At 49.9% G+C, this 144,179-nt stretch overlaps 1 protein-coding gene across 2 annotated transcripts; it reads right to left on the minus strand.

The window, feature by feature from the left end:
- Nucleotides 1-9,944: 9,944 nt before the first annotated feature.
- Nucleotides 9,945-82,957, minus strand: LOC116954108 (transcription factor MafB). 2 transcript variants are annotated; one of them, XR_012929605.1, is made up of 2 exons: nucleotides 80,722-82,957; nucleotides 9,945-16,533 (listed from the first exon to the last, which is right to left on the minus strand). XR_012929605.1 is itself a non-coding variant. In XM_032974552.2 (2 exons), the coding sequence occupies exon 2, from the start codon at nucleotides 82,038-82,040 to the stop codon at nucleotides 80,796-80,798; it is 1,245 nt and encodes a 414-aa protein (XP_032830443.2). In that variant the 5' UTR covers nucleotides 82,041-82,202; nucleotides 82,598-82,957; the 3' UTR covers nucleotides 74,683-80,795. The 2 variants fall into 2 exon arrangements, 1 of the variants encoding a protein (XP_032830443.2); XM_032974552.2 differs by lacking the exon at nucleotides 9,945-16,533 and having other exon boundaries at nucleotides 74,683-82,202; nucleotides 82,598-82,957.
- Between the last annotated feature and the right edge of the window lie 61,222 nt (nucleotides 82,958-144,179).

Consider the following 144,179-nt stretch of genomic DNA (forward strand, 5'->3'; position numbering starts at 1 on the left):
AAGAAAGATGGAGAGAGATAACACAAAATCTAACGCTTCGGGGTTTGAATAAAATGGACACGGAGCCCTTCAATCAATCAAGGGCGCTCTCGAGTCAACCCAGAGATGCGCGGAATGCCGCTGTGCTGGTTGTCACGAAATGCCTGGGTCGTTTTGAGGCTGAGTCGACCTAGGGGAGGTCCAGTATAATTTCCCGCAGCACTTTTTTTTGCCCACCGCTGACATTCACCGTGGCTCAGGGGGTGGGGGAGGGGGGTGGTATAGGCACCGTGTGGCTGCTACTTTGATCACAAACATTGTTTATGGAAAAAAAGCATTGCACGCGCGCGCGGAATTCCGTAACGTAACGCGTTCCGTAACGCGTTGCGTAACGCATTCCGTAACGCGTTGCGTAACGCAACTTTGTTTGCGGCAGGGGCGCGAGGGGCCGTCACGGACGAGCAGGGGGAGGCAGCCACGTGGCGAGCGGGCCCCAGCAATTTTCCCGAGCTCTGCGGTTCTCGGTTATATGACGGTGCTATCGACTAATGAATGAAGTGGGGTTTATTATTTTTACTTTACACATGGGAGGAAACCGCAGCCACCTTCGGAGAATCCAGAGGGCTCCCTTGAGCCGTTTGGGACCTCTTAACCTTTAGCTTTGCTGATGTCTGCCGCGCCAACCACCGATTGTTGGCAAACTTCTCGCTCCGAAGCAAAACATGAAACCTTCGCAGGCGAACTTTGATTTATGATGAACGATGAAATAAACGAATTAGACCAACCACAAGAAAGAAGGAAAAAAAACCCAGTGGATTTTTTTTTGTTCTCAGCTCTTAAATGAAATTCAAAATGTGCGGCGCGCGTAACCTTAATTCGCGCGCTGTCGATAATACACGCACGCGCGCACGCATCTTAGAGCTCGGATTGAATTAGCGGGGATTTAAACAGATTTCAAAAAAGTTTGGCGATAGTATCTCTCTCTCGCGCGCGGGCGCTAGGCGGTGGTGGTAAAGTTCTTGGATAGATCGGTGATGAGTTGAACCGGGGATACATTTCATTCCTCGCGTCTATCCTGGTTGGTGAGCTGCAGAAATATTTGCGTACCCGGCATGCCACATCCAGTATACTTCGCGCTTTGACTGTGGCTACTAAACACGCGCCACAGACTCCAGTCTACCAACAGACGTGGTACTGGGGAATGAGGTGAAGAGAGGAGTAGTCAGTGGGAATAATGAGAGTGGGGGAGGTGAGATAAGAGTGCGAGAGACGAGTGGAGAAGGGGAGAGATGAGAATTGGAGAGAGATGAGTGGAGAGCGGGAGAGATAATTGAGAAAGACGAGAGTTTGAAATATGAGTAAGGAGTGTGAGAGATTAATTGAGAGTGCGAGAGACGAGTGGAGAGTTAGGAGAGATCAGCTGAGAGTGGGAGAAGGAGAGAGCTGGAGAGACGATAATTCAAGAGATGAGAGTTTCAGAGACGAGAATGAGAGAGGTTAGTGGGCCTGCCGTTGGAGCTGCCGTGCTTTTAGTTCGGAGATGCCAGATTTGAGAACGTTCGTTAAATCTGGTGTTCACGGGTAGGCGGTTACCGCCATGTTCCTGGTGTTCATCTGTAACTTACCCGGAGCTTATCAGTGACCACCTTATGAACAACCAGAGTCAGTGGGTGTGGTTTGCTGCTGTGGGGTTTTTTTTATACCAAACTGGACGATCCGGCTTTCATTTCACCGATTGTGACGAGCCAATCAAACCCGCTGACCTTTTTGTTTTGGGGTTAAGACACATCACGCGTCTCTTGAAACAATGCAATAACAACAACAACAACCACCACGTAATCTAATTACGTTAAACAACAAACTATAATTCAACGCGAGTCAACGCGTTGTGCGTAGCCTTGCAAACAACTTAATTATTTTAAATCCTTTATGCAAGATCGCGTCGCTTTGCCAAGAACGGCGAAAGAAATCGTAACGAAAATTAAAAAAAAAATAACGCGCGGCCTCTCGGTGAACCGAGCGCTCCCCCCTCGTGTTTACTCACGGGGTGGTTGACCATACTTCACCACGCCTGGTCATTGCGAATTGGTGAAGGAGGAGGGAAAACACTGTCCCGCCAGGCGAGGCTGCTGTGAGCCACTCTGCTGACAAGACATATGCGGCCGTCTGGAACGCCCTTCTTCCTTCCGATACTACGATGCCACTGGGAACGATGCACTGTTAGAATAATTGAGATTGAAAACTAATTTATTTTTAAAACTGCTTTTTGTGTTTAATGTGTTGTCTCCCCCCCCCCCCCCGCACCTCTGAATAGCGCGGTTGCCTACGTACGGTGCGAAAGAAGTTAAACGTACACACACGCACTGTGTAGCGCGCTTTCATATGCGCTTCTGCGGCCGTCTGGAACGCTCTTCCTTCAGATATTAGGAGTCCGATGTTGGGAAGCGAGAGTGGGTGAGATGAGTGCACGTGCTGTTGGAGCCGCCGTGCCTATCTGCAGAGTTGCTGGACCTGAATATTGAAGCGGCGTCTGACGTTATCCGTGACTGACGTCGGCTCGCTGGGTTTGAGGAGCAGCGCGCTAATCCCTGCGCCTTCGCTCCTCCGCAGCTACAAGAGCAGGTAAACATTTTTTTATTTTTATTAATCACAAATATGATTCCACTATCGGTACGTTTGGTGATCGTAAAAATTGTAACAAATGCGTCGGGGCGAATTTCTTAAATACTTCGGCTGATTTATTTGTTAGTTTCGCGTGAGTGGTAAGAAACGGGGATGGATGGCAACGGTTTTTGGAAAGCCGAGAACCAGCAGTGGATGGGCCATGGTTGATGATGATGATAATGAATACGCCGACGATGGCTTTGAGAAACGGAGATGGCCCAGCTCGAAACAGTGCTTACAACTGGAGATTGCTTTGAGCCTCTTGCCGCTGATGAGCAGGACGCCTCCTGCCACACAAACGGGTGTCGAACGCACGTCCTGGCTCCTAAACTCTGAGCGGTCCACCGACCTCCTCCGACAAATCACCGCTAGTGGCGGTGGTGGTTGTGGTGGTGACCGGGGTCCCAATGGGAGACACGAACACAAGTGATTTAAATATACATTTATAACAAAAAACAAATCCCTTGAGACAACAGAAGAGATAGACGCCAGAGGTAGAGATGGAGTGGGATTTTAGAGACACGTGGTGGGATTGAGAGGCACGTGGTGGGATTGAGAGACGCGTGGTGGGATTGAGAGACGCGTGGTGGGATTGAGAGACGCGTGCTGAGATTAAGAGACACGTGGTGGGATTGAGAGACAGGTGCTGAGATTGAGAGACACGTGGTGGGATTGAGAGACACGTGCTGAGATTGAGAGACACGTGCTGAGATTGAGAGACACGTGGTGGGATTGAGAGACACGTGGTGGGATTAAGAGACACTTGGTGAGATTGAGAGACACGTGCTGAGATTGAGAGACGCGTGCTGAGATTGAGAGACACGTGGTGGGATTGAGACACACGTGGTGAGATTGTATGCATGTATGTTGAACCATACGTAGCCAATCGTTCTAATCGGAGGTGCGGATTCAGAGACACCGAGTGGGATTGGGAGAGATGTGGACGAACAAAGAGTTGTAATAAAACAAGGAGATGAAGGATGAGATAAGATTAAGTCACTCTTCTCTGTTTACCATCTCGTTGGGTCCATCAGGATCATGAACTTGAGCCGATGTTTGGTGCGTCTTCGAATGTTTTCATGAATCCGGTGCCCATTGCTCCACTCGGGTCCCTTCGCGTTCGCCTTGGGCTGCTCCCCGCGTGTGCGCACGCCACTGAACGTCACCACCGCACCTGTCCCGCGTTCCAATCCACTGGCTCATAAAAACCAAAACCGACAAATCAATACGCGTCTCCCTCGCTGGGGTTCTGTTGTTAATAAATAAATAAATAAATAACGCCCCCCCCCGTTTCCTCGCCCGCGATTTCTATGTATTTATTTAATATAATAATTATATTATAAAATAATATAAATATTATTTAATATAAATACACGCAGGCGATGCCGCAACAGGCCGGTAAGCAACGCGCTGCACGGATACTGGCGAACGCCAAAGCGGCCAGCGAGGATACGAATCCCGTGCGTGCCGTTCGGCGCGATGACCGACGTTTTTGCTCCACGTGCCGGGAGCTTCTTCAGGAACCGAACTCACCGCGCCGGTACGCAGCGAAGACAAAGGTCCCCCGTGTAGCCTGCAACAGACTGTTGGGGGGGGGGGGCAAGTGCTGTTAGCGAGCGGCGCTTATGAAGGCCGGCACGGCACACGAGGGGAATGGTTGGTCAGGACCACGCCAAGGCCGCCTTTGTCTCCCCAGTGGCCTATGTTTTTACGCACCGCACCAGGTACTCATTTAAGGCTGAGTCAACCTAGCGGATGCCCAGAACCGGTCCAGATAATCGTCACCGGTGCCGCCGGGTTCGCAGCGCAGCGCTAACCGTTGCACCACCGCTCCCGGTACAATCCGCACGCACGCACGCACGCGCTCGTGCCGGAGAGCTAAAGAGGGCGCGATTCGGCGGCCGTGAAAGTGGGCTGATTGTCCTCTCGCATGCAGCGTGGAAACACACTTCCACGTGCAAAAACAGAATTGCAGCCACCGTGTTGCCCAGTGCTCCTGCGGGTGACCAGTGGAAGGTATTTGAGCGCTGGGAGCTTTCTATAAAAGACAAGAGGCTACCGGGACACAGACCAACACCACCCCAGATAAACATCGCACTGACCCTGCTCACCCCCCTGCAGCGCTGCTCCCCAGACGAAACCCCTCCCCCCCATGTGTCCGGTCTATCCCGCTTCTCTCCTCTCACTCCCTCCCCCCGTGTCTCACCCCCCTCCCCCCTCTCTCTCTCTCAACTTACCCCTTGCCTCAAATCCTTCCCATCGCATCTTAAACCCGGGGGGCTTTAGCGAGGAGTGAACGGGCCTGCGTCGTCACAACCTCCCCCATGTGGTTGTTTACACTGCGCGGTAGGATGCGGCTTGCTGGAGAAATTGCGTTGCCGAGGAGGACGAGGATGGCTGACACTGACCAGACGATTATTATTTGTAGGATTATTCCGTAGAATTATTGAGCCCTCTAAATATATATAAATGCTCTTTATACTATATATATTTTTGTATTTTACCAGGTAAGGCCATGCTGAGATGTATGGCTCTTTTTTTCAGAATCGACCTGGCCACAAATGATAGCTGAACGAAGTGGCTTCTCATCGTGTGGACATGCGTAGCAACCAGATTCTCCAAAAGCGTGCTTCTCAATGTGGTGGGAAACATCGGAGGACCCGGAGAAGAATCCACGCGACCACCAGGGATAATGTGCAAACCCCAAATATACAGCAGGCATCGTCAGGGTCGGGATCGAACCAGCCATCTCCTGTAAACCAGGCGAGGGAGTTGACATCTCCTATCCACCGTGACGCCCTATTGAACCAGCGCACGAGTTCAGCTGTACGTATACATGAGAGCTGGGAAATCAAATTACTTTACCGAGGGACTGCTACTGCTGTGTGGTGTTATCTTGGTGTGGTCTGGGACTCATTTTGTCGGTTTTTTTCAGCCTTGCCCAAGCCTGACGAATCAGACTTACGTAATAAATGCATTCGTAATGCATTTTTAATGCATTTATTACGTATTAATATTACGTAATGAATACATTTATTACGTATTTATATTACGTATTTATATTTAGCGACTCGCTTGCCGTGTTCTGTTGTCGTCCACTCTCATCGTTTGTCGCTGTTGCATTGTTTTCCCTTGCAACTCGCTGACCCGCCCGTATATACTGGACGCATCTGTGGGGGAAAAAAAAACAACAACAAGAGCTTCTTAGCTCATCGGATTCCTCCGGCCTGAGTGAACGTTCCTTATTGTGACGATTCTGGAATTGTCCCGCGGGCGACAGAGGGGGGGGGGGGGGGGGGGGCAGGAACACGACCACCACCACCACTACCACCACCAGCACCACCACCACCACCACTACTACCACCACCACCACCACTACCACCACCACTACCACCACCACCACCACAACCACTACCACCACCACCACCACTACCACCACCACCACTACCACCACCACTACCACCACCACCACCACAACCACTACCACCACCACCACCACCACTACCACCACCACCACCACCACAACCACCACGACCACCACCACCACCACTACCACCACCACCACTACTACCACCACCACTACCACCACCACCACCACTACCACCACCACTACCACCACCACCACCACAACCACTACCACCACCACCACCACTACCACCACCACCACCACTACCACCACCACTACCACCACCACTACCACCACCACCACCACCACTACCACCACCACCACCACCACAACCACCACGACCACCACCACCACCACAACCACCACCACCACAACCACCACCACCACTACCACCACCACCACTACCACCACCACCACCACAACCACCACCACCACCACCACAACCACCACGACCACCACCACCACTACAACCACCACCACCACTACTACCACCACCACTACCACCACCACCACTACCACCACCACCACTACCACCACCACCACCACTACCACCACCACCACCACTACCACCACCACCACCACCACTACCACCACCACTACCACCACCACCACTACCACCACCACCACTACCACCACCACCACCACCACTACCACCACCACCACTACCATCACCACCACCACTACCACCACCACCACTACCACCACCACCACTACCACCACCACTACCACCACCACCACCACTACCACCACTACCACCACCACCACCACTACCACCACTACCACCACCACCACCACTACCACCACCACTACCACCACCACTACCACCACCACCACCACTACCACCACCACCACCACTACCACCACCACCACCACTACCACCACTACCACCACCACCACCACCACTACCACCACCACTACCACCACCACCACCACTACCACCACCACCACCACTACCACCACCACCACCACTACCACCACCACTACCACCACTACCACCACCACCACTACCACCACTACCACCACCACCACTACCACGACCACCACCACCACCCATCATCACAACCACCACCACCACTACCACCACCACCACTACCACCAGGGAGGACGCACGTGGTGGAGTTAAAGTGGCGAGTGACACCAAGAGCTGCCTTACCGGCGAGTTGAGAGGGGTGATTGCTCAGACTGTCGCCGGGTCAGCCAGACACCTGACGTGCGACAATAAAAGTCGCTGGCAACGGAGACCGCATTCGCTTTGTTGTACCAAGGTGCTACAGGAAATGGGGGGGGGGGGGACCCCAACGTCTTGGAGCCAGAGTATCGCAAGACAAACCGTAACAAGAGGATAATAATGATTACCGTATTCCGTCGATGTATAAGATGCACGTTGTCTTCTTACCCAGCGTTTCGAATTGAGAGTCGTGGCACGGTAGCTGCGCGTGCATTTTCGGCGTGCGTGCGCTCACGGCCAACACCAGCGATGGTCATCTGAACTGGTCCTGGGCCTCCCCTAGGTCGACTCGGCCTCAAATTACTCACTGGCGCGGTGTGTAAACATCGTCACGAGGGAGACAAAGGCGGCCGGGCGTGACGCTGGCCAGCCCACCCCCTCGTGTGGCACAGTGCCGGCCTTCATCGGTGCTACTGGCTAACAGCACTTGCCCCAGCAGTCTGGTACGGCTATACGGGGGATCTTTGTCTTTGTATAACGTTACTGGCATTAGCCACAAGTCTTATAGTACGGAGATTACGGCAATAGTTATATATATTATATAAAAACACAATTGGAATATATTAAGGAAGAGATCAATGTGGCTCTTGCCAGTCTTGCACCACTTACCAGGACACATTTAGCAAATTAAACGCGCAGTGAGTGAGCTAAATGCTTTCAAACGTGGGGTACACATAGCGGGCTCCATTGTGTTGAGGACACGAACCAACATTACCCTACAGATATTTACTTTCATCCGAAAGTGTTCACAATTTTGAGACAAATGAGCAAAGAGTCAAACGTGTACCGTATTGGAACGGTTCCTAGTTTTTCTGCGTTCGATATCGCGACCACGGATAACATCAGCGGCGAGCGATATCTGAACCGGTCCTGTGCCTCCCCGAGGTCGACTCAGCCGTAAAATGAGTACCTGGTGTGGCTTGTAAACATCGCCACTGGAGAGACAAAGGCGGCCGGGCGTGGTGCTGGCCACCCACCCTCCTCCCTTCACTGGTGCTATTCGCTAACAGCACTTGCTCCAACAGTCTGCGAAGGCAATACCGGGGGGATATTTGTCTTTGTGTGCTGTGTGTGTGGAGGAATTGGGGCATCTGCAGCGTCTGTATGGCGGTGAAGGGAAAATCGGCATAAGCCAGGAGGAGGGTTATCTGTATGTACGTATGTTGAACTTCTTTCGCACCGTACGTAGTCGACCGTGCCAATCGGAGGTTCGGGGGATCGGGTGCGGGCTAAGGACAACGAAGTGAACACAAGGAGCAGTTCTAAAGAAGTGAGTTTTCAATCGATGCAACGGGATACGCGTCGTGGGTCACCCACAAAGTAACCATTGCGTTTGTGCGGCGGTGGAGGGGGGGGGGGGGAAGGGGGTGTCTTGTAAAACAGGGTTAGGTTAAGTTTCATCAGCTGCCAGTGAGAGTCGTGGACGTCTGTGAAAAGAAAAAAAAAGATCTAGCGGACGTTTCGTGGACATCTGTGAAAAAAGAGCTTAGTAACTCATCGGATTACTCAAGTGTACATCGAGATCTTGATTCTGTGGAGGAAGGGGGGGGGGGGGCGAGGGGATGGAGGGGTGTTCGGTTCTGGAGGGGTGTTCGGTTCTGGAGGGGGTTGAACGTTGTTGCATTAACATTTTTTTAATGTTAAGTTCAATATTTAAGAGCACTGGCGGTTTTAGCATTCGACCCCCCACCCATTCACACACAGGGGGTGTGGCACTGGCAAGGACATGGGGATGCGTGGCAGGCAAAATCAGACGGCATCGTTCCTCACCTTGTTTAGCGTTCGTTTAACATGTTCCCATTCACTTTCGTGCCCTCCCTCCACTGAGTTTTTGGTTTGTTTGTTGGACGTCCCCTCCTTTAAACAAAGTCACGCCACAGACGGCTGGGTCTCCATCCAACCAAACAACATCTTTATATTTGATCAGTTAAGGCCCACTGAAGCTATGTTGCTGTTTTTCAGAAGCGACCTGGCGATCACAAATGATGGCTCAGCGACGTGGAAAGCTTATCACGTGGAAGTTTATAAAACTATCAACGCGTCACGTTGATTCTGAATGTGGAGGGAAAAGACCGCAGGACCCGGAGGAAAAATCCGAGTGACCACGGAGAGAGAGAGAGAGAGAGACACGCAAACTCCAAATATACAGCAGCAGGTGTCATGGTCGGAATCGAATCCACGACCTCCCGTATACCTGGCGAGGTAGTTAATATCTCCTAGCCACCGTGATGATGATGAGAGAGAGACACGCAAACTCCAAATATACAGCAGTAGGTGTCATGGTCGGAATCGAATCCACGACCTCCCGTATACCAGGCGAGGTAGTTAACATCTCCTAGCCACCGTGATGATGATGAGAGAGAGAGACACGCAAACTCCAAATATAAGCAGCAGGTGTCATGGTCGGAATCGAATCCACGACCTCCCGTATACCTGGCGAGGTAGTTAACATCTCCTAGTCACCGTGGAATCCCAGGCTAGAACCTCTCGATCAACACTCACAATTTGGGTTGACAGTGTAAACTAAATTAATCCTCAACTAAAATTTACATTAACTGCACGAGGTGTTACCAAACAAAGACACGCGAACATGGTGCAGTCATGTAGCGATAACGGTGCAACGTTCCAAACATCAGACAGTGAGCAATTACCATACACACACAGGCAATCCTTTAAATGTAACTTTATTTTGAAATTAATACCTTCACGTGTTTTTATTTTTTATACATTCCGCAATGCTCATGTTTTTTTTTTAATCCGCGAAAAGGTTTAGTCAATGCAGATAAAATGTACTTTTATTAGATTTGTGCAGGCAATATTGTGTTGGTTAGCATGGCATGCTCATCTCTAAATACCAGGATTTGCCACAGCTATATACAACACACAACAGTACTGTTCTTTATTTAAATATTGCTTATATACAACTTGTGGTTTTTTTCTTTCACATACCGTATATTTAAACTTTTTATTTTAGTTTTTTTTTCTTAACAAGCAAACCCCCTCCTGATTACTGCCCTTAAAAATCAACAAATATAGATGGGTGAATTTTACAAGGTATACCAACTTTGTGTAAATATCGTACCATCATGCATAGATTTCGCGAGATTGTAAATACACACGGGCAACTATTTACAAATAATCCAGTACCTCAATTTTTTTTACTAAAAAGTCAGGGCATAGTTTCGCCCAGTAACTCTCCTCTTCCATACGGGGAATACTCGTGTGAAGAAGTGAAAACTAACGCTGCTTCCCCCTCGATTATCTGACACATACGATCACGTGCCACGTACGGCGCCTGATACGAACGCAATCGTTCATGGGTTATTACGCGAGAGTGAATGTTCACCCGTTGTCTGTGCACGTGCCCCATTTTGCGCCTTGCCACAAGGCCCGGCCAAGACAAGGTTGGGCACAAGACGGGTCAGAGAGCAGGCACACGCTCACACTACTGCCCAGCTATTATGCAACGCAACTCCCAACGTCGTCTTTGTAATACAGCGGTGGAAGAGGGCATGGGGGCAGTATAAAGTGCATCTTATAATCCGGTCAATGCTGGCACCAACGTACACACAAAAAAAAGACAAAGATCCCCCGTATAGCCTGTAAACAGCCTTGTGGGGCAAGTGCTGTCAGCGAGCACCTCTGAAGGCCGACATGGCACGCGAGGGGGTGGGTGGCCAACACCGCGTCCGGCCGCCTTTGTCTCTCCAGCGGCGATGTTTACAACACGCCGCACCAGGTACTCATTTGAGGATGAGTCGACCCAGGGGAGGCCCCATGACCGGTTCAGATAATCTTCACCGGTGTTGGCCGTGAGCGGTAATCGAACTCGGATCGCCGGGTTCGTAGCGCAGCGTAGCGCTGACCGCAATACGCACTAAACGGACGCGCACGCACAGACGCGCAAATTAATATCTCGTTAGCTGTGTTCTTTGCAAATAGTTTGAGAGGAGCCATTGCAGCATCGCTGTGAAACCAAACAGCATGCAACGATGTTGTCACTTAAGTACTCCCATTAAAAAATATATAATCGGTGTAAGCAGAGACGGCTTCGTGGAAATGAAAACTAAACAAAGTTTAATGCCCACACACGGAGGAGGCGTTGTGCAATAACAAATAACAACCGCCGGCGTGCAGGAGATCAAATAAATCCATCAAGGGTTTATATCGAGCAGTAGCTAAGACGTGACTCTCTGAACTATAAGTAGATTAGATGACCCAAGAGATGCAACTGTCATCCCATGCGACTTTGTTTGCAATTTATCAGACGAGCGATCATCATCGTCAGTCATCATCCGTCCACTGCTGTATGAAAGCCATGATCCATCCACTGCTGGATCAAAGCCATGATCCATCCACTGCTGGATCAAAGCCATGATCCATCCACTGCTGGATCAAAGCCATGATCCATCCACTGCTGGATGAATGCCATGATACATCCACTTCTGGATCAAAGCCATGATCCATCCACTGCTGTGTCAAAGTCATGATACATCCACTGCTGGATCAAAGCCATGATCTGCTGGTTCAAAGCCATGATCCATCCACTGCTGGATCAAAGCCATGATCCATCCACTGCTGGATCAAAGCCATGATCCATCCACTGCTGGTTCAAAGCCATAATCCATCCACTGCTGGATCAAAGCCATGATCCATCCATTGCTGGTTCAAAGCCATGATCCATCCACTGCTGGATCAAAGTCTTGATCCATCCACTGCTGCATCAAAGCCATGATACATCCACTGCTGGATCAAAGCCATGATCTGCTGATTCAAAGCCATGATCCATCCACTGCTGGATCAAAGCCATGATCCATCCACTGCTGGATCAAAGCCATGATCCATCCACTGCTGGTTCAAAGCCATGATCCATCCACTGCTGGATCAAAGCCATGATCCATCCACTGCTGGATCAAAGTCATGATCCATCCACTGCTGGTTCAAAGCCATGATCTATCCACTGCTGGATCAAAGCCATGATCCATCCACTGCTGGATCAAAGCCTCCCCGAGGTGGTTACCATCCCTCACGATCACCTTGATGCAACAGTTTGGCTAGCGGCCGTGCACGAGGTTTTTTTAAATATTCAGCGTGCACGGGCGGGATTAGGTTTTAAGATGTTCTTATTTGAATTTACACCGAAACTTTTTGTTACGTAAAAATGCTTTTACAAACAATTCGCGAGCGGCGGAGCGATTGTTAGACGTCAGCAGCTTGGAGTTATGGGAAACGCATCGCAAAAGTCATCATCAGCAGCATCAGCAGCATCAGATGGTAACATGCAAATCCCTCAACAACAAAAAAAACATGCTCCCAATGTGTCGATTCCTCTCCTTCTTTCGTCGTCAAGGGAATAGCGACATTCACATAACGTTCACACGACGTTCACACGACGGCGTTTGTTGAAATCAAGCGATGGAAGGAACCCGGCCACGGTGGTGTGGCGATGGTCAGCACGCTCGCTGGACTTGTAATCCGGAGGGGGCCGGGGTCGATTCCATCTCCCGGTGCGTCGGTTTAGACAATGGTTTAGACAATGGTTTAGACAATGGTTTAGACAATGGTTTAGACAATGGTTTAGACAATGGTTTTAACCAGGGGTGGGGAACCTTTTTTCTGCCAAGGGCCATTTCGATATTTATATAAGATCATTCGCGGGCCATACAAAATGATCAACTTAAAAATTAGCCCGTTATATTTGGTCAAACATTTAATTAACTCGCCCCTAATGCGATGGCTGGAATTGCTTCTCTTTGGCGAGGCGTGTGATGATGTTAGCTGGTATTGATGATGTTGTTGCTACTCGCAACTGCTTTTACAAGTTTGCCCCTAGATGTATTGAATTTCGAGTCCCGCCTGCGGTTGCCTTGGCAGGCCCAGACAATGGTTTAGACAATGGTTTAGACAATGGGGGTGCGTTTCCGAAATCCAACTCCTCCCTTCCGCCACCTCTGCCTACCGGGAAGTCGCGTGTGTGGTGGCAAAGTGTGGTCACTCCCGCCGCTACCAATGCATCTTAAGAGTGAGCCAAAAAACATAATTGCGGGGGTGGGGGCGGGGGACGCCTTCCACTAGCAGTGGCGTGATCAAGCAATTGCAGGGCCGCAGCTTTATCTATTTTTTTTTTTTAGATATAGCAATAAAAAAATCAATCGTTGCTTGCAGACGAAGTCACGAGTTAATTTTTGGAAAGAACCAAAAGGCGTAATGGGATTACGTTTGTTTTACGTCCAAAGCCTTGGGTAATGTTTCGGGGGAAGCGGGGAGACTGGCGGTCGCTATCGCCAGAGTCCCGCTCCCCGGTGCTGCATTCAAAACAAGAAGGGCGCCGGGCACGCTGCGTCAGGGTGACGCGGTGTGACGCGGTGCGGTGTGACGCGGTGCAGGGTGACGTGGTGCAGGGTGACGCGATGTGGTGTGTTGTGATGCAGTGTCACGCTGGTGCGGTGACTCGGGACCAGAAACAAAATGAGGATTTCTGCAAAAATAAAATAAAAACTGACGGCATTTTGGGCTTCCAAAATACTACCGGAGAGGTAGCGAACCTCCCTGGCTTCTCTTTTGAAAAGGGTTTCCACCACCCCCCTCTACACCCCTCACCCATGGAGTCACCACCACCAACGCCTTCAACTCAGACCAGGGGGGCGCCGGCAACGAAAACAACAAAAGGTATAAAAACACACACATTTTCGAATTCGGTGCAAAATTCACTATGTCAAGAGCCGCAATGGACGTGGGTTCGTGCACACGTGACGTCACGAAGGAGTCCATAAAGAGCCGCGAGTTGCTCACCCCTGACCCCCCTCCCCGGCCCTGCCCCGCCCTAAACAATACCGGGTGGCTCTATATGAGTATTAAGAGGACAAAGCAGAGATTGATTGGATTTCATTTTTACTCTCGGTCTTTCCACCCTTTGCTCCTTCTTTCGCCTCGTCGCCTCTCTCCCTGCCGGTCACGTCGTGAGACGCTTTCATCACAGCCACTGCTAAGGGGTGGGGGCTCTTCTCAATCATCCACCAGGTTGGGGGAGGGGGCGGGGGCCAAACGCTTAAAAGCCCCCAAACGTCGATGTCGTTGTGAGCGAGCCGCCATAGGCCACGTGCGTTCTGGCGATACTACTACTGCTGTAGCTAAGATGGGCTGGATGAAGAAATAAATCAATAATATACGTGTTGCTGCGGGATGAGATATATTTCTATATTTTTAACGTGATACAGATGGCGCTGAGTGAACCCTACGGTGCTTGCTTTTCGATGAGATTAGTTGGCTGCTATACATCACGTGATGAGCCACGATTTTGTCCAACGCTGGGGCCAAGACACGCATAACGAGGTTGGAGCAACCCACACTTCATCCACATTTAGCAACATGCATTGAGATTATTTTGCTAACATTTGTGGCCAGGTCTCTTCTGAAAAATAAGTTAATACCTCAGTGGGGTTTCACCTGGTAAAATAAAATTAGTTTAGTTGTATATGTCTATGTGGTTTGTTTACCTTTCTTCTACTTTGCACTCCTATTGTGTTTGTGTAACTGTTTGCTGTAACGTTCTGACCAGCCCCTACTGGACATCTGTGAAAAAGAGCTTCATAGCTCATCGGATTCCTTCTCCGGTACAAATAAACATTCTTTACTCTGTACCATTTCATAGTCGTTCATCATTGTCAGCCGTGGTCAATCCACTGCTGGATGAACGCCTCCCCAATCTCCCCACTGCTTCTCATGATTATATAATGTACCACGGTGCCTTATCGGTGATGGGAGCATATTCGTGGCTCGCTTTAGTGTCTGGACTCTTTATAATTCTTTGCAACAAAAGTATCGGCCTTGTCTGTCCGTCCGTCTGGAACATGCGGCGGGGGGAGGTCACAATAACGATGCTCTAAACTTATTTTCTACCCACGTGACTTTACCGAAAGAACCAAAGAGTATAAACTTGAATATTGTCTATGTCGCTACGCGGGACTTACCCCCCCCTTACATAAAAACTGAGCAAATTAAATTCGACGGCGAGTCAAGGCCCGCGCACGAACAAACCCATCGACACGTGGACAAAATGACGAGAGTCCTCTTCAGCCGCGGGCGACGACGTCGTCATCACGCGCCATGCACGCACCTCGCCCGTGCGACGTCATCTCGCGGCGCGTCACCGCGCGCACCGAGCGACGTCGTGGTGACGTCGTGTCGTTCTCAATTTTCGTTTGTTTCCGACTCAGAAGGTGACGTCAATGCCGGCGATTCATTACTGCGCTGGACTTGGAGAGGTCAAACGCATGTTGGAGGGCGATGCAGACAAGAATTCCGTGCGTATGCATGCTTTTTTATTCCCCGTGTTTTTGTTTTCCATTTTCATCCGTGGGGTCCCCCCACCAACCACCAACGTTTCGGGTCTTTGGCCAATTCTTCGATGTGCGGACGATGCACGGCTCGACGAACCGAAGTACTCCTCCTGCCAGTCTCGTGAAATGTTCTTCGCTGAGGTTGACCAAAGCGATGATTTTTAGCGTCCATCGAAGTCCCATTTGATAGCTGAAACTGTTCGATTGAATTTTCAGTATACAAAAAAAACATGAAGAGAACGTGAAAATATTTACACGAGGCATTTAAAAAATAAAAAAATGTGTTCCGATGGTTAAAAAGTTCACAGTTTGTTCCTACGCTTATTTCTGTCCTCGTTTAAGTGGTTTTTAGCTTTTTTTAAATTTTATTTTTCATGCCAGTTTTAAAAACGCTGGTTTTAACAGCAAAAATTCCACGAGTTGTTGTTGTCGGTTGTTGCTGTTGTTGTGCTCCGGCGAAGGTCATCGACACCGTCCGCGGTCAAGCGGGATTCGTGGTTTTCGTGCGGCGCCGATCCCGCGCCTCTCTCTCGTCGCCGCAAGCCCCGAGTCGCTTTGCCGGAGTTCACCGCTTTGGCGTCTCTCGTGGCAGCTCGCGGTCCGCTGACATCGGCGTTGTTGCTGCGACGGCCACCAGCGTCAACAGCAACAACAACAGCAGCAGCAGCAGCAACAGCGGCGGCGGTGACGGTTGCGACGAGGAGGAGGAGGAGGAGAAGAACACGATTTGTTAAAAACAGAAATCTAAAGAGGGTGGAGGTACGCTCCTGTGTGTGTGTGTGTCTCGCTTGTGCTCTTTCGCAGCTGGTTTGATTCGTTTTGTCCGTTGGAAAGGAAGGAGAAGAGTCGGTGGTGGCACGCAGAAAGGAAGCGCAAATATAAATAAGACGCGTGAAGGGGATTTTCATCCGATCCATCTGGAGTCGAGGAGAGACACCACGCAGATGCGCGCACACAGGGTTGGAGGGACACGGGGAGATGGGGGAGCAGGGGGAGAAGGGGCGGAGGGGGATGGGGTGCGGTGGAGGAGGGTTGACGGAGAGAGACAAACGCAGATTAAATGATGGAGCTGGCATTTTAGCGAAAACGTCGTGGATTTTCTCTCCAACACACCGGTGTGCTGTGCTCGTAACAAATTGGCCACGTTCTGTTTACGCGACAAACCTTACTAATTGGCTGTGTCGGGTGGTGGCGGGTTTAACGACACAACCTTTATATATTTACGCGATCTAACCCAAAACCACCTCTATTATGGATTATTAGCGAGGACAACAACATTTTTGTGCAGACGTCAAGAATTAAACAAGACCACGTGATATAAAAAACCCTATATATCTACTGTACACAGTCGTCAAACATCAGCCACGGTCTATCCACTGCTGGATCAACGCCTCCCCACTAACGCCGCCGCCGCCTCTCCCTCACGGTCCTGACACTCGCCAAACTCATCTCCACTCCGGCACGGGGCCCCGATGAGATCTCCTCCATGTCACTGGTGGTGCGGTCGGGGTGAGGGGGGGGGTACCCCTCCCTTGCTTGTATGTATGCTGAAGTTCTTTCGCACCGTACGTGGCCAACCTCGCCAATCCGGTTGCCCGTTTCCCCACCGAGACCCACCGATCGGGCCACCGTGATCCCGGCTCGCCGTGCCGTGCGCAAGGCACCGCCCGCGGACACTCGGTTGGTGGGGAGCGGCGGTGCAGCGGTGAGCGCGCCGCCCCGCGAACCTGGCGACCCGGGTTCGATTCCCGCTCACGGCCAACACCCGGTGACAATTACCTGCATGGGTCATGGGGCCTCCCCTAGGTCGACTCGGCCTCAAATGAGTACCTGGTGCCGATGTGTAAACATCGCCACTAGGGAGGCAAAGGCGGCCGGGCGTGGTGTTGTTGGCCAGCCACCCCCTCGTGTGCCGTGCGGGCCTTCATTAGGTGCTACTCGCTAACAGCACTTGCCCCAACTGTCTGTTACAGGCTACACGGGGGACCTTTGTCCTTATCCTTGTTCACTCAGTCAACGCGCGATGTCTCCGATTGCCTTTCATTTGATTTCCCCGCTACACGTGTCTCCTCTCGCTGTCTCTCTCTCTCTCTCCCCGTGTCGTCTCTCAGTCGTCTCCTCTCGCTGTCTCTCTCTCTCTCTCCCCGTGTCGTCTCTCAGTCGTCTCCTCTCTCTCTCCCCGTGTCGTCTCTCAGTCGTCTCCTTTCGCTGTCTCTCTCTCTCTCTCCCCGTGTCGTCTCTCAGTCGTCTCCTCTCGCTGTCCTCTCAGTGCGATTAGGAGCGGCCGTGCAATCTGTCCACGCTGCTTTCGCTCACGAGCGCGCGCGCGCGTGTGCGAGCGTGCAGGCAATCACTCTGAAAGTTGACCAAAAAGGAGCTCTTTATAGCACAAAGCGAGCGCCGAGTTACTTTCAAGGGAAATGGAACTGTTTCCGAAAAAAAAATGTTTTAATAATAAAAAAAAACGTGAAAAAGATTAAGCTGCAGGAAAATTGCAAAGAAAGGGCACGGGATGACGCGTCGAGGAGATCTATACTTGAATTATTCACATCGATTTATCATCGATTTATCATCGATTCTTCGTCTGAACTTGATTCTTACACTCGGGATACATGCGTCGAATTGTGCACGAGAGTTATATTCTTTCGTATTCATATATACACACACACATACATAGGTTCATATATATGCACACATGTATGCCCACATATTTATGAATCGGAGATAGTACGCTTTGGTGCTCATGTGATTGTTATACTGTTGCTGAGTACACAGTCATATATATGTGCATATATATGAATATATGTTGACGCTACGGATATCATTTCACAACAGTTTCTGCATCCACTGCAACAGCAAAACAAAATATTATTAAAATCCGTTAATGTTAAGCATGAGTGAGTGTATCGAGGCTGGCAATGGTAGTAGTGATAAATTATTAAGTTGACGTACAAATTAACTGAGAGGCCTTTTGGCAATCCACTGCTAGATTAAGGCGTTTGCACCCGATGGGGGGGGGTGTATAACCAATGGCGGAGCCAGGATTTTCAGGTAGGGGTGGCAACCCCTCCAGCAATGAAAAATGATAGAGGAGTTGTTAGTAAGGAGTTGTTAGTAAGTAAGGAGTTGTTAGTAAGTAAGGACTTGTTAGTGAGTAAGGAGTTGTTAGTAAGGAGTTGTTAGTAAGGAGTTGTTAGTAAGTAAGGAGTTGTTAGTAAGTAAGGACTTATTAGTGAGTAAGGAGTTGTTAGTAAGTAAGGAGTTGTTAGTAAGTAAGGAGTTGTTAGTAAGTAAGGAGTTGTTAGTAAGGAGTTGTTAGTAAGTAAGGAGTTGTTAGTAAGTAAGGAGTTGTTAGTAAGTAAGGAGTTGTTAGTAAGGAGTTGTTAGTAAGTAAGGAGTTGTTAGTAAGTAAGGAGTTGTTAGTTAGGAGTTGTTAGTAAGTAAGGAGTTGTTAGTAAGTAAGGAGTTGTTAGTAAGTAAGGAGTTGTTAGTGAGTAAGGAGTTAGTATGTAAGGAGTTGTTAGTGAGTAAGGAGTTGTTAGTAAGTAAGGAGTTGTTAGTAAGTAAGGAGTTGTTAGTAAGTAAGGAGTTGTTAGTGAGTAAGGAGTTAGTATGTAAGGAGTTGTTAGTGAGTAAGGAGTTGTTAGTAAGTAAGGAGTTGTTAGTAAGTAAGGAGTTGTTAGTGAGTAAGGAGTTAGTAAGTAAGGAGTTGTTAGTAAGTAAGGAGTTGTTAGTAAGGAGTTGTTAGTAAGTAAGGTCTTGTCCCTTGCTTGTTACTCGACGCGTGTGCGGCGATGGCACAGCCATCGATCGAGGGTCGAATTCGAACCGCGTTGTGTGATCGGCATCGCGCTCGCTGAAGGTGAATGCCTTCAGGGAAGTCGTGTGCTGTATACGCAACTGCGCACAATTCTGTGAGTCACTTATAACCGCTTTGCCGTTACTTATTGCCAATTATGGACTCGGACTATTGTCCTATCATCTCATAGAGTCCCTGGCACAGAATAATCTGCTACACGGTGGCAGTGGGGGGTCGGAAAATGCCGATTTATTACTAATACACCCCAATGATTCGATCGAAATTAGGGATTTCTATTGGGTCATTGGGGGGGCACGTGCCACCCCACCCGCCCCCACTGTGTATAACCATACTTCACCACGCTGGTCGGTGGAGATTCGTCATATGGGGGTCGGTGGGCGGAGAGGGGGGGGCAGAAGCGGGGGGTGGAGTCACACCCCAGGACGGGGTTCAGTTCTAACTCGCCACTGATGTTAGCCGTGACCAGAAATTGAACTCGAATAATCGGCTTCATAGTGGGATACATAGTGTCTCGGTTTGTTTACATGTTAGTACTGCTGTGTGGTTGTTATTCTACAGCTGATTTTATGTTGCTGCAGCTTAGTTTTTATCACTTGTGCTGAGTGCAATCTGGAGGTGACCTTAAAAACTATTGAAACAATTTTTAAAAAATACGTTTTACAAGGTAGGGGCCCACTGAGCTATGTAGCTCTTTTTCAGAAGCGACCTGGCCACAAATGTATACCAGGCGAGGTAGTTAACATCCCCTGGCCACCGTGATGATGAGAGAGAGAGACACGCCAACTCCAATATATACAGCAGGCGTCAGGGTCGGGATCGATCCCACGACCTTCTGTATACCAGGCGAGGTAGTTAACATCTAGCCACCGTGATGATGAGAGAGAGAGAGACACGCAGACTCCAATATATACAGCAGGCGTCAGGGTCGGGATCGATCCCACGACCTCCTGTATACCAGGCGAGGTAGTTAACATCTCCTAGCCACTGTGATGATGAGAAAGAGAGAGAGACATGCAGACTCCAATATATACAGCAGCAGGCGTCAGGGTCGGGATCGATCCCACGACCTCCTGTATACCAGGCGAGGTAGTTAACATCTCCTGGCCACCGTGGCGATTGGGGAACAAAGCGGCGTTCTGTTTGCGGTCTCATTTTTACTCGTTTCGATGTTGGCAGTCATCGCTGGTGACCCAGGGTCAACATTGCGTTGCACTTAAGACGACCGTACCGTGCAACTTGGGACTCGATCTTGAACGCGGTTAATCCGCCCGACGGAGGGGTTACGGGATAATCAAGAGCTGACTCTACAGATAACAGCGCTTGATTAGCAGATCGCACCAATCAAACCAACGGCGAGAGAGAGAGAGGGAGACGCATTCGCGCGTCAAGTCGTCACAATTGTTCCTTAGACTGCCGGAGGATTCCGATGGGAGCCATGGAAGCTGTTTTTGCTTTGCACAGATGTTCCACATACGGGCGGGGTCAGCGGCAAACAATACAGCTAACACGACGGCAGTGCAACATAGAGAACATTGGTTGTGAGTAAGTCACTGAATGTAATTATGAGTCCGAATCACTTTTCCATTGCGTGTGTGCTGTGTATATACACGGCACACCGTTATCCTTCACATATACAGGCATACACGGGCGGTGTCTCCGTAAGCTTGTGGGCTTTCCACACCAAAGTGTTATCCGGCGGACGGAAGATTAATCGGAGGACGCGAATGCCGGGCCGGTTCGACGCCTATCTCCCGGGATCGCCACGTGTTTGTTGGGTACGGAACAAAACAAAAACAACCCACTCCCGTCTACAACACTTTTGCTGTTAAAAATGTGGCTTTGGTGTTATCTGGGGGGGAGGGGAGGGTCAAGGTACCTTCCCTCTCAGCCCCCCCCCCTCCACTCTCCCCTCTCCAGCCACTAACCACCCAGGCTGCTAAGGGATTCTATCCCCGCCTCGGCCTGCACAGTGATGAATGCTTTGCGTTCAATAAGAAATACTAAGTGCTCTGGCAGTGGAAGTGGCGCTTGGGAGATGTAAAGGGAGATTGAAGGGCCCAGTCGTTAATGAGGGAAGGTGAGAGGCACGGAAAGATTCCTCCTCCATGCGCACACGAACACAAAGATAAAGATCCCCCGTATAGCCTTAACAGACTGTAGGGGCAAGTGCTGTTAGCGAGCACCTATGAAGGCCGGCACGGTACACGAGGGGGTGGGTGGCCAGCACCACGCCCGACCGCCTTAGGCTCCCCAGTGGCGATGTTTTTATCCACCGCACCAGGTACTCATTTGAGGCTGAGTCGACCTAGGGGAGGCACCAGGACCTGCTCTCCACGTCCACACACGCGCGCGTGTGTGGACGTGGGGAGCGGCGGTGGAGCGGTGGTGCAGCGGTTTGCACTACGCTGCGCTACGAACCCGGCGACCCGAGTTCGATTCCTGCTCAAGGCCAACGCCGGTGACGATTTTCTGAACCGGTTCTGGGCCTTCCCTAGGTCGACTCGGCCTCAAATGAGTACCTGGTTTCGGTGTGTAAAAACATCGCCACTGGGGAGACAAAGGCGGCCGGGCGTGGTGTTGGCCACCCACCCAGCTCGTGTGCCGTTCCCGCCTTCATCGGTGCTCGCTAACAGCACTTGCCCCAACAGTCTGTTAAAGCTATACGGGGGATCTTTGTGTATGGGTAGCGGTGGCGGTGGGAGGAGGAGGAGGAGGGAAGTGGAGCGGTGGTGGTGGGGAGCGCACTGCGCCACAAAACCCAGCCGCCCCAGTTCGATTCCGGTGCCACGCCTAACGCAGTGAATGTGGGCGAGGGATGATATCTCACGAGCAGTCCCGCTCCGAGGTAGCCTCGACTTTAAATACATTTCTGGGTGCGGCCGGGCGTGGTTCTGGCCACCCAAGGCCCTCGTGTGCCGTGCCGGCCTTCATTGGTGCCAGGCGTGACACGTACTGAACAGGACTGACCCCCAACATTTTGTGTGTGCTTACAGTGGACATGTACATTTCACCATTTGGGAAATAGAACAAGTAAAAGACGAAGATCCCCCCCCCTACATAGCTGTTGACGAGCAGCACCTTTGAAGGCCGGCACGGCACACGAAGGGGTGGTGTGGTGAACTCCACGCCCGGCCGCCTTTGTCTCCCCCAGTGGCGATGTTTACACACCGCGCACGAAGACTGGTTCAGATCACGTGAATCGAACTCCGGGTTTCTAGCGCAGCGCGCTGACCACGGTACCACCGCTCCCCACACATACAACACAACACATACACACAGACTAACTCAGTCACACAGTTACACACATACAACACAACACACACAGACTAACTCACTCACAGTCACACACATACAACACACACACACAGACTAACTCAATCACACAGTCACACATACAACACACACACACAGAGACTAACTCAGTCACACAGTCACACACATACAACACACACACAGACTAACTCAATCACACAGTCACACACATACAACACACACACAGACTAACTCACTCACACAGTCACACACATACAACACGCACACACAGACTAACTCACAGTCACACACATACAACACGCACACACAGACTAACTCACTCACACAGTCACACACATACAACACGCACACACAGACTAACTCACTCACAGTCACACACATACAACACGCACACACAGACTAACTCAGTCACACAGTCACACACATACAACACACACACACACAGACTAACTCAATCACACAGTCACACACATACAACACACACAGTCACACACATACAACACACACACAGACTAACTCAATCACACAGTCACACACATACAGCACACACAGACTAACTCAGTCACACAGTCACACACATACAACACACAGACACACACAGTCACACACATACAACACACACACAGACTAACTCAGTCATACAATCACACACATACAACACACACACACACACAGACTAACTCAGTCACACAGTCACACACATACAACACACACACAGACTAACTCAGTCACACAGTCACACACACACAGACTAACTCAGTCACACAGTCACACACATACAACACACAGACACACACAGTCACACACATACAACACACACACAGACTAACTCAGTCATACAATCACACACATACAACACACACACACACAGACTAACTCAGTCACACAGTCACACACATACAACACACACACAGACTAACTCAGTCACACAGTCACACACACACAGACTAACTCAGTCAAACAGTCACACACATACAACACACACACAGACTAACTCAGTCACACAGTCACACACATACAACACACACACAGACTAACTCAGTCACACAGTAGCACACAAACACTCAGTAACACACACGGCAACGTACTTACTTTAATACACGTGAAGCATACTGACAAATAAGTACACAACATGCATTAACACACATACGCAATAACCCACACACACAAAGACACAAAGACAAAGATCCCCCGTATAGGCTGTGACAGACTGTAGGGGCAAGTGCTGTTAGCGAGTAACTATGACGGCCGGCACGGCACACGAGGGGGTGGGTGGCCAGCACCACGCCCGGCCGCCTTTGTCTCCCCAGTGGTGATGCTCACACATCGCACCAGGTACTCATTTGAGGCTGAGTCGACCTAGGGGAGGCCCAGGACCGGTTCAGATAATCGTCACTGGTGTTGGCCGTGAGCGGTAATCGAACCCGGGTCGCCAGGTTCGTAGCGCAGCGTAGCGCTAACCATTATACTGCCGCTCCCCACTAACACACACACAATAACACACACAATAACACACACACAAGCGCGCCCATTAACACACACGCATTATCACACTCTGCTGAATATGGCGCTCACAGCAAAAAAATGCCTGGGGCTGTTTGTGCAAAGCGAATTAGTTTTATACACGAAACAATTACAAAAAGTCACAATCAAAATACAAAGATCTCCTCCCGTTTAGCCGTCTCGTCGGCTGACATGCAGAGCGCTTACCACAACGTATGCACCGCATGCGAGATACACGCCTATGCATTGATATTGGCAAATATATAACGCATTGCACATACCCCACGTACACATATTGTAACTCACATACACCCGTGTGACAATCGTCCCCGTGGGATCGATAAATCGAGTACCACGTTGACAGAAAGCATTAGTGGCTGTCATGTGGATGAACTGGTCCTGGCCGTGAGGATGTGGAGTTGTCACCTGTGGGTCATGACCGCTGGCCTCCCACGGAAGGAGAGACCATGAACCGGTTAAGGCATCCTCCACTCGCCACTGATGTTAGCCGTGAGCGGGGGTCGAACTCGGGACTTAACCGGTTCGTAGTGCGGTGTGCAATACACTATGCCACCGCTCCAAAGACGAAGACACCCCCATGTAGCCTTTACAGAATGCACGGGAAAGTGCTGTTAGCGAGCACCTATTAAGGCCGACACGGCACACGAAGGGGTGGTGTTAGTCAGTGCCACGCCCGGCCTCCCCCCAACCCCCATATCGACGCACGCACACCGCACCAGAAACTCATTCACAGCCGAGTCGATCTAGGGGAGGCCCAGAAGCGGTTCAGATACTCGTCAACAAAACGATTTGGCCGCTAGCCTGCGGGGGCCGAAAATCGAGCTTGGGTCGCCGGATTTGCGTCCGCAGCGCGGTGCGCTAACCACGGCACCACCGCTCCCCAAACACACATGCGCACAGAGTGTAGTCTCTCTACGCCTGTCCATCATCCACCCCCCCCGCCTCCTCCTCCTCCTCTCTCTGCACCGCACTCATTAAGCACACCCCCCACCCCCCGCCCGCGAGAGCGAGTTGTTGTGATGATGCTGATGATGCTGCTGCTGTGACGATGACGGTGATTAGCCACGATTATCTCGCCTCGCAGCAGACACAACGGGGCTCGCGCTAATGACAGCGTTTACAGCCGCCGCCTTCTAATTGACGGGCATCTCTGGAAATAATCCGCGGCGGTCCATCGTGCCAGAGCGGCAATCAACGCGGGCGTCTTCAGCTCGGGGGTTTTCATTTGCGTGCCCTCGTACGCGATGTGTGTCGACGCGTCTGTTCGTAGGTGCGTTGGCGGTGTGCAGTGCTTTGCGATCAGCGCTTGCCCCAACAGTCTGTTAGCAGGCTATACGGGGGATCTTTGTCTTTGCGTAGTGGTTGACCACCCACCACCCTCTCTTGTACCGTGCCGGCCTTCATAGGTGCGACTCGCTGACAGCACTTGCCCCAACAGTCTGTTAGCAGGCTATACGGGGGATCTTTGTCTTTGCGTAGTGGTTGACCACCCAACCACCCTCTCTTGTACCGTGCCGGCCTTCATAGGTGCGACTCGCTGACAGCACTTGCCCCAACAGTCTGTTAGCAGGCTATACGGGGGATCTTTGTCTTTGCGTAGTGGTTGACCACCCACCACCCTCTCTTGTACCGTGCCGGCCTTCATAGGTGCTACTCGCTGACAGCGCTTGCCCCAGCAGTCTGTTAGCAGGCTATACGGGGGGGGGGGGTTCTTTGTGTAGGGGTTTGCAGAGTGCGCACTACGAAACCCGGCGACTCGAGTTCGATTCCCGCTCACGGCCATCAACACCGGTGACGATTACCAGAACCGGTCCTGGGCCTCCCCTAGGTCGACTCAGCCCTAAATAATTATCGAGTGCCGTGTGTATAGACATCGCCACTCGGGAGACACGTCTATGCTTATTAAGTACAGGACAGCAGCATTAACATGAACCACAACTTAGCTGCAAACTAAAACCAATCACCTTTCATGCTTGACCTTCCTGAGTACAAACACCACGCCCTCTTACAACATTTATATTTTTAAGACTGCGATCTGCACGCGGGGAACTTCGTCGACTCAACGTCGCTCACGACAGACGGGCACGCGGAATGAGCAAGGCAACAAACAAACAACAATCACCATGGAGACGAAAACAAAACAAAAACGATACTCTTTTTTGTTCTTTCGGTAAAAGCCACTTCGGGAAAAAGCTAAACAAATAAATATATAAAATACAACTAAAATGAAAACAAATAAATTAAATCACGACGTTTCGGATTTAATTTTGTTGTTTTCATTTTTATTATATTCTTGATTCTTTCGGTAAAGTCACGTAGAAGGGAAACAATAAAATAATACAAATATCAAACGATAAAATTCTCACGAAATTTTTGACTGCAACACAAGCAATCATCATCAGGTGTGAAAACCACAGCAAGAAAATGTTGTTTTATTTTTTGTGTCACTTTATTTATTATATATTTTTTAGCCAGGTGACTTTGCCGAACGAGCCAAAGAGTTATGGATCCTTCAAATGACGAAAACTTCAAATCTAGAAACAAAAACGAGTGGCGTGTTCTTTTGTCCTCCTGGTCGCTGGTGCTATCGGTTGAAATAATCGCGTGTGCAGCCGGGATACAAGTTTGGCTACGGCACTCATCATAATATTGATTTATACTGCAGAAGGAATCTGATGAGCTATGAAGCTCTTTTTGTACAGATGTCCAGAAGGGGCAGGTCAGAAACGTTACAACAACAAACAGTGCATAAATACGATTGGAGTGCAAAGTATATGAAAGGTCAACAAATCACTTTAAACATATATACGTACAAATGAGCGCCCTTGAAAGGTCGCTATATAAATCCTAACTAGAATAGAAATGAAACTAAACAATGTTTTTTAACCTCACCAAGTAAAGCCCACTGAGCTATTAGCTTCTTTTTCAGAAGTTGGTGCCGCATAAGGCAAGCCAGCTTCTTTAACCGCGCTCATTTAGAGTTTGTTATCAAACTCTAAATGAGTGCGATGATTCTGTGTGTCGCAGAATCATCACGAGAGATGGCACGCTAGCTTCGGCAGGCCTTCATCCAGCAGTGGATTGAACAAGGCCGCTGATGACGGATGTTGACGTTCAAGTTTAGCAGCGGTAATAGTAATATTGGCTGTCGCCTGATGAGGCTGGTTGTAATCACCGGCGAAACGTCGTACTCGAATTGTAAATGTTGTGGGTTGGCTCTCCAACACAATGGTGTGCTCAACCAGTAACGAATAGGCATGTTCTGTTCACGTGAATAATATTAATACGTGTATTTTTAAAAATAACAGCTCTGTCGACCTAATGCTGGATGATGACATCCCCCACGCTGTGTCAGCAGTCATGTGGAGGCGGGGGAGGGGTTGGAGCATACTTCACCACGCTGGTCAACAGTGCGAAGTGCAAGGTTGCGCATCAATCAAATCCAGAAGTGGCAACTGTCCACGCAATTTTCAAAAAGTAAATTCCACACAGAGCTCTGGAAACGGCGAGTACAAAAGCAGGCAATGTCCCCTTCACTTAGCGGTGTCTCCACATACGAATTAAAATTATTTCTTACACAATAGCCATTGTCCTATGGATAGCCTCGCCACCGCCACATGAACGTGGAATTTCCACCACTAACCCAGGGCTGAAAAACTGGAGATGTTTTAACTTAAAAAAAAATAATAAAAGCTATGTTTTATTATTATACCTGGTAAAGCACACTAATCTCTACAGCTCTTTTTCAAAAGTCACCCAGCCACAAGTGATAGGTCAATGAAGTGGCTTGTCATGTGGACATGTGCCATGTGGACATGTGGACATAAGCCACTTTACTGACCGATCATTTGTTGCCGGGTCACTTATGAAAAAGAGCTGTAGAGCTGAGTGGGCTTTAAATATCCATAGCGGCTTATCATATGTATGGTCATTTATTTAAAGGCACGTTGATTATAAATTTGGAGGGGAAAACCAGAGGAACCGGAGGTCAATCCACGCGACCACGGAGAGAGAGAGACACGCAAACTCCAAATATACAGCATGAGTCGGGGTCGGGATCGAACCCACGACCTCCTGCATACCAGGCGAGGTAGTCAACATCTCCTAGCCACCATGGCTTTCGCGACTGCAGGAATTTCTCGCATTAACATAACTAGCCCCGCCCATTTCGTTTATGACCCTTGGGCTACACCAATTTGAAACCTTTAAAACAGTCTCTGCCTCAGCAGCTTTCCCCTCTTTTTTCAGCCTGATGACGACCGCTTGCGTTGGCGATCGAAACGTCGCAGCTTTTTGTTTGTTATTTTTGTTATCCTCCTTGAACCCATCTACGTGCCCTTACCGAAAGACCCAAAGGATATGTATGCCCTGTGCAAGTTGACCGTATCGGCCAGAAAGCACCCCCGATCAAGGTCCGATCTTGCACGTCTACATGCTGGACTTCTTTCGCACCGTACGTAGCCAACCGGCGGTAATCGGAGGTGCGGGGGAAGGACAAAAAAGTGAACACAACGTATGCATGTTGAACTTATTTCGCGCCGTATAGGGCTTGGATAGGCGTCTCGCACGCGCGCGATGTCACAGGGCCCCGAGCCTCAGTGTAGCGACATCCATTCCATTGATGTACTGCACTGATATGCTTCCATTTCTTTGCTAGCCCGCACTGACCAGAGTGGTGAAGTATGGTCAAATAACCCGCTCCCCCCATCACCCCTCACGACCCACACGGGGCCGGGAGGTCTACACGCATCACTAAAATCGCTAAGGACAGCCGAGGTGCATTTTAAAACGCGAACGATATTGACGTTTAAAGAGTCTGTAAGAAGATGCGCAATAATAGGAAGTCGGAAGACTCGATGTAACATCAGAATTGTGAAGTTCATTATTTTTTAAAATGAAAACGTCAGAGCTCCGCTGGCAATGAGGGATGCGTTCTCAAGAGAGAAAAAAAAAATCTGAAAAATTATAATAAACAAAGTTGGGCCACGAGAGAGAGAGAGAGAGGGAATTAAATTTTGACTTAAAACTTCCGTGACTGCAGGAATTCATATTCTTGGTTCTTTCGGTAAAGTCCACGGAAATTCTCTCCGCCTGATGAAGACCGCTTGTGTTGCGATCGAAACGTCGTGGATTTTATTATTGTATTATTTTCAACTTATTTTAATTTGTAATTTAAATTTCATTTAACTTTTTTATTGCAGTTTCTTGCTTTTATTATTTTCAACGTATTATTTTTTATTATTAGTATTTTATTTTTTTTATTTTGTTCTTTTCCATCTACGTGACTTTACCAAAAAACACCAAGAATAATACAGATAATTGATGGATTAAAGATGTTTTGATTTAAAGCTTTCGTGACTGCAGCGATTCATATTATTGTTTCCTTCTACGTGACTTTACCGAAAGAACCAAGAATGTGGATTAAAGATTGTTCCGAATCAATGACGTCAGCGGGCAAAATGACGTCACCGGGCAAACAACGTCACCGTAAAGAATGACGTCACGCGACAATAACCCTCCCTCCGCGCTGTGCAAAAGTGTCGTCACGCGGCGTTTGAGTGAGTCGAGTATCTGAAGATATAAAACAATATACTGTATATGTTAAACAATATATTATGCATATCTCTCTGCTTTGTGCGAACATTAGTTGCGTTCCCATAGTCAGAGTCAAATGCTGAATGTTGACTTTAAGCTTTAGTGAATTGCAGGAATTCATATTATTGGGTCTTTCGGTAAAGTCACGTGGATAGGTTCTAAGAATTTTTTTTTGTTATTTTCTTTGAACCTATCTACGTGACTTTACCGAAAGACCCAAGAATATAAGATTAAAATGCAGTTTCAGTAAAAAAAACCCCACAAATGAGCGTACGAAACGATAGAGCGTCAGATTTGTCTCTGACTCTCGCTCTGTCTACAGAAATATCTCAAATTAAAGTTCCGTCAAACAACGCAGGAGGCCTTCGCGAACAATTGTACTTACATTACAGGGTTTTTGTTTGGGTTAGATCGCGTAAGTGTAAATGCTGTGTCGTAACCCCCCACCACCCGACACAGCCAGTGAGGTTTGTCACGTAACCAACGCGACAATCAGTTACTAGTATAGTGTACAGTATAGTAGTGTATAGTGTAGTGTATAGTGTATCATTTAGTGTACTACTTCAGCCCACCGGTGTGTTGGAGAGTAAATCCACAACACTTGCAATTTGTATTAAAATACAGAGTAAATCCACAACATTTAGACAAATTCCACAACATTTAAATTTCTTATTAAAATACACAGTAAATCCCCAACATTTAGACGAATTGTAAATGTTGTGGATTTACTCTCTGAACTCACCGGTGGGCTGAAGCGGTAACTAATTGGCACGTTGTTTACTTTGACAAAGATTACTGTCTGTGTGGAATGGTTGGAGGTTCACGACACAACGTTTATAACCCACGCGATCTAACCCCCCCCCCCCAAAAAACCTTCATGAAGAATAAAAGTAACGACTTGTGTTGTGTGTGTTACAGCTCACGCCAGGAACTCGCTGTTGCACACACGACTGCAAATTTGTCAGCAGCATTGGTTTAGAGCGAACAAATTCTGGGACCGGCTTCGACATTTCAGTGTCTCTTTAGCAGCGGGTGAAGTGCCCGACGTTTCGAGGCGAGCGACCGCCTCAGGTGGAGGGGAGATAACGCGCAAGACACAACACGAATTTAACTCGCAGGCACGTAACAACGCCTCCTCCACCTCCTCATGTGTGCTGTCACTCCACGTGAGGTTTGTTGATTGTCTTGTTACAGGGCGGCGCCGGGGGCAGTCGGGGCTGGCGAGACCGGAGCGGTCAAACGTCGCGAAAATCATCACGAGCAACGCGGACGACGAGTGTGAAGGAGGGGGAGGAGGAAACTTGCATCTCAGAATCGGGCGTCCACCGCCAGGTATGAGAATCTTCACACCGCGGCGGTGGAGCGTCCAGCAGCCAATAACCAGCAACAGCCGGCCCATTCGCCACTGAGCACCACGGCGCCTGTGCCAGGCTAGGTGCACTTTGAGGCCACGTGAAGTGTCTAAGGCTCGCGGACAGGAGGAGATCTCGGGACAGGCCCAGCAGGTGCCATGGGTTGGCTGACTGAGATGACCGCACACCAGCTGTACCACCCCCCACTGTGCCAGCGGGCTGTATTTTATCCGACCGGCGCTCCGCTCGTTGTTGTGAGCGTCGCTCCCCTGCCCCACGTTGTTGCTGGAGGGCGACTGCCTCCAACTGCTCAGTAGCAGCGGCATCCTTCACGAGCCTCCTCTACAGAGGCCGATCTTGACACCGCTGGTACCGGTCATCGGCAAGTCCACTCAGCTCCACGTCCTCCCATACCGCATCACTCCATCTCTTCTCCAGCCCATGTCGTGCCTATTTAGCCCCCTCTGTGCGGCCAATCAGAAGCTGCTTGGGCATGCGGTGGCTGGGCATGCGGGCTATATGACCCAGCCAACGCAGCCTTGCTTGCCGGAGGAGCTCTCTGATGGGAATGTGTCCAGATCTTTGAAGCCACTTGGGACCTGCGGCTCCAGAAGTCCCCGGGTTTGCGATTCCCTTCTCCGTGTTTGGGGGCAGTCTGAAACGGACAAGTTTCTGAAATCCCCTCCCCACCGCCGCCGTCAGCCGTGCCAGCCAGCGGTCTTCAATGGCTAGACCACAAAGTTGGTCCACGTTGACCGGCAGATTGGGTGCTGCGGTGTGCGTCAAGTTGTGGGTGTTCACGACCTGTATCGTGACGTCTTGGCCAGCGTTCAAGGGTCAGCCAAATACCCTCTAGGGCAGCGGCTCTTAACCCAGGGTGCACGCCGTTCCCTGGGTGTGCGAGATGCCCTTTCTGGGGGTAGCTGAGCCATGGGCAGATGTTTTTCGACGGTAAATCATTGACAGCACGTATTAAGCACAAGCACGTAAGGTACGCGTTACTTTGTTTCATCAAAACCTCTGTGTATTTATTAGCGTAATTTTGTTCTTACGATTGAGAATCGAAGGGGTGCAAGTCTGCAGTAAAGGTTAGGAGCCCACTGATCTCGAGCAGCGGTTCTCAACATTCTGTTGGCTACTGCGTTACCCCAACCTTGTTGAACTTTGTTGCAACAGAGTAACCGCCCCACCCCCTTACCTGACCCAACATGGTTCTGAGAAGTAAATGTAATGAATAACGAACATGGATATATTAGAATCAATTGCCCACTTTGTGAGGTTATCAAAACTTCGTAACTGCAAGCGAATAAATAAAAATGCAACGGACGCTCCTGCGGTCGTGACGTAATTTGTTCGTGCTCGCTGGTTACTCTGGATAACCAACATTTTTTTACAATCAATGCATTTAGAACCATCTTTTACATCGTTCTAGGATACCACATGGGTCAACATTTTTTTATCGTAGTTATTTTATATTGGCAGATCCATGCACCATTATTCACCGATGACTATGATATAATTTCACGCATTTATAATTTACCCCACGTACCCCCTGGGACATTGCCACGTACCCCCGGGGGTCCGTGTACCACCCACTCGAGCTCCCTCTCTAGTGGACGCCCTTCCGAGCAAGAAGGCAGGTGGGCGATCAAGCAGGTGGGCAGGCAGGGGGGCAGGCGAGCAAGCAGGCAGGCAGGCGGGCAGGCAGGCAGGCAGGCGGGCAGGTAGGCGGGCAGGCAAGAAAGCAGGCAGGCAGGCAGGCAAGCGGGCAGGCAGGCAGGCAGGCAGGCAGGCGGGCAGGCAGGCAGGCAGGCAGACAGGCGGGCAGGCAGGCGGTCAGGCAAGCAGGCAGGCAGGCAGGTAGGCAGGCGGGCAGGCAGGCGGTCAGGCAAGCAGGCAGGCGGGCGAGCAGGCAGGCAGGCAAGCAGGCGGGCAGGCAGGCGGGTGAGCAAGCAGGCAGGCGGGCAGGCAAGCAATTGCAGGGCTGCACCTTTCCCTATTTGAGCAGAGAGACCGTGGGTCATCAATGACCGTGCCAAACCCCGCCCCCCCCCCCCTCCGAACTTAATTTGGCCCAAATCCCCCATAAGCGGTCCCAACGGCTGTCATGCCATTCGGACCGCTTATGGGGACCGTTGCTGTCAAGGGCAGCCAGGGCTTTTGGCGGGAAAAAAGCATTGCCGGCAATTTTTTTTTTTATGTGTGGAGCCTAAGGGGTCTCCTTAATGGATCTCGGAGGTAGCTCTGTGATATCTACTTCCGCAGGCCATCATCTGACACTAAGAGGATGACGTCGTCTCGTGGGGGGCGGTGGGGGGCAGTGGGGGGGGGGGGGTGGGGGGTGGTTGGGGGTAAGGGGCAATATTTATGGAAGCCGTTCTGCCACCAGTATCATGATGATGCAAAAAGAAAAGGCTTTTATGGGGAAGGAAGGAGCGTTCCAGACGGCCGCGGAAGCGTATCTGAAAGCGCCGCACGATGCGGTGACCGCCATCTTTGTTCGATGGGCATGCCAAAAGTTGCCGCCCGAGGATCACCGGAGTTTGCGTGGTGGTTTGTACCCCTGGACGAGATCACGCAAGATTTAAGATGTTCAAACACGAAACGGACACCTATTATCCATAATAAAGAGTTTTTTTTGGGGTGAGATTTCGTAAGTATAAATTTGTCGTTAAACCCGCCACTTGCTACTGCAGTGAACCCGCAACATTTGCGATTCGGGTACGGTGTGACGTTTCGCTGGTGATTACAATCAGCAATGTTCTGGGCTTACTCTCCCAACACACTGGTTAGTGCTGTACTAGTAACTAATTAGTTCGCGTGACAAACCTTACTCATCGGCCGTGCCGGGGCGGTGGTGGGTTTCACGTCACCTTTATATTTTTACGCTACGCGTTAAACGTGACAACCTACTGCACGGCGTCAACCCCGCTGTGAACACACCTGCGGTCGGGCATGCGAGCGAGTGCGCTCCGATGCTGGTACGCACCGCCGCCGCCGAAACCGGGAAGGGACGGGAGAGAGGAGAGAGCGCCGAAGCGTGCGACCGGATGGGCGATGCTGGAGGGGGGCCCCCCCCCCCCCGGGCTCGGCCACGGGGGGCGGGAGGGGGTTGGGGGCTGGGGGGGGGGGGTGCCGGACGCCCAGATAAAGCGCTCGCGGTCAGCGGTGCTGCAAGGGTTAATTTCATATATATAAATTAAAAAAAACACAATAAAAAATCCCAAGTAAATGAAGCAAGCGACGTATCAAAGAAGGGAAAGAAAAAAAAACAACTCAACAAAGATTAGGACGTGAACACAAAATTGCACTTTCTGGTTCCTTTTTTTTTTACTTCTGCGAAGGACGTGTTTATTCCGGCTGTGGTTTTGTTTTTTGTGTGGGTCAGTGTGATGGTGGGGGTCAGGGTGGTGGGGGCGGGAGGGGAGGGGGGTTCCTCGTGTTGTGTTGGCGGTTGAGGTTTGGGTCGACCGGGCCTGGCACGGTTCCCGAATGCCCGAAACCGTTTGCAAGTTGCCAAGAGGGTGGTGTGGAGGAAGGGTCTGACAACAACTTCCCTTCGCAGAAATGTTCTCGCTCCCCTGCTAGCCACCATCCACCCCCTGGTCAACTTCACAGTCACCCTCACCGTCTTAACAACCCTCCATGGACTCACCCCTGCCTCCCTCTCCTACCTCTCATCTCACTCGACTCCCCTCCACGCACTCTCCTACCTCTCATCTCACGCTACTCCCCTCCACGCACTCTCCTACCTCTCCCCTCTCATCTCCCTCCCCTCCATGCACTCTCTGCCCCAGCACCAAGGTCTCTCCTTCTCCTCTGTTGCTCCTGTAGCCTGGAACTTCGCATTTCTCCCCAACACTGCGGTGCGCTGAAGTAGTAACTAATTGGCACGTTTCGTCTACGTTACAAACCTCACTAATTGACTGCGTTGGGTGGTGACGGGTTTAACGACACATTTATATGAACGCTATCTAACCCAACAAAAAACACTTTTTTCTGGACAATATTGATCGCAAAAGCCGTACGACTACCACTACGACGCTTTAAACTGCCCGTCCATCACGTCGACCGAGAAGCCGCCAATGATGGCGCCATTCGCCACCGTTTGTGTTTTTGCAATCTGGGAAATATTTTTAATTATTCACGAAAAAAATAAGCAAGTGGGGTGGCTGGGGAGGCATGGAGGTCGGAGCGGTTGGCTGGCACCGCTGAGACCCTGGGCTCAATTCCAGGTCACCAATGGACTTGGCAATAACAACAACAAAAACTCATCCCATTAAGTTTGCTCCTGCACTTAAATTAGCTACATTCCAGATGTGAGATGCAAAATATTGCTTTGGCTGTCATGCGATGGACATTATTCTCAGGCGCAGTCGGTGGCAAAAAAAATGCGGTCCCATTTGCGTATGTGCACCAGAGGTCACGGTGAAGGCATCTCTCAGAGGTAGCTCTGTGATATTCGCTTCCACGGGCCTACCTCTAGCATCAGGGGTCGCAACCGCAAGAGATCCGGACGAATTCTGCGTATCGTGAAGACGCGACGCTGATATATATATCACAATCGGGACAAAAATTGTGGAAATGACGTTTAAAAAAATACAATAATGAAAGAAAATAATAAAATGTAATCGACTGGTACAGTAACTGTCTTCTTATTACACGAGAAATACGCACGCCATGCATGACCGGCAGTATAGCCACTCCCACGTTTAGGCTCACTGCCTTCGCTGACCAGCATGGTGAAGTATGGTCAAACAAACCGCCACAACCAACCGCACGGCAAGGGAGAGACCCTCTCATCCAGCGGCGGATTGATAACAAAAGCGCTGTAGATGTAATCACAATCATAATTTTTATTTTTCATAAGGCGCCCACTGCATCGTATATCCCAGACTGCCGTGTGTGAAGAAGGGAGAGGATTCAGTGAGGAGTGTGTACGTATGCACGTATGTTGAACTTCTTCCGCACCGTACGTAGCCAACCATGCTAATCGGTGTAACCAGGGAGAGAATGGCGACAGAGAGAAGGAAACCAACTCGAGAGAGAGAATATATTTTTAAACAGATGGCTCTTCAGTCGAGACATTCAAAAGTAAAACACATTGAAATTCTGGCGATGCTTTCAGAGTAAATAAATATCAGAATGGAAAATAAATAAACTAAACAATTTTTTTTATTTTTTTACCAGGAAAGACCCACTGAGCTACAATAGCTCTTTTTCCCGAAGCGACCTGGCCACAAATAATAGCTCAACGAAGTGGCTTATCATCATGTGGGAATTCATCGCAGCCAAATACGTTGATGCTAAATGTGGTGTGAAAACCGGAGGACCCAGAGAAAAATCCACGTGACAATTGGAGAGCGAGAGACACAAACTCCAAATATGCAGCAGACGTCAGGGTCGGGATCGAACCCACGACCTCCCGCACACCAGGTGACGGAGTTCATATCTCCTAGGCCCCAAATACGCCCAATGGAACAACGTGACGACATTTAATTGGACGTCAATTAACGGCGCTTTATTTGCGCCGGGCGACAGAGTTGCATGGCGCTGAGCCGTGGCGTGAGTGATGCGGGGCGTAAACCGAGTCGCCACGGGCAACAAAAAAAAAATCATCGGCAAGACGCACTCCGTAAACTGGACGTGAATTGAAAACTGATACAAAATAAGCGGCTGTCATCTGAAATATTGCTTTTGTTTTTTCTCTATATGCACTTTGGCAGTTTAGCTTAGAACAATCATTCATCATAAGTCCTGGCTCCCACAATAAATAAATCATCGTGGCAGCCCGGTAATAATGTCATTTATTTACTCGGCAAGGCCTCGCCGAATTTGAGGACTCCCCTTCCAAGAGGGTCCTGCTACTCACTTTGTGCGGCGGTGTTATTCCTCTCCCGACGTTCACGGCGTACTGGCGTGTCGAGACACAGCACCGGAGTTCTGCTTGTGTACGCTTCGTTTACCCATAATGCCCAACAGCAACAGCGGGGACGGCAGCAGCGACGCTTGAGTTCGTACGCGACATTGATTTTCGCGTTGGGACGGTTAATGCCGCGGTGAGGCTTCAACCGTCATAATAATACTACTGCGACGACACGCTGCCTGGTTCACAGCGGACGTTAAAGATCATCGTTCGAAAAGCAGTCTCGCCCGGCACTGTTGTTGTTGCTCGTTCGTTTATGCGTGTGTGTGTGTGTGTGTGCGCGCGCGTGCATGTTTTATTGGAAGTGCATTTAAAGTTGCAGACCTTTCGCAAACCCTGATGGATTCAGGGCGCTGAGTTTGAAACGTCGCAACGGGTGCAAGGAAAGTGTCTTTTTCTAGATATACATGTACACAAGAAATATAAAAAATCCTCATTCTCGCGTGACGGTTCGAGTGGTTTCCCCGACCGCTACCATCGTCGCTGCGCCGAAATGTGTTCGTGGAATTTTTCCCTGTCGTCCCACATCAACGGCGTCCGCGGACGCCACCACCACGCCGTTCCGTCGCGGCTTTACGATTCACGGCGTTTCTCACGGAGAGGGCCCTCGCCTCGGCGCATCGGGCAGTGCGCCGGAATTGCTGCAAGCAGGCGTGGCTCTGCCGGGCGGCGGGACACCGAACGTCCAAATCGCTCCCCGCGGTTTTGCTTGCGTCGAACGAATGCCGCTGATGAGACGCCCCCCCCCAAGAGCCAGCGTGGTCTGTGGGTTGTGTACAAAATGACTTGAATTTGTTGCGCGGAGAGGGCTTATATGGGAAGGGGGCATTCTTTATTTTTCCCTGCAGTGACCCGCTCACGCCACTGCTGGCAGAAGCGCCGCAGCCAGAGGGAGCCCTGGAGAGCCCCCCCCCCCTTCTAGATGGAATTTGGCCTACTCTTCCACACCTGGGGCCAGACACGTTTAAAGAGGTGGGAGTACCCACACTGTTATCCACATTTAGAAACGCTGTGGCGAGGTCGCTTCTGAAAAATAAATTAAAACCTCAGTGGGGGTTTACCTGGTAACATAAATAAAAGTTTAGTTTTATTGTGTATATATTTTAAAGTGATTGATATACCTTTCCTATACGTTGCTCTCCTATCGTGTTCTTGTACTGTTTGTCGTTGTAACGTTCTGACCCGCCACTACTGGACATCTTTGAACAAAGAGCTTTATAGCTCATCGGATTCCTCCAGTATACGTAAATACATGGTGCCTCAAAAAATTGTTAACGCTTACATGGGACTATCGTTTTTAATGGCTAAAAAGAACGGATAATACACTGTAACGTGATAACAAATGTATATGTTAATAGCTTCAAAAAAGTCAAAGGGTCTCCCACTTGTTCGCCAACGTTGTCAACACGTGGCCTGGAATCTTCTCAAGGTGGTTTCCAGAGCCCGGAGGAGGCAGCGCATTTCTTGTGACGTTGTTGCAAATTATTCTCCGAAGTGTTTTTTCAATGATTATTCTTATCCTGCCGTATGTGACCTGCCGATCAACTTGAGTGTTATTTGAGTGTGTGCTTGGCCGGTGCTGTGCAGGGAAGTCAGCCTCTGATGAGAGTCTTGTAGGCACGGTTTGCTGATGAGCTGCAACCGAGGGCGGATCGTGATGCTCGCGGTCCATGTGCCGTTGACTGGTCTAACGCGCGGCCTAAAGACCGAGCAGGTATTCGCCAGCAAGTAATGGAAATCTTTAAAGAAAAAAAAAATTGTAATAAAAAAAAAGCAGAAAAGTTTACTATGATCCAGTATTACTGCTACTACTTACTAATAAAAAATCACGATTCACTACTGTACAAAGGCCATCTTATATTGCACACGGGTATGACAAAACAAAGACAAAGATACCCCGTATAGCGTTTACAGACTGTTGGGGGCAAGTGCCGTTAGCGAGTGGCACCTATGCAGGCCGGCACGGCACACGAGGGGGTGGGTGGCCAGCACCACGCCCGGCCACCAGGTGCTCATTTGAGGCCGAGTCGACCTCGGGGAGGCCCAGAACCGGTTCAGACAATCGTCGCCGGCGTTCCTATTCCACTCGGATCTGTGGGTTCATGAGCCAGAGGGCCGAGATAGACTCTGGGTGCAAAGGGGAGCTCTGTTGCAGGGATCGCTTGTGGTGGACTCCCCCCCCTCCTCCAAACCCCCTTCATCCCTCGTTCAGCTTTGTTATTTTGTGAGAGCGCGGCAGGGAGAATACGCAGTGGAGGGGGGTGGCAACGGGGGAGGGATCGTGTCCACGCGATTTTCTGATCTCCCATTGTCTCTGTGCTCTATTCCCCGTGCCGCCCGTTGAAAGGCTGGAACGCGATGTCGGGCATGGAGCGAGATGAAATAGGCGACCGTGAATGAGAGTAACGGAACAATTCCGTATGTTGACTCTCAATGTACAGACGGCTATGACAGAGCACGCGTCCTTTACGATTTGTAATGGACAGGCACGAGTAATTTATTTTAACGAGTGCAGTCCGGGCTGCGTTGAAATGATCTGTTATTCAGACGCAACACGCACACAAAATACCAGGCCCCCCCCACCCCCCCGTATGTATAGGCTATTAGACTGTTGGGGCAAATGCTGTTAGCGATTACCGATCAAGCCTGACGCGGCGCACGAGTGGGTAGTGTGACCAGCGCCTTTGTCTCCCCAGTGGCGATGTTTACACACCGCACCAGGTACTCATTTGAGGCTGAGTCGACCTAGGGGAGGCCCAAGACCAGTTTAGATAATCGCCACCGGTGTTGGTGACCGCTAGCGGGATTCGAACTCGGGTTCGCCATGTCCTGAGCTCTGCGTAGCGCTAACCGCTCCCCCACAAACGCACCCACACGCCCACAGAGCACAGGGAACATTTTATTTTTAATAATTTGCAAGGCAAATTATTTTGGGCGGTGACGCGGCTCAGCGATAAGCGCCGTAGCGCCGCTCTTCTTTGCAGAGGTTCCAATCCAGCGGCCGCCCCGGTTAATACTGCGGTGGGTGGCTGTTTAGATTATTTACACTTTTGCTCGCGTGACTGGCGGCATCACGGAGGACGGTCCTCTCGACGCAGACCGGACCATGCGAAGGACTGCGGGGGTGATGGCGGAGGTTTGGTGAATGATGGAGGGCACGGGGCCCGCTGCTGGCCCAACCGAGTACGTACCGAGCGTGTGCGTTGAACTTCTTTCTCGCCCCGCACGTAGCCAACCGTGCCAGTCGGAAATGGGTACGCTACGCCAGGGGGAGAGATGAAAGTTTAATTGGGGGAGGGGGATAACCGGGGGTGGGGAACTATATCGCCGACCTAATAAGGGAAACGTAGGGTCGAGGGGGGAAATGGGGGGGGAGTGAACAGGGGGTGTTTATGGCGACCCTCCACCATTCCGAACTCCGCTTCCGCTTGACCACCGAGGGGCCCTTACCCCTCTCTATCCCCGTGTCCTGTCTCCCCGGCCCCCTCTCCCCCCTCAGTCCGACCGGCTGAATTTCAAACTCTCTATAACAGTGTGGTGGGTGTGTGTATGTGTGTGTGTGTGCGTGCTAATAGCACTCGTGGGGAGCGGTGGTGTAGCGGTTAGCGCTACGCTGCGCTACCAACCTGGCGACCCAAGATCGATTCCCGCTCACGGCCAACACCGGTGACGATTATCTGAACCGGACCTGGGCCTCCCCTAGGTCGACTCAGCCTCAAATGAGTACCTGGTGCGGTGTGTAAACATCGCCACTGGGGAGACTAAGGGGTCCTGGCGTGGTGCTGGCCACCCACCCCCTCGTGTGCCGTGCCGGCCCTCATAGGTGCTCACTAACAGCACTTGCCTCTACAGTCTGTTATAGGCTATACGGGGGATCTTTGTCTTAGTGCGCGTGTGTAAACGTTATCGCTGGAGAGACAAAGGTGGCCGGGCGTGGTGCTGGCCACTCCACCCTCTCATGTACCGTCACAGCCTCGATAGCTCCCCGCTAAATGAACTTGCCCCAACCAGCCTATGAAGGCTATACAGCGGCCCTTTGTCATTGTATGTTTAAAGACCCCCTTTTACACGGAATATATTTGTAATCTGAGTCAAAGGGGTCTTGCACAAGTCTATATACGTATTTATTTTGTATAATATATACTGCACCGATATTAAAACAACTGCATTTGTACATTTACAATAAATATTACAATTGGTTTCTGTGTCTCACATGCACAGCACCGCCATCATCACCATCATCATCTACAACTAAAACAGCGAACGCACTGTTGTACGGAGGGCTTATCCATATTCACGCACACGCACGCCCGAAGAATTTGTGCGCCTTTGCACAAATATACGCATCTTTCTTGTGCGCGCGTTTGTGTTTGTAAAGCGTAGAGTGGGGAGCGGTGGCACAGCAGTTAGCAGCGCCGCGCTACGAACCGCGCGACCCGAGTCATAAATCCAGCAGTGAATTGACAAAAGGGCTCTGAATGGTCATCATCGTCATTGCTATGTCTGTATGCCGATCCTGTTGTTTGAGCCGTACGAATGAAGAACGAGATTTGTTATATATGCATCATCATTATGGGACTCACATTCACGCGACCCTCGGCCGTCGCGAGGTTCGCGTGAATGCGAAACAACAAATCTGACCGGGACTTTTAAGATTCACACAGAGAATGCAAATGTAAAAAAAAAACCTGACACAAGCAAATGTCGAGTCCTTCCTACCCCCCCCCCCGCCCCGCCCCTTCCCTTCGTTTATCCAGGAAATATTTTTCTTGTGTCTGAAGCAGCTGAAACACCGCGATGTAGATTCACAATGGGGATTCCGCCCCCACCCACCGACCCACACTCCCCCGCCCCCTCCCTTATAGATTGAGCCACTGGAGGTCAGGCTTGGCTGCTGTCTTAACATCCATGGGGAGGCACACAAGACTCACCCACCCCACCCACCCACCACACCTTTTCCAACCAACCACACAACCACTCAACCACCCACCCACCCACCTACCCGATCGCCCATGCAACCACTTGCCCACCCCACCCAGCCACCCCCACTCCCCCACCCAGCCACCCACCTACTCACCCACACACCCAAAGACAACGATCCCCCGTATAGCCTTAACAGGCCATTGTGGCAAGTGCTGTTAGTGAGTACCTATGAAGGCCGGCGAGGCACACGAGGGGGTGGATGGACAGCACCACGTCCAACGCACTCACCTACATATCCACTTACCCACACACACCAAGTCATCCACCCACCCAAATCCACCCACTTAACTACCCCCCCCCCGTAGCAGCAGCCGCATTCCCTGCGAAGCCCCCTGTCTCGCCAACCCTGGGTGTAACCGCGACTTTCCATCAGCGATACGATTCCAGAGAACGCGGCGACAGCTGTCAAAACGTCAGAGCGCACAAAACGCGTTTGACACGCGCGCGAGCCCCTTGAACAGAAGCAAAGATCCACACTCAGCTTGAATGGGCTGTCAGTGGATCGCGCTGTTCGCGAGCGTCTATTAAGGCGGACACGACACGCGGGGACGGTGGGTGGCCAGCACCACGCCCGGCCGCCTTTGTCTCCCCCAGTGGCGATGTTATTACACACAGCACCAGGTGCTCATTTGAGGCTGAGTCGACCGCGGGGAGGCCCAGGACCGATTCAGATAATTGGAACCGGTGTTGGCCGTGAGCGGGATTCGAACTCGGGTCACCGGGTTAGAAATGCAGCAGAAGTGCAGCATTGCTAACCCGCACCACTGCTGCGCTATCATGCACACAAAAAAGACAAAGATCCCCCGTGTAGCCTTAACAGATTGTTGGGGCAAGTGCTGTTAGTAAGCACCTATGAAGGCCGGAACGGCACACGAGGGGTGGGTGGCCAGCACCACTTATGCATGCACAAACAACAACCGCCATTCGCCACTAAGTGGCGGTGACGTCACCACGACGCTTGTGCCAGGCCATGTGCACCTTGAGGCCACGTGAAGTGTCGAAAGCCCGCTGGCAGGAGGTCACGGGGCAGATCCAAGTGCCACGGGTCGACTGACTAAGATGACTGAGATGACTGGCTGTGCACCACCTGTGCCCCCTACTGTGCCAACCTGCTGTGCTTTAGCCACTCGGCGCTCCGCTCGTTGTTGTGAGCGTCGCTCCTCCGCCCTCCGTTGTTGTTGGAGGGCGACTGCCTCCAACTGCCCAGTAGCATCCTTCACGAGCCTCCTCCACAAAGGCCGATCGTGACACCGCTGGTACCAGTCATCGGCAAGTCCACTCAGCTCCACGTCCTCCTGTACCACATCACTCCATCTCTTCTCTAGCCCGTGCCGCGCCCGTTTAGCCCCCTCGATCCGGCCGAACAAAAGCTGTTTCGGCATGCGGTGGCGGGGCATGCGGGCTACATGGCCCAGCCAACGCAGCCTTGCTTGCCGGAGGAGCTCAACGATGGGACTTTGCCCAGATCTTTCAAGGATTTGTGAGCTCCTCACACAATCCAGCCTGGTTAAACCCAGCATGGATCGTAGGCAGGCCAGCCTAAATGTTTCTAACCGGCGAAGATGTTCCATTAGGGGGGTTCACGTTTCGCAAGCGTAGAGAAGGGAGGGAATGACCGTGGCCGAGAAGACCTGAAGCTTAGTGCGGAGCGACAGACCAGGTAGCTTCCACACAGCGTTACGCAACCGATGAAAAGATATTGCCGCTCGACTGATTCGGAGTGAGACCTCTGCTGTTAAACTGGAGCCGGTCACAAACACACGCACACACACATACGAATGTGCCCCCTACACTCTGGCTAACATAGACTGTCGCGGCAAGCGCTGCTAGCAAGGGCGGCACAACAGTTGGTTGTGTGGCCGGCACCAAACACCCGGCCACCTTTGTCTCGCCCGTGCCGAAGTTTAGCCACCGCAGCAGGCACTCCTAATTCGAGGCCTAGTCGACCTGCGAGAGACCCAGAATCAGCGGAGTGATCATTCGCCGCTGCTGATGGCAGCCTTGGCTGGGAGTCGAACTCGGATGTCGCCGGGGCAGCGGCGGCGGTGGTGGCGGCACGCTAACCACGGCCAGTGGGGAAACGGGAATCGAAGCGTGGTTGCCAATGTGTTTGGCAGCAAAAAAAAAAACGAAGTTTCCCCTTCTGTGGCATCACCATCGCCACCACCGCCACCGCCCGGCTCCCGACTCATCGGCGAGGATGCGTCACCGTGACCCGCGCGCGTTCCGGCCACTTTCCAAGGCACGCCGCACGCCAGTGTCTATAAATGAATGTCGTCGTCGGCGTCGTCCTCGTCGTCGAAGCCGTGACGCACGCCGGCATCAACAGCAACGGAACATCTGTCAGCTAGTCCCGTGCGCCCTGCCGGCGGGTGGAGGTTTGTGAGGTTGATTTCCAACCTCGCCGTTTGCATGTCACACCCCCGCCTGTACTCGATCTGATGTCGTCTCTCCCGGTCTCCGCGATGGACTTGCCGCAGCTGCCCCGATTGAGGCGTCAAGCGAAGGAAGCTGCGGCTTTTAGGTCCCCGCATCACGAGGGGTCCCTGTCTGTGTGTCTGTGTTTTGTCTCTCTCACAAATTTTTACAATCTTCGGAGGAACGTAATCAACCAGGTGGGGTGTTGACTGTTGTGTTGACCGACTCTCTGTGTTGTATTGCATTATTTTTCCAAGTTTGACTATTTTTGTTTTCTCTTTTATTTGTATCGGATGATGGTTGCTTGTGTTGCAATCGAAACGTCGTATTCTATTATTATTTAATTTAATTTATTTCTACGTGACTTTACCGAAATAACCGAAGAGTAATTCCTGCAGTCGCAAAAGCTTCAAATCTAGTTTTTTCGACGAAGTTTTAAGTTTTTATATAGTTGAAAAGTGAAGGAGATAGGGGAAATGGTTATTTTCATTCCAAAGTGACAAAAATACACAGGCAATCCTCGCTGGGACCTCTGAAGCATAACACAGCGTAGGGCGGACATTTTCCACGGACCTTCCCCCGGCCCCCCCCCTACACCCCCCGGAGCATTCCCCCCTGGCCGTTCCCTTCTGGAACGTTCCCTTCCCTTTGGCCGCCACTCTCTCTCGCTGTGGGCATCGTCCGCCCCGTTCCACCCCAGAGCCCCTCCCCCAGAGCCCCTCCCCCAGCTGAATGTTTCTTCACGACGCTTCCTACCTCGCGTCGCGATCCCGTCATGTCCCTACGCGATTCTCTCTCCGTGCTCCCCCCTGCCCCTCCCCCCCACCGCCCCTCCCCCCCCACCGCCCCCCTCCCACTCCACCCGCGTCTTTGCGCACTTCTCTCTCCCACCCTCTGAGCTTTTGTTCCGACAATCTTTTGTCGTCGTTCGCGTCTCTGATCCGCGTGTCACGGCAGATCATATAAAACTGATTAAAGAGAAAATATACGATAATGTTTTTATACAGGAGTGGCCGGTGGATAGTGGGGGGGGGGAGAGAGAGATGGGGGGGGGAGCGGGGGATATCCTTAAAAAAAAAACACTGCTGGGATAGATTGGCGGACGATTCTCATCGTTGCCTTTTATCGGCTAAAAATACTCGCTCGCGTTTATTGATTCATGTTCTCAAGACAGTGATCCCTTTACACAAGCCCGGGCGCTATTACATGATAACTTGGCTAAAAGCACTCTCTTGTACATATATATTTATATATATATATTTTTTTAGCTCTCCCGAGTTACGCTCGTATCGGCTTTGTCACCGCGCGACGTTCCGCACAGTGCCCGCTCCAGCTCGTGCCCGGAGGGCTTTCTGTGCGAATCGGAACGTCGGACACCCGGAAATCACGCCGTGTGCCTCTCTTGCATCGTCTTATGTATATATTTGAAGGATAATGTGCTCGGGTTAATAATATCACGTGCTCGGATATTTAAAAATGCATATGAACTCAGACGCCAAAGTTCACGGCGGCGATCGTGATGATTTCGCACGGCGTTCGTCACGGGGAACATTGGCCCGCTGAGTAAAAACGACGAATCCTTTTGGCCTCCGTGTAAGATAAAAATAAAAAGTTGTTGTTGGTTTTCGCGACGCATCAGCAATGCTTATCTTCGGCTGCAGCAACGCAAAAAATTCAGTCTTGGTCTTTATCGCTTAAAAGCCACGTGATCGCCATCGTAATCATCGTCGTCGTCGCCGTCATCGTCGCCACCGTCGTTGTCAACGTTTGCTCGTGCGTAGCTCGCAGCTGGCGGTGCGGTGCCTCTCGCTCGAGTCATCATCACGCTGTCCGCGATCGCAGCGCTCGGCCGCCGCCGCGGCTTCGTTCAAATGCCGGCTCATCGGAAGGCCTTCGGGAACAACGTTAAAACCACACGCGCGCGAGTGTCAGCTCGGCTTGAACTTGACTTGACGTAGCCGGCCAATTGAACGTTTGTGGGCGGGGACCCCGGGGTTCCCGAATAAACGGAAGTTAAAATCGTATTTAATTAGTTTATTTTTCGGCGACTCGGTCCCACCGCGCGCACACAAACGCCGCGACCCACCAGAAATCAATCCTCTCCTCGTTCTTCGCCAAGCGCACGGGCCCTTGACAACATTGCCGTAGTCGCACACGAAACTTGGAAAACTTTGATTAGCGCATCGTGCAGAGGTCGTCGGGAGGAACAGATCGCCGCATCGTTCGCCTTCGACAGACATAAAATGACGTCGCAACGCGGTTCACGCGAGAGCCCGGGGGGCTTATGGGACCCCGGGGTCCCGCCACGAGGTTCACTTGCTCACGTCCCTAGACCCCCCGCCGCCTCCACTAGCCCCCAGCCTCCCGTCGAGCTGGCGAAGCCTGGGATACGCGGTGAGGTTTAAGCCACTCGGAGGTTCGGAAGGAGAACGTGGCAAGCAAACGATGCTGTGATACATCAATGGGGGAAGGAGTGGGGGGGGGGACCTTGTGATTGGGTGGGGGCACCGTGGGCGTGACAGGGGAGGATGAGGAGGATGAGGAGGAGGAGGAGGGCAAGCGACTGGGAATTGGAACGTGGCAGGGAAGCGTTGTCGATGTAAATCGGGGAGGAGGTTGCGACGAGTGGGACGTGAGCGGTGGGGGAGGGCAGGTCACCCGAGATGGGGCGTTGGAGTGGCACCCAGAGGTGTTGGCGGCCAAGCAGAAGACCTGGAGGCAGGTGCCGACGGTGGCGGCGAAGCTGGAAGACATAGAGCTAGAGAAGTGGAGTGCTCGGAGAAGCCCCCACCGCTGTTCGAGGAGACAGAACGCTTCTGAATTAATTCAACGGCATGGCAAACGGAGTGTGTGTGCCGTCTCAGCACGCGCCTCTGAAGTCTTAGGCACCTTTCACCAAATTAAACCCTAAAAAAAAAAAACTATTTTTTTATTTTACCGGGCAAGGCCCACTCAGTTATACAGCTCTTTTTCAGAAGCGACCTGGCCACAAATGATAGCTCAACGAAGTGGCTCATCACGTGGAAAATGTATACAGTAAATTTTGATTTAAAGCTTTCGTGACTGCAGTAATTCATATTCTTAGTTTTTTCGGTAAAGTCACGTTGAAGAGAAACAACAAAATATATGTTTCTCTTCAACGTGACTTTACCGAAAAAACTAAGAATATGTATACAGTAGTTGAAAAATACTCTAAAACGCGTGTTCATTCTAAATGTGAAGGGAAAAATACGGAGGACCTGGAAAAAAATCCACGTGACCACGGGGAGAACATGCAAACTCCAGCTATATAGGCGTCAGGATCAGGCAACACTCTGACCCAGACTGTGCCACTTCGCAAACGTTAAGCGCACACCGCTCATGGGGGTTTTATTTTTTGTTTTAAGCAACGCACAGCTGGAGAGGTTTTTTTGACTGCACGACGCTAACCAACCGAGATGCTGTCGTGGTGTAAATGGCCCTCGCACTTGACCCACCACTAGCGACCCGCTGAATTTACTCTAAACTATTTAAACTAAACTAAATAATGTTTCCTATTTGACCAACTAAAGCCCCTACTGAACTATGTAGCTTTTTTTTCAGAAGCCACCTGCCTATCGCAAGTGATAGCCCAATCCAGTGGCTTATCACGTGGAAATGTATAGCAGACAAACACTCTCAACGCGTGTTGACTTGTAAATGTGGAGGGAATAAACCGAAGGACCCGGAGAAAAATCCACGCGACCACGGGGAGAGAGAGACATGCAATATACAGGTGTTAGGGTCGGGATCGAACCCACAACCTCCTGTATACCAGGCGAGGTAGTTAACATCTCGCCACCACGGCGCCCTGGAATCACCCGGAATGCACCCTTCCTCGTCAGATCTGGGAATTTAAGCAGGTTTTGGGTCTGGACAGTGCATGGATGGGTGACCACCACCATGCACAGAACAGTTGGCAACGTGTGTAAATGAAAGGAAATTAAAAGTGCGTTGTTCGTAAAGATGTAAGGAACCGCAAAGAGAGGAAGACGTCACAGAGAACGTCTTGACGACATAACAGATTGGTGCCAGGAGGATGTGCCACTACTTGACCGTTTTGGCACAAGAAAGAGGAAATTGGAAACAAACACCTCGGGGCTGTCTGCCCATGGGTCGTGATGATGACGTTGAACTTCTTTCGCACCACCGCACGTAGCCAACCGTGCTAATCGGAGGTGCGGGGGAAGGACACCGACACTAAACACAACAACATGTGGCTCTGAAGAGGGGGATCTTGAGGAGGAGGAGGAGGTGGTGGTGCTCGGGACGATGGGCGTCCCGAGAAGCCGCGAGTATCGAGGCGAGAGACTCAAGGGACCGGGATGAGTCTGATTTTGCAAGATCCACCCGGGGTATTAGCCCGCTGCCGGTACGGGGCGATGACATCTACGTGCAGTCTGGGAACATCGCGTTATAATAAATAACGATATGATGTAGGGGTAAAGCGCAGTCCGCGAGAACGCGTGAGATTCGTACGCAGGCCTGAACAGAGACCCGAGGCACGTGGGCAGCATCCAGCAGCATCCCGGTGCCTTGCGTGACGATGCCGCCCCTAGGGCAGCCGCACGACCGCTTTATTCCTACTCGCGCCACGTAGTTCCGTTCACTCGACTTGCATGGTATCGAATTCTCGTCCGCGTTGTAAAATAAAAAAAAATGTGTTCGCGAATGCATCCATCGCGTCATATCCAATACGCGTTACGAGAACCGCTCGCGTTATAGGAGAATGGTCGTGCGGCTGCCCTCGGCGTAGCATCATCGCGCAAGGCACTGGGATGCTGCTGGATGCTGCTGGATGCTACCCACGCGCCTCGGCCTCTGTTCAGGCCTGCGTGCGCATCTCACGCGTTATCGCGGACTGCGCTTTACCCCGGCATCATATCGTTATTTATTATAACGCGATGTTCCCATCACGCGGCGTTCTTCAGGACCGCCGCGACGACTACTCCCGCCACACCGTGCTCCCATTGTCCTCCACAACACGCAGAGTGCCACGGTGGGTCTGTGAGTGGGTCTGTGTGTGTGTGTCTGTGTGTATGTCTGTGCGTGTGTGTGTCTGTGGGGAGCGGTAGTGTAGCGGTTAGCGCTACGCTGCGCTACGAACCTGGCGACCCGGGTTCGATTCCCGATCACGGCCATCACCGGTGACGATTATCTGAACCGGTTCTGGGCCTCCCCTAGGTCGACTCAGCCTCAAATTAGTGCCTGGTGTGGTGTGTAAACATCGCCATTGGGGAGACAAAGGCGGCCGGGCGTGGTGTTGGCCACCCACCCCCTCGTGTACCGTGCCGGCCTTCATAGGTGCTCGCTAACAGCACTTGCCCCTACAGTCTGTTAAGGCTATACGGGGGATCTTTGTGTGGCTGTGTTCCCGGGCTAGGATTGGTTCTCACGCTGTTTCCAGCCCACAACCAACAGGGTTCCATTTCTGCCCCCCCCCCCCCCCCCATTCTAAACCGCTGCCACCCTCCCCCCTTCCTCGACATGTGGTGGTGGTGGTGGGGAGTGGGTCGACAGCCTCAAATGAGAGTACTTGCTGCGGTGTGTAGTAAACATCGCCACTGGGGAGACAAAGGTGGCCGGGCGTGGTGCTGGCCACCCACCCCCTTCGTGTGCTGTGCCGACCTTCATAGGTGGTGCTCGTTAACAGCACTTGCCCCTACAGTTTGTTAAGGCTATCCGGGGGGGGGCGTTCTTTGCCTTTGGTGGGAGGGGGGTGAGGGTGGAAATATTTTCTGAAGGGCAGCCTCTGACACCTCCATCTGAAATGAACTCCTAACCCCAGGTATGGTCGAATGACCCTAACGTTCGCCTCCTGTCCGGATTTCACCCCTGGAGGGTTCGGGAATTTGGCACCTTGAGTTCGGGTGGGCAGCGGGAATTGATTTGCGCTGAGGTCTGGTGCCGGCGTTGTTGTGTTGAACCTCTTTTTCAGGATCCTGCCCGGTTCTAATAATAGACCTGGGCTGACTGAGATGTACGTCCGGGTTGGGTCAGCAGTGGAAAAGGTGGTTACCCCGAATAACCCTCCCCCAGTTTCGCCCGCCCCCACGAGACACACACACACACACGTGGAGGAAGAGGCTATCATCCAGCATTGGTCGGTACTACTACAGTACGGTTAAACGCGCGTGCACCTTTGGCGCGACACCCCCGTGCGTGCGTGTCAGCAACAAACAACAAACTAAAAGCACCGAGCGTGGGAGCCGGGAGAGAGAGAGAGCGGTGCGAGGTCGCAATGCGACCTCCAAAACGCCGTGGTGCCGATAAAGCCCCGAGCTCACCGCTGGGTCACGCACGCTGAGTCACCCGCAACTCCGATCGGCGCCGTTGGCCACGTGGGGCACAAAATAAGTTCCGACAACGTACGGTCCGCGCGTACCCTGCCTACGGAGAAAGGGCGGCGTGGCCCGCGGGCGCATAGCTGCCCAAGCGAGGGTTGGCGCTTTCCAAATGCCACATTGTAAAAAAAAAAAAATCATTATAATAATTATAATATTAATCATTGTAATGATAATTGTTTTTTTGACAATATACATTATAGCAATAATACAAATTACGTATTATAATAGGTACGAAACACTCGTAATCAATTAATATATTTTTTGTAATTGCAATCAGAATTATTAATTATGATTATAATTATTATTTTTATGATGTAAGTTTCAAAGTGTGATGTCTTGCCCGAATGAGCATTAATGCAGTTGCTCCATTCCCTTGTTGGCAGTGCTGAGCCAGTGGTCACAATTACGTGTTCCTATGGCAGGGCTGAGTCTATCCATACAGATAACCACTGTTGCTGACTTCCCCCACAATACAGTACTCATTTTATTGACCCTGGGTGCATGGTTTGATGCACTGAATCAACCCCTAAGCAGGAGTTGAACTCGCGACCTTTTGATTGCGAGCTGCTGACCCTACCGCTAGGATACTTTGCAGATTAAGATTATTATTAATATTATTACGTGAACATTATTATACTTGTACATTTATAGATACCCCACCGATTTTTCAGGGCGCTGTCGTGTCTCGATGTTAACTCCCTCGCCTGGTATGCAGGAGGTCGTAGGTTCGATCTCGACCCTGACGCCTGCTGCTGTATATTTGGAGTTTGCGTGTCTCTCTCTCATCATCATCACGGTGGCTAGGAGATGTTAACTACCTCGCCTGGTATACAGGAGGTCGTAGGTTCGATCTCGACCCTGACGCCTGCTGCTGTATATTTGGAGTTTGCGTGTCTCTCTCTCATCATCATCACGGTGGCTAGGAGATGTTAACTACCTCGCCTGGTATACAGGAGGTCGTGGGTTCGATCTCGACCCTGACGCCTGCTGCTGTATATTTGGAGTTTGCGTGTCTCCCGCTCCCCCTAGCCGTGATGGATTTTTCCCTGGGTCCTCCGGTTTTTCGCTCCACATTTAAGAATAAACATCACGCGTTCAGAGCAATTGGCTGTGATACACATTCACGCGATAAGCCACTTCGGTGAGCTATCATTTGTGGCCAGGTCGCTTCTGAAAAAGTTTTGTTTTTCGAACGCCACTCTTCACTCTTTTCTCAACGGGCAATGGACGATGAGGAACGCGGCCGCTCCGTATGCTGCAGAGGGGTGGGCGGGGTAGGGGTGGGGGGTGGTGCTGAAAGAGTTCGGCAGACAATCTCGTCGGGTTGTTGAAGGATTAATGGCAAGAATGTTGGCCTAAAACTACCACCACATTGCCCGACCCAGACACAAATGCGGATGACTGACGACGTGATGCAAACATTTGCAGTGAACGGACGCCCCCAAAAAGTTCAGAGCTGCAAACCCAAACAAATGTAGCAATACATCTGCGATGTAATTTTTGTGGATCTGATCAAAACGTGTGTACGCAATTAGTAGCATAAACATTGTCATTGCAATACTAAATTATTCGTTTGCTTATATTTCGTTGTTACGACTCATGCAAAGAAGGACCTTTGCCCCAAATATCATCTATAGTATATATATATATTTTTTCCGATTTGGGGCAGCATTATTAACGAATGTGTTTCATTAATTATGATTAAAAAAAAACATTTGTTATCTGCGCTCACGCACCACTGCCCGACTCGGTATCACGGCCGCCAAACGATGCAATTTGGGACGTTGAATCATTTTCTTTCATGTTTGACTTCTCGAGAAAAAAAATACGCGCTCGTCAGCAGCAAAGGGCCGCGCTCGTCTTTCCAGTGTTACACTCGCTCGAGTGGGTCGCGGCAACGTTCTCCGTCGCTGTTGTTGGGTTCCGTCGCGTGACTGTCAATGTGTCGTGAGACCCGCCGCCACCCGACGCAGCCAGGATGTTTCACAGGTGAAGCGGGTTGGTCGTAATCGCCGGTGAAACGTCGCAGCGCTCAAATGGCAAGTGTCGTGTTGCTTAGGCGCCGTACTTAAATGACGTCACGCGATTTTGGACGATTTTTGACCCCCCCCCTCTCTCCCCACCCCCTCGTCACACGGCGTCACAAAAAGTCAGACCCACCCCCCCCCCTCAAATATGACGTCACAAAGCTCTGCCCCCCCCCCCCCCCGCGCCAAAAAATAAAACATGCTTCAAATCGCTTTAAACTATTGTCATTGTAGTGCGTATTTAATGTGGCGCTGCACTCTGATGTTGTAGGAGAAAACATTTATTAAAAAAGTCAATTTAATTAAGCAGAACGTGTTGTCTATATCTATTCCAAGTTGCGCATTTTGATGTGACGTCACATTTCTCAAACCCCCCTCCCCCCCCCCTCGTCACACATCGTCACAAACGTCTGACCCCCCCCCCACCCCCTAGTTGCGTGACGTCATTTATTGACGTCCCCTTACTCCCCCAACACACCGGCACGTGGCAAACAAACCTCACTAATTGTCTGTGTCGGGTGGTGGTGGCGGCGGCGGCGGCGGGGGGTTTCACGACACATTTATACTCACGTGATCTCACCGCCCGCCAACAACAACAAAACACTTTTTTTTTAATCGTGAATAATGTTGACCGCGACAGCCCTAACCGCTGCGATGTGTTGCTACGCTCGCCTGAGTCAGTCGAAATTCCTCGCAACCGCTGCGCCTCTGGTGACTCACCGGCCCCGCGCGAAGCCGAAATGCGTTCCCGTTATCGGCGGCGCTCACCTCTCCATGCCCGCCGCCCCTAACCCGGCCGCCCAGCGTTAATAAACAGAAAATTTACGCCGCCGCTCACACCGCTCGCACCGTCGCAGCGCGCCTTTCGAATTTACTTACATTTGCTTTAACCTTTATTTTGTGGTTAAGCGTTGCTCAGTCTCACGTTAGTACGTTTCACCCCCCCACCCCCCCCACCCCCCCCCCCCCCCACCCCCCACCACTGCTTTCCCACTCGTCGAAGTTCGTCCGATGTCAAATGCAACCTTTTCAAATCGCGCTTGACTGGAATCATTATTAGAATTATTATTTAGTTTCTTTGTGTTGAGCCAAATTATTTTACCCCCACTCACCCACCCACCCTCACCCCCCCCCCCCCTCCCCAACCCCCCTCCCCCCCCCCCGAAACGCGAGGCTGGGATAAAAGCTGCAATTCCCCGTCGTCACTCCGTCGAATTCGTTTGTCGAAATGAAGCCGACGGAATTCCACTCTCGGCTCTCGACTCAAGCGCCGAGGTGCGACGCTGCTGTTGGCTGGCAGTCGAACAAAGACGGTGGTCACCGCACCACCGCGCGGCGCTTTCAGACGCGTTTCTGGCGGCCGTCTGGAACGCTCCTTCCTTCTGATATTAGGAAGGCCACTATAGGCTACGGAATGTTTTAAATCATCTAGGTTGAAAAGTCATTTCTTGAGAACTGCTTTTTGTGTTCCCCCTGCGCACCTCAAATTCGCGCGGTTGGCTACGTACGGTGCGAAAGGAAGTTCAACATACGTGCGTACACGTCCGAATTAACGAGGTTAATTAAAACCTCAGAAGCGCGGGGGATGATGATGCTGCTGGGGTAGTGTAACGGGTTAGCACACAGCTGGACTTGCAATCCAGATGTCATTGTGCAAGAGGAGGCAATTGTGTGGCCAGCGTCAGGGTCAACACGATTTCCAAATTCGTAAAAAAATGACGCCAATGAACACCGATTATACTTGCGACTCAAGTTTGGGGATCATACCCAGCAATCACCGCACCCTACGACTAAACTTTTTTTTTTATATTTCACCAGGTAAGGCCCGCTGAGCTATGTAACTCTTATTCAGAAGCCACTTGGCTCTCGCAGACGATAGCTCAACGAAGTTCACAAATGATAACGCGACGAAGTGGGCTCATCATCACGTGGAAATGTATTGCAGCCACATAATCTGAACGCGTGGCGTTGGTTCTAAATGTGGAGGGAAAAACCGGAGGACCCGGAGAAAAATTCACACGACCACGGGGAGAGAGACACCGCAAAACTCCAAATATAGCTGCATCAGGGTCGGGATCTAACCCACGACCTCCTGTATATCAGGCGATGTAGTAAACATCTCCTAGCTACCGTTGCACTCCATGTAGGCACTTAATTAAGTGATAATAATAACCGTGACGCTGTCACAGCGATGTCATGACCAGCGCACCGGACTCACGATCCAGAGGTCGCCAGTTCGATTCCACCTCCAGGTGCGGCGGTTCAGACAGCGGTGGCGAAGTTTCTTGAATCCCGCCCCTCCACCCTCCGCCCCTCGTGTTACACCGCTGGCTTAGGATGCTTATTATTACTTAGTTAATTGGCTTAATTTCTAAGCAGGAGAACCGATGAGACCAGGTCAAGTCTCATTTGCAAGCGTACGTACATACGCATGTTGAACGTCTTTCGCACCGTACGTATCCGACAGTGCCAATCGGATGTGCAGGTGGGGGGGGGGGGAAGACAGCAAACTGTGGGTCTCCGTGTGAGTCTATGGGTCTCTGCGTGAGTCTATGTATGTATGTTGAAGTTATTTTGCACCGTACGTAGCCGACCGTGCCAATCGGACGTACGTGGGGCGGTGGGGGGAAGGACAACATCAACTAATGCCCCGAGTAAGCAGTGATCTAGGGGGCTGTTAGTCTGCTGCCAGTAGGGTGGTTTTCACACCTGATGATGATTGCTTGTGTTGCAATCAAAACGTCGTGATTTCATTTTATTGGTTTATTTTTATTATTTTATTATTTCCTTTCTATGTGACTTTACCGAAAGAACCAACAATATGAATCCATGCATTCACGAAAAGCTTTAAAACGAAATTTTGCTTCTTAAGTTTGCTTCAGAACCCCTCCGCTGCCCCCTGTCCACTCGGCGGCAGCGTGAATCGGTCCACCGCAGCCGGTCGACCGGTAGGTCGAGCGTGCTGGGGTGAGGCCAAGACTATTCTTTCATATTTCTCCTGCTCGTAGCAGAGGCGTGGAGCAAAGCAAGGCAGTTGCAGAGGCCGCGTCTCTGTATGCAACGTCTGGTTTTGCGTAATCGTGTCCCGCGACGAGCCCGGTTGCTTTCGCTGTTCGACGTCAAGAGGACAACTGTGGGTTGCCAAACGTGGAGTATTTGGCCACTGTTATCAATTCCCGCGCGATAAGCCACTTTGTTGAGCGATCATTTGCGGCCAGGTCGCTTCTGAAAAGAGAAGTATACATGCTCAGCGGGCTTTACGTGGAAGGAAATAAACAAAGTTTATGTTTTACTCTTTTCTAATAGTTTGTTGTTGTAACTTTCTGACCCCGCCCCTGCTGGACGCCTGTGAAGAAGAGCTTCATAAGCTCATCGAATTCCTCCAGTATTAATACATATTCTGATTCCTTTCAGCCCCCCCCCCCCCCACCGCCCAGGTTGAAACCCGTTGGGTGATGGAGATGGCGACCAGCCCTGCACCGCAGTCGAAACGTCTGAAAGTTGCAAAGCGCATCGACCGGTTTGGAGAACCAACACAGACGTTGACGCTCGTTAACCTGCCGCGTTGCGCATGGAGACCCCTGCGGTGAATTGTGAATCATTCATAACGACGACGACGGCGATGATGATGATGACGACGACGACGACGACGGTGACGGTGGCGACGCTGACGACGGCGACGACTACGATGATGGTCACGGTGATGACGGCGACGGCAGTGAAGACGACGACGGTAACGGTGACGGCGGTGATGACGACGGGTCACCATGACGACGACGACGACGACGTTCCTCGTCACCGGTCCCACGGCGCGGTTTGCGAAACGGCGACTCAAGGCCGCCGCGGCCCAATTCCACCACCACCACCACCACCCACCCACCCACCACCCACCACCCACCACCCACCCACCCACCACCACCACCCACCACCACCACCCACCACCACCCACCACCACCACCCACCACCACCACCCACCACCACCACCACAACCACCACCACGCCCGCTCCGCCGAGAAACCGTTGAGCGCTCGACGTTCGAAGCGAGATCCTCCGAGAGATTTGAACGCGGTTTTGCAAGTGGCGGCCGGGTGATGAAAGTAGCCGCGCGCCCGACCTCGCAAACTCCCCCGCCGCCTCCGCTGGTCCGGTGCGGCTCGGCGCGGCACACACAAACACCGGAGCCATGTGGCGCGCGTCGCTGAAGCGCGTTTTCTTTCCCCCCGCAACGCACCACGCAATCGGCCCTCGTGCGCGCCTGCGTATAGTGAGCCGAGATCTCTCCGCTGCTGGATGAAGGGGCCGCCCGCCGCCGTCTCTCGCGGCCCGATCGCGATCAATCCGTCTCCTAACGCAACGCCATGCCCCCTGCTCCCACCCACCCACCCACCCCCCCACACACACACAACCCTACCAGGGAGATCGGCAACCGCCATGGGAATGTGGAATCTGCGCCAGCGGAGAGTGAACACGTCGTGAGCATCAGTCCAGGGTGCTCACCGGTTCGCACCGACCGGCGCGGTGAAGTATGGTCAAACTACACGCTCATCCCCCCCCCCCCCCCCCCCATCATCCAACAGTGGATTTCCAGGGAGCTGTAAATGATAATTTATTTGTAATTTCCCCCACTATGCGCGTATATGCATCGCTGTGTCCACGTAAAATACACACTATACATTTAGGCTAACGTTTGCGAAGAGTGTAAATAAAGAATAGTTAATGCGCAGCACATGGGATGTATGGGATATATGTGGGATATGTGTGTATAACACACAAAGCAGCACGGTTGGGAAACGTACGGTGCGAAAGAAGTTCAACATGCACGCGAGCGTGGTAGCACGTGGACTATAACGCAGGAGCGAAACCGGCCAAAAATAACATCCATGAATGAATACCTTCAGAAGCTAAATCGTGAACGGGATCGTTGGACGCTCGAGCCAGAGGAGCGGAAACTCGGCACGCCGCTTTAGAATTCCCCCCTTCGAGAGCTGCAGCACAACAATCAAAGGACAATGATCCCCCGTATAGGCTTTTGAGGTGCTAAGTGCTGTGCGCGAGCAGCACCTACAGAGGCCGGCACGGCACACAAGGGGGTGGGTGGCCAGCACCACGCTCGGCCGCCTTTGTCTCCCCAGTGGCGATGTTTCTTTACGCACCGCACCAGGTACTCATTTGAGGCTGAGTCGACCAAGGGGAGCCCCAGGACCGGTTCAGATAATTGTAACCGGTGTTGGCTGTGAGCGGGATTCGAACGCGGGCCGCCGGTTTCGTGGCACAGCGCGCTAACCGCTGCACTACCGCTCCCCACATATACACACACGCATATACACACACATATACGCACACACACATACACACACATATTACACATACACATATACACGCACACATATACACACACACACATATACACACACATATACACACATATACACACACACATATACACACGTATACACATACACGTACGTATATAGATATAGAATCATGTACTCATGGGCACTTCTCAAGATCAGCGATCTCAGTGTTTGCCACCAACCGACCGGCCGAATTAGCGCATCGCGCCAATCGGACCATGACGACGAACGACCCCTCCCCTCCCCCCACCCGACAATCCGCGTTCTCTTCCTCTCTTTTGGGGGGGGGGGGCTGGTGGGTGGGGGGTGGGGGGGCAATGCCGCTGAAAGGGACCGCATCGCATCGCACGCCACGTCAAGGGCTGTCCTCTCTCGCGGAAACCTTTCCCGCTAAGCGCAAGCGTTGTGTGAGCTGCCCCCCCCCTCCCCTCCTCCACCTCCACCCCCCCCCCCCCCTGCTGCCTTCCACCCCCTCGGACACCCACCCAGCCACCCACGCGTCCCCCACCTCCTTGTTTTGTGTTGGTTCGCCTCTCGCCGGGCGCTGGTGATGTATTATTGAAGCGGGCGGAGTGCTGCCGGGGTAAGAACAACCGGCGGGGCGACTTGGAGGGAGGCGTTTTGCGAATGTCGGTAACGCGAAAGCTTTTCGCTCGTAAAGAGCCGTGTGCCGGGAAGCGGAGAGGAGCAGGAAAAAGCGGATGAATAGGAGAGTGGAGAACACACAAAAACACGCACACGCGCGGCATGTTTAATGTACGGGTGCGTTGTGTGTGTGCACACAAGCGGGGAGCGGTGGTGGTCGGCGCAGCTGCGCTCAGAATCCGGCGACCCGGGTTCGATTCCCGCGACCAACGCCGTTGACGGTTATCGTAAACCGGCCCTGGGCCTCCCCTAGGTCGACTCAGCCTCAATTGAGTACCCGGCGCGGTGCGTAGTGAAACATCGCCGCTGGGGAGACAAAGGCGGCCGGGCGTGGTGCTGGCCGCCCGCCCGCTTTGTGCGCCGTTTCGGCCTTCACTAGGTGCTGCTCGCTAACAGCACTTGCCCCAACAGTCTGTTAAGGCGACACGGGGGGGGCGGGGGGGGGTATCCTTTGTCTTTGTACACACAAGCTAAAAGGTAAAGGCTCAGCCCTGCGAGCGCTTGCTCTCGCCGCGCTGCTGCGGCGGAAACGTCTCCAGAGAGGGGCCCCTCGAGAGGGTCGTTTGTGGCCAAGAGTCTTCCGCATCGGCCCGGCGTCTCGGAAGAGGTGGGGAATACCCCACCGTTGGAGGAGGTGCGGGCGGGGTGCGGGGGGAGGTATTTCTGAAACTTGGCGTTTAAAACCGCTGCTCCGGGAGATAGAACTGGTGACCTCTGGATCGCAAGTCCAGTTGTGATGAGCGCTGCACGACCACCACCACCACCACCGCAGCAGCAGCAGCAGTATTGTGCTGAGTCTGTTCTCCTTCCCGTGCACCTCCCATGAGCGCATGCGTTGAGATTACCTCGATTATTTTGGTGCCATGCATGTCCACATGATGGGCCACTTTGTTGAGCTATCATTTGTGGTTGCCAGGTCGCTTCTGAAAAAAAAATTGGTGCTGGTTGAGAGTTGAATTTGAATGCGTGTGGGTGATGTGTTTGCCTTTATTGTACTCTGCACTACTTATCTTTGTACTGTTTGTTGTTGTGAGGTTCTGTGGGCATCTGGGTTTTAGCTGCTAAAATAAAAGAGTTTAGTTTAATTTCTGTGAGTGATTTGTTTACCTTTGCTATACGTTGCGCTCCATTCGTGTTTTCGTTTTGTTTGTTGTTATTGTTGCAAGGTTCTGAACCGCCCCTACTGGACATCTGTAAAAAAATAAAGAGCTTTATGGCTCATCGGATTCCTCCAGTAACAAAAAAATTGTATGTTGAATTTCTTTCGCACCGTACGGCGTGAAAGAAGTTCAACACACATACACGCACGGCACCAATCGTCGCACCCCCAGTGGCAGACTTCACGCCCCCCCAGGTGACTCTTGCGGATGAGACTCTCGTCCGGGGCTCGACAACACCAACTCAAGACTTGGAAGTCAAACTTGCTCAGCAGTGGGGGTAGGGAGGGCAGGGGACTGGAGGACGTTCCGTTCTCCTATAACGCGGCAGTAGTAGCGGCTTGCGTTGCCGAAGAACACCGCGTGGTGGGAAAAAAAATCGCGTTGCAATAACAAACAGCCGTCGATCACAATGGGAATGAAAAGGGGGTTGTCATTAAAATCATCAAAGTCGCATGCCAAGCGACAGACTTAATTACATTTGGCAAAGCAACAGGCCGCGATGACGCGCGAGATGCGTACGCGTGGCTGAACGAAGACCGAGGCGCGCGGCTAGCGTCTGGAAGCGTTGGGCGCGGTTGGCTACGTACGGTGCGAAAGAAGTTCAGCGTGCGTCCGTACGTTATAAACGTTGTGCGGAAGAAAAAAAGAAATGTAAAACTGGGAGGTGCTAACGTGTTGCAGGGCTGAGCGACAAGGTTTCGTGGGTTCTTCAAAACAAATCGTGAAAGCAATCGGATTTCGCGATGTCCTTCTTGTCGGCCCCGGCTAAATGTCACAACCCCGTCCCCCCCCCTCCTCCTCCGCCCCCCCCCAAATGGCGAGGTCAAAGTTTATCGCGCTTGGAAGGTGATAACACAATCGTTGACGTGTTAAAAGTTGAGGAAGTGGTATATTATATTTCTCCTGGTGCGTAATACACAAAACAAATATTTAGAAATGTCCTTTTCGCGATAATGAAAAAGATAAACACCGTAAAATGTTAACCCAGGAGTAAACAACAACAATTACTAAATCGCAATTAAGTGGTTTCGGTTTCGCATCGAAAGCGTCTCGTTACAAATCATTCCCAGGGTTTAAGGCGTCGACTTTGTGAACTCTCAACTCGCGCCAAACCTTCAACAGAAACACAAACGCGCAAGTGAGATAACAGACCAGGCGGAGGGGGGAAGGAATCATGCACGTGCATTGATTCTGCGACACTTTCCAACACGCATTTGTACTCGGAATGATTGAATTTGCTCCGTGGAACGTGACGGGTGCACACGTGTATGTTGAAATTCTTTCGCGCCGTACGTAGCCAACCGTGCTAATCCGAGATGTCGGGACGAAGCATATTAAACGTGCTTCACTATTAGCAGATATCTTCTTTGGTTCTTTCGGTAAAGTCACGTAGAATGAGAATAAAAGAATAAGTTGATAAAATAAAATAACACAATAAAATTCGCACGACGTTTCGGCCACAACACAAGCGGCCTTCATCAGGCGTGATGAAGGCCGCTTGTGTTTTATCAATTTATTATTTTATTCTCATTCTACGCGACTTTACCGAAAGAACCAAAGAAGATTAATCCTTGCAGTCACGAAAGCTTTAAATCGAAATATTAGCAGATGGTTATTTTAAAGCGCTGGTTTGTGTCTGCCAAGATGTGGGCTACCGCTTCGATTAAATTTGTCCGGATTTGAAACGGGGGAGGGGGGGGGGTTGAGTCCCTACGAGCAAGAAAACCTCGCGCTACATTTCATGTTCTTGGTTCTTTCGGTAAAGTCACGTGGGAAGGGAAACAATAAAATAATAAAAATATAAAACAATACAATTATCACGACGTTTCGACTGCAACACAAGAAATCATCCATTATTTTCAGTCTCCGAACATAGATGGACTCGTCCATCTGAATAACTGCCAAATCGCTCTCCGTGGTGCTAACGTAAAAAAAAACGCCACTTTTTTCAAATTTTCTTGCTGTGGTTTTCACACCTGATGATGATTGCTTGTGTTGCAGTCGAAACGTCGTGAGAATTGTATTGTTTTATATTTTTATTACTTTATTGTTTCCCTTCTACGTGACTTTACCGAAAGAACCAGGAATATGAATCCCTGCTGTCACGAAAGCTTTAAATAAAAAAAATCTACATTTCATGCTTTCGGATAATCGTCTGCGAGAGTGCTCATGCCTTCCCGTTGACGCCGAACGGTAACGGATGGACGGACAACCTTCGACCTCAGCGGGAGAGCGATGGACCCATGGTGTGTCTCTCCCGGTCGCCGTCGATCGAGGCACCCCCAACCACCCCACCCCCTGCCCGTGAATCGTGTTGCAGTGCGGTGAAAGAGGCTGCTGGGCTATCGGCCGATTGGCCAATTCCTCCCGAGGATTATTTGCAAACCCAAGGCGCTGTTGCCCAACAGGCAACGGCGGGCGTACACGCGAGGGCGGTGAAGTATTGGGAGGGGGTGGGGAAGATTTGTGGTGTGGCCCGGCAATACGATGGTGGTGGAGCGCTTGCACAACCGCCAGACTCACGCTCTCCCTCACCACAACACCACCACTACCACCAGCACTGCCACCACTGCCACCACCACCAGCACCACTGCCACCAGCACTACCACGACTACCACTTCAAGAATTACCAGCACGACCACCACAACCTCCACCACCAGCACCACTACCACCACCACCAGCACCACTACCACCAGCACCAGCACCACTACCACCAGCACTACCACCACTACCACTACAAGCAATACCACCGCTACCTCCACCACCAGCACCACTACCACCAGCACTACCACCACTACCACTACAAGCAATACCACCACTACCTCCACCACCAGCACCACTACCACCAGCACTACCACCACTACCACTACAAGCAATACCAGCACGACCAGCACCACCACCCCCACCACCAGCACCACTACCAGCACCACCACCAGCACCACCCAGGGTCACAGGGCACTGTGTGTGGGCGTCTGTGCACCACCAAGACGTTTAGTTAGTTGTTGCTAAGAGACACGCAACCGCAATGGTTTGGACAACAATCCCGCCACTTTTGAGTCCCGTGCCGCTTTCCCTCTCTCCGTTTTCCGCGAGGATCGACTAAAACGGCGACTTTTGCGCGGACGTTAAGATCGTGGCGCCTTGCAGGTGTAGTGCATGGGTTGGTGTAGTGCGTGGGTTGGTGGAGTGTGTGGGTTGGTGGAGTGTGTGGGTTGGTGGAGTGTGTGGGTTGGTGGAGTGTGTGGGTTGGTGGAGTGTGTGGGTTGGTGGAATTCGTGGGTTGGTGGAGTGTGTGGGTTGGTGGAGTGTGTGGGTTGGTGGAGTGCGTGGGTTGGTGGAGTGCGTGGGTTGGTGGAGTGTGTGGGTTGGTGGAGTGTGTGGGTTGGTGGAGTGTGTGGGTTGTTGGAGTGCGTTGGTTGGTGGAGTGTATGGGTTGGTGGAGTGTGTGGGTTGGTGGAGTGTGTGGGTTGGTGGAGTGTGTGGGTTGGTGGAGTGTGTGGGTTGGTGTAGTGTGTGGGTTGGTGGAGTGCATGGGTTGGTGGAGTGTGTGGGTTGGTGGAGTGTGTGGGTTGGTGGAGTGCATGGGTTGGTGTAGTGTGTGGGTTGGTGGAGTGCGTGGGTTGGTGGAGTGTGTGGGTTGGTGGAGTGTGTGGGTTGGTGGAGTGTGTGGGTTGGTGGAATGTGTGGGTTGGTGGAGTGTGTGGGTTGGTGGAGTGTGTGGGTTGGTGGAGTGCTTGGGTTGGTGGAGTGTGTGGGTTGGTGGAGTGTGTGGGTTGGTGGAGTGTGTGGGTTGGTGGAGTGTGTGGGTTGGTGGAGTGTGTGGGTTGTTGTAGTGTGTGGATCGGTGGAGTGTGTGGGTTGGTGTAGTGCGTGTGTTGGTGGAGTGTGTGGGTTGGTGGAGTGTGTGGGTTGGTGGAGTGTGTGGGTTGGTGGAGTGTGTGGGTTGGTGGAGTGTGTGGGTTGGTGGAGTGTGTGGGTTGGTGGAGTGTGTGGGTTGGTGGAGTGTGTGGGTTGGTGGAGTGCGTGGGTTGGTGGAGTGTGTGGGTTGGTGGAGTGTGTGGGTTGGTGGAGTGTGTGGGTTGGTGGAGTGTGTGGGTTGGTGGAGTGTGTGGGTTGGTGGAGTGTGTGGGTTGGTGGAGTGCGTGGGTTGGTGGAGTGTGTGGGTTGGTGGAGTGTGTGGGTTGGTGGAGTGTGTGGGTTGGTGGAGTGTGTGGGTTGGTGGAGTGTGTGGGTTGGTGGAGTGTGTGGGTTGGTGGAGTGTGTGGGTTGGTGGAGTGTGTGGGTTGGTGGAGTGTGTGGGAGGCAGTTGGGTCACGACCGAGAATCAAACTCAAACCCATGTGCCCACAACTTCACTTTCCCCCTGAGTCACGTTTTCGTCATCATAAACAAGTAACGTTTTCGTTATCAATTCATTGCTTTTCTTACACTTAGCAATGGAACTGACTGTGGAACATTCTCAATCCAGTGTCCAGCTTGCAAACGATAACGATCGCTTTGGAGGGAGCGTCGTCGTGAGCGGGCACCAGTAATTGGAGTTCCCACGGCATATGAAGGGGTTGTTATAGTCGCTCGTGATGACCTCGGCTATGAGAGTTGTGCGTTTGTTAATGTTACTCACTTACTCGCTCGCTGACCAGCAATACACAAGACACAGATCCCCCGTATAGCCTTAATAGACTGTAGGGGCAAGTTCTGTTAGCGAGCACCTATGAAGGCCGCAACAATACACGAGGGGGTGGGTGGCCAGCACCACGCCCGGCCGCCTTTGTCTCCCCAGTGGCGATGTTTACACACCGCAGCAGGTACTCATTTGAGGCTGAGTCGACCTAGATGGAGGCCCAGGACCGGTTCAGATAATCGTCACCGGTGTTGGCCGTGAGCGGGAATCGAACCCGGGCCGCCGGGTTCGTAGCGCAGCGTAGCGCTAACCGCTACACTGCTACACACAGCAACAACAACAACCGCAATTCGCCACGAAGTGGCGGTGACGTCACCACGACGCTTGTGCCAGGCTACGTGCACCTCGAGGCCACGTGAAGTGTCGAACGCCCGCTGGCAGGAGGTCACGGGGCAGACCCAGGTGCCACGCACAGACACACACAGGCACGCACAAAATCCGCCTCTGTTTTCCCTTGATGGTCACGTTGATGAAAGGTGCCTCATTTAAGGCTGAGCCGACCCTGCGAGATGCCCGCGCCAGCATTGCGCGGATAGCATTTCCCCTCTGTCGGACGTCACCGACGGGAATTGAACCGCAAATAATGTAAAACAAATGTACAAAAACCGTACCAACACAAACCGCGAAACCGAAGATCCCCTAATTTCAGCCTGCTCGCAGACCGTTGTGGCGAGAGCGCCTATCGCGGCCGCAACCATGGACGTGGCGGTGGTGTTGCCTGCGCCCACGCCCTGCCACCTTTGTCTTCCCAGCGCAGACGCTAGCGCACCGCAGCAGCTAGTCGTTTTTAAGTCGACGTTTACCTAGAGGAGGCCCGAGACTCGTTCAGATGTTCGCCACAAAATGTTAACCATGGCCAGGAATTGAACTCGGGACGGGCCGGACTCACAGCGCAGTGCGCTAACCCCAATGCCACCTCTTCACCCTGCAAACCACTACAAAGATCCCCCGTGTAGCCTTAACAGGCTGTAGGGGCAAGTGCTGTTAGCGAGCAGCACCTAATGAAGGGCGGCACGGCACACGAGGGGGTGGGTGGCCAGCAACCACGCCCGGCCGCCTACCCCAGTGGCGATGTTTACACTACCGCACCGGGTACTCGTTTTTAGGTTGAGCCGACCTAGGAGTGGCCCAGGAACGGTTCAAATAATCCACACTGTTGTTGGCCGTGCGCCGGAATTGATGTCGGGTCGCCGGGTTTGTGGCGCATAGCGCTAACCGCTGCACCACCGCTCCCCACAAAACCACTACACACACTCGCGCAACGCACGCACACACCAAAGACAAAGATCCCCCGTGGAGCCTAACACGGGCTGGCGGGGGCAAGTGCAGTTAACGAGTAGCGCCTGCGAATGGCTGGGTGGAGACCATCGGCCGCCTTTGTCTCCCCAGCGGCGATATTTTTACACACCGCCACCAGGTACTCACTTGAGGCTGAGTCCACCTAGAGGAGGCCCAGGACCGGTTCAGATAATCGTCGCTGGTGTTGGCCGTGAGCGGGAATCGAACTCTGGATCCGCCGGGTTCGTAGCGCAGCGTAGCGCTAACCGCGACACCACCACTCCCCACAAACCACTACAAAGACAAAAATCCCCCGTGTAGCCTACACCGCCCGTCGTGGGCAAGTGCAGTTAACGAGTAGCACCTGCGAATGCCGGCACACGAGGGGCTGGGGGGTGGGTGCCGACTGTCGACCGCCTTTGTCTCCCCAATACAAACGCACACACACACACATCCACAGCACTGTACACATACGGGGGGTGGGGGGGGGGAGACGTCAAGAAAGCTTATCTACTTATAACTGTCAATAAGGCAGAGTGCATTAATAGTGCAGGTGATCGGGTTTCATAGCCCGTGCCCGGGAGCCCAATGCCCACTCAATTTCCTGAGAGCCGCGTGTGTGTGCACGTGTGTGTGTGTGTACGTGTGCGTACGTGTGTGTGTGTACGTGTGTGTGCGTTATACGTGTGTGTGTGTACGTGTGTGTGCGTTATACGTGCGTGTGTGTGTTCGTTTGTGTGTGTGTGTGGGGGGAGCGGTAGTGTAGCGGTTAGCGCTGCAAACCTGGCGAGCCGGGTTCGATTCCCGCTCACGGCCAACACCGGTTCCTGGGTCCTCCCCTAGGTCGACTCAGCCTCAAATTAGTACCTGGTGTGGTGTGTAAACATCGCCACTGGGGAGACAAAGGCGGTCGGGCGTGGTTGCTGGCCACGCACCCCCTCGTGTGCCGTGCCGGCCTTCATAGGTGCTACTCGCTAACGGCACTTGCCCCTACAGTCTGTGAAGGCTACACGAGAGGAATATTTGTCTCTGTGCGAGCGCGCGCGTAGATTTGGGGTTCAAGAGGACACGGGCGCATTTGTCATACAACACACTCCCAACTACCCCCCAGTCCATTCACAACATCCATCCATTTCCAGTCTATCCACCACCCCCCCCCCCCCCCATTCAACCATCCACCCCTCCAGTTACAGCTGGTGGTGGGATGCATTGGCCGAGAAGTCCCGCATCCTCGATGCAGATGCCGCACGGCAGCGAGCGGCATCAGCGACATCGGAAAGGAAGCCGTGATTTGTGCGAGCGAGCGAGGGGGCGAGAGAGAATCGTTACGGCGGCCGCGCACGCTCCGCTGATCTCCTGCACCGGAGGCATGGGTTCAACCCCTGGCCCGTGATTTTACACGCAACACCGTTGCCGATGGACGTGTGTGTGTGTGTGCGCCGATGTATTGAGAGGCACTACTTGGTGTGGTCTGGGACTGTGTTGTTCCTGTTGTTCTTGCTGCCACCCCCAAGCTTTATAAATCGGACTTCTATTATTATATTTATTAATATTTGCTCACTTGCTCACCATTTTTCTCCATTTTGTACTCTCCTGTCGTTTTGTTGTTGTACTATTTGCTGTTGCAAACAGACATCCGTGAAAGAAAAGAGCTTAATAGCTCATGGGATTCCTCCTCCTGCAGTCATAAATCAGGATTCTGATTCTGCGCGTGGTATGCTCGCGTGAACCTGGCTTGAGCCGCCCCTAGGTTGGCTCAGCCTCGAATGAGTGCCCGGTGAGGTTTCTGTTTGGGAGCTCACCGACGCTATGGAGAAGCTGTCCAGACGGCTCAGCGGTAGAGGGAGCGGCTCGCTGTGGGAAGGGTCACGAGTTCAAATCCAGGTTGGGTAGGTGTGGAGGGGTGTTGGCCCAGCCTCCATCATCCCCACAGGGGTGTAGATAAAAATAGTAAGCACATTGTGGGGGAAGTCAACAGTGGTTGTCCTACGGGGAGGGTCTTGTCTCCGCCATAGTAATGTGGAATTTCCACCACTGTTTTTTGGGGCTGTAAACGCTATAGAGATGGGCACTAATGCCTCAGTGTGGCTCCTTTGAGCAGCAAATCCACCCTGCACACCACGTGTCCCAACCATCTCAGCCTCCTCCTCTTCTTCGTGATGTCCTCAGCGCCCTCCAACGCCTCTGGCCGGCTCACGTGTGTAGCACGTACGCTGAACTTCTTTCGCACCCTACGTAGCCAAACCGTGCCAACTGGAGGTGCGTACTAAACGATCAAGCACGCGGTTCGTGTGCTCGATCGAATTAGGCTCAGCTGGGTGGCGCCGCGGTTAGCGCATTCGACCTGCCGTCGGGGAAGTTGCAAGTTCACATCCCGGCCGGGGGTTTTAACTGAACCCCTGTCATCTCGCCAGCTGCCACAGAGTGAATTCCACATTGTGGGATAAACTCACCCATGCTATAGAAATGTGGAATTTCCGTTGCTTGCTCAGGGCCATCAATGGAGACGATCGAATGCCGCACGATCGTTTGAGGAATGAGGGGGGGGGTCATTTTGTAATTTGTTTCTGACGTTGCTTTGGGTCTCCCCTAGGTTGACTCAGTCTCAATTGGGTAGCAAACCCAGTGGACCCGGCGGTCAACGATCAGGACTGCGTAGAGGAAACGAGCACCTCCCCCATCACCACTTGACAGTACGAAACATTAACAACAACAATAACAACAGCACAGCAATAACAACCATACTTCACCGCGCTGCACGCCGCGGTTTGGCAATACCGATTTTCGCCACGGGTAACGTACCAGTGCCCCCCACCGCCCCCATACCCCCTGTTCAACTCCCTCCCCCCCCCGTGCCCCCCCCCCCCATCTTCGTAACTCGTCGACCAGGCCCCTCCGCCCGTGGGTGTCCGTGTCAGAAGTGCCGGGTCAAGCCCATTGAGCTCTCCAGCTCGTTTATATGAAGAAAAAAATGTGTTTAGTTTATTTTACGAATCAAAGTTACGGCTCGTCCAGCAGACAAAACAGCGGGGGGCAAAGTGTTACAAGTGACCGGTTACGCGTGGCTTTAAAGCCGCGTAAACAAACCAAACAAGAAAGAAGGCGAATTTTGCCAAAATGTCTTCTTAAAGACAACCGCGTCCGCTCGCACATGAAAGGCGTGCATTTGTGATGCCTGCATGCTCGGCGAGCTACGCCGCTGCGTCAGGGTCGAGGCTGTGCCGGGGTCAAGGTCATCCTGGCGGGCGGCGGCTTCTGGCGAGCCATCGAACAAAGACGGTCACCGCATCGCGCGCATTCAGAGGCGCTTCTGCGGCCTCTTCCTCCCGATATGAGGAAGCCACTGGAACGCTGTGCACTTTCAAATCATCCGCTAGATTGAAAACTCATTTCTGTATCACCACTTTTTTGCGTTCGTTCTGCTGTCCTTCCCCCAGCACCTCCGATTTGCGCGGCTGGCTACACGTACGGTGCGAGAGAGGTTCGACGTAGTGCGAGGCTGGGGGGGGTGGGGGGGGGTGGTGTCAAGGCGGGTTCGTGGGAATTTCCATCGCGCGGTGGGCTGAGTGAGCGAGAGAGAGAGCCGGCCAAGTCCTGCGATGAGGACTCTTGACCCTTTGCGGGGAGTGGTGGCGGGGGAGGAGGGGGCCGAGTTCCCCCACGGACCGAGTGACCTTACCTTGAACAGGAAGTGGCAAACGGCTGCCGGCATTTGGGGCACCAGAACCAGGGGTGGTGGGCGGCTTTGAACGTGGAACTCGCAGTTGGGCGCTCGCGGTTAGCGTTGGTCGCGTTGGGTGGGTTGGTTGGGTGGATGGGTGGGTGGTTGGTTGGTTGGGTGGGCTGGTGGGTTGCGTGGTTGTGTGCGTGGGTAGGTGGGTTGCGTGGTTGATTAGGTGGTTGGGTGGATAAGTGGGTGAGTTGGTTGGTTGGGTGCGTGGGTTGGTTGGGTGGGCTGGTGGCTTGCGTGGTTGTGTGCGTGGTTGGGTTGGTGGGTTGCGTGGTTGATTAGGTGGTTGGGTGGATAAGTGGGTGAGTTGGCTGGTTGGGTGCGTGGGTTGGTTGGGTGGGCTGGTGGGTTGCGTGGTTGTGTGCGTGGTTGTTTTGGTGGGTCGGTTGGTTCGCTCGGCGTGGTGCGTGCGTGGGCGACGGCTTCTGGTGGTTGTCACGCGACGTTAACCTTTCCTGGGCGGCGCTGCACGCAACAACTCGAGTGGATATTCCCCTGATTGTACACTGATTAATGTACACTGATTAACGTGCACTTATTAGTGTACACGTATTGAGATGACGAGCACAAGGGAAAGTTTCGCTCGAGTTACCTTTTTTATATATTTTTTAATCGGCCACAGAGACCTGAGTTCAGTCGGCGGTCACGATTTGCGCTTTCCCTACCGGCGATCGGCTGAGTTGAGGCGCGCCTCGAGTTGCCCCCGAATGTGGCCCAGGCCTCAAAATGAGTGCCCGGGTATGTGGCTAGGACGATGACGACGGCTGTTCTTCGTGGTCGAGGCTTAAACGCCCGTGGGCACGTCCACTGCAAACGGCGGCGCAATACGACCGGCGCGATCGCGATGCAATCGTCGCTAGAGTTGCGTGGATTGTCATGCCGCGCGGCCGCATCCGAGAACATTGATGCACGCGTGCGCCAAACGCTGCAAGCGCAAGCACGCGCAGGCTTCCCACGACGCCGCGAACACGGAAACCTACGTAGAAAGAGTGGTGTGTGTTGCAGTGCTGTGCGTACGCGCGTACGCACGCGCGTACGCGCGCAACACGAGGGACATACATGCAATCGCGTGCGCAATTTATTTCCTCGTCCACCCGCCGTCACGTGGAGAGACGGCGAGGAGCGGTAAAGGGGCAGCCCTGCAAGCGCCTTCGCTCGCGCCACCGCTGGCAGAAGAGGCCTCCGCGAGGCTGAGCACACGGGCGTGCGGATCGGGTAAAAACACGGGCGCTGACAGAGAAAGTGGAACGAAAGCTGATGCATGCAAGGAGAGGCGTGTGGAGGTGACCTGCCACTGGAGGTCTGTGAAAGCGACTAAACGGGAGCTTTACAGCTCATCGGATTCCTCCAGTGTGAATAAATATTCTGTGTGAGGGGGGAGCGAGAGCTTTGGGGCGCTAGAGACGATGTCCTGTTGATTGGAACGGAAGGACGTGGGCTGGAGCGGGGCACGTCTGCGAGAGGGGGCGATACACTTTAAACGAACTAAACTATTTTGTATTTTACCGAGGTGAAGGCCCACTGAGCTATGCAGCTGTTTTTCGGAAGCTATCTAGCTACGACACAAATGGCAGCTCAACGGAGTGGCTTAGCGTCGGCTGGAAATTCATAGCAGACAAATTACTCTCAAGTGCGTGACACTGATTCTCAATGTGGAGGGGGGTGGGAAAAACGAGAGGGCCTGGAGAAAAATCCACGCGGCCACGGGGAGAGAGACACGCACACTCCAAATATACAGCAGCAGCAGGCGTCAGGGGTCGGGATCGAAGCCACGACCTCCTGTGCATCAGGCGAGGTAGTTAACATCTCCTAGCCACCGTGATGATTATGAGAGAGAGACACGCACACTCCAAATATACAACAGCAGCAGACATCAGGGGTCGGGATCGAAGCCACGACCTCCTGTATATCAGGCGAGGTAGTTAACATCTCCTAGCCACCGTGATGATTATGAGAGAGAGAGAGAGACACGCACACTCCAAATATACAGCAGCAGCAGGCGTCAGGGGTTGGGATCGAAGCCACGACCTCCTGTATACCAGGCGAGGTAGTTAACATCTCCTAGCCACCGTGATGATTATGAGAGAGAGAGAGAGGCTAACGACAGAGTGGGCAGCCAACAGGAGGGGAAACGCGTCCCGAGGGGAAGTCCACCGCAGGCGTGGGGCGATGCCGTCAGCGCCGTGACCGGGCCCGCGGAAGGCCCTCCATCCGGTGGCGGATGGCTCGTGGCTGACCGTGACGACGACGATGATGACAATCAAGGGATCTGACAGCATCCTAAGCTTACAGCTACTTAATAATACACACACACTCACATATGTACACACATGCAAAGCACTTCTGGATTAAGTGATTTAATTATTTAATGGCTCCCGTGCACACGCTCCGGTTCTTTCCATGCCGCTGTGGCTGTGCGGTGGGCCGGGAAACAGCTAACAGAGGCAAAGGTCCCCCGTGTAGCCTTAACACGACTAGCGGGGCAAGTGCTGTCGGAGAACGACGTATAAAGGCCGACGCAGGGCTAGAAGCGTTTGTGTGGCCAGCGCCACACAACCGGCCAGCACCATGCCTGGGCCTCCTTTGTATCCCCACAGCGCTGATGTTCTACGCACTGCACCCGGTGCAGTGCACACATTTAAGGCCGAGTCAACCTAGAGGTGGTCCTAAAAAAAAACAGTTCGCATATTCGCCACCAATGCCGTTCGCGAGCGGCAACCGAACTCGGCTCGCCGGGCTCGTAGCGGCGGCGCGCTAACCGCCGTGCCACCGCTCCCCACGCGCGCACACACTCATGCACGCACGCACGCACGCTGTGTCACTGGCATTTAAAGCGGTGGGGGAAACTACGTTGCCGGCAACAAACAAATACCACCGGGCGTTTTCCATTGACAACCCAAATACCGTGTGCTTAATGCAGGCGTGAATGTTCATGATGACGATGGTGATTTGATGATAATTGGCGCGATCCCAACCCACTTATTATTACAATTAGAATGTCACCATCTCATCTAAGCTATCACAGATCAACACAGACACGGCATTATTCACACGTGGATTGTGACGGTCATTCGTCTCCCTTGACAGGAACCACGTTGGGACCACGTAGGTCGCTCGTGATCGTAAAGGGCTGGTGGCGCAGTGGTTAACGCACGGCGAGACGTACCCTGCGACTTCATTCCCGGCCACGGCTAACATCAGTGGCGAGCGATATCTGAACTGGTCCTGCCATCCCCCCCCCGCCCCCCCCCCAAACCTTCTTTCACCAAACCCATGCTGACCCGCGTGGTGAAGTATGGCCCAACAACAACAAATAAATCACCGTAACCGATACATGTGTAAGGAGGCTTTCATCCAGCAGTGGATTGGCAAACGGCTGAATGTCATTATTTCAGTTGCTCTGCGCTGTGGGGGCCAAGTGTGACTATGCAGGGTGAACGCACGCGCAGCACGGCTTATCACAAGTTAGCGGGCGCTATTTTATTTGTTTTGGCCCATAGAATTGTAACCCCTTTGTTTGTTGTAGCCGGGAAACAGCCCGGGAACACAAAGACAAAGATCTCCCGTGTAGCCTTAACAGACTGTAGGTGGCAAGTGCTGTTAGCGAGCACCTATGAAGGCCGGAACGGTACACGAGGGGGTGGGTGGCCAGCACCCACGGCCGACGGCCTTTGTCTCCCCAGTGGCGATGTTTACACACCGCACCGGGTACTCATTTGAGGCTGAGTAGACCTAGGGGAGGCCCGGGACCGGTTCAGATAATCGTCACCGGTGTTGGCCGTGAGCGAGAATCGAACCCGTGTCTCCGGGTTCATAGCGCAGCGTAGCGCTAACCGCTACACCATTGCTCCCCACCAAGAACACGGAGAATGGGGGGGGGGGGGGGGGGTACAGGCCCAAGACCAGCTCAGACAATCGTCGCAGGTATTGGCGGCCAGGAGGGGGGAATCAAACTCGGGCTGTCGGGTTCGTAGCGCAGCGAACCACCGCGTCATCGCCCCTCCAACACGCGCACGCTACATATCCCCCCCCCCCCCCCGTGTATATGAGCGTAAGCGTAACGACAATGCGCACAGCCCTTTGTGAGTTCACCGCTGCGCGTAGGCCTCGGCGTGCCATGTGGGGGGGGGGGTCACGGTGGGTTTGTTTGACCGCACCTCGCCACGCAGTGGTCAGTGCAGGCTGGTCAACGAGAGGGCAGTGTGTGCACGTGGTGGCGTTCGTCAAAGCTGCTCTAGACATCGCTCGTCAGCGGCGTTAGCCGTCGCCGGCCCGGCAGTATCAGAGCCGCTGTGTCCCTTTGCCCGCACCTCCGATGTGCACGGTCGGCTACGTACGACGCGACAGAAGTCCGACGCTCGTACGTACACAGACACGCGAACATTCACGGCGTGGCGCGCTAACTGCCACGCTCATCCACCGGAGTTGTCGGCTTTGGGTTGAACTTGCAGAAGGCTTTTGTTTGTTCGCGATGCACGTCGTTAATTTACACGCAACGTCCGTACGCGCGTGCGTGCGAGAGTGAGACGTCAGCCGTCGCAGGAGGAGGGTGCCGAGAAGCCCTCAACACGCCACGCACGCCGAAGACTGAACAGCTTCGGTCGCCACCCACAAGATTTGCATGCCGCTCCAAATCACGCGTTTGGTGTTGTTTGTAAATAAAAAAATACGAAGGGGGGTAAAGTATACGCGATGGATAGACGACACGTGCCGTGACACGCACGCAGACAAGACACAGAGTGAAGACGAAGATCCCTTTCATAGCCGTCACAGACTTTTCGTGGAAGTGCTGTTAGCAGGCACGGCGCACGATGGAGTGTTGTGGCCAGGACCACTGAGTGTACACACCGACGTACACCAGGATACTCATTGGCAGAATCGGAACCTGTCTTTATACTGGTGATATCCGATGAGCTATGAAGCTCTTTTTCAGGTCAGAACGTTAGAACAACACTTTTTTGGAACAAGTCAACCTCTCGGCGATGGCCCAGGAATGCTTCACAGTCACACCCGATCGTGAACACACCCGATCGTGAACACACGCGCACGTGAACACACGCGCACGTGTGATTGTGGGAGAATGTAGGTGAGAGAAATCGTTGAAATTACACGGAAACTCAATGCAAATGAAAAAAAACACACACGCAAACATCAAGCAAATAACCCCCCCCCAAAAAAAAAACACTCGCTATATTTTTCGTTTGTTTTCCCTTTCAATTTTAATGATGACCAAAGCAGCACAAACAGTAAAAAAATATAAAAATTAAATAAACAAAAATAATCAACATCATTATCATCATAGTCGTCGGGCCCGTAAACATTCCAACGTAACAAAAGCGCACGCTCGGGAGTGGGGGGGGGCAACATGATTTCGTACAAATATCGATTGGTGGTGGATAAATCGACTCGATATAACACACACGCAGCGTCCAGTTTACGCGCGATGGCTTTCGCTGGCTTTGTTACAATTCGCATGAACGGCGGAAGACTTCCTGAACTCTGCCATCGCAAGCAGATTTCAAACAAACTATTTTTGTTCATTCTACCAGGTTAAGGCCCCGCTGAGCTATGTAGCTCTTTAGTCAGAAGCGACCTGGCCACAAATGATAGCTTCATGCAGTGGCTTGTCAAGTGGAAATGTATAGCAGCCAAATACTCTAGAAACGCACGTTGATTCGGAAAACCGAAGGACCCGGAGATAGATCCACGCGACCGCGGGGAGAGAGACACGCAAACTACAAATACACAGGCATCGTCAGGGTCTGGATCGAACCCACGGCCTCCTGTATACCAGGCGAGGTAGTTCACATCTCGCCATCGCGAAAATCGGGTATTGGGACCTCTGATTCCCGAGGTCTCGTCGTGTAATCGATCTGCCCGTGGACACATCGTACAACTTGCATTCTTGTTTTACAATGACGCCCGCTTCTGAATACCCCTGTGCGGTCGTTAATATAAAAACGACGACAGTGTAAAACAAACCAAATATTATCGACTGTTTTAGTGCAACGTACAATATTTACAAACACATATTTTGACACTCTCATCTTCTTGGGACAAGTGAGTGGAATTTAGAAATGTAGGAAAGGATCTTTAGCCATGCATTACTGTGTTATGATTTCGATATATTTTTATATTGTTTGTATTTGTGCGGTGCTATCTTATAAATTGCATTGTAATTACACACATTTAGAGAGAGGGAGGGGAATGTCAAACTTGCGTCTAATGTGACAATTATTCCACAAATTAACATCAGTCTGCTTTTTCACGGTCGTTATTATTTAACTTGGGTTTAATGTAATGTTGGCAAGATGATATTGATGATGTGGTTTGCATCAAATTTCATATCACAAAAGTAAAGTAATATATTCCAATCCTGGTCACAGGCGAAATCAACCCATAATCCACTCCTCCTGTGTTGATAAAAATAAGTATCACTTTGTTGGCAAGTCAACGTTGGTTGTCATACAGACATGTGGGAATCTGGAATTGGCAATATGGAATTGGAAATGTGGAATTTCCACCTCACACTGTCTCAAGGCTACCAGCAAGAGTTGACGTCTTACATTAACAAAGGAGGCATTTGGAGATTTGTAAATTATTTTTTTTGACCGTCGCTCATAATTTTCCACCTAAATATGAGCCCCCAAATCCTCCAAAAAGAATTCACAGCTTGTAAAAAGTCACCGTGGTAAGGAAGCAACGGAGCGCCATGCACACATTACGCCTGATAATCATATCTTAAAGTTAATGATAATCAAGGTTATAGTGCATCAGGATTTGAGAGACACTTAATTATTGCACTTCGCTATGATTGGGCCAAATCTTAAATTGGGCTGCGTCAAGAAAAAATCCTCGGCAATGCTTAACAAAAATAACAACCACACCTATACCAAAAATACATTCTTAACATTACACCCAAAGCCAGTGGTTCATGATGTCAGGACCCATCATTGTATATTGCAATTAAACAAATATCTGGGTAAAAGTGGGGTTATAATTTCTGAAACAACTTTAAATCAAGTGGCTCGCGACCTTGTCTCTTCAACTCATTTCTCCCAGCAGAATTTGCTTTGATTAAAGTGGAGGGGGGAGAACAATAAAACAACAACAACAACGAACTGGATTTCAAATGTACAGAGTCATTGGCAAGGTGTAGCATATTGCGTGAATGCCACCGGGATGATGCTACACTATTGCAATCGTGCAATATGATAACGACGCTTGCCGCCTCTGCATTACGGAATTATCCGGATTATAAGACACACTTCCTCTATTTCAGAGTAAATTTAGTGGGGACGGAGAGGGTGCGTCTTACAATCCGGTAGCTGTGCGTGTGTGAGGCCAGATTTTGGTGTAACTTTGTTAACACCGGGCACATGTTTGGGGTAGGTCTTCTTACTCTCCGGAACGTCTAACGATCCGGAGAATACGGTGACGGATACGCTAATTAATATACTTTTTTATTTTGCTGCGAGTGTAAGCGCAGACGAAATATTGTTTTGTGAAAAGTGGTAATTCATATAAAAAACAATGTTTACACACACACACGCGAAACACACAGAGACACACACGCGCGTCAGTAGCTGATTAAAAACACTAACTCCACCACCATCCCCACCTTACATGACCAGCATGTAGGTGCAGGGACTATATAATGAGCGGCCTATGAGTGATTACAACAATTATTTTAAATATCTGCACAGGTTTGTCAAAGGTGTAGAATCTACATCACGTGTATGTATGTGCGTGTGGCGCGTTCGCTAGATGGGGCTTTTAGCGCGATTTTACCGAGTGTAGAATGCACGGGATGTGTTTTTATCGCAATAAAGTAAAACAAAACTAAGTACTGGCAGATTCTGTATTTATATCCACAAGTTGAATCGAGTGGAGCGGTGGTGCCGCGGTTAGCACACGGTGCTACGGACTCCGTGATCTAAGTTCGATTCCCCCTGCCACCACGGATAACATCAGTGGCGAGCGATTATCTGAAACCAGTCTTGCCCCGGAATCCCCCTCACCTAACCCTCCCGCAAACCCACAGTGAACAGCGTGGTGAAGTATGGTCATTCAACCCCAGCACGATCGACGCACAGCGTGAGTGGAGGCATTCATCCAAACGACGGTGGTTGACAAAATGATTCGCCGGTTATTGGAGATTGAATATCGACCGATTTTAAACTTTTAAACTCAAGTGGCACAGTTTAAAACGTGGCGCTTTCGCGGCTAATATTAAGATAATTGGTTTTCTTGAGACGGGGGGGGGGGGGGGTGGGGGAGGCGGACGGAGGGGGCGGTCGGATCTCGTTAACAAAATGTGTCCCAGCATCATCAGCCGGTTGATGCCCGATGATGTTCGCTGGAACTGTCAGCGAAAAAAAAAGTCGGATACCCAAATTGTTAACTCAACACAGTTTTGTTTTTGGCTTAGATCGCGTAAATATGTAAATATAAATGTGTCGTTTAACCCGCCGCCACTCGACACGGCCAATTAGTAAGATCATCACACCGGCGTGTTGGAGAGTGAACCCACGACATTTACAATTCGGGTACGACGATTCGCCGGTAATTACAACCAGCCTCATCAGGCGACAGCCAGAGTTGTGATAACTGAGTTAATTGGCTGTGTCGGGTGGAGGAGGGTTTACGACGCAACGATCTACTCGCGCGGCTATCTAGCCTAATAAAACATCAGCTGTGAATGGCATAGTTATACAACACTCATTCACCGTGTGAAGCTTTGCAGTTAGCCGTGTGTGTGTTATGCTGTGCGCCAGCCTTAAACTATAAATTAAACTATTTTTATTTTTAATTTTACCAGGTCAGGCCCGCTAAGCTATATAGCTATTATTATTATTATCCAGAAGCGACCTGGCCACAAATGATAGCTCAACAAAGGGGCTTATCATCGTGTGGAAATGTATAGCAGCAGCCAAATACTCTGAACGCGATTCTAAATGGGGAGGTAAAAAGCGGAGGACCCGGAGAAAAATCCACGCGACCACGGGGAGAGAGAGACAGAGACACCGCAAACTCCAAATACACAGCAGGCATCGTCAGGGTCGGGATCGAACCCAAGACCTCCTGCATACCAGGCGAGGTAGTTAACATCTCGCCAACGTGCTTGTATAATACGCGTGCTACTCCTGCGAGATCGTGTAATTTACTCGAGGACATGTGCTTTGTAAACCGCCGCCTGTCATACGTTTCTTTCCCGCTCGTGCTGTTTAACAAGAGAGTTGTTTATGCACCAAGTCACCGCGCACACTCTGTAGGCTGATGCACCAATTCTCTCTCTCACCACACAGTCTCTCTCTCTGTGTGTGTGATACGATAATTAACCCGCCAGACAGAGACGTTTGTCTGCAAGCCCACACACGCGATTCCAGTTGCACCGTTATGACACTCGCAACTACCACCACTGCCGGCACCGCCACACGCTAAACTCTCCCTTGGCAAGATCGCGAGGGATGGGGACGGCTATGGACATACCTTCATCCAGCAGTGGATTGATCATGGCTGGCCACTGCTGCTGATGATGAAACTTAAGTTGTGTACCAGACAGTGGTTATTATTATTATATTGCCACGCAGCCTTGGGGAGGACTTTCATCCAGCAGTGGAGAGCCTGAGCTGATGGTGATAATCATGAATTAGTGGTGGTAGCGATTGACAAACGTTGGATTAATGATCGTGGTGACTCTGATGATCATAATGATTACAGTAGACACTGATGGCTGAGCTGTACAGTCCTGATGATCTCTAACGGGAGTGAAACGAGTAATATGTATATATATATTATATGGCCATCTTATTGTGCTGCTACTGTTGCCTAAAATAATTTGGCCACAATGTTAGTTGGTGGTGCGCGGTTGGCTACGTACGGTGCTAAAAGCTAAAAAAAAAAGTTTCAACATTTCGTGTAGACACGCGACTGCAATTCACACGCAGCACGATCCCGCGCCCTGCTCACGAATTCATGAACGTGCCGAACGTGTAACGAGCTGGTCGGGCAGAGCTCAGCAATGCACAACGGTACTGTACGTATTACTGCTGCACTCCGATAATCGTGGTATTAATTTAAAAAATATATATATTAATATGGCAAGAAGACATGAATAGGGTGCGCTGGTTGAAGAATCGTATGTACACTTTTTTTGTTGTTATCCGTCACCAACTAATCTGGCAGTTTGGTAAACATTGCATTTCTTAAGCATTAAACAATAAAATAAAATACACACAAACGCACGTGACAAGTTCATAAAAAAAAGGTATTAAAAAAAAACCCCAGCAATTTCTAACACGATGGTGCGCGCACGCTGCTCTGTTATGAAAAGACCAAGACACACGTGGTTCACGGATACAATGCCCGGGCATCGGGCGTAGGTAGCACAGTTGTGGACACGACAAACAGGCAGGCAGGCAGACAGAGAGGTAGGGTGGTAGCTATGTGGACAGGCAGATGTGTGGATGGGTGAGCAGGTAAGTAGGCAAGCAAGCAGGTGAGCGAGTTAGGAACGCCAGGCATGTGGGTGGACGAGTGAGAAGGGATGGAGAGCGGTTAAGTGGATGGGCAAAGTAGGCGAGCGTGCAGGGAGTAATACAGCTAGGGAAGAATTTAAGCTGGCAGGTAGGTCGGCAGACAGGTAGCCGCACAGCAGGAGAGGTAGGTAGGTCGAGAAATAGGCGAATAAACCGGTGGCTATACAGGTGCGGATGTAATACGGCAGGGTAGGTAGCTAAAGATAAAAACAACAGGTAAGCAGGCAGGTAGACGGATAGACATGCGGATATAGAGGTGAGCATGCAGGTAGGCAGTTAGTAGCACGGGGCAGGCGAGCAAGCAGGTTGGTGGGTGTGTGCGGACAGGTGAAGTAACCACACAGTGGCCACCCAGGAAGCATCGGGTGTGAAGTGAGCAGCCAGGCAGGTGGGCAGGCAGGTGGGCAGGCAGTCACATCTTACCCTACCCTACCGGGGTGTGTGGGTGAGTCTCTCTCGTCCCCCTTTGTCTCTCCCTGTGTCTCTCTCTCTCTCTGTCTCTGTCTCTCACGCGTAGTATCCTGAAGGCGAGGGCGCTGGTACAGCAGCAGCAGCAGCAGCGGAGGAAGCGTCGGAAGCTTTCCCCGTCCTCTCGTCTCCTTGATACTGAGCAGCAGCGGCGGCCGGAGCTGCTGCGGAGGTGACCGCAGCTGACAGGCGCTCGCACCTCGCCTTGTACGCGTCCCTCTCCCGGGCGAGTCGAGCCAGCTCCATGCGCAGCGCGTCCACCTGGCGCTGCAGGTCGGTCTTCTCGTTCTCCAGCAGGTGGCGCTGCTGCACGCGCTTGTGGCGGCACGACTGAGCGTAGCCGCGGTTCTTGAGGGTCCGGCGCTTCTGCTTGAGTCGGAGGACCTCCTCCTTGCTGAAGCCTCTGAGCTGGCGGTTCAGCTCTCGCACGGACATGGAGACCAGCTGGTCGTCCGAGAAACGGTCGTCGACACGCAGGTGGTGGTGGTGGTGGTTGCTGCTGCTGCTGCTGCTGTGGTGGTGGTGGTTGCTGTGATGGTGGTGGTGGTGGGCAGTTAGAGGAAGGGCACCTTGCAAGTGCTGCTGTTGTTGCTGCTGCGGCTGCGGCTGCTGTTGCGGGTGATGGTGGTGGTGATGCTGTTGTTGCTGGTGGTGATGTCCTTCAGCCAGTTCGGGGCCGTGGAGATAGGGGGCCTGCTGATGGTCGCTGTGATGTTGCTGCTGCTGCTGCTGATGTTGTTGCTGCTGCTGATGGTTCGGAGGCAGGCCCCTGTAATCGAATCCCTGTAGAGGTGTCCCGTGGTGACCACTGTTGATGAGCGCCTCGACAGCATCCTCCGGCGTGAGGCTCAGAGGGTCCGCGTTGAGATGCTGATGCTGCTGCTGCTGCTGTGGTGGTTGCTGATGTTGTTGATGCTGCTGCTGCTGCTGTCCATAGCCAGGTCCCATCCAATAGAGCTCCTCCAACTGATGCGATCTGAGGCCCGTCGACGGGCTGAGACTGGGTGACGAGGGCACGGAGCTGCAAGGCGTCGAGGAGATTGAGCCAAGGCGAATGCAGCCACTTCCACCACCACCGCCGCCACCACCGCCAGCACCACCGCCAGCACCACCGCCGCAGCCCCCTCCATTCCGGGGCGGGGAGTCTGGTCCCGATAGGTCGGCGACGTTCGCCATTGGCTCCTTCTTGACTTCGAATTTCAAGAGGTCAAAGTCGTTCACGTACTGCATGGCGAGAGGGCCGCTCGGAGAACTTGAACAGCTCAGGGTCATCTCCGCTGCCATCGCTCCCCGCTGCGCTCAGCCCTCCATCGTGGCCGTGCCCCGCGTGAGTCAAGGTTTGGGTCACGTGACCGGTCACGGATGGTGGTGCCAGCACGCGGTGTTTACGGGCGATGGCCAACGCTGGTGCAGCGGCGGAATCTTTCGCCCCTTGTTCGATGGAAACTGCCCAAGGTGAGACAAAAAGTAAACAATGGCTTTGTTTTCGTTGTTGTTGAATTTACAAATCCTAAGGTGTCTCAATTCAAGGAGATACGGCGATCGAAGTTTAGTTAGAGGTTCTAAGTGTTGTTGTTGTTTTGAGTCCTGGTGGTACTGCTGCTGCTGCTGATGTTATTGTATGACTCCGCCAGGAATGTCCCTTCTAAGACTGTTTAGAACTTTTTTTTTTTAGTAAAGGAGTCTCAGCAATACGGGGTATATGAACGGGTTTATCTAAATTAACACTCTTAAAAAACTGTACATTCCACGTTTAATTTAAAATTGCGCCCATCATTAGCATTATTGCAACCACCATCACCAACGTTGATATAAAATAGCGTGAGAAAAAGTATACGTACTTTTTTACATGCTTCCACAAATGTCCCTCCTTTAAATGTGGCTCGAAAAAAAGTAACAAAAATTGTTTAAAATAAAAACAAACCCTACGTTTACTTTGAGAGACTTGCACCAACTTTCCTCGCACGCTTTCTCGTCGCTAATGCGAAGCTCGTAAGATTGTGCTTGATTTAAAAAAAAACACGAAAGCATCTATTGTTATTATGTTGTTGCTGCTGCTGGGGTGATGTGTCTTGTTGTGCACACACACACACAGAGGGGGAGAGAGAGAGAGTGAAGGGTAGCCGACAACAATAGTGCTTGCGAGTGAAGCAGTGAGGAGCGGCTCTCCCCTGCAAAGCCCTTTTATATCCGTGCTGACGTCACGACGAGAGGGTGGCTGTGAATCGACGTCTCTCTCACTCTGTGCCCTTTCTCGTCGAACGCCCGGACCAGCCAGCCGGCTAACAGCCGGGCTAACATACCAAGGCCACACGGCCAGTCGGTTTTTGCAGTCAGCGATCTTAGTCGGCGGAGCCGTGCCCGAGCCTAGCGTGACTCAACTTCAGTGGAGGGCTCTTCGTTAGTTTCGGCGGGTTGGCTTCGTCCGTTTGGAGGCTGAAGGCAGAGGCATAGCGAAGCAGCCCAGCCGAGATAGCCGGCTGGAGAGTGAATCGTTTAAACCTTTGGCTCGTCGGTCAATCGCGAGCGTCAATCGGCCAGTCGACTGGTCAGACAGCGGTGCAGTCGGTGAGCGGTTTGGACGTTCGGCGAGTCAGTCGGACGGAAGGTTGGTCGGTCAGCCAGCGCTTTTACACGCTGCGTTCAAGGAATGCAATGCAATGGCCCGTAATCCGTAGAGTATATACGTGTGTGTGATATGCAAACGGCTCTGTATTGTTACGTGGCTATTTATTTCTTTTTAATGCATTCATGCAAATGTAAACATCATCGCCGTCCGGTAAGAATGTCTATTAACGTTGAATTATAGTTTCTAAATGTTCAACAAATGTACATACATAGATAAAAAAAAAATGTTTTATATGTACTTGGATATGTATTTATCGTATTAAATGAGTGTGTTTCCAAGTGTGCATTTTCGTGGTGGTTTATGCTTCAGTATTTCGCATGTTAAGGCTGTTTGTTGTACGCGCGTGACTTAGTACAGGAATTCCCTTGCGGTCTAAAATGCTCGTACATGATGAGTACACGGGGATTTGAAACATCACGCGCGCGTCTTGTGTACGTGTGAGCGTGTGTGTAGTGGGGAGCGGTAGTGTAGCGGGTAGCGCTACGCTGCGCTACGAACCCGGCGAACCCGAGTTCGATTCCCGCTCACGGCCAACACCGGTGACGATTATCTGAACCGGTCCTGGGCATCCCCTACGTCGACTCAGCCTCAAATTAGTACCGAGTGCGATGTGTGAACATTGCTACTGGGGAGACAAAGGCGGCCGAACGTGGTGCTGGCCAACCACCCCCTCGTGTATTGTTCCGGCCTTCATAGGTGATCGCTAACAGAACTTGCCCCTACAGTATGTTAAGGCTTTACGGGGGATCTTTGTCTTTGTGTCTATACTGCATGCTCTTGTTGGGTACGTCTGGGGAGTGGTGGTACCGAACCCTGTCACGGATAACATCGGTGGCGCATATCTGGGCCTCCAGATATCGATCGACTGAGCCTTGAGTTAGTACTCGGCGTGGTCGATAACGTACCGAGCCACTGGGGAGACAAAGGCGACCGGGTGTCGTTTTTTTTTGTTATTCCTTCGGTCCCACCATCTAAACCCGCGCTGGGGCTGTCTCTCTCCTAGATCGACTCAGCCGAAAGCGACAAAGGCGGTCGGGAATGCGCGGCCACTTGGCATACCCCCCCCCACTCCCCGTGACTCGTAATAAGCGCTGCCTAACTTTCGCGTGTCCCTTGCATGCAAGCGATAGTGGGGTCATTCACTGACGGATATCTACAAACGCATTCTTTGAAACGTGTGTACGTACACACATTGCTACTGGGGAGGAAGCTGTACGTTGTTTTACGTGCATCGTGCGGACACGATGGTAATACCGTACACGCAGCGCGGCTCCTACTTTTGAAAAAAGGGGGCAATCCAAGAAGCGGTGCCAAGGTTAAAATTGCCTTCGCTTGTTGCGGAGGTTGACGGTTCGAATCAAGCGGCCGCCCTGATTAATGCCGCGGGGTCGTGTTAGCAGTAGAACAACAACAACAACAGCGACGTTAAAGATCTCGTGTCGGCATTCGTTTTGTTTTGCCGCTGTGTGGCGGCGGCGTCGTCGTCCGAATTTGGTTTAAAAAAAAAAGTGTTCCCCGCAAATGAATCCATTTGGAGTTGAGTTGAGCATCAGCCCCACCACCCAAAGCTGTGAACACTTGGCAGGACCCTCTTGAAAAGAGTCACGTGACTCAGTGTGGCTTTCCTGGGCAAACAAGCCGAAGAATGTGAGATAAAGAACCGATTAAAAGATCCCGAGCCCGATCTTTATTTAAGAGGGACGTGGAATGGTTTCAGGTGGGTTCTACCGCCCTCTGGCGAGCAAGACAATATTTACCTCCGGTTGCAAACCAGCGCTTAATTTACCATGGAATATTGAGACGGATTATGATGATGCACGCTGAGTATGATTATGATTAATAGATACGATGAACACGTATTGACCATGACGACGACGATGATGATGATGATGCATCATGATGATTGACGATTGTGATGTTCTTATATAGAGGCTGCTGCTGCTGATGATGATGCTGCTGCTGGGAAATCCAGACACTTTGCTGACAAGTAAATTCTCCTTGTTAGGAGTGCTGTATGCGGTACGGAACTCTGTATAATTATACAGTCGGCCACGGCAAATCGACTGCTGGGACGAAGGCGAACCGTCCGCGCGACCACAATCGCCCGCGCAGATTCCGTCGCTCCATCTCCCGAGTCGACGTGCCCCGTCGCATACGCTTCGACGACCTTGGGCTGCCGTTCCGTCACTTACCCTCGACCACCCTGCCACGGTTAGATATCCCTTCGAGCCGCTCCGTGCATCCTGCCAAAGTGCCCCGCGGACCGCTCTCGTGACAGCTGGGCGATTAATGCGCACTTATTAAACCTGCGTACAAAAGTTCTCTTGTTCATCCACGCGTTCCTCTTTCTCGAGATCAGTGTCATTGTGCACAGCACCATTGGTTTCATTCTGCTGCTGATGGGCGCGCTGTGCGAGCCACGTGTTGGGGGAGCGGTTGCAATAAGCGTGTATACCACGTGACTCGTCAGAAACGATTTGTGTGAATGGCACGATTATGGTATATATGTAGCGTAGTAAGCGTGATGCGCAGAGCGTTGTTAATCAACTTCTGGATGACGGAGCTCCCCCATGCTGTGGCGGTCGTAAGGGGTGGTTGGTAGGGGGGTGGGGTTTGACCATACTTCACCTCGTTCGTCAGTGCGGGTTGATGAACATGGCAGGGGGGGGGGGGAGGTGCGGGAGGACTGGTTCAGAATCGGAATCCGAATCTTATACTAGAGGAGGAATCCGATGAGCTATAAAGCTCTTTTATATTTTTTTTACAGATGTCCAGTAGGGGCGGTTCAGGACCTTGCAACAGCAATAACAAACAATACGTAAACACGATAGGGGCGCAATGTCTAGCACAGGTAAACAAATCACTCAGAAATGAAACTAAACTCTTATTTTAGCAGGTAAATCCCACTTAGCTTGGTTCAACAATATCATCCATAATAGAGGTTTGTTTTTTAGTTATATCGCTTAAATATGTGTGTCGTTAAACTCGCCACCACCCGACACAGCCAACTAGTAAGGGTTGTCACGTAAACAGAACGTGGCCATATTCTTAGCTCTTTCGGTAAAGTCACGTTGAAGGGAAACAATAAAATAAAAAAAATATATATAACAATAAAAAAAACTTCTCACGACGTTTCGACCATAACACAAACGGTCGTCATCAGGTGTTATTGTCTAAACGTCGTGAGAATTTTTTATTGTTTTATATATATTTTATTATTTTATTGTTTCCCTTCAAACGTGACTTTACCGAACGAGCTAAGAATATGAATTACTGCAGTCACGAAAGCTTTAAATCAGAACGTGGCCAATTCGTGACTAGTACAGCACTAACCGGTGTGTTGGAGAGCCAAGCCACAGCATTTACAATCTTTGTACGACGTTTCGCCAGTAATTACAACTAGCTTCATCAGTGAGTTTATTCGCTTATTTTTCAGAAGCTACCTGGCCATCACAAACGATGGCTCAACGAAGTGGCTTATCACCATGTGGACATTCGTAGCAGCCAAAATACTCTAAGTGAAACTAAACGCTTGCTGCAGACGTCACTCGCCGCTGATGTGAACCGTGGCTGGGAATCGAACATGTGATAACGCTCTCCCCTGGCAAAAATTCATAAAACCACTTTATAATGTCCTCGCTCGCAGCAAATTGCCCCGACAGTCTATTCGGCCTAGGTTAGACACCGCATTTACATACCGCCGGTTAGCACGGTTGGATACGTAGGGCGTGAAAGAAGTTCAACATACAGTGTGTGTGTGTGTATATAAAGTATGTATGCTCGCAGTTCACAATATCAGTGGTACGTGTTACCTTAACCTGTCCTGGACCTCCACCCTAGAAAGTTTCACCTTCAAATGCGTACTCGATGCGGCGTGTAATCAGCCGCACTGGAGAGACAAAGGCGGCCGGGTGCGGCATTCGCTACTCCAGCCACCGCCTTCGTGCGCCGTGCCGGCCCACGTGGGTGCTCGCGGTATGCAACGTGCCCCGATCATGCAAAGCGAAGTGCGGTGGCGCAGTGGTTAAGCGCGCCGCCCTCTGAACCCAGCGGTTCCAGAGTTTGATTCCGGACCACGGCAAGCATCGAGTGACAAGCGACGGTCTGAACCTGTCCCGTGATACCCTCACCCCAACCTCGCCCTCCCTCGGCCACCCTCGCCACCGATGCGCGCTGACCAGCGTGGTGAAGTATGGTCAAACAACCCCACCCACCCCACCCCCCAAATGACCCACACGGCATGGGGAGTATGTCGCACCAGCAGGAGTGGATGGGCAGTGTTGCGCACACCACGAGTATCGCTATGTAACGCCGCTTGTGAATCCGTTACCGGATTATAAGACGCACTGCGACCGCTTGCTCCCTGTATTTCAAAGCGAACGTCGTAGGTGCGTCTAATAATCCGATATGCGTGGTGTGGTGTGTGTGGTGTGTGGTGTGTGTGGTGTGTGTGGGGTGTGGTGTGTGTGGTGTGTGTGGTGGGTGTGTCGCCAGATTTGTAGAACTTCACTGGGACATCGGGCGGGTAAAGGTCTGGGGTGCTGTCTTACTGAGTTTGATTTGCGTGAAGCAGCATGCAGCTTGCACGTTGACGTGGGCAGTGTCGGGGCGATGGTCGCTCTGCACGTGCTGCGTGTGGTGACTTGTAGACTCGTCTGGTATATGACTTGTCTGGTATATGACTCGTCAGGTATATGACTTGTCTGGTATATGACTCGTCTGGTATATGACTCGTCTGGTATATGACTTGTCTGGTATATGACTCGTCTGGTATATGACTTGTCTGGTATATGACCTGTCTGGTATATGACTTGTCTGGTATATGACTTGTCTGGTATATGACTCGCCTGGCATATGACTCGTCTGGTATATGACTCGTCTGGTATAGGACTTGTCTGGTATATGACTCGTCTGGTATATGACTCGTCTGGTATATGACTCGTCTGGTAAATGACTCGTCTGGTATATGACTCGTCTGGTATATGACTTGTCTGGTATATGACTCGTCTGGTATATGACTTGTCTGGTATATGACCTGTCTGGTATATGACTTGTCTGGTATATGACTTGTCTGGTATATGACTCGCCTGGCATATGACTCGTCTGGTATATGACTCGTCTGGTATAGGACTTGTCTGGTATATGACTCGTCTGGTATATGACTCGTCTGGTATATGACTCGTCTGGTAAATGACTCGTCTGGTATATGACTCGTCTGGTATATGACTTGTCTGGTATATGACTCGTCTGGTATATGACTCGTCTGGTATATGACTCGTCTGGTATATGACTCGTCTGGTATGTGACTCGTCAGGTATATGACTCGTCTGGTATATGACTTGTCTGGTATATGACTCGTCTGGTATATGACTCGTCTGGTATATGACTCGTCTGGTATATGACTCGTCTGGTATATGACTTGTCTGGTATATGACTTGTCTGGTATATGACTCGTCTGGTATATGACTCGTCTGGTATATGACTCGTCTGGTATATAACTCGTCTGGTATATGACTTGTCTGGTATATGACTTGTCTGGTATATGACTCGTCTGGTATATGACTCGTCTGGCATATGACTCGTCTGGTATATGACCTGTCTGGTATATGACTCGTCTGGTATATGACTCGTCTGGAATATGACTTGTCTGGCATATGACCTGTCTGGTATATGACTCGTCTGGTATATGACTTGTCTGGTATATGACTCGTCTGGTATATGACTTGTCTGGTATATGACTCGTCTGGTATATGACTTGTCTGGTATATGACTCGTCTGGTATATGACTCGTCTGGTATATGACCTGTCTGGTATATGACTCGTCTGGTATATGACCTGTCTGGTATATGACTCGTCTGGTATATGACCTGTCTGGTATATGACTCATCTGGTATATGACTCGTCAGGTATATGACTTGTCTGGTATATGACTTGTCTGGTATATGACTTGTCTGGTATATGACCTGTCTGGTTTATGACTTGTCTGGTATATGACTCGTCTGGCATATGACTCGTCTGGTATATAACTCGTATGGTATATGACTCATCTGGTATATGACTTGTCTGTTATATGACTCGTCTGGTATATGACCTGTCTGGTATATGACTCGTCTGGCATATGACTCATCTGGTATATGACTTGTCTGTTATATGACTCGTCTGGTATATGACTCGTCTGGCATATGACTCATCTGGTATATGACTTGTCTGGTATATGACCTGTCTGGTATATGACTTGTCTGGTATATGACTTGTCTAGTATATGACTCGTCTGGTATATGACTCGTCTGGCATATGACTCGTCTGGTATATGACTCGTCTGGTATATGACTTGTCTGGTATATGACCTGTCTGGTATATGACTCGTCTGGCATATGACTCGTCTGGCATATGACCTGTCTGGTATATGACTCGTCTGGCATATGACTCGTCTGGCATATGACTCATCTGGTATATGACTTGTCTGGTATATGACTTGTCTGGTATATGACCTGTCTGGTATATGACTCGTCTGGTATATGACTTGTCTGGTATATGACTCGTCTGGTATATGACTCGTCTGGTATATGACTTGTCTGGTATATGACTCGTCTGGTATATGACTTGTCTGGTATATGACCTGTCTGGTATATGACTTGTCTGGTATATGACTTGTCTGGTATATGACTCGCCTGGCATATGACTCGTCTGGTATATGACTCGTCTGGTATAGGACTTGTCTGGTATATGACTCGTCTGGTATATGACTCGTCTGGTATATGACTCGTCTGGTAAATGACTCGTCTGGTATATGACTCGTCTGGTATATGACTTGTCTGGTATATGACTCGTCTGGTATATGACTCGTCTGGTATATGACTCGTCTGGTATATGACTCGTCTGGTATGTGACTCGTCAGGTATATGACTCGTCTGGTATATGACTTGTCTGGTATATGACTCGTCTGGTATATGACTCGTCTGGTATATGACTCGTCTGGTATATGACTCGTCTGGTATATGACTTGTCTGGTATATGACTTGTCTGGTATATGACTCGTCTGGTATATGACTCGTCTGGTATATGACTCGTCTGGTATATAACTCGTCTGGTATATGACTTGTCTGGTATATGACTTGTCTGGTATATGACTCGTCTGGTATATGACTCGTCTGGCATATGACTCGTCTGGTATATGACCTGTCTGGTATATGACTCGTCTGGTATATGACTCGTCTGGAATATGACTTGTCTGGCATATGACCTGTCTGGTATATGACTCGTCTGGTATATGACTTGTCTGGTATATGACTCGTCTGGTATATGACTTGTCTGGTATATGACTCGTCTGGTATATGACTTGTCTGGTATATGACTCGTCTGGTATATGACTCGTCTGGTATATGACCTGTCTGGTATATGACTCGTCTGGTATATGACCTGTCTGGTATATGACTCGTCTGGTATATGACCTGTCTGGTATATGACTCATCTGGTATATGACTCGTCAGGTATATGACTTGTCTGGTATATGACTTGTCTGGTATATGACTTGTCTGGTATATGACCTGTCTGGTTTATGACTTGTCTGGTATATGACTCGTCTGGCATATGACTCGTCTGGTATATAACTCGTATGGTATATGACTCATCTGGTATATGACTTGTCTGTTATATGACTCGTCTGGTATATGACCTGTCTGGTATATGACTCGTCTGGCATATGACTCATCTGGTATATGACTTGTCTGTTATATGACTCGTCTGGTATATGACTCGTCTGGCATATGACTCATCTGGTATATGACTTGTCTGGTATATGACCTGTCTGGTATATGACTTGTCTGGTATATGACTTGTCTAGTATATGACTCGTCTGGTATATGACTCGTCTGGCATATGACTCGTCTGGTATATGACTCGTCTGGTATATGACTTGTCTGGTATATGACCTGTCTGGTATATGACTCGTCTGGCATATGACTCGTCTGGCATATGACCTGTCTGGTATATGACTCGTCTGGCATATGACTCGTCTGGCATATGACTCATCTGGTATATGACTTGTCTGGTATATGACTTGTCTGGTATATGACCTGTCTGGTATATGACTCGTCTGGTATATGACTTGTCTGGTATATGACTCGTCTGGTATATGACTCGTCTGGTATATGACTTGTCTGGTATATGACTTGTCTGGTATATGACTCGTCTGGTATATGACTCGTCTGGTATATGATTTGTCTGGTATATGACTCGTCTGGTATATGACTCGTCTGGTATATGACTCGTCTGGTACATGACTTGTCTGGTATATGACTCGTCTGGTATATGACTTGTCTGGCATATGACCTGTCTGGTATATGACTCGTCTGGCATATGACTCGTCTGGTATATGACTTGTCTGGTATATGACTTGTCTGGTATATGACTCGTCTGGTATATGACTCGTCTGGTATATGACTTGTCTGGTATATGAATTGTCTGTTATATGACTCGTCTGTTAAATGACTCGTCTGGTATATGACTTGTCTGGTATATGACTCGTCTGGTATATGACTTGTCTGGTATATGACTTGTCTGGAATATGACTTATCTGGTATATGGCTCGTCTGGTATATGACTCGTCTGGTATATGACTCGTCTGGTATATGACTCGTCTGGTATATGACTCGTCTGGTTTATGACTTGTCTGGTATATGACTTGTCTGGTATATGACTCGTCTGGTATATGACTCGTCTGGTATATGACTTGTCTGGTATATGACTCGTCTGGTATATGACTCGTCTGGAATATGACTTGTCTGGTATATGACTTGTCTGGTATATGACTCGTCTGGTATATGACTTGTCTGGTATATGACTCGTCTGGTATATGACTTGTCTGGTATATGACTCGTCTGGTATATAACTTGAATGGTATATGACTCGTCTGGTATATCACTCGTCACTCGTCTGGTATATGACTCGTCTGGTATATGACTCGTCTGGTATGTGACCCGTCTGGTATATGACTCGTCTGGTATATGACTTGTCTGGTATTTGACTCGTCTGGTATATGACTCGTCTGGTATCTGACTCGTCTGGTATATGACTCGTCTGATTTATGACTCGTCTAGTATATGACTCGCCTGCTATATGACTCGTCTGGTATATGACTTGTCTGGTATATGACTTGTCTGGTATATGACTTGCCTGGTATATGACTCATCTGGTAATACTATAGACAAGCAATAGACTCAAAACCGCCCATAGACTCAACACTACCCATCGATTTAACACTGACTGATGATGACTGTTTGTGTTACAGTCGAAACGTCGTGAGAATTTTATTGTTTTATATATATTTCATTATTTTATTGCTTCCCTTCAACGTGACTTTACCGAAAGAACCAAAAATATACTGCCCATAGACTCAACACTACCCATAGACTCAGCACTGCCCAAAGACTCAACACTGCCCACAGACTCAACGACTGTTGTTTGACCATACTTCAGCACGCTGGTCAGTGGCGGTTGGTTGAAGTGTGCTGGGTGGCGGAGGGAAGGAGAGAGGTTTCGATCTAACTCGCCAGAGATGTTAGCCGTGGCTGGGAGTCGAACTTCGTTGGCCCGGTTTCTATCGCAGAGCCATTGTGAACTCATGCTGTAACCACCTATGGCTCGATCATCGTCACCTGCCATGGCTGATCCACTGCTAGATGAGGACCTCCGCACACCGTCGCCAACACTCACGGCCCTGTCACATAACAGAGGGGGTTCTTTTTTGCGGGGTTAGATCGCGTAAATGTATAAATGTTGCGTCGTTAAAACCCACCACCACCCGACACAGCCAACCAGTAAGGGTTGTCACGTAAACAGAACGTGGCCAATTCGTCACTAGTACAGCACTAGTGTATAGCGTAGTGTATAGTGTAGTATACTAGTACAGCACTAGTGTATAGTGTAGTATACTAGTACAGCACTAGTGTATAGTGTAGTGTATAGTGTAGTATACTAGTACAACACTAGTGTATAGTGTAGTATACTAGTACAGCACTAGTGTATAGTGTAGTGTATAGTGTAGTATACTAGTACAGCACTAGTGTATAGTGTAGTGTATAGTGTAGTATACTAGTACAACACTAGTGTATAGTGTAGTGTATAGTGTAGTATACTAGTACAGCACTAGTGTATAGTGTAGTATACTAGTACAGCACTAGTGTATACTGTGTATAGTGTAGTATACTAGTACAGCACTAGTGTATAGTGTAGTGTATAGTGTTGTATACTAGTACAGCACTAGTGTAAGTGTAGTGTATAGTGTAGTATACTAGTACAGCACTAGGGTATAGTGTAGTATACTAGTACAGCACTAGTGTATAGTGTAGTGTATAGTGTAGTATACTAGTACAGCACTAGTGTATAGTGTAATATACTAGTACAGCACTAGTGTATAGTGTAGTGTATAGTGTAGTATACTAGTACAGCACTAGTGTATAGTGTAGTGTATAGTGTAGCATACTAGTACAGCGCTAGTGTATAGTGTAGTGAATAGTGTAGTATACTAGTACAGCACTAGTGTATAGTGTAGTGTATAGTGTAGTATCCTAGTACAGCACTAGTGTATAGTGTAGTATACTAGTACAGCACTAGTGTATAGTGTAGTGTATAGTTTAGTATACTAGTACAGCACTAGTGTATAGTGTAGTGTATAGTTTAGTATACTAGTACAGCACTAGTGTATAGTGTAGTATACTAGTACAGCACTAGTGTATAGTGTAATGTATAGTGTAGTATACTAGTACAGCACTAGTGTATAGTGTAGTGTATAGTGTAGCATACTAGTACAGCACTAGGGTATAGTGTAGTATACTAGTACAGCACTAGTGTATAGTGTAGTATACTAGTACAGCACTAGTGTATAGTGTAGTGTATAGTGTAGTATACTAGTACAGCACTAAACGGTGTGTTGGAGAGCCAAGCCACAACATTTACAATCTTAATACGACGTTTCGCCAGTAATTACAACCAGCTTCATCAGGCGACAGCTAGATTTGTGGAGAAATCTTCCTGTTTCGTTCCTTAAATAGAGGGGTAGATGTGATGACGTCACTGGTGATACCTTGTTAATTGGCTGTGTCGGGTGGTGGCCGGATTAACGACACATTTACATATTTACACGATCTAAGCGAAAGAAACCAAAAAAACATGTATTGTGGATGATATTGGTCGCGAAAGCCCTCGACCACGTGTTAAACTGGCCCTGTCACACCAAGTGCTCTTAGTGGTAGTGCCTTACGCCAATAAATCCCGACTACAAGGCGACTTAGCAGCATTTCGGAAATATCGAGTGAGTAATTAAGGCACGGAATCTACGTAATGCAGTATATAGAGAGTACTGTTCATGAATGCAGTGCAGTATATATACACACACTCTTGTAAGCGCAGCAAAACACATTAGCGAGCTCCTAATGCGTTTTGCGAGGTTGAGTAAACAATATCGCATTCGCGATGCCATTTATCTTGCTTTTAAAGAGCCGATAAATGATTAAACTTAACATCGCATCGATCCCACTGCAGGCATTCAATTGCGCAATCGATGGGCAGGGCTATGGATTTTGGCAAAGAGGCGTCCGCTACGTTTCTCGCAGTGTGCGGCCGCGCACGGCAGAGACTAGCAGAGGCGAAGATCGCCCCGTGTAGCCTGTGACGGACTGTCGGGGCAAGTGCTGCTCCCCGCGAGTAGCACCTGATGGAGGCCGGCACGGCAACACGTGGGGGGATGGGTGGCCAGCACCCACGCCCGGCCGCCTTTGTCTCCCCAGTGGCGATTTTTTTTTTTTACGCACCGGGTGGGGGTGTGGGGGGTGGGGGTACTATTTTCAGGCCGAGTCGACCTAGGGGAGGCCCAACACCGGTTCAGGTAATCGTCACAGGTGTTGGCCATCGCCACTAGGGAGACAAAGGCGGCCGGGCGTGGTTGCTGGCCACCCACCCCCTCGTGTGCCGTGCCGGCCTTCATAGGTGCTCGCTAACAGCACTTGCCCCAACAGCGTGTTAAGGCTATACGGGGGATCTTTGTCTTATCATGGTGGGCAGCAGAGGACAGTGTCGCAACATCAATTATTGTACAGTACTATTTCTATGGTACCCCGAATTAACCGGCGTGGTGAAGTATGCTCAAATTACATCGGGATAGGGCTTTACAGTGAGGGAAAAAAGTATTTGATCCCCTGCTGATTTTGTACGTTTGCCCACTGACAAAGAAATGATCAGTCTATAATTTTAATGGTAGGTTTATTTGAACAGTGAGAGACAGAATAACAACAACAAAATCCAGAAAAACACATGACAAAAATGTTATACATTGATTTGCATTTTAATGAGGGAAATAAGTATTTGACCCCTCTCAATCAGAACGATTTCTGGTTCCCAGGTGTCTTTTATACAGGTAACGAGCTGAGATTAGGAGCACACTCTTAAAGGGAGTGCTCCGAATCTCAGCTTGTTACCTGTATAAAAGACACCTGTCCACAGAAGCAATCAATCAATCAGATTCCAAACTCTCCACCATGGTCAAGACCAAAGAGCTCTCCAAGGATGTCAGGGACAAGATTGTAGACCTACACAAGGCTGGAATAGGCTACAAGACCATTGCCAAGCAGCTTGGTAAGAAGGTGACAACAGTTGGTGCGATTATTCGCAAATGGAAGAAACACAAAAGAACTGTCAATCTCCCTCGGCCTGGGGCTCCATGCAAGATCTCACCTCGTGGAGTTGCAATGATCATGAGAACGGTGAGGAATCAGCCCAGAGCTACACGGGAGAATATTGTCAATGATCTCAAGGCAGCTGGGACCACAGTCACCAAGAAAACAATTGGTAACACACTATGCCGTGAAGGACTGAAATCCTGCAGCGCCCGAAAGGTCCCCCTGCTCAAGAAAGCACATATACATGCCCGTCTGAAGTTTGCCAATGAACATCTGAATGATTCAGAGGACAACTGGGTGAAAGTGTTGTGGTCAGATGAGACCAAAATGGAGCTCTTTTGCATCAACTCAACTCGCCGTGTTTGGAGGAGGAATGCTGCCTATGACCCCAAGAACACCATCCCCACCGTCAAACATGGAGGTGGAAACATTATGCTTTGGGGGTGTTTTTCTACTAAGGGGAGAGGACAACTTCACCGCATCAAAGGGACGATGGACAGCGCCATGTACAGTCAAATCTTGGGTGAGAACCTCCTTCCCTCAGCCAGGGCATTGAAAATGGGTCGTGGATGGGTATTCCAGCATGACAATGACCCAAAACACACGGCCAAGGCAACAAAGGAGTGACTCAAGAAGAAGCACATTAAGGTCCTGGAGTGGCCTAGCCAGTCTCCAGACCTTAATCCCATAGAAAATCTGTGGAGGGAGCTGAACGTTGGAGTTGCCAAACGTCAGCCTCGAAACCTTAATGACTTGGAGAAGATCTGGAAAGAGGAGTGGGACAAAATCCCTCCCGAGACGTGTGCAAACCTGGTGGCCAACTACAAGAAACGTCTGACCTCTGTGATTGCCAACAAGGGTTTTGCCACCAAGTACTAAGTCATGTTTTGCAGAGGGGACAAATACTTATTTCCCTCATTAAAATGCCAATCAATTTATTACATTTTGACATGCGTTTTTCTGGATTGTTTTGTTGTTATTCTGTTTCTCACTGATCAAATAAACCTACCATTAAAATTATAGACTGATCATTTCTTAGTCAATGGGCAAACGTACAAAATCAGCAGGGGATCAAATACTTTTTTCCCTCACTGCACATTGTGCCGTCGGTCTGTGGATTGGCATGGCTCACTGATGAGACCCAATCCACGCGAAACTTGCCCGTGCCTTATTTATTTTGAAGATCTCTCGTCGAGTCAACATTACGGAGTAGTGCACTCCTGTAAAAGCTTAGTAAAATGATAGTGAGTGCACTACTTAATAACAATACAGAGTAGTGCACTACTTAATAACAATACAGAGTAGTGTACTACTTAATAACATTACAGAGTAGTGAACTACTTAATAACAACACAGAGTAGTGTACTACTTAATAACAATACAGAGTAGTGTACTACTTAATAACATTACAGAGTAGTGTACTACTTAATAACAATACAGAGTAGTGTACTACATAATAACATTACAGAGTAGTGTACTACTTAATAACAATACAGGGTAGTGTACTACTTAATAACAACACAGAGTAGTGTACTACTTAATAACAATACAGAGTAGTGTACTACTTAATAACAATACAGAGTAGTGTACTACTTAATAACAATACAGAGTAGTGTACTACTTAATAACAATACAGAGTAGTGTACTACTTAATAACAACACAGAGTAGTGTACTACTTAATAACAATACAGGGTAGTGTACTACTTAATAACAACACAGAGTAGTGTACTACTTAATAACATTACAGAGTAGTGTACTACTTAATAACAACACAGAGTAGTGTACTACTTAATAACAATACAGGGTAGTGTACTACTTAATAACAACACAGAGTAGTGTACTACTTAATAACATTACAGAGTAGTGTACTACTTAATAACAATACAGAGTAGTGTACTACTTAATAACAACACAGAGTAGTGTACTACTTAATAACAATACAGAGTAGTGTACTACTTAATAACAACACAGAGTAGTGTACTACTTAATAACATTACAGAGTAGTGTACTACTTAATAACATTACAGAGTAGTGTACTACTTAATAACAATACAGGGTAGTGTACTACTTAATAACAATACAGGGTAGTGTACTACTTAATAACAATACAGAGTAGTGTACTACTTAATAACAATACAGAGTAGTGTACTACTTAATAACAACACAGAGTAGTGTACTACTTAATAACAATACAGAGTAGTGCACTACTTAATAACAATACAGAGTAGTGTACTACTTAATAACAACACAGAGTAGTGTACTACTTAATAACATTACAGAGTAGTGTACTACTTAATAACATTACAGAGTAGTGTACTACTTAATAACAATACAGAGTAGTGTACTACTTAATAACATTACAGAGTAGTGTACTACTTAATAACAATACAGAGTAGTGTACTACTTAATAACAACACAGAGTAGTGTACTACTTAATAACAATACAGAGTAGTTTACTACTTAATAACATTACAGAGTAGTGTACTACTTAATAACAACACAGAGTAGTGTACTACTTAATAACAACACAGAGTAGTGTACTACTTAATAACAACACAGAGTAGTGTACTACCTAATAACAACACAGAGTAGTGTACTACGAAGTGGACCTTGGTAGCATCGACGAGGACCCACGCGGCATCACCTGCCTTGCCCCCAGCTACCTGTACGAGTTGGTCATTCATGGGCCGTGTTCACCGATGCGTGGTGGTGGTGGTGGTGTGCGTCCTGCAAGCCACCTGTAAAGGCCGCCACAGGACACGGGGTGGCCAGCACCCACGCCCGGCCGCCTTTGTCTCCCCAGTGGCGATGTTATTATTGTTAGTGTATGGGTTAGTTGTTAGTCTATGGGTAGTGTTAGTCTATGGGTAGTGTTAGTGTATGGGTTAGTTGTTAGTCTATGGGTAGTGTTAGTGTATGGGTAGTGTTAGTGTATGGGTTAGTTGTTAGTGTATGGGTACTGTTAGTGTATGGGTAGTGTTAGTGCATGGGCAGTGTTAGTGTATGGGTAGTGTTAGTCTATGGGTAGTGTTAGTGTATGGGTAGTGTTAGTGTATGGGTTAGTTGTTAGTCTAGGGGTAGTGTTAGTGTATAGGTAATGTTAGTGTATGGGTTAGTTGTTAGTCTATGGGTACTGTTAGTGTATGGGTAATGTTAGTGTATGGGTTAGTTGTTAGTCTATGGGTAGTATTAGTGTATGGGTAGTGTTAGTGTATGGGTAGTGTTAGTGTATGGGCAGTGTATGGGCGATGGTAGTCTATGGGTAGTGTTAGTGTATGGGTAGTGTTAGTGTATGGGTTAGTTGTTAGTCTATGGGTAGTGTTAGTGTATGGGTAGTGTTAGTGTATGGGCAGTGTATGGGCGATGGTAGTCTATGGGTAGTGTTAGTGTATGGGTAGTGTTAGTGTATGGGTTAGTTGTTAGTCTATGGGTAGTGTTAGTGTATGGGTAGTGTTAGTGTATGAGTTAGTTGTTAGTCTATGGGTAGTATTAGTGTATGGGTAGTGTTAGTCTATGGGTAGTGTTAGGGTATGGGTAGTGTTAGTCTATGGGTAGTGTTAGTGTATGGGCAGTGTTAGTGTATGGGTAGTGTTAGTCTATGGGTAGTGTTAGTGTATGGGTAGTGTTAGTGTATGGGTTAGTTGTTAGTCTATGGGTAGTGTTAGTGTATGGGTAGTGTTAGTGTATGGGTTAGTTGTTAGTCTATGGGTGCTGTTAGTGTATGGGTAGTGTTAGTGTATGGGCAGTGTTAGTGTATGGGTAGTGTTAGTCTATGGGCAGTGTTAGTCTATGGGCAGTGTTAGTGTATGGGTAGTGTTAGTGTTGGGTAGTGTGTATGTTTGTGCTGTATGTTGAATTTCTATCGCACCGTACGTGGCCCACCGTGCTAATCGGAGGTGGTAAATTATGGTATAAATAATATATTTAAAAATAATATTTAACTCGCACCCACGCCTGACAAGTTGGGCGAAGGCCTTCATCCAGCAATACATTGACGAAGGGCTGAATATTATCCTCACTGTATAATTGTAATTGTGCATTACATACCGTATTTATGAAGCTGTACATACATATATAGTCCTGTTAAATACTGTATTTTATAGACTGTGTATAAATGTAATAAAAATTAAATATTGAATATATCGACTGTATGCATGTTATGTACCAATATACAGTTTACATTAATGTCGTAGATTAAAGATCTGCTAAATGTCTTTTTTTCTTCCGATTTAGTTTTTGGTCTGATTATTATTTGTTTAATTAAATTTTAAATTCACTCACTCAACCTTCTCTCACTCAATTAGTCACCCGCCATCACTCACCCACTTCATCCACTCACCTCTCCACTCACTCATTCACTCGCTCGTCCACTCACTCATTCACTCGCCCGTCCACTCACCTATCCACTCACTCATTCACTCGCCCATCCACTCACCGATCCACTTACTCATTCACTCGCTCGTCCACTCATTCATTCACTCGCCCGTCCACTCACCTATCCACTCACTCATTCACTCACCCATCCACTCACCGATCCACTCACTCATTCACTCGCCCATCCACTCACCGATCCACTCACTCATTCACTCGCCCATCCACTCATGCATTCGTCCATTATCCAAACCAAAGAAAGTGAAACTACTTCACGCATCAGAAACTATATTGTATCGCAGCTGTGTACGTGTACTGAAGGTATTGTCGACTTTTATCGACGGTATTTAGACGTGCTGTATCGATTATATAGGCTGCATTGCACCGTTAAAAACGAGATGTTTAGGATATTGAATTGCATTTATAATCTATTTGATCACACATGCAAACGTTAAATATAGATGTGACAAAGTGTAAAGAATGTCGGCTTTACGTTCGTAAATCATCACATACAGCTGTGGTATAGAGTACGCGTGTGTATATGGTTATGGTTATGATACATAAAATATGTAGCTTTTTACAGGTCCACATATTAATTATTGTAATAACATATGCACGCGTACAAAATTATACGCATTGCAATATGCATTATCTCACGTTATTTTCAAATGGACTTATACACGTGATATTTGAAACAGCGTTACATTCAATAACACGTATTATGTATAACGTGTTAAGATATATAGATATCGACGCAGTGCTGTGCGATTTCCGTTGTTTTGACCATACTTCACCACGCTGGTCAGTGCTGGATTGGTATAGGATTTGGACCAATGTATAAGATACGATCGGTTCAGAGGAATCAATCGATCACTGGTTGTTAGTCTGGGGCGGTGATCGAACTTAGGCCGCCGGGTTCAAACGCAAACATTGTATACAGCGCACACGTATAATTATTATTATTGTTGCCACGATCAACAAGTGTGTATGTGGGGGGCAGGATTTACAACACAGCTCATATAGACTGTTGGTCTACGCTAATATAGACTGTTGGGGTAAGCTCATATAGACTGTTAGTCTAAGCTCATATAGACTGTTGGTCTAAGGTCATATAGACTGTTGGGGTAAGCTCATATAGACTGTTGGTCTACGCTCATATAGAATGTTGGTCTAAGCTCATGTAGACTGTTGGGCTAATCTCATATAGACTGTTGGGGTAAGCTCATATAGACTGTTGGTCTAAGGTCATATAGACTGTTGGGGTAAGCTCAAATAGACTGTTGGTCTAAGTTCATATAGATTGTTGGTCTAAGCTCATGTAGACTGTTGGGCTAATCTCATATAGATTGTTGGGGTAAGGTCATATAGACTGTTGGGCTAAGCTCATATAGACTGTTGGTCTAAGCTCATATAGACTGTTGGGGTAAGCTCATATAGACTGTTGGGGTAAGCCCATATAGACTGTTGGGCTAAGCTCATATAGACTGTTGGTCTAAGCTCATATAGACTGTTGGGCTAAGCTCATATAGACTGTTGGGCTAAGCTCATATAGACTGTTGGGGTAAGATCATATAGACTGTTGGGCTAAGCTCATGTAGACTGTTGGGCTAATATAGACTGTTGGTCTACGCTCATATAGACTGTTGGGCTAAGCTCATATAGATTGTTGGGCTAAGCTCATATAGAATGTTGGTCTAAGTTCAAATAGACTGTTGGTCTAATCTCATATGGACTGTTGGGCTAAGCTCATATAGAGTGTTGGGCTAAGCTCATATAGACTGTTGGGGTAAGCACATATAGACTGTTGGGCTAAGCTCATATAGACTGTTGGTCGAGGCTCATATAGACTGTTGGGGTGAGCCCATATAGACTGTTGGGCTAAGCTCATATAGACTGTTGGGCTAAGCTCATATAGACTGTAGGTCTAAGCTCATATAGACTGTAGGTCTAAGCTCATATAGACTGTAGGTCTAAGCTCATATAGACTTTTGGGCTAAGCTCATATAGACTGTTGGGCTAAGCTCATATAGAATGTTGTTGTTTTTTTTATTTAAAGCTTTCGTAACTGCAGGGATTCATTTTCTTGGTTCTTTCGGTAAAGTGACGTAGAAGGGAAACAATAAAATAATAAAAATATAAAAAATAAAATTCTCACGACGTTTCGACTGCGATACAAGCAATCATCATCAGGTGATGATTGCTTGTGTTGCAAGTCACACACTCACTCACACACACACAGTCGCACACACACTCACACACTCTCACACACAGTCACACACTCACACACACACAGTCGCACTCACACACACACACAGTCACACACTCACACACACACAGTCACACTCACACACACACACAGTCGCACACACACTCACACACTCTCACACACAGTCACACACTCACACACACACAGTCGCACTCACACACACACAGTCGCACACACTCTCACAGACTCTCACACGCAGTCACACACTCACACACACAGTCGCACTCACACAGTCGCACTCACACACACACAGTCGCACACACTCACACACACTCTCACACAGTCACACACTCACACACACACACAGTCGCACTCACACAGTCACACACTCACACACACTCTCACACAGTCACACACTCACACACACACAGTCGCACTCACACAGTCACACACTCACACACACACAGTCGCACTCACACACACACTCACACACTCTCACACACTCTCAAACAGTCACACACTCACACAAACACAGTCGCACTCACACAGTCACACACTCACACACACACTCTCACACACTCTCACACACACTCACACACAGTCACACACTCACACAAACACAGTCGCACTCACACACTCACACACACTCTCACACACTCTCACACAGTCACACACTCACACACACACAGTCGCACTCACACACACACAGTCACACTCACACACACAGTCGCACTCACACAGTCGCACTCACACACACACAGTCGCAAACACTCACACACACTCTCACACAGTCACACACTTACACACACACAGTCGCACTCACACACAGTCACACACTCACACACACAGTCGCACTCACACACACACAGTCGCACACACACTCACACACCCTCACACACAGTCACACACTCACACACACAGTCGCACTCACACACACTCACACACACTCTCACACACAGTCACACACACACAGTCGCACTCACACACAGTCACACACTCACACACGCAGTCGCACACACTCTCACACACAGTCACACACTCACACACACACAGTCGCACTCACACACAGTCACACACTTACACACACACAGTCGCACTCATACACAGTCACACACTCACACACTCTCACACACAGTCGCACTCACACACACACACTCACACACACTCTCACACACAGTCACACACTCACACACACACTCACACACTCACACACACACTCACACACTCACACACACACTCACACACACTCTCACACACAGTCACACACTCTCACACACACACACTCACACACACTCACACACACACAGTCGCACCAATCCAACACTCACGCTTGCTTCGTGAGCGCAGCAGCGCAGCGCTCTCCGCACGCGTAGCACGGGACATGGGGATGAGTGAGGATGCGAGAGATCCAGAGGGAGAGAGAGAGATGGGGGGGGGGATGGTGGCAGGAACCACGTGGATTCACGACTCGCGAGACGAGAAACGCTACGGACATCACCACGAGGCAGACGCCTCGAACGTCCTCGCCTCAACAGCCCTGCAAGTCAGCCGGCGACGGAGAGTTTAGCAGTGGGTCACGACGTCCTGCCCATCAGTCGTGCAGGCGGGCACGACTGATGGGTTCACGATGTCAATTCGGCGGTTCTGCACCTCCGATTAGCGCGGTTGTACGGTGTGTGAGTGTTGAACTTTTTACGCACCGTACGTAGCCAACCGTGCTGTGTGTTGAACTTCTTTCGCACCGTACGTAGCAAACCGTGCTCATCGCAGGTGGGGAGGGGGGGTTAACAAATGAAACACAAAAAGACAGTTCTAAAGAAATGAGTACGGTGTGAAAGAAGTTCAACATACAGTACATACAAGGACAAATAGCATCATTATCAGCAGATGCGTCAATAACACAGCGTCGCCTTCAAAGGAATAGTGTCCAGTAGGCGACGTTTAGGTATTACAGGTTTTAGTTCATTTACACAACAAGAAACACATGCCTTAGTACCACATAGCACACTCATATACAACGTGAAACCCATGCCTTACTCACACAAAGCACACTCATATACAACGTGAAACACATGCATTACCATCACATAACACACTCATATACAACGTGAAACACATGCCTCACTCACACAAAGCACACTCATATACAACGTGAAACACATGCCTTACTCACACATATCACACTCATATACAATGTGAAACACATGCCTCACTCACACAAAGCACACTCATATACAACGTGAAACATGCTTTACTATCACAACACACACTCATATACTACGTGAAACACATGCCTTACTATCACATATCACACTCATATACAACGTGAACCACATGCCTTACTATCACAACACACACTCATATACAACGTGAACCACATGCCTTACTCACACAAAGCACACTCATTTACAACGTGAAACACATGCCATACTAACACATAGCACACTCATATACAACGTGAACCACATGCCTTACTCACACATAGCACACTCATATACAACGTGAAACACATGCCATACTAACACATAGCACACTCATATACAACGTGAACCACATGCCTTACTCACACATATCACACTCATATACAACGTGAACCACATGCCATACTAACACATAGCACACTCATATACAACGTGAACCACATGCCTTACTCACACATAGCACACTCATATACAACGTGAAACACGTGCCTTACTATCACATATCACACTCATATACAACGTGAAACCCATGCCTTACCATCACATAGCACACTCATATACAACGTGAAACACGTGCCTTAGTCACACAAAGCACACTCATATACAACGTGAAACACGTGCCTTACTCACACAACGCACACTCATATACAACGTGAAACGCATGACTTACTATCACATAGCACACTCATATACAGCGTGAAACCCATGCCTTACTAACACATAGCACACTCATATACAACGTGAAACACATGCCTTACTATCATATATCACACTCATATACAATGTGAAACACATGCCATACTAACACATATCACACTCATATACAACGTGAAACACGTGCCTTAGTCACACAAAGCACACTCATATACAACGTGAAACACATGCCTTACTCACACAACACACACTCATATACAACGTGAACCACGTGCCTTACTCACACAAAGCACACTCATATACAACGTGAAACACATGCCTTACTATCACATATCACACTCATATACAACGTGAAACACATGCCTTACCATCACATAGCACACTCATATACAACGTGAAACACATGCCTTACTCACACAACACACACTCATATACAACGTGAACCACGTGCCTTACTCACACAAAGCACACTCATATACAACGTGAAACACATGCCTTACCATCACATAGCACACTCATATACAACGTGAACCACGTGCCTTACTCACACAAAGCACACTCATATACAACGTGAAACACATGCCTTACTCACACAAAGCACACTCATATACAACGTGAACCACATGCCATACTAACACATAGCACACTCATATACAACGTGAAACACATGCCTTACTCACACAAAGCACACTCATATACAACGTGAACCACATGCCTTACTATCACATATCACACTCATATACAACGTGAAACACATGCCTTACTCACACATAGCACACTCATATACAACGTGAAACACATGCCTTACTATCACATATCACACTCATATACAACGTGAAACCCATGCCTTACCATCACATAGCACACTCATATACAACGTGAAACACGTGCCTTAGTCACACAAAGCACACTCATATACAACGTGAAACACGTGCCTTACTCACACAACGCACACTCATATACAACGTGAAACGCATGCCTTACTATCACATAGCACACTCATATACAGCGTGAAACCCATGCCTTACTAACACATAGCACACTCATATACAACGTGAAACACATGCATTACTATCACATAGCACACTCATATACAACGTGAAACACGTGCCTTACTCACACAAAGCACACTCATATACAACGTGAAACACATACCTTACTATCATATATCACACTCATATACAACGTGAACCACATGCCATACTAACACATATCACACTCATATACAACGTGAAACACGTGCCTTACTCACACAAAGCACACTCATATACAACGTGAACCACATGCCTTACTCACATATCACACTCATATACAACGTGAACCACATGCCTTACTCACACATAGCACACTCATATACAACGTGAAACACATGCCTCACTCACACAAAGCACACTCATATACAACGTGAAACACATGCCTTACTATCATATATCACACTCATATACAACGTGAAACACATGCCATACTAACACATATCACACTCATATACAACGTGAAACACGTGCCTTAGTCACACAAAGCACACTCATATACAACGTGAAACACATGCCTTACTCACACAACACACACTCATATACAACGTGAACCACGTGCCTTACTCACACAAAGCACACTCATATACAACGTGAAACACATGCCTTACTATCACATATCACACTCATATACAACGTGAAACACATGCCTTACCATCACATAGCACACTCATATACAACGTGAAACACATGCCTTACTCACACAACACACACTCATATACAACGTGAACCACGTGCCTTACTCACACAAAGCACACTCATATACAACGTGAAACACATGCCTTACCATCACATAGCACACTCATATACAACGTGAACCACATGCCTTACTATCACATATCACACTTATATACAACGTGAAACCCATGCCTTACTATCACAACACACACTCAAATACAACGTGAAACCCATGCCTTACTCACACATATCACACTCATATACAACGTGAAACTCATGCATTACCATCACATATCACACTCATATACAACGTGAAACACATGCCTTGGTCACACATAGCACACTCATATACAACGTGAACCACATGCCTTACTATCACATATCACACTCATAAACAACGTGAACCACATGCCTTACTATCACATATCACACTCATATACAACGTGAAACACATGCCTTACTATCACATAGCACTCATTTACAAGAAGAAACACATGCCTTACTATCACATATGACACTCATATACAACGTGAACCACATGCCTTACTATCACATATCACACTTATATACAACGTGAACCACATGCCTTACTAACACAAAACACACTCATATACAACGTGAAACACATACCTTACTAACACAACGCACACTCATATACAACGTGAAACACATGCCTTACTATCACAACACACACTCAAATACAACGTGAACCACATGCCTTACTATCACATAACACACTCATATACAACGTGAAACACATGCCTTACTATCACATAGCACACTCATATACAACGTGAACCACATGCCTTACTAACACATATCACACTCATATACAACGTGAAACACATGCCTTACTATCACATAACACACTCATATACAACGTGAAACACATGCCTTACTATCACATAGCACACTCATATACAACGTGAACCACATGCCTTACTAACACATATCACACTCATATACAACGTGAAACACATGCCTTACTATCACATATCACACTCATATACAACGTGAAACACATGCCTTACTATCACAACACACACTCAAATACAACGTGAACCACATGCCTTACTATCACATAACACACTCATATACAACGTGAAACACATGCCTTACTATCACATAGCACACTCATATACAACGTGAACCACATGCCTTACTAACACATATCACACTCATATACAACGTGAAACACATGCCTTACTATCACATAACACACTCATATACAACGTGAAACACATGCCTTACTATCACATAGCACACTCATATACAACGTGAACCACATGCCTTACTAACACATATCACACTCATATACAACGTGAAACACATGCCTTACTATCACATATCACACTCATATACAACGTGAAACACATGCCTTACTATCACAACACACACTCATATACAACGTGAAACACATGCCTTACTCACACATAGCACACTCATATACAACGTGAACCACATGCCTTACTCACACAAAGCACACTCATATACAACGTGAACCACATGCCTTACTATCACATATCACACTCATAAACAACGTGAACCACATGCCTTACTATCACATAGCACACTCATATACAACGTGAAACACATGCCTTACTCACACAACACACACTCATATACAACGTGAACCACGTGCCTTACTCACACAAAGCACACTCATATACAACGTGAAACACATGCCTTACCATCACATAGCACACTCATATACAACGTGAACCACATGCCTTACTATCACATATCACACTTATATACAACGTGAAACCCATGCCTTACTATCACAACACACACTCAAATACAACGTGAAACCCATGCCTTACTCACACATATCACACTCATATACAACGTGAAACTCATGCATTACCATCACATATCACACTCATATACAAGGTGAAACACATGCCTTGGTCACACATAGCACACTCATATACAACGTGAACCACATGCCTTACTATCACATATCACACTCATAAACAACGTGAACCACATGCCTTACTATCACATATCACACTCATATACAACGTGAAACACATGCCTTACTATCACATAGCACACTCATTTACAAGAAGAAACACATGCCTTACTATCACATATGACACTCATATACAACGTGAACCACATGCCTTACTATCACATATCACACTTATATACAACGTGAACCACATACCTTACTAACACAACGCACACTCATATACAACGTGAAACACATGCCTTACTATCACAACACACACTCAAATACAACGTGAACCACATGCCTTACTATCACATAACACACTCATATACAACGTGAAACACATGCCTTACTATCACATAGCACACTCATATACAACGTGAACCACATGCCTTACTAACACATATCACACTCATATACAACGTGAAACACATGCCTTACTATCACATAACACACTCATATACAACGTGAAACACATGCCTTGCTATCACATAGCACACTCATATACAACGTGAACCACATGCCTTACTAACACATATCACACTCATATACAACGTGAAACACATGCCTTACTATCACATATCACACTCATATACAACGTGAAACACATGCCTTACTATCACAACACACACTCATATACAACGTGAAACACATGCCTTACTCACACATAGCACACTCATATACAACGTGAACCACATGCCTTACTCACACAAAGCACACTCATATACAACGTGAACCACATGCCTTACTATCACATATCACACTCATAAACAACGTGAACCACATGCCTTACTATCACATAGCACACTCATATACAACGTGAAACACATGCCTTACTCACACATAGCACACTCATATACAACGTGAAACACATGCCTTACTATCACAACACACACTCATATACAACGTGAAACACATGCCTTACTATCACATATCACACTCATATACAACGTGAAACACATGCCTTACTCACACATAGCACACTCATATACAACGTGAAACACATGCCTTACTATCACATATCACACTCATATACAACGTGAACCACATTCCTTACTATCACACATAGCACACTCATATACAACGTGAAACACATGCCTTACTCACACATAGCACACTCATATACAACGTGAAACACATGCCTTACTCACACAACACACACTCATATACAACGTGAAACACATGCCTTACTCACACATAGCACACTCATATACAACGTGAACCACATGCCTTACTATCACAACACACACTCATATACAACGTGAAACACATGCCTTACTATCACATATCACACTCATATACAACGTGAAACACATGCCTTACTATCACATATCACACTCATATACAACGTGAAACACATGCATTACTATCACACATAGCACCCTCATATACAACGTGAAACACATGCCTTACTCACACATAGCACACTCATATACAACGTGAAACACATGCCTTACTATCACATATCACACTCATATACAACGTGAAACACATGCATTACTATCACACATAGCACCCTCATATACAACGTGAAACACATGCCTTACTCACACATAGCACACTCATATACAACGTGAAACACATGCCTTACTATCACATATCACACTCATATACAACGTGAACCACATTCCTTACTATCACACATAGCACACTCATATACAACGTGAAACACATGCCTTACTCACACATAGCACACTCATATACAACGTGAAACACATGCCTTACTCACACAACACACACTCATATACAACGTGAAACACATGCCTTACTCACACATAACACACTCATATACAACGTGAAACACATGCCTTACTCACACATAGCACACTCATATACAACGTGAAACACATGCCTTGCTATCACATATCACACTCATATACAACGTGAAACACATGCCTTACTCACACAAAGCACACTCATATACAACGTGAAACACATGCCTTACTCACACATAGCACACTCATATACAACGTGAACCACATGCCTTACTCACACAACACACTCATATACAACGTGAAACACATGCCTTGCTATCACATATCACACTCATATACAACGTGAAACACGTGCCTTACTCACACATATCACACTCATATACAACGTGAAACACATGCCTTACTCACACATAGCACACTCATATACAACGTGAACCACATGCCTTACTCACACAAAGCACACTCATATACAACGTGAAACACATGCCTTACTCACACCACAGATGCGTGAACACGTAATCTAATTAACATAAGTTGTAATTACATCAGTAATTAAAACGATTCAATCTTCATTCATCTGCAACCCTTTGTCAATCCATTGCTGGAATGAGGCTTCCACAAACTCCGTCGGTCACGGAGGCTGTTTGACCATACTTCACCACGCAGGTCAGTGTGGGTTGGGTTCAGACATCACTCGCCATCGATGGTAAAACCGTGGCTGGGGGATTCGAACTCAGCTGGCGAGAGCAAGGGCCTGAGTGAGCACATTAACGACGCAGGGAGTGAACTCAGCACAAGTGTCCGTGGGTTGATACAGAGGGCAAGGTTGTGGTGACCTTGAGTAGGCCCTTCCGTTTACCTAGAACGTCGTTCCCTTGGTTCATCATAATCACTATCATCACCACCACCGTCAACATCATCATCATCAACAACATCATCCATAATAACAACATCATCATTCTCAACATGAATAAGTAATATTTAAAAAAAACGTTTTTTTTAAACACGCTTTTATGAAATGTACTCTACGAGTAATGGCAGAACTCCACGACTCCAGGAAGTGGGCCCGAAGCTTGCCACAACGTAAGGGGACCGTGGCCAATTACAGCCAACGTCAGTTGACAGTGGACAATTAGACCCAAGCCGAAACATAACCTCTCAAAAATAATGTTTAAAAGTATACTTTTTATTTTTTATGCTAGAATACAGTAGTGTCATCAGTGTGACATAAATATACCAAGTTTGCAGTCGATACTACATTGGGGGGTGGGTTAAAATTGAGTTACAAGATTTGAGGATACAACGACAACAACATTACAGAACGATATTCTTGGTTCTTTCGGTAAAGTCACGTATAAGGGAAACAATAAAATAATGAAAAAAATAAAGCAATACAATTATCACGACGTTTCGACTGCAACACAAGCAATCATCATCAGGTGTGAAAACCACAGCAAGAAAATTTGAAAAAATCGAGAAGATGGATTCTGGCTTAGCAATCATTGGAAGGATTTGATAAACCATTTCGGGTCTTAATTGATTGTTCACGCTTACAGTGGCTTTCAGACCGCATCCATTATTTTCGTCTCCCCCCTTCCTCTTTTACGAGCATAGATGGACTCGTCCATCTGAACAAACTGTCAAATCGCTCTCCGTGGTGCTAACGTTAAAAAAACGCCACTTTTTTAAATTGTCTTGCTGTGGTTTTCACACCTGATGATGATTGCTTGTGTTGCAGTCGAAACGTCGTGAGAATTTTATTGTTTGATATTTTTATTCTTTTATTGTTTTCCTTATACGTGACTTTACCGAAATAACCAAGAATATGAATCCCTGCAGTCACGAAAGCTTTAAATCTAAATTACAAAGTGAGTTAAATGAAAGTGTGTAATAATAAAAAAAATAGGGTTCACCCACACATGCAGACCTGATGCCTAGGTATCGATTTGATTCTTTGAAGATATTAACACCTCCTGTGTTGATGCCGGAAAGTGTAACGCCAACTCTACCTTTGTCGTCGTGATACCGGCAAAAAAATGGTCCCATCGATCCCAATCCCGATACCCACCATTCGCCTCTAAGTGACTTCTTTAGCACCGTACGTAGTCATCCGTGCTAATCGGAGGTGCCGTGTTGAGTCAATGGGCAGTGTTGAGTCTCTGTAAAGTGTTCGTCTATGAATATTCAAGCGTGGCTGATGGTATGTATAAACAACAACAATAAATTATTGTACTATTTAATGCGGACAGACAAATCTAGGAAACCGATGCGTTGTTTTATTTTATTTATGACATTCTCCAACAACAACAACGATGATGACGACGCCGCTTTAATTGTCAACAATTTACATTCCATTCGTACGGCGCCCTGCACGAATGTCTCCCACGGCGGCGCCTCGGACTTCGTCTCGACAACAAAGCGGCCACCGCGAGCTTCCTGGCTGGAGACGGAGCGGACACCACCACCACCAACACCACCACCACCAACACCACCAACACCACCACCACCGCTCCCGCTCGCTACGTCAGTGCGAGGGAGGCCTTCTCCATCACCACCCCCCACTACCCCCACACTTTTTTTTGTCCCTGAGCGGCGCTCCGGGAGTCGCCACGAGACGGGCAACATTTGTCTTGAGAAATGCGTGGACTGGTGGGTGGGTGGGTGGGGGCCTTGCATCTACCCACTCACCAAAAGACAAAGATCCCCCGTGTAGCCTGTAACAGACTGCTCGGGCAAGTGCCGTTAGCGAGCGGCACCTATGGGGAGCGGTGCTGTAGGGGTTAGCGCGCCGCCCTACGAGCCCGGCGTCCCGGGTTCGAGACCCGCTCACGGCCAACACTCTAGCGAGTAGCACATATGAAGGCCGGGCACAGCACACGAGGGGGTTGGTGGCCAGCACCACGCCTCGTCCGCCCTTGTCTCCCCAGTGGCGATGTTTACACACAGCGCTGTGTACTCATTTGAGGCTGAGTCGACCTAAGGGAGGCCCGTGACCGGTTCAGACAATCGGCGCTGGCGTTGGTGAGCCGTGAATCGAACTCTAGGCCGCCGGGTTCGTAGCGCAGCACGATGTCCTCGACTTATACGACCGCTCCCCACTCACCCACCCACTCACCCACCCACCAACTCACCCACCCACTCACTCACCCACCCACTCACCCACCCACCCACTCACTCACCCACTCACCAAACCCACCCACCCACTCACTCACCCAGCCAATCACTCACCCAGCCAGCCACCCATCCACCCACCCACTCACCCACCCACTCACCCACCCACCCATTCACTCACCCAGCCAGCCAGCCACCCATCCACCCACCCACCCACCCACTCACCCACCCACTCACCCACCCACTCACCAAACCCACCCACCCACTCACCCACCCACCCACCCGCCCACTCACCCACCCACTCACTCACCCAGCCAGCCACCCATCCACCCCAGCACAAACAAAGGTGTCTCCCCCCCCCCCCACCTCGGCTACCTCTCTCGCCGAGGACTCTCCTCTCATACGGGAGCCTCTCTTCTCAGGCAAGTATTGATTTGTGGGCTGTGTCCGTGTTTGCCCTATGACCCTGAGAGGAGGCGACTGCACTTAGCCTAACGAGCAGAGGCACTATATAGCCCCCCCCCCCTTCCTCCTCGCCCCCCCCTTCACCTCCCTCCCTGATCCCCCCCAAATGTTTTTTAAAATAAAAACACAATCGCCCCCCACACCCACCAAGCCACCCACCAACCCACCCACTTTGCCACCACTGTCCCAACCAAACCAAAACCAACTCACCCAACAACCGGCGGCGTACAACAACTTGGCACATTTGAGCTTCGGGAAAGTGTCGTGCGTGAGGGACAGGGAGACGCACGCTCGTAATTTACACCCAGAGGGGGTAAGAAGCACATACGTGATGGGCGCCATGGTAGTGAGTTGTTAACTACTTCGCCTGGTATACAGGAGACTCGTGGGTTCGATCCCGACCCTGACGATGCCTGTTGTATATGTGGGGTTCTGAATGTCTCTCTCTCTCCGTGTTCGCGTGGATTTTTCCCCGGGTTCTCCGGTTTTCCCCTCCACATTTCGAATCAACTTCACGCGTGTTGAGTATTTGGCTGCTGCCAATTTACACCCGATGAGCCCACTTTCGTGGCGCTATCATTTGTGTCCAGGATCGCTTCTGAAAACGCGCTCTACGGCTACATTGGGCCTCACCTGGTAAAATAAAATAAAAATAAAAAAATAAACTAGTTCATAGTTTAGTTTTAGTTTAACGGCATCACACGAACTGTTAAGGAAAGTAACGGGGCTTGGATGGGACGCGTCAAGGGTAACAACGGAGTGGCAGGCAAGGAATGGAACGCATTGGAGAGGAATCAACAGCCAGGGAGATGGAGCGACGGAATGGATTCGCGTGCAGGGGGCCCAGACGGAGTGTCGCATCGCAGCCCCGTGAGAGACGGCATCGGTGTGGGGACGCTTTCATCCAGCAGTGGATTGATCGTGGCTGATGATGAAGGTGATCGCGATGAAGCGTGTTCCCTGCGTCAGGCTTGCCAAGCCTCCCTTCCTCCCTCCATCCTTATCCAGCACAATACTCACCCACACACACACACCCACCACTCACTCACTCACTCACTTCTTGATCAATAAGAGTGGTCATGACTCTGCCAATGCAGATAGGGTGGAGTGGATTGCGATGAAGTGGCTAAAAGCGGAGGGCAGGAGGACGCAGAGGAATACAGATAGGGTGGGTTAGTGTGCGTGTACTCGGCTTACAAGCACCCCGATATACGAAGGCATTCCGGATATGAAGATGGTCCACACAAAATTAAAAAGTGATTTCATGCTCAAATGAGCAAAAGAGGCAGTGCTAATATCTTCGTTTACAGCCTTGGGCCAGTGGTGGAAATTCCACATGCTCATGGCGGGAGCGGGTATCGCCTATAGGACAAGCGAAGCTAACTTCCCCACAAACTGGTACATATTTTTATCGACCCGGAGGGATGATGATGATGGGACTGAATCAAGTTCCAAACCAGAGTTTGTATCTCTCAATCTTTACAGATACGTGCCGCTCACTCCACCGCTGAGCCATGGACGTATGCACGTTGAACTTCTTTCGCACCGTACGTAGCCAACCGTGCAAATCGGAGGTGCGGCTGGATTGGGAGTAAATAGGTGCAGCAAAACGGGAGAGACGCATAGGTTGTGATCACCATTATCAAACCCTGGCCTATCCGCTGCTGGATGAAGGCCTCCCAAAGGCATCGTGGCCAGCCCTCTCGGAACGTGCGATGCAACGACCCGCTCCGCTCCCGCCCGGGATGTCCACTCGCCGCTCCATCTCTGGACTGGGCCATCCTCTCGGGCGCGTTCTCCCTCCTTTAGCTGCCGCTCCGTGCTCAGTCTCATCTCTCCACGTGCGCCGTTGACGCCCCTCGCGGTCCCCTCCTTCCGTCGGATGGATTCGTAGCGGCAGGTTCACATCTCGCTATCCACTCAAATTTGTCAGTTCGGATGCAGAGCTGGGATCTCGTGTCCACACCGCTCCTCCTTCAAAGAAGTGAAGACAGCCGCCGCCGGCGGTGGCGGCGGCGGCAGCGGCGGAGTGCTCACGACGCGGTCGATGGTTCCGGGATTCGCAGGCCGCCGAATCTTCGACGGCGCCGTTCGTGGCATCGGGTGACCGAATCGGCCACGTGGCCGATTCGGTCACGTGGCCGCCCCCCCCACCCCACCCCTCCGGTCCTGCTGATTCGGTTGATGGTCGACCATTTGGCGGCGTGGGAAGGTTGACGCCGGTGGACGGTCGCTGTACGAGAGATGTTTGACGTCGTGATGTGCCCCTGGTCATGCCCACTTGCATTTCTGCAATAGTCAGTGTGATGATGTCTCACGATTTGCGTTTGTTCTCTAATCCGTGCGTTCCTCTTTCTCTCTCTCTATATATAAAGTCCAAGCCTTCAACCTCTCTGTGTTTCATTGTGCACTTTATTTTTTCCCCAGCTTGGTCATAACCAGTCTAACAATACTTACATGGTTCTTTCGGCAAAGTCACTTAGGTAGAGAAATAAAATAAAATATAAAATATTCCTACGTTTCCATCGCAACACGGGCGGTCGAAACGTCGTGAAACATTATCTTTTGTCGTCTTTCATTGTTCTACCCACCACGTGACTTTACTAATAGAACCAATGAGTATGGATCATTGCAGGCACGAAAGCTTCAAATCTAAATTTCAATGGTACAGTATATTTATTCTAGTAGTGGCATTCCAAACTCCCATGGTGGTGTATTATCATCCTGTGCTATTTCCAAGCTTTGTCAGTGGTGCGTTTTCATGCTCATTTCCTTTGTCAGGGCGTTTGCTGTTTGCCCCCTCACAGCTTAAAGGGAGGCGACCAGCGCTTGGCTTTCTTCACTCCAACGCTGTCCGCTGGACAGGTTGGTTCCTTCACCTGATGAAGGCCGCTTGTGTTGTGGCCGAAACGTCGTGATTTTTGTTGTTTTAAATTCTTTACCGAAATAACCAAAGGGTGTGGATTCCTGCGGTCACCAAAGTATTCGAATGAAGACCTGTCTAACAATGTTCACGCCGTGTGTGCGCGGCGTTCCGCATGCGCGCCACGGTCCAGAAACACCGTCGAGAGCACCTGAAGACGTAAAAGTTCGCAGAGCGCCGCGATTGAAAAGTGCTGCGCCGAAAAAAAGGCGTCCAGCGGCGCAGGCCTGGAGGAGGGTCGCGTCGAGAGACGACGAAGCGAGGGAACACGCTTCACGAGGGGTACACGCGCAGGGAAATGGCATCGTCCAAACTTGATTCGACTGCGGGGATCACTCTTTGGTTCTTTCGGTAAAGTCACGCAGAAAGAGAAAATGATACATTAAATAATAGCATACGACGTTTCGATTGCAACACAAGCAATCATCATCATCAGGTACAAATGAAAGAGAAAACGAACCTAGTAAACTTAGAAATATAATGCAATGCAACACAGAGAGTCGGCTAACATAACAGTCAACACCCTACCTGGTGGATCACGTTCTTCCAAAGATTGCTAAATTTAAGAGAGAGATAAAACACAGAAGCGGAGACACACATAGACAGACACACAAGCAGAGAGAGAGAGATACAGAACCAAAGAAAATCATCCAAACTGTTGAAGGGAGAGCGAGGTGGGTAGAAGAACCTCTTCCGAGAAGGGACGATGGTCAGGACGGACCAAACGCAGCGGCAGCCGAGGAGTGGAACGCGTCCGGGAGGACCCTTCTACCTAGGAGATGGAGCGGTGGAGTTGACTGGTGTGCGGGTGCTGGATGGGTTGTAGCATCGCAGGGTCGTCGTGATGCCCGGTGGAAGGGGGCCTGATGAAGTCTCTTGGCCACTCTGGGCTCCTCGCCCACGCGTAACCCGCTCACTAATCCGCTGCTAACGTCTTCATTCTTTAGTCACGCGCGTGTGCTGCGCGGTTGCGAAACGTCGTGAGGTGCAGTCGTCATGAATGACGCTGTGATATTAAAAAAAAACCTCCTCGCGAATTTCTGTTACTATGATTGTTACGATTATTATTATTATTATTATCCAGCATGGCTGATGAGAACGATGATCAGAATTAGAATCGGAAGTTTATGTCCGGGTAAAACCCATTGAGCTAAGAGCGACTCGGCCGGCAGACATCAGGTAAACTAGTGGACATCTGCGCAAAAAGAGCTTCATAGCTCATCGGATTCTACAATGTCGAAATAAAAATTCTGATTCTGAAACCTGTATTTTGCGAGCATGTGAGAGCCTATTGCCAATGGAGGCACCTTGCAATGCATAAAACTAACCAACAGAGAACGAAAAAAAAGAGTTGACGTTTTGTCAATTTGTTTGCTAATCTGTTTTTTATCTTTTGCTCAGATTGTATCCCCAATTGCACTCTCGTGGCCAGGGCACGAGATGAAGATTCCCTTCGGAAATCACAGAGAGCAGTGGAACCGTTTGTATCGTACTAAAATAACAACAATAATAACTCCATTGAATAATTATCGCACTCTTCTACGTGCAGTCACGAAAGCCTTAAATCAAAAATTCTCGTACTGTAAATAATTAATTTTTGAATTATTAAGAAACACACACACACAGCGCTGTGTGAGCTGTCGAATGGCGGCACGGCGTTTTGCTCGCTGCGCTGATGAACCCGGTGGGCCGAGTTCGATTTGCTGGCCATGGCTAACGCCCTACCTGTGAGTGACTTGCGCACAAACGAACCACGATCACTCGCTGATCTCGTCAAGGAGCCTAAACCATCGTCACGCGAACTCGCAGAAGCAGCAGCAGCAGCAGCGGTGGCTTCTGGCTGCGAACCGTCGAACAAAGGCGGCGGCGGTCGCCGCTTCATCGAGCGGCGCTTTCAGATGCCGCCTCTGCGGCCGTCTGGAACGCTCCTTCCTTCCCGATATCGCGAAACCACCGGGAGCTATGATGCACTTTTAAACTTAAGATTGAAAACGAGCGTCTCAACCGACTGCTCTTTGTATTTAGTTCGTTGTCATTCCCCCGTACTTGCCGATGAGCACGGTTGGCTACGCAAGGTTTCGAAAGAAGATCAACAAATATATACAATAGGTATTCTTGGTTCTTTCGGTAAAGTCACGTAGAAGGGAAACAATAACATATTAAAAATATAAAACAATAAAATTCTCATGACGTGTTATATATTTATTATTTTATTGTTTCCCTTCTACGTGACTTTACCGAAAGAACCAAGTATATGAATCCCTGCAGTCACGAAAGCTTTAAATAAAAAAAAATATACAATATGGTTCAACACGTTGTAGGATTTCGCGACCAATATCATCCATAATAGAGGTTTTTTTTGGGTTACATCGCGTAAATATATAAATGTGTCGTTAAAACCCGACACCACCCGACACAGTCAACTAGTAAGGGTTGTCACGTAAACAGAACGTGGTCAATTCGTTACTAGGACAGCACTAATCTGTCTGTCGCCTGATGAAGCTGGTTGTAATTACTGGCGAAACGTCGTACTCGGATTGTAAATGTTGTGGCTTTGCTCTCCAACACACCGCTATGCTGTACTAGTCACGAATTGGCCACGTTCTGTTTACGTGACAACCCTTACTGGTTGGCTGTATCGTGTGGTGGCGGGTTTAACGACACAACATCTATAGATTTACGCGATCTAACTAAAAAACCCCCCTTCATTATGGATCTACAGCCTGGTTTAATTGCTCAAACCTTTCCGAGTCCACAACTCCCGAGTTAACAAGCGCGCTCAGGCAACAGGACACCTTAAAGTCAGCCACTAAGTGGCGGCGACGTCACCACGGCGCCTGTGCCAGGCTAGGTGCACTTTGAGGCCACGTGAAGTGTCGAAGGGCTCGCTGACAGTGGGAGGTCACGGCATGCACCCAGCAGGTGCCATGGATTGGCTGACTGAGATGACCGGGCAGGTCCACCACCAGCTTCACCCCCCTATACTCTGCCAACTTGCTTCATTTTATCCGCCCGGTGCTCCGCTCGTTGTTGTGAGCGTCGCTCCCCTGCCCTCTGAAGGGTGTGGTAGGGCACCACTCGTGCTTGTGACCGACACGAGCTAACGACGGGAGGGTTCGTGCTTGTTTGCCGTCACATCGACGGGATCGGCTCTTGCGTTCACGGAGCGGCGGCCGAGGAATGGAACGCGCGCGGGGGTGACGTCCGCCTGGGGAGACGGAGCGATGAAATCGGCTCGCGTGCGGGGTGGAGAGCGGCGGCCGAGGAACGGAACCCGTCCGGGAGGAACTTCTAACGAGGAGACGGAGCGATACAATCAGCTTGCGTGCGGGGTTGGAGCAGCATCTCGGCAGGAGCTCGTCTAACATTGTGGGGGGCGGGGGGCGGTGGGGGTCGAGGCGGTCTGCGGCAGTGAGGGGGGGGGCAGTGAAGAGGTGGTGGTGGTGGGGGGGGGAGCACAGCAAGGGTGCCTGCACCTCTGCCCCCCTCCCCCCACTCTTCACCGCTCCTCACACCAAATTGGTCTCGATCCTCGGAGAGGAGGAGAGAGAGAGAGAGGAGAGGGAGGGGATTGATGGGGCCCCTCCAAATCAACTGCGCACCTCGTTTAGCAAAATCCCCGCGCTCCGATGCCTCTCTCGCTCACTCGCCCCCCCCTTCCCCCCCCCCCCCGGATTGCGGGCGGCGCTGGAGGTCTCCTCCCCCCCCCACCCCCTCCTCCAAACCCCGCGACTTGCGACGGAAGAAATCCGCGGAAGCTGGCGGGTCCCACAGTGAGGGTGAGACGGTGGTTGACGGTGGTGGTTGGTGGTGGTGTTGCTTCTGGACCACGTGCGCGGTGCCCGCTTTAATGGGTGCTGCGACTCACTTGGCGACCGCCTTGCCCCAACATTCTGTTAGAGGCTACACGGCGGGGGGTTCTTTGTCTCTGTTGTCTGTTGCTGACGGCTGCTGCTGGGAAATCGCTGTACGGGGGTACGGGTACACGATGCCGAATTGTCGCGTCGCCCCCAGACTCTTATCTCGTGTTTCGTTTGTGTGTCTGTGTGCGTGTGTGTGTGTGTTTGTGTGTCTGTGTGTGTGTGTTTGTGTGTGTGTTTGTGTGTCTGTGTGTGTCTGTGTTTGTCTGTGTGTGTCTCTGTGTGTGTTTGTGTGTGTGTGTTTGTGTGTGTGTGTCTGTGTGTGTGTGTGTGTTTGTGTGCGTGTGTGTCTGTGTGTGTGTCTGTGTTTGTGTGTGTGTGTCTGTGTGTGTGTGTGTGTGTTTGTGTGTGTGTGTCTGTGTGTGTGTCGGTTTCAGGAAAGGGCGGTCCTGCACAGATGCCATATTTTCTGTCCGTCTGCTACAGCAGAGGTGTAGGGAATTCCAGCAAGACCTACATTTTGCTTTATTGACCTGGTCAAGGCCTATGATACCATCAGTAGGCCTGGGCTCTGGGTCGTTCTTCGTGCTTTTGGAGTACCTGACCCTCTGCTCACGATCATTAAGGACCTTCATGATGGTGAGCGGGCCCGGGTAAAACTACGTGGCCGGGAGTCAGAGCCATTCCCTGTACACCTTGGGGTGCGACAGGGATGTCCTCTGGCTCCCACATTATTTAACATCTATTTTGACCACGTAGTTCGTGAAGCCTTCAATAGCTGTACCGGGGGAATCTCCATATGGTACAGATATAATGGCAGGCTGATCGATGCCCGGGTGCGGTCAAGGGATCGCTCCCTATTGCTCAACCACGTTATGTATGCTGATGATTTGGTAATAGCTACTCAGTCAGAGGAGGAGTTGAAGACGCTGCTGCTGAGACTGGAGCGTGCCACTAAAAGGTGGGGCCTTACCATCAGCTCCACCAAAACTAAGCACCTGCCTGGGTATTTTGTACCATCGAACACTCCACCCCCACAACTCCCAATCGGTGATGGGGCAGTTGTGGAGAGAGTGGAGAGATTCCCATACCTGGGCAGTGTGCTTATGACTGGCTCCAGTTTAACAGCAGAGGTCTCACTCCGAATCAGTCGAGCGGCAATATATTTTCATCGGTTGCGTAACGCTGTGTGGAAGCTACCTGGTCTGTCGCTCCGCACTAAGCTTCAGGTCTTCTCGGCCACGGTCATTCCCTCCCTTCTCTACGCTTGCGAAACGTGGACCCCCCTAATGGAACATCTTCGCCGGTTAGAAACATTTAGGCTGGCCTGCCTACGATCCATCCTGGGTTTAACCAGACTGGATTGTGTGAGGAGCTCACAAATCCTTGAAAGATCTGGGCAAAGTCCCATCGGTGAGCTCCTCCGGCGGGCAAGGCTGCGATGGCTGGGTCATGTAGCCCGCATGCCCAAGCCACCGCATGCCGAAACAGCTTTTGTTCGGCCGGATTGAGGGGGCTAAGCGGGCGCGGCACGGGCTAGAGAAGAGATGGAGTGATGTGGTACAGGAGGACGTGGAGCTGAGTGGACTTGCCGATGACTGGTACCAGCGGTGTCAAGATCGGCCTCTGTGGAGGAGGCTCGTGAAGGATGCTACTGGGCAGTTGGAGGTAGTCGCCCTCCAACAACAACGGAGGGCGGAGGAGCGACGCTCAGAACAACGAGCGGAGCGCCGGGTGGCTAAAGCACAGCAGGTTGGCACAGTAGGGGGCACAGGTGGTGCATCAGCCAGTCATCTCAGTCAGTCTACCCGTGGCACCTGGGTCTGCCCCGTGACCTCCTGCCAGCGGGCTTTCGACACTTCACGTGGCCTCAGGGTGCACATAGCCGGGCACAAGCGTCGTGGTGACGTCACCGCCACTTAGTGGCGAATGGCGGTTGTTGTTGTTGTTGTGTGTCTGTGTGTGTGTTTGTGTGTGTGTCTGTGTGTGCGTGTGTGTGTGTCTGTGTGTGCGTGTGTGTGTCTGTGTGTGTGTTTGTGTGTGTGTGTGTGCGTGTGTGTCTGTGTCTGTGTGTGTGTGCGTGTGTGTCTGTGTGTGTCTGTGTGTGTGTGCACGGAGCGCATCAGCTCGCGGCACTCTGTGGAACAGAGTTTCAAAGCGGGAACAAAAAATGGAGTGACTTGGATTTGTGCTCAGATTGTAAATGTTGTGGCTTGGCTCTCCAACACAGCGATTCGTGCTGTACTAGTGACGAATTGACCACGTTCTGTTTACGTGACAACCTTTACTAATTGGCTGTGTCGGGTGGTGGCGGGTTTTAACGACACATTTATACATTTACGCGACGTAACTCAAAAAACCTCTATTATGACTTAGATTCACAGTTGATTTTATTTTACCAGTGGAAGTTCCACTGAGCTATGTAGCTCTTTTTTTAAAAGCGACCTGGCCACAAATGATAACCCAACGAAGTGGCTTATCACGGGGTAACGTGTAGCAGCCAAATACTCTAAACGTACACGGTGATTTTAAATGAGGGGGGGGGGAACCCGAACGATCCCGAGAAAAATCCACGCGACCACGAGGAGAGAGACACCGCAAACTCCAAATATACAGCAGGCGTCAGGGTCAGGATCGAACCCACGACTTCCTGCATACCGGGCGAGGTAGTTAACATCTCACCAGGGGCAGTGCAAAGGCCGAGGAATGAATTACCGTAACAATGCGCACGTGGGGGTGACGAAAGGGCTACGGGGGAGGGACGGGAAGGAGTGGAGGGGCGACTTTGGTGACTTTGGCCAGAATTGTCACGGGGATTTAACGGATCATCTTCTATTCTTCTACGCTGAGCGGGCGTGTTGGAAGAGGCGGGCTTACCCCACGCTTTACCCCACCACACGCAATCTCCAAGCGACTCACTGTGCAGGAGGAGTCGTTAACATTTTCTTGCTTGGTGGACAGAGGCGATGGGGTGGGTGGGTGCGGGCAGCGTCGGATTATCCTGGTAGCAAAAGTAGCTACTACTACATATGTAGTAGCTACGGGCCCCGCACTTTTCGCTAAATGCTTTCAAGCTATCGCTTCCGATTCAGTGATTCTGCACTTGCTCTATTACTATAGTACTACACCGCCTTCAACTTGTATGAACGACTGGGCGTTTAAGGTGAGCGATTTGTCGTCTTATCTGACTGTATAGCAAATGAAAAAATACAATTACTTTACTGTGCAAGTAAAAATATTGCTTTAATATTTACGTGTTTTTTTAATATTTAGGACCCCTTTATAACATCATGCTACAGGCCCCGCACTCGCTTCATCCGGCACTGGGTGCGGGAGAGGGAGGTGCTCCCTTGTGCCAACATTCGTGCCGGTAGATAGAACCACATGTAGGATGGACAACAACAGATGAGTTAACATTGTTGTCGTTGTTGTTGTTGTTGTTCGGAAAAATGGAAGTTACCGGAAAGTGAAGAAGACCCAACAGAGGATGGCTTGGACGGCGCCCAATTAAGAGATTTGGTGTCAGCAAGATGTGGCCACTTTTCTTGTGCCAATAAGCTCGAAATGCGGAAATCCGCAGTGGACACCGACGTGCGATCTGCCCCATGGACCGTCATGATGACGAGATCGAACCAGTCGCCTCTGGATTTCATCATCATCATCATCAATATTATTATCATCAGAGTTTAAATGCGCTAACCAACGCACTTTTAGTAACCCAGTGAAAAAATAAAAAGCTGAGCGTGTTGTGTTAATTGCACGAGACATCTCTCTGCGTGCCTCAAACCGGTAAACCGGTTTTGTCATTGGGATTCGGTTTCCGGTTATGCAACAAAAAAACACTATTTAGATTTTCTTTTTGAGACGTTCTTTCATATAGCAGACCGAGTCCACGCCCAGTGTGCGTTCGTTAGTTCTCGATTCACTATTTTAGTTTTGTGTGGGAGGAAACCGGATTACCCAGGGAACAAAAAACCCCATACACACGCGCTTGTGGACACAATTTTGAAACCCACCCACCCACTCACAACAACCAATACCACAAACAAACAATACAACAAACAATACAACAAAGTATAAGAAAGGTAAACAATCACTTAAAAATATTACGCAAATAAAACGAAACTGTGATGTATCTTAACCAGGTAAAGCACACTGAGGTGTTCACTTATTTTTCTGAAAAAGTATTCCCTCGTGCGATGATGACGATGATGATGATGGCGACGATGATGATATAAGCCACTGCGACGATGAGCTATCATCACGTGTGGCCATGTCGCTTCTTCCGAAAACAACAGATAATAGCTCAGTGGGCTTTACCTGTTCGAATAAAATAAAAAAATAAAATAGTTTGTAATTTATATTATTGGTTCTCTCGGTAAAGTCACGTAGAAGGAAAGCAATAAAATAATAAAATATGAAAACATTATTGTTTTAATAATACAAATATGAAACAATTATTGTTTTATATACAATAAAATAATAAAAATACTAAACAATTATTGATTTATATACAATAAAATAATAAAAATACTAAACAATTATTGTTTTAATAATAAAACTATAAAACAATTATTTTGATTGAAAGCTTTCGTGACTGCAGTAATTCATAATCTTAGTTCTTTCGGTAAAGTCACGTTGAAGGGAAACAATAAAATAATAAAATATATACACCGTTTAAAAATAAATAAATTTATGCAAACCGACACACCTGAAGACGACCGTTTGTGTTATGGTCGAAACGTCGTGAGATTTTTTATTGTTTTATAAATATTTTATTATTTTATTGTTTCCCTTCAACGTGACTTTACCGAAAGAACTAAGATATATAAAAACAATTATTGTTTTATATACGATAAAATAATAAGACTATAAAACAATTATTGTTTTATATACAATAAAATAATAAAACTATAAAACAATCACTGTTTTAATAATAAAAATATAAAACAATAATTGTTTTATATTTTTATTATTTTATTGTTTCCCTTCTACGTGACTTTACCGAAAGAACCAAGAATATGAATCCCTGCAGTCACGAAAGCTTTCAATCAAAGTTTGTAATTTGTTTGGCTACTGCCACTGCTGGCGGGAGGTCCCCCACTAGAGGGAGTCTCTCTCTCTCTCTCGAGAGAGGCCCCTCTCGAGGGTACTTTGGCCTACTCTTCCACGCCGGCCATATATCTTTGTAGAAGTAGGGGCACCCCACACTTTGACCACACCCCACGCGACCTGCCAATCGCCTGGCTGTATGCTGAACCCATCTTCTGCGACTGATGGGTGTGAGATGGGACCGTGCCGGGAGATCGAACGGGCGACCTTTTGGAGTCCAGTGCACTGACCGCTACTCCACCACTGTGTCAGCACCTCCGATTATTGCACGGTTGGCTACGTACGGTGTGAAAGAAGTCCATCATATACAGTCCCTTGAACGATGTGGGTTACTCGCGAGTTCAATCACTGAGTGGATTTTTTTTGTAACCTGGGAACTGGATGCAATAAAAAATAAAACCACGACCACTGAGCGCAAGGCATGGGGAGGTCTCCATCCAGCAGCGGATCGATACAGGCGCGGGGATGGCTACGTACGGTGCGAAAGAAGTTCAACATCGTGCATACACACGGAAGAGAAGGGGAATTAGCGTGCGTGCGTGTCAACCATCGAGAATTGTGATTCCGCTTGAAATAACGTGACCGCATCTCTCTTTTTTATTGGTGAGAAATGTTAAAACAAAAAGTATACAAAGTAGAAACCACGCACGGAGGGGGACAGACTTGTTTCGTGTCGCGAGCTCACATCGAGGCACCCGGCTTGTTCCAGCAAGCATGGGGACGATCGTTTTTCGACACGCTCAATGTCCGTGCGCGACACGGTACGGCGAGGGGGTGGGTGGGGGGAGGCTTCTGGAATACCACATTTCAAAACAAAAGAGGCCGTATGTACGCGTTGCGATGTGGGATACCGTTGAGAAGTATCACCGCCCTGTTGGCGAACTTCGCGTGCTCCAGCCTCTGCTCAGAAGTGGGCGTCTGCCCGCTTCGGCAAAGCCCGGAACGTCGATTTCAGCGCAGGGCAGATCGCGTGCCGCGCTTTCCTCGCTGTGGCCGTTGGCTTCTGCTGCTTCGCACGCCTCTTCCTCGGAGTCTGCCGGCAAAACCGGAACATATTCAGCGAGGAGATGAAGCCCCGGGTGCCAGGCGACAAGAGAGAGATAACCCTGCCGTAATACTACTAAGACTACCGCAATATATTTTTTGTTCTTTTTAAGGCCACGCGCAGTGTTGCTATTTGACGAATGTGTCGGAATTGTTGTTGTTGTAAAAATAGTGTTTTAATTAACCGTGCTCGTTGCACCAGTAGCCAACGCAGCATCAGCATCAGCATCGCCCAAATGCCACGCTCCACCGGAGGTAGCTAACAACAAGCACCCACGGACAGACGCCTCCAGACGCTCCCAACTCCCTCCCCTTTCACTCCGCAAGGATGTCCTCGATCCCTCCATCCGCAGCTCCACCCGCCCGCCCGCTACTCCACTACCACCACGAGCTCCACCTCCGACTACGTCCACGCCGCGAGTCGCCAGGTCTCGACTCGTCACGTAACGCGCGTTCTATTCACTGTGCCCGGCTCGGGCGACGGGTGGTGGTGGGTGGGGAGGTTGGTGGTGGTGGGTGGGAAGGTTGGTGGTGGTGGGTGGGTAGGTTGATGGTGGGTGGGCAGGTCGGTGGTGGTGGGTGGGTAGGTTGGTGGTGATGGGTGGGGAGGTCGGTGGCGGTGGTGGGTGGGGAGGTTGGTGGTGGTCGGTGGGGAGGTTGGTGGTGGTGGGTGGGGAGGTTGGTGGTGGTGATGGGTGGGGAGGTTGGTGGTGGTGGGTGGGGAGGTTGGTGGTGGTGGGTGGGGAGGTTGGTGGTGGTGATGGGTGGGGAGGTCGGTAGTGGTGGTGGTGGGTGGGGAGGTTGGTGATGGTGGGTGGGGAGGTTGGTGGTGGTGGGTGGGTAGGTTGGTGGTGGTGGGTGGGGAGGTCGGTGGTGGTGGTGAGTGGGGAGGTTGGTGGTGGTGGGTGGGGAGGTTGGTGGGGGTGGTGGGTGGGGAGGTTGGTGGTGACGGTGGTGGGTGAGGAGGTTGGTGGTGGGTGGGGAGGTTGGTGGTGGGTGGGCAGGTTGGTGGTGGTGAGTGGGGAGGTTGGTGGTGGTGGGTGGGGAGGTTGGTGTTGGCGGTGGTGGTTGGGGAGGTTGGTGGTGGCGGTGGTGGGTGGGGAGGTTGGTGGTGGGTGGGGAGGTTGGTGGTGGTGGGTGGGAAGGTTGGTGGTGGTGGGTGGGGAGGTTGGTGGTGGTGGTTGGGGAGGTTGGTGGTGGTGGGTGGGGAGGTTGGTGGTGGTGGTGGGTGGGAAGGTTGGTGGTGGTGGGTTGGAATGTTGGTGGTGGTGGGTGGGGAGGTGGGTGGGGAGGTTGGTGGTGGGTGGGGAGGTTGGTGGTGGTGGGTGGGAAGGTTGGTGGTGGTGGGTGGGAAGGTTGGTGGTGGGTGGGAAGGTTGGTGGTGGTGGGTGGGAAGGTTGGTGGTGGTGGGTGGGGAGGTTGTGGGTGGGGAGGTTGTGGGTGGGGGCTGCGATGTTTTTGGGGCTGCGGAACGAGGGAGCGTCACGACGTGGAGGCGAGCGCGCGGCATCCATTAAAAGTCTCTGCGAGGCCGTGGTGTAATTCGTCAAAATATTTAATCGGCTGCGGTTTTGCGAGGGGACAGGCGTGACTTCTGACCCCCCCCCCCCCTCTCACGCTGCGCAGCTCCATCCATTGCGTTGTGAATTGTGGGGTTGGTTGCTCGGTTGTTATTGGGTCGTGGTGGTGGCTGTGGCAGTGGTGGTGGTGGCTGTAGTGGTGGTGGTGGCTGTAGTGGTGGTAATGGAGTGGAGTGGGAAGGAAGCCGAACCGTGAGCTTGTACGCACACGTGTGAGCGCGCGCGTGCTTCTTTCGCACCGTACGTAGCCACCGACTGACTTTGCAGTCAGCTGGAAGTTAGTCGGCCGGACAGTTTTATTAGATGGGTCTGACCGTCTAATAAATGAGTGAGTGATGTGAGCGAATGAATGATGCGAGCGAATGGGTGATGCGAGCGAATGAATGATGCCAGTGAATGAGTGATGCCAATGCATGTCAATGTTGTAGATTTGCTCTCCAGCACACCGGTGTGCTGTACTAGTAACGAATCGTCAACGATTTGTTTTTGTTTACGTGACAAACCTCACTAATTGGCTGTGTCGGGTGGCGGCGGGTTTAACGACACAACATTTATATATTTACGCGATCTAACCCAAAGAAACAACTATATTACGCACAACTTAATTTGTTTCATCAAACCCCTATGTATTTATTAACATTCGAATGTTTTTTGTTTAAGAATGAGAACCAAAGGGGTGTAAGGCTGCAGTTAAGGTTATGAACCCACTAGCGTAGAGCGAGAACATCGGGGCTATAGGAAGCTTCGATTGGGGGGGGCGCGGGGGGGGCTAAGACCCCCCCCCCCTTTGCTGAAGGCTCAGCACCCCTTCTTTCTAAACTTTTAGAGGGGTACACGCGGCCAGGACGAGGTGGGGGTTACAGGCCAGTATTGAGTGGCGAGGTTTTTAGACGGGACTTCAATAACGGCTGTAACGACTCCGATTGTCTCGTTAGCAAAGGCACAAAGAGTTGTTCCATAGCCTGGGAGCTGTGCATCGTGGCAACAGACCGATCGCTCACCCACTCATTCACCCACTCACTCACTCGCCCACTCACCCACCCAATCACCCACCCACTCACTCACCTACTCACTCACCCATTCACCCACTCACTCACCCACCCACTCACCCACAAGACAGACTTAAACAGTCTTGATTTGAAGCTTTCGTGACTGCAGGAATCCATACTCTTTGGTTCTTTGGGTAAAATCGCGTAGGTATAAAATAAAATAAATCACGACGTTTCGGGCGCAACACAAGTGTCCATGATCAGGTGGGAAATCTTGGTCTGCTGCTTGAGGCAGACTGTTGAGTTACACCCATTTCAAACCTTTTAAAATCGTCTGCCTCAGCAGCAGACCATGCTTTCCCACCTTATGATGGACGCTTGTGCTGCGCCCGAAACGTCGTGATTTATTTTATTTTATACCTACGTGACTTTACCGTAAGAACCAAAGAGTAAAGACTTAAAAAGCTCTAACGATTCTGATCGTCTTATTACCGAAGGCACAAAGCGTCGTCCCATAGCCTGGGAGCTGTGCACTGGCAAAAGACCAAGTCCCATCACTCACCCACCCACTCATCCACCCACTCATCCACCCACTCATCCACCCACTCACCCACCCACTCACCCATCCACTCACCCACCCACTCACCCACTCGCTCACCCACTCACCCACCCGCTCACCCACTCGCCCACCCACTCACCCATCCACCCACTCACCCACTTAGACAGACTTAAACAACTCTAACGACTCTGATTGATGAGCAAAGGCACGACGCGCAGTGGCAAACAAAATCCAGATCACCACGGGAACAGCAGCCTTGACCTCGGTTTTACGATGTCCTTAGTACTTCGTAGTAGTAGAAGAAGAGAGAGAGACGATCCGAAGATCTCAGTGAGAAGGACGACCATGCAGGCACGATGCCAACCTGCATGGGCATGGCGGTCACCCATCCACGGGCTATCCGGTGAGCACCGTGTCCCCAGCCGCCTTTGTCTCCCCCCGCCCGTGACGCGAACGCACACCGCAGCTGTTCCTAACCCCCCCCCCAAAAAAAAAAAAAACTCCCCAAAAAGTAAGTGCTCATTTATGGCTGAGCCAACCTGGCGTAAGTCGGGTTCAGGGTCACACACGCGCGCAGCCGCACGTGCCACTGATGTTATCCATGATTGGAAATCAAACCCAGGCTCGCCGGTGCACTGTGCACAGACCACAGCGTCACCGCTCCATTCTCACATCCGCCCGCCACCCCGTAGCGCACGAGGGCGCGTCCTGGTTCAACCCCTGAAATGCCACCCCACGCGTCTGCGCTATGCACAGTGGCGGGTAACTCATTTTGGGCTGAGTCAACCTAGGGAAGACCGGCGCACACACACGCTCGCTGTGAGCGAGCAGCGAAATCTTGAGAGGCTGACACGGTAACGCGAGGAGGGGGGGGCGACACGTACGCCCGGCCGCCTTTGTCTCCCCAAGTGCTGATGTTTATACACCACACCGGCTACTGATTTCGGGCTGAGTCGACCTAGGGAAAACCGGCATCACACAGCCAAACACACACCCCCCCCCCCGTTCGCAATGAACATTCCAATAAAGACAAAGTTCCCCGTATGTCATTGAAAGACTGTTGGGGCAAGTGCTGTTAGCGGGTAGGACCAATTAAGGCCAGAACGGCACACGAGGGTAGGGTGGCACCTCTAGTGGCACCAGGTACTCATTTGAGGCTGAGTCGATCTAGGGGTGGCCCAGGACCGGTTCAGATCATCGTCACCGGTGTTTGCCGTGAGTGGGAATCGAACCCGGGTCGCCAGGTTCGTAGCGTAGCACGCTAACCGCTACACTACCGCTCCCCAACACACACACACACAGACACACAGACACGCACAGACACACAGAGATGCACAGATACACAGACACACACAGAGACGCATAGACACACATACACAGAGACGCACAGAGACACACAAAGACACACAGACACACAGAGACGCACAGATACACAGACACACAGAGACACGCAGAAACACACAGAGACACACACAGACACACAGACACACACAGACACACAGACACATAGAGACGCACAGACACAGACACACAGAGACACATAGACATACAGACACACAGAGACACACAGAGACGCAGAGACACACATACACACAGACACACAGAGACACATAGACACACAGAGACACAGAGACACACAGAGACACACAGAGACGCAGAGACACACAGACACACAGAGACACATAGAGACTCACAGAGACACACAGAGACACACAGAGACACACAGACCCACACAGAGACGCACACACGCACGGGTCCCACACTTCGCTGGGAGCCCTGCAATGATTAACCCCTTTTGGAGCCACCCGATTTAAGGCAGCCGACAAATCAATCTCGTCTCAACACGGGGGACTCGATCACACCGCTTCCTCTCTCGCCTCTCGATCGCCCCCGACCCCCCCCCCTCCCCGGTGCAGCCTTTATACATTCATAGATTTATCTAAACAAACCGTGTCCCCACGCTAATCCCCTTAGAGCATCGCGCCGCGGGGGGATACAGGGGGCTCTCGAACAAACAAGGGACACGCGGGCTTCCTTACGTGCGCGTGCGAGGAGCGAAGAGCACTTGCCCCGACAGTCTGTTGAAGGCTATACCGAGGTGGGTGGGATCTTTGTCTTTGTGTACGCTTGGAAGCGGCCGTGGTGGTGGCGTGCGAGTTGCGCTGCGCTACGAACCCGGCCACAAGAGTTGGACTCCCGCTCACGGCCACCGAGCACCAGCGGTGGCGATGAATCTGAACCAGGTCCCTGGCCTCTACCTAGGTCGACTCGGCCTCAACTGAGCACACGGTGCGGGGAGACAAAGGCGGTCGGGCGTACCCCCCTCGTGCATCGCGCCGGCGTTCGTAGGTGCTTGCTTAACAGCACTTGCCCCAACATTCTGTGCAGGCTGTACGGGCGATCTTTGTCTTTGGGGGTAGGACACGACATGTCCCGTGACAGGGCATCAACTGGAGGGGACCGCAGAGTACCATCCGGAGAGAGAGACAAAGGCGGCATGCTGAACTTCCTTCTCACCGTACGCAGCCAACCGTACTAATCCAATATGCGCTCCCTAACAAAGACAAAGATCCCCTGTATAGCCTTAACAGACTGTTGGGGCAAGTGCTGTTAGCGATCACCGATGAAGGCCGAAACGGTACACGAGGTGGTGGGTGGCCAGCACCACGCCCGACCGCCTTTGTCTCCCCATTGGTGATGTTTGCACACCGCATCAGGTACTCATTTGAGGCTGAGTCGACCTAGGTGAGGCCCAAGACCGGTTCAGATAATCGTCACCGGTGTCGGCCGTAAGCGGGAATCGAACTCGAGTCGCCGAGTTCGTAGCGCAGCGTAGCGCTAACCACTACACTACCGCTCCCCAAAACCAACACCCGCAATTCGCCACTAAGTGACGGCGACAGCACCACCGCGCCTGTGCCAGGCCTGGTGCACTTTGAGGCCACGTGAAGTGTCGAAGGCTCTCCGACAGGAGGAGGTCTCGGGACAGGCCCAGCAGGTGCCATGGGTTGACCGACTGAGATGACCGGGCAGATGCACCGCCACCAGCGCCCCCCGACTGTGCCAACTCGCAGCATTTTAGCCGCCCGGCGCTCCGCTCGTTGTTGTGAGCGTCGCTCTTCTGCCCTCCGTCGTTGCTGCTAGAGGGGCGACTGACTCCAACTGCCCAGTAGCAGCGGCGTCCTTCACGAGCCTCCTCCATAGAGGCCGATCTTGACACCGCTGGTGTAGCGGTCATCGGCTCCCCGCACACACGCACACACTCACACACACGCACACACTCACACACACGCACACACTCACACACGCACACACACACACACATACGCACACACACACATGCACACACAGACACGCACACAGACGCGCACACACACAACAACCGCCATTCGCCACTAAGTGGCGGTGACGTCACCACGACGCTTGTGCCAGGCCATGTGCACCTTGAGGCCACGTGAAGTGTCGAACGCCCGCTGGCAGGAGGTCACGGGGCAGACCCAGGTGCCACGGGTCGACTAACTAAGATGACTGGCTGATGCACCACCTCTGCCCCCTACTGTGCCAACCTGCTGTGCTTTAGCCACCCGGCGCTCCGCTCGTTGTTGTAAGCGTCGCTCCTCTGCCCTCCGTCGTTGCTGCTAGAGGGGCGACTGACTCCAACTGCCCAGTAGCAGCGGCGTCCTTCACGAGCCTCCTCCACAGAGGCCGATCTTGACACCGCTGGTACCAGTCATCGGCAAGTCCACTCAGCTCCACGTCCTCCTGTACCACATCACTCCATCTCTTCTCCAGCCCGTGCCGCGCCCGTTTAGCCCCCTCGATCCGGCCGAACAAAAGTTGTTTCGGCATGCGGTGGCTGGGCATGCGGGATACATGACCAAGCCGCACACACACGCACACACACACGCGCACGCTGTGCGCCACCCCAACACCAACGTTGACACCCGAGACGTATTAATAATAAATATATATACAGTACCTCTCCTCTGTTGTCAGTCTCTTGACACACGCCAGCGTGTGCGTGTGTGTGTGTGACGATACCACATCCAACCCGAGATCATTCAGTCATTGAGCTCTGAAACATTCCAACACAATGGGGACAGGCAGACGAGAAATATATATTTTTTGTTGCATTAATGAGATTAAGCGCATACACCGATGTCGGATGTTAGAATTTGCGAAGAAAATGCATTAAAAACACAACAAAGATTGCATTTAGATCATTCTGTTTGGATTGGTGGCAAAGTGGTTAAGGCACTTGCGCCATGAACCTGGTCACCTGAGTTTGATTCCCGGCTACCGGTCACGTCAGTGCCGGATGAAGCTAGTCTGGGGCCTGGAGCATGATGTTATAAAGGGGTCCTAAATGACAAAAAAAAAACCTCACGTAAATATTAAAACACACATTTTTAACTTGCATAGTCAAGTTATTGTATTTTTTTCATTTGCCATACAGCCAGAATATACGAGAAATCGCTAACTTTAAACACCCAGTCGTTCGTAAAAGTTGAAGGTGGTATAGTACTATAGTAATAGAGCAAGTGCAGAATCACTGAACCGGAATTGATAGCTTGAAAGCATTTAGCGCGGGGCCCTTGAAAGTCTGGGGCCCGTAGCTACTACTACATATGTAGTAGTACATATGTAGTAGTAGCTAGTACATATGTAATAGTAGCTACAACAGATGCAGCTACTTTTGCTGCGAGGATAATCCGTCACTGGGTCACTCGCCACATCAGTGGCGCGTGACCTCTGAACCGGTCCGCTCCACCAAACTCTGTGTCGCAGGCCCACGTGGTGAAGTATGGCTCAACACAACCACAGCCACGACCGACAGGCTGTCGGTTGCAGAACTTCATCCAGCAGCGGATTGATAAAACGATACGTGTTGTTGTCGCTGTGATTGACTTTTTGTTCTATGGATGTAGTTTTTTTTTGTCGACGATGGTAACTGTCATCAGGCACGGCCGTGAGTTCCCGCCGCTGTCCGTCTTGGACGTCCAGCGAGCGCAGCACGCTGCCGCCTTGCCAACGCAGCCCATGGGAAATGGGAAACTTTGACATCGAACGGGGCGGGTGGGTTGGCGATGGCTCGCGCCGCCCTCTGACGAGCGGCGGCCCAAACGCCGACGCGAATAAACACGAACACGCTTCTGAGGAAGTGAAGAAAGGCAGCAAAACACGAAGAGAGAAAAAAACCCTCACCAGGCGTGCAACGCTTTTGTTCCTCGTCTTCCCGTTCGCGTTAATAATCACCCCGCTCCTAAACTAAAACCTCGCGAGGCAAAGAGCATTGTTCAAAGGGGACACCCATCCTCCTATCTTCCCCCCGCTGGTAATTTAAAACAAACGTTGCGGGGGGGGGGGGGGGTGGAAGAGTGTCTTATTATCGAGGAGCTGCGGTGTGCCTGAAACACGTGCCGAGGATTGTAGAACTTTTGATCGATGCCACGGTGGCTTGGAGATGTTAACCACCTCGCATGGTATGCAGGAAGTCGTGGGTTCGATCCCGACTCCGACGACGCTTGCTGTGTATTTGGAGTTTGCGTTTCTCTCTCTCTCTCTCTCTCGCTCCCTCTCCCCGTGGTAGCATCAATTATTCTCAGAGTCCTCTGGTTTTTCCCTCCACATTTAGAATCAAAATGCGTTTAGAGTATTTGGCTGCTCAAAATGTCCACACGACGATGAGCCACTTCGTTGAGCTATCATTTGTGATGGCCAGGTCGCTTCTGTTCGTGTGTTTGTGTTTGTTGTGGTTGCACCCGATTCAAGAGCCGAATGGCTCACAGGGCTATACCAAAATAAAGAAACTGAAGCTAAAGTCAGTGGGCCTTACCTGGGGGAAACTTACATGGAGACAGATGTATGTATGTGTGCTGTTATTATTGTTTGTTCGACGAGTATGCATTGCCGTCTCACGAAGACGATTGAACGTAGGACATTAGAAGCTCGCAGTGCGTCACCTCAGTGTCACGGTGAATGAAAAGTGGACAACTCAACCTTTTGAAGGACCCTTCAATTGCCCTCGTCATTCACACAATGGGAACACCTTTTCATTTAAGTCCTGACGTGACATCGCTTCCTGTGACATCCCATTCGTGGATCGATCCAATGGTTGAGATTTTTTTTAATCAATCTATTGTGTGCATGCACGTGCGCTGAACTTCTTTCGCACCGTACGTAGCCGACTGCCCTCATTTGAAATCTCGTCTTTAGGCTTGGCAGTAAAAAAAAACAATGTTTTTTTCTGGAGCGGGGCTATTTTTCCAAGTTATGCCAAAAATCGGGAACACGTCCCCGATACATACGTAGAGGAAATGTGATTTCTACACCTACTGTACGTGAAAATAGGGTCACGATTTTGAGAGTTTGGTGGTCTAAACAAGGCTGTATAATGTAAGTTGATTCATTAATCGCACCCCCCCCCCTCCCCCACTTCGCGCAAGAGGAAGTGTTGGCATCACATCTACCCATCTAAATTTTGATTTAAAGCTTTCGTGACTGCAGTTATTCATATTCTTAGCTCTTTCGGTAAAGTCACGTTGAAGGAAAACAACAAAATAATAAAATATATATAAAACAATAAAATATCTCACGACGTTTCGACCATAACACAAACGGTCGTCTTCAGGTGTGTTGGTTTGTGTTATGGTCGAAACGTCGTGAGATATTTTATTGTTTCATATATATTTTATTATTTTGTTGTTTCCCTTCAACGTGACTTTACCGAAAGAACTAATAATATATATCTACCCATCTGTTTAAGGAACGAAGCAGTTGGACTTCTCCACAACTGTGTCTGTCACCTGATGAAGCTACACTCTTTGGTTCTATTCGGTAAAGTCACGTAAAAGTATAAAACAACAAAAAATAAAAAATAAAAAAACTCACGTTTCGGCCACAACACAAGTGGCCTTCATCAGGTGAAGGCACCAGACTGTCTCGAGGACGGCTCTGGAGTGAACACAGCCAAGCTCAGACCGCGACCTTTAAGCTTGTGTGAGAGGAATTAAGGTGCCTTGACAAAGGAATTAGCATAAAAAATTAGCATTTAATTGGCGGACTTAGCATGATGAACGGTGTAGAGGGGGTTTTATACTTTTACGTGACTTTACCGAATAGAACCAAAGAGTATGGATCCTTGCAGTCACGAAAGCTTCAAATCTAGAACTGATGAAGCTAGCTGTAATTACTGGCGAAACGTCGTACACAGATTGTAAATGCTGTGGCTTGGCTCTCCAACACGCCGGTGTGCTGTACTAGTGACGAATTGGCACGTTCTGTTTACGTGACAATCCTTACTATCGAACTTAGGTTGCCCGCGGTGGGGCGGAGATTTCGACATGCAGTGCGCTAACCGCTGCGCCACCGCTCTCTCACCCCCCCGCCCCCCCCCCCGATATCCGATGAAGCACGATTGGCTACGTAGGGTGCGAAAGAAGTCCTACATACACTCATAGCACTTGAAACTTATCGTTTTAAAATCGCAACGGCAATCGGCACTTTAGGTTCGGAGCTCACGCTCCGTGTGCCCCGTGCACCCACAAAGACAAAGGTCACCCGTGAAGCCTCAGCAAACTTTTGGGGGCAAGTGTTGTCAGCGAGCAGGCGGCAACTATAAAGTCCGGCACGGCACACGAGGCAGTGGGGCGGGTGGTTGGCCAGCACCGGGTTCGAACACAAAACCAACGCAAAACAATTAAACAAAGATCACACAGGGGTATCGCCGCAACAGACTTTTGTGGCCCAGTGTTCGTTAGCTGGAAGCAGCAGCAGCAGCAAGCACCTTTGAAGGCAGTCACAGCGGCGGCACACGAGAGGCGTGGGTGGGTGGTTGGTTGACCAGCGCCACGCCCGAACACACACGCTGCACACGTACACACACACACTGTGAAACCACAAGCCATAATCTATCAGCGGAATCTTTCTCCAAGGGCAGCCAAGCCTGCAGTGTGTAGGTGTTGAGTGGGCGCGTGGCGTGGGTTCGCGGCGCAATGCGGTGAGAAGCCACCGCTAGACAAAGCTTGGCCTACTCCTCCTACTCCGCCTCCTCCTCCCGACCACCGCTTCATTGCAGGGACCCTCGTCAGCAATTTTCGGGCCGCGTGGCCCGGGGGTTGCGTGGCGGTAGACAATGACCACGACACCTCCCCCCCCCCCCCCCGACAATACGGTACACGACACCACCCCCTTCCCCCCCCCCCCCCCCCCCCCGGTCAAAGTCGGTGAATTTGGCGACGTTTCTGTCAAAGCTGGAAGAGTCGCCACCTGATAGGATCGCAAACATCGTTGGGTCCAGTGCCGGATGAAGCTAAGTGCGGGGCCTATAAAGGGGCGATAAATAATATTTAAAAAACACACATAAATATTAAAACGCAAATTTTCACTTGCACGGTAAAGTAATTGTACTTTTTTAAAATTTTCTATACAGCCAGATAATACGGCAAATCGCCAACCTTAAACACGCAGTCGTTCGTAAAAGTCGATGGCGGTATAGTACTATAGTAATAGAGCAAGTGCAGAATCACTGAACCGGAATTGATAGTCAATCTTGATTTGAAGCTTTCGTGACTGCAGGAATCCATGCTCTTTGGTTCTTTCGGTAAAGTCACGTGGGTATAAAATAAAATAAATCACGACGTTTTGGGCGCAACACAAGCGTCCATCATCAGGTGGGAAAGCGTGGTCTGCTGCAGTCTGCCTCAGCAGCAGACCAGTCTGCCTCAGCTACTACTACATACTACTACATATGTAGTAGCAGCTACCACTACTACTACATATGTAGCTACTTTTGCTACTAGGATAATCCGGCACTGCGTCGAGTCAAACCCGGCGCGGGCAACTGTCCAAGTCAAACCGGGACAGGAGGCATCTCGGGTACGATCACCGTGTTGATTTAAACTGTGGCGGATTTGGGGGGGGTGGGGGGGGTCTGGGGACAGGAGGGGGCACCTTTGAATCACCGCCCTTTCGCTGGCGCACGATCGATTTCGTGAGATCGCGCAAGATTTTAAACTCTACACCCGTGTCATCGTCGAATGCTCCCCGTCCAAATGACGCGCGCAATGCGACGCGATCCCATCACAAGCGGCGAGGCCGTGCGGCGCTCGAATGTGCGGCCGGTAGGCATGTAACAGATGCTACAGGCTTGCGGCACTGTCGTGCAGCGATACCCCTCCCCTCTCACCACCCCCCGTTACATTTCACGACGCGACGCGACATCTGCGGTGTTCGCCTTCACCACCAACCGACGCTGACCAGCATGGTGAAGTATTTCGATTTAAAGCTTTCGTGACTGCAAGGATTCATCTTCTTTGGTTCTTTCGGTAAAGTCACGTAGAATGAGAATAAAATAATAAATTGATAAAATAAAATAACACAATAATATTCTCACGACGTTTCGGCCACAACACAAGCGGCCTTCATTAGGTGAAGTGACGAGACTGTCTGGTAGGACAGCGCTGGAGTGCTGTCCTACCAGACAGTCTCGTCCTACCAGAGAGTCTCGTCCCTTCACCTGATGAAGGTCGCTTATGTTGTGGCCGAAACGTCGTGAGAATATTATTGTGTTATTTTATTTTATAAATTTATTATTTTATTCTCATTCTACATGACTTTACCGAAAGAACCAAAGAAGATGGTGAAGTATGGTCAAATGAAACCCCGACATCGTGGGGGAACCGCTCACCCGCCAGTGGAGCGACGCGGTGGGTAGCACGATCGTTGTTGTCGACTCCAAGACCAACACGAAATGAAAAAAAAACTGAAGCAGCAACCAGGCCTTGAAACTAACTATTAACTTTTTATTTTATTTTACCAGGTAAGGCCCACTGATATTATATCGCTCTTTTTTCAGACGCGACCTGGCTGCCACAAATGTTATGTTAACTAAGGAGCGGCGTATCATCACGTGGACAGCCAAATACTGGAAGCGCGCGTTGATTCTAAGTGTGGAGGGGGAAAAAAACCGGAGGGAGCCGGAGAAAAATCCACGCGACCACGGGGAAAAAATAGAGAGAGAGAGAGAGACACGCACACAAACTCCAAATATACAGCAGGCGTCAGGATCGAACCCACGACTTCCTGCGTACGAGGCGAGGGAGTTAACATCTCCTAGCCACTGTGATGATGATGAGAGAGAGAGAGAGACGCAAACTCCAAATATCCAGCAGGCCTAGTCAGGGTCGCGATCGGGATCGAACCCACGACCTCCTGCATACCCGGCGAGGGAGTTAACATCTCGCCACCGCGGTGCCCCAAACATTCCACTCGTAGGCGGAGATGAGGAGGAGGAGGAGGAGAAGGAGGAGTACAACGAGAAGGAGAGGTTAACAGTTACGCAACTCACCTTGGCCCTCTCACTCCGCTTGCCAGAGTGGTCCTGAGATTGAATGCGGGCAGGGGCATTAAACATTGGACACGACCCAGAGGTAGAGAGACCCCAGGCGCTACATGATTTTAAACAAATTATTATTTTTTTTAAAAAAAAGGGCTGCTGCCAATGATATTGATGACCTCTTCGCTGGGATTACGATTATACAACGAGACCACGGGGTTAGTTAAATAGCCGAGAGTGATCGTCGTTTTACAGCCCCATTCTGTCCACGTACGCGGTGTGTTGGTTATTGGGCGGCTGATTCGGCCATACTTCACCACGCTGGTCAACGCGGGTTTGGTGAAGGCCGGGTGAGCCCAGGACACGTTCACTGACGTTAGCCGTGGCCTGGAGTCGAACTCAGGTTGGGCTCGGAACGCAGCGCGATAGCCGTTGTTAACAGTTTCCAACAGTGGATAGATCATAGATGATGATGCTCATGGTGATGATGACTACGGGACATCTGTGAAAGATAACTTCATAGCTCATTGGCAGTCTCCAGGATGAATTCGAATTCTGACTGTGACTCCAGAGGAAGCTTTTAGCTGCAGGGGCCTTCTTGGGGATGAACAAATATCCTCTCAAAGTCGTCCTCTCGGTGACTCAATCAATTGTGATAGCCCACAACACTGAGAGAAAAGCTGTCAACAATTGCCCACGCTTTGCTGTCCTCTGTGCATATATTGAGATGTTTGCAGCTGTAACAGATGGAAATTAGTCCGCACTTTGCTCTGCCCTTTTCTCATAGAAAGCCAAGGGGATGGCACCTCCGTCCGTGACGACCACGGATAGGGAGGTTCATCATATTTGAGTGTAGTCATCCACTAACCCTCGCTGCTGCCTCCACAGTGCTGGATTACGTATGCGTGTCGAACTTCTTTCGCACCGTACGTAGCCGATCGTGCTAATCGCAGATGCGGGGGGGAAGGACACCGAACTAAACCCAAAAAGCTGTTTTAAAGAAACGCGTTTTCAATCTAGATGTAAAAGTGCACAGCTCTCAGTGGCTTTGTGATATCGGAAGGAGGAGCGTTCCAGACGGCCTCAGAAGGGCATCGGAAAGCGCCGCGCGATACAGTGAGCACCGTCTTTATTCGTGGGCTAGTCACAACTAGCCCACTGAGCTATGTAGCTCCTTTTCAGAAGCGACCTGGCCACGATTGATAGCTCAACGAAATATTTGGGAATTTATAGCAGCAGCCAAATACTGTGAACGCGTGATGTTTATTCTAAATGTGGAGGGAAAACCCTGAGGACACGGAGAAAATCCCACGGGACCACGGAGGGAACATGCAAACTCCAACTATAGAGCAGGCGTGAGGGTCGGGATCGAAACTCACGTCCCCTGTATACCAGGCGAGGTAGTTAACATCTCACCACCGTGGCGCCCTTACAGCTGCCACGTGCAGCGGAGTAGCCACGACCGTCAGCCAAAGCGACAATAAAAACTTTGACATTGATAAGCCCACCCCTCCCCTCTCCCCCCACCGGTGCATTTGAATAATTAAAATGTGACGTTGCATTCCTCTTGCACAACTAAACCATCAACCACAACGCCACCGCTCTCCCCCCCCCCCGCTACCCGCTACCCCAGCCACCAGCACCACAATCATAATTGTTGCTGACGTTCAACTTGGGTGGCGTAGCCACAGGCCTCGAGGCTCATGAGGTCACTGTAACCAGGAACTTGAGAGCGAGATCCCAATCTTGAGCGCAGACTCTCCCCAAAACCAAAACCAAACTTCCCCTTTCAAGTGTTAAAGTCAAGTGGAGTCAATAATAATAATAATAAAAAAACTTTTCATCCGTGGCTGCGCCCTTGCTGGCACAAATTATCTGCCGCTCAAAACGCCATCATCACATTGACACGCAAAAGCCAAAAAGAGAATGTTGTATTACGTCGAGTGGGTGAGTAGGTGAGTGAGTGTGGGTGGGTGAGTGAGTGAGTGGGTGGGTGAGTGGGTGAGTGAGTGTGAGTGGGTAAGTGTGGGGGTAAGTGGGTGGATGAGTGGTTGAGTTAGTGGTGGGTGAGTGGGTTGGTGAGTGTGCGGGTGAGTCAGTGGGTGGGTGGGTGAGCCAAGTGAATATTTACGCGCGCGTGACGCATTTCTGGCTCAAAAAATCTGCCACTCAAAGCGCCATCGTCGCCATTATCATCATTACAACTCAACATTAAAAAACAATCTAAACAACGGCATAACATTGTTATAGTACCGATAACGCTCGATCTGTTGTGCGTGGCAATTTCTCTTTGGCAGCCAGCTCTGACTTTATCGTTACCCGTGCGCGGATTTGTGCGCGTGGAGTAATGCCCCGGACGGCGAACGTAACGGTCAAATAAAAGGGTGCGACGTGGAACCGCGAACCGCGAGTCGGAATCGCGGACACGTGCGCGTGCATGGTATGACGGACCGCAGCTGCAATGCGTTGGGCGACTAAAACTGAGCAGGCAATCCGGGCCCAAGTGGCCCTAGAGCGGGGGAGGGGGGACCCTGGGTTCGTGATCAAAATCTTCGTCTTCTTGTTGTTGTTGGTTCGCACGGCTGATGTGGATGCAGAACAGCGACTTGCAAGGTCACATTAAAGATGGTTGAGCCGGATGTTAGACGTGATGACCAAAATAATAGGGTGGATCGAAATATCGGCTCAAATTCAAACGAATACTGTACTGTATGAATATATAATGCACGTAATTGTATATAATACAACTAATTATTGTTTCACATGTTCCTTTCGTATAGATCTGTCATCTCTGATGTAACTTAATCTTTATCTCGCGTCTACATCTCTCTTAACTCACATCTCTGTTCCATCTGTGTCTCTTCTCTGTCTCAAAGAGATGTAGTTAGAAGAGATGTACAGATTTTTAATTATTATATTCTGTCTCATCTGTGCCTGTCTCCGTTGATCTCACTACGCCCTCTATCGCTTGTCTAAATGTCCCTGTCATCTCACTGCATCTCCACATTTCTCTACATTTTTCCACGTTTCGACATAAATTAAGACTACTGGGCCCTGTGTAGCATCCTTTCGGATGATCCCAATTAAACATTGCTTTGGATTTCCCTCGGAAGTAAGACGTCACAGGGAAAGGCGTCAGTGATTTGTTTTTTGCTCCCAATAAGGCGACGTAAGTTTTTGGTTAACACGAACAATCGTTCGGCTATTACAAGGCGTACAGGGTCTGGAAATTAGATATTATAAAAACAACATTTAAAATTATTATTGTAAACAAAACTTCCAAAAGTTTAAATCCGAAACTCATCCCTGATCTCCTCTGTCATCTCATCA

The sequence above is a fragment of the Petromyzon marinus genome, chromosome 54 (genome assembly GCF_048934315.1).
Source record: "Petromyzon marinus isolate PM22_M1 ecotype Great Lakes invasive population chromosome 54, UKy_Petmar_22M1.pri1.0, whole genome shotgun sequence".
Lineage (NCBI taxonomy): Eukaryota > Metazoa > Chordata > Hyperoartia > Petromyzontiformes > Petromyzontidae > Petromyzon > Petromyzon marinus.

Coding starts and splice junctions, on each gene's coding strand:
- LOC116954108 (XM_032974552.2), bottom strand. CDS start 82,040: ATGGCAGCGGAGATGACCCTGAGCTGTTCAAGTTCTCCGAGCGGCCCT.